The sequence below is a fragment of the Clarias gariepinus genome, chromosome 12, assembly GCF_024256425.1.
Source record: "Clarias gariepinus isolate MV-2021 ecotype Netherlands chromosome 12, CGAR_prim_01v2, whole genome shotgun sequence".
In the NCBI taxonomy this organism is placed as follows: domain Eukaryota; kingdom Metazoa; phylum Chordata; class Actinopteri; order Siluriformes; family Clariidae; genus Clarias; species Clarias gariepinus.
In genome coordinates, this window is record NC_071111.1 from 2,686,098 (window position 1) to 2,812,615 (window position 126,518).

At 41.6% G+C, this 126,518-nt stretch overlaps 2 protein-coding genes across 2 annotated transcripts; both read left to right on the top strand.

Annotated features, from left to right (window-relative positions):
• Positions 1-16,036: 16,036 nt before the first annotated feature.
• Positions 16,037-70,096, top strand: LOC128534670 (scavenger receptor cysteine-rich type 1 protein M130-like). Its single transcript, XM_053509114.1, has 21 exons — positions 16,037-16,219; positions 19,339-19,491; positions 19,624-19,958; positions 20,214-20,370; positions 23,874-24,201; positions 47,290-47,595; positions 48,485-48,802; positions 48,917-49,231; positions 49,316-49,633; positions 49,718-50,047; positions 50,125-50,430; positions 50,608-50,673; positions 51,123-51,260; positions 51,360-51,458; positions 64,196-64,258; positions 64,555-64,620; positions 64,731-64,808; positions 65,011-65,073; positions 65,173-65,235; positions 68,872-68,931; positions 69,618-70,096. The coding sequence occupies exons 1-21, from the start codon at positions 16,037-16,039 to the stop codon at positions 69,731-69,733; spliced, it is 3,861 nt and encodes a 1,286-aa protein (XP_053365089.1). The 3' UTR covers positions 69,734-70,096.
• A 21,244-nt stretch (positions 70,097-91,340) lies between these two features.
• Positions 91,341-113,944, top strand: LOC128533930 (antigen WC1.1-like). The gene is made up of 18 exons (XM_053508166.1): positions 91,341-91,623; positions 96,288-96,605; positions 96,720-97,034; positions 97,119-97,446; positions 97,566-97,873; positions 98,037-98,339; positions 98,437-98,502; positions 98,828-99,142; positions 99,324-99,392; positions 99,511-99,615; positions 99,710-99,808; positions 109,854-109,916; positions 110,218-110,283; positions 110,394-110,471; positions 110,594-110,656; positions 110,756-110,818; positions 112,753-112,812; positions 113,513-113,944. Exons 1-18 carry the CDS (start codon positions 91,413-91,415, stop codon positions 113,626-113,628), a joined length of 2,946 nt encoding a protein of 981 aa, XP_053364141.1. The 5' UTR covers positions 91,341-91,412; the 3' UTR covers positions 113,629-113,944.
• The last annotated feature ends 12,574 nt before the right edge of the window (positions 113,945-126,518 follow it).

Genomic DNA, 126,518 nt, shown 5'->3' on the forward strand with positions numbered 1-126,518 from the left:
TGTGTAATTTAAATAATTATGATGCTAATTTGCTTCTATATTCCTTGTTGATGTAGATGGACCATATGAATTTTGTGGTATTTTAAAGTATTTCTTGCAACTTTTTCTTTCCAACTGTTATTATAACTTCAATTAAAAAAATTATAAAATATATAAGAAAAACATATTCTAGCACAAAAGAAGTGTCAGGTTGGAAGTACTCTACTATCTTGTGGACTATGATAAACAATAATTATAAATATATATATAATTCTTATAAATATAATACACTTATAATTTATTATGGTTAATAACAATTTTAAGGTTCATGTGTATACTATATATATTTAAATCATTTTATAGTCAAATATATATTAAATATGTTTAATAATGTTTATGAAATAATAGTGTGAGAGAGTCTGTGTGTGTGCTTGTGCCCTGTAATGGACTGGCACCGTGTCCAGGGTACTTCACTTTATGTTGTCTTTTCTCTACAGAACTTAGATAGTTTCTGTTAATTTATAATGTTAATCTGTTTTTCTAGTCAGCTTATTAGGTTTCTTAGTTAGTTAGTGTATGTAGCACCTTGGACCTGGAGGAACATTGTTTCATTTTATCGTGTACTGAACTGTATATGGTTGAAATGACAATAATGTCGAGGTGACCCTGTGTGTGTGTGTGTGTGTGTGTGTGTGTGTGTGTGTGTGCTGCAGTGGTGTATCAGTGTGTGTATCTGCTCTGTGCAGGTTTCAGGCATTAATGCTGTATGACAGCCGAGTGCTTCCTCTCTCTAAAATCAGTGTGTTTCAGGAGGCGGAGCTTGTTTTATCAGCCACACCCCTCAGAGACAGGAGGCGGAGCTCTGTTCATCAGCGCTGATGTTATATTGATATATATGGAGAAAGTGAAAGATGCCGCCTCTGATTTGTTATTTAGTCTGTATGATGTTTTTTCTAATAAGGTAATGTTGAGTGTGATTGGTCTCTCTCTCTCTCTCTCTCTCTCTCTCTGTAGGGGGCTGAGTGAGGGGACACACTTCTCTCTGTCTCTCTGGGTGAGTGGAGGTGAACACATCGTGTACAGTGAGGAGGGAGATGGAAATCTGTCTGACTTTTATTCTTCTCTCATCCACACTCACACTCACAGCAGCTGGTAAGTACACACTCATTATTCACGCTAACACATCACACACTTCTTACTACATCAACTGGGATAATAATATGTATATAAAAAAAATATTTTCCCCTTCTTTTTTTCACATTTGCATATTTATGACACTTAAATGATTGAAGTCATCAACACAAAGATAACCAGAGTAAAGACAAAATGCAGTTTTTAAATTATGAATTAATTCAGGACAAAAAACATCCGAACCTATTAGGCCCTGTGTGAATTATCTGGGATTAACCACATTTTTTGGAAAGCTGAGTTAAATTTCACTTGACACAACCAAGCCTGATTACCAAGAGATCTGCAGAATCAGGAAATTAAATTAAGCAAAGGTAAATTACTCTAAAAGATCTTGAAATTTGTTAGATCATGTTGCATTTGAGAACAGATAAGAAACAAAGTGATTGATGTGTATGAGGGTTACAAAGACATTTCTAAGGAGTTTTGACTTCAGTGAACCATCACTCACAAATGGAGAAAACCAGAAACAGTTTCAACAGTTCAATTTTATTTGTATAGTGCTTTTAACGATTTACATCATCACAAAGCAGCTTTACACAATCAAAAGAATTAAGTTTGTATGAAATGTGAATGTGTATGAATCAAAATTATATGATTGTCCCTGATGAGCAAGCCTAGGACGACGGCGACAGTGGCAAGGAAAAACTCCCTGAGATGGTAATAGGAAGAAACCTCGAGAGGAACCAGACTCAACAGGAAACCCATCCTCATCTGGGTGAAAACATATAGCAGGCATTGATGTGCATAATAATATGCGAGACTGGATGTTCAGTATAAGAGGAGATGTGTAAGATTAAAGTCCAGTTTGTTCCTGGAGGCTCAGGTAGACTGTGAGAAATTCGTATCCTGAACTATTAAGCCACTGAAGTCACAGGTCCTCAGAGAACAGCTGTCTGCATCAGTCGAGGACAGGACCACCTTCATGAAAAAGTGGAACCATCCCCAGTCACCACACGCATTCCAGGCAGACCACATGGGGCATCCATGTGATGAGATCTCCAACCAGAAGCAGGACTCCAGGATGAGTTAGACAGGTCCAACGGGCAGAGGAGGTCTGGATCAGGAGCTCAGGAGCGACATGTATAGCTCGACAGAGAGATAGGTAGAGGAAAAAGAAGAGACGGAGAGAGAGAGGATAGAGCAGAAAAGGAGAGAGCAAAAGAGATGGAGAAATAACAGTTAGGTATGGTCATAGTCTAACAATGTATAATGTGAATGTATATTTAGTGCAAGCAGAGACTCAGGCAGGACTAACTATGACAGCATAACTAAAAAGGGAGAGCCAGAAGGAAAAACAGACATGAGGGCTTCCAGAGATGTAAAGCAACCAATCACCTCACCGTCAACAAACCTGAGTGATCAATGAGAGTGGGGAAGACAGCATCTAAACATACCAGTTCACCTAATACTCTACGCCCATGAGTCCCCCAGATCTGCTCCTTTACCTAAGGCTAATCTATTTATAAAAATGCTTGGCTAAATAAATAGGTTTTTAGCCTGGACTTAAACACTGAGACTGTGTCTGAGTCCCGAACACTATTTGGAAGACTATTCCATAACTTTGGGGCTTTGTAAGAAAAAGCTCTGCCCCCTGCTGTAGTTTTAATAATGCGCGGTACTGACAAGCAGCCTGCATCCTTTGATCGAAGTAGGCGTGGGGGATTGTAAGACACTAGCAGTTCACTCAGATACTGCGGCGCGAGACCATTTAATGCTTTATACGCCAAGAGTAGTATTTTAAAATGTATGCAAAATTTCACAAGGAGCCAATGCAGTGAAGATAAGATAGGGGTGATGTGCTCATATCTTCTGGTTCGAGTGAGGACTCTCACTGCTGCATTCTGGACTAATTGAAGCTTGTTTAAGCACCTAGTTGAACAACCAGACAGTAAGGCGTTAGAATAATCCAACCCAGACGTGACAAAAGCATGAACTAGTTCTTTTTCATCAATAAAGTTCTTATCTTGGCAATATTTCTGAGGTGAAAAAATGCTATCCTGGTAATATTATCTACATGTGCTTCAAATAAAAGGCTTGAATCTATAATCACACCGAGGTCTTTTACTGTTGCACTTGATGGAACAGAAAGGCCATTTAAAATCACAGTGTGATCAGAAATCTTACTTCTAGCTGCTTGTGGTCCTATGACCAGAACTTCTGTCTTATCAGGATTAAGCAGAAGGAAATTAATTAACATTGTAAGGATTTCTTGAATTTTGGTAGACCCCCTTTGGTCTACTCAGTGCTCCGCCTGTATTCTGCTTGTCCCGCCTGGTACCAGGGAACCCCTCAATGATACACACAAGTCAGTGCTCAGTGAGACGTTCAAAGTTTATTGTGGGAGACAGGAGTATATATACGCACACACACAAAGAACCAAAGAAAAGGTGGATGTGGGAATGTTTACATCCAGTCTGGAATGCTTTTCAAAGATAAGGTAAGGAAGAACATAAATTTAGGAGTAGCTCTGCATTTACGAGCGTTCAACAGTTTTACGACCTTTAACATAAACTACTATAGAATCTGTTTATTGAAAGTGCAGCTTGTGTCGTGGTAAAGAAAAGACAATCTGTTCTCACGCACACAGAATATCATGAAACACACTAAGAATTAAATATTTCCTACAAACATCCAATCTCTTATGTCCTGCACACATTGCTCAACTTTAGTAAGCTGTTTTTTCTCATCTGGTTTTGCTGAAACTTATACTTGCGTGTCATCAGCATAACAATGAAAACTAATACCATGTTTACGAATTATGTTGCATAGAGGAAGCATGTAAAGGGAAAAAAGCAGTGAGCCTAAAACAGAACCCTGTGGAACACCAAACTCAACTTGAGAACATGAGGAATGGTCACCATCTAAATCTACAAACTGATAACGATCAGTCAAATAGGATCTGAGCCATAAGAGGGCCGTTCCCTTAATTCCTACTACATTTTCTAATCTGTGAAGGAGAATATTATGATCAATAGTGTCAAAAGCTGCACTGAGGTCGAGTAACACAAGTATAGTGACACAACCCTGATCAGAGGCCACTAGGAGGTCATTTACTACTTTAACGAGTGCTGTCTCTGTGCTGTGATGAGGCCTAAATCCTGACTGATGCAGTTCATGTATGCTATTCCTATGTAGATATGAACATAGCTGCTGTAATACTACCTTTTCCAGAATTTTAGAGATAAAGGGGAGGTTTGATATTGGCCTGTAACTGGAAAGCTGACAGGGGTCAAGGTCAGGTTTTTTGATTAGTGGTTTAATAACTGCTAATTAAAGGGATTTAAGAACATACCCACTGCTGAGTGAACAGTTAATTACTTTTAACAGGGGTCCTGTTATTGCTGGAACTATCTGCTTTAGAAAATGTGTCGGTATAGGATCTAATTTACAGGTTGGCGATTTTGAAGAGGAGATGAGTGAAATTAGTTCTCTTGCTTCTAGGGGAGTAAAGTATTCTAGGTTCTGATGTGATGTGATTAATTTATCATCTGTATCACTTAAATTGTCTGGTTTCAAAGCCAGAATTTTTTGCCTAATATTAATGATTTTGTTATTGAAAAAGTTCATGAAATCCTCACTACTGTATGTTGTTGTTGTGGAGATTTCTGCAGTGGTCTTGTTTTTAGTTAATTTAGCTATGGTATTAAATAAAAATCTAGGATTATTTTTGTTATTTTCTATAAGAGTGGAGAGATACATTGACCTAGCAGCACTGAAAGCTCTTCTATAGTCCAGGATGCTCTCTATCCATGCTATTTGGAAAACTAACAATTTAGTTTGATGCCATTTGCGTTCTAATTTCCGAGCAGTTTGTTTTAGAGTGCGTGTGTGATCGTTATACCAAGGAGCAAGTTTCTTGTCTCTAATAATTTTTTTTTTTAACTGGAGCTACATTATCTAAGCAATAACGAAGTGTTGACTCTAGATATTTAGTCGCTTGATCAAGTTCTGTGGAATCAAATGGCGATCCTATCAAAGTTGATAAGATTATCGATAAAGCTCTGAGTGGTATTTGATGTGAATGTACGTTTAAGGTGGTAGCACGGTGCTGTGCGTACATTATTACTATGAGACCCTTTAATCGAGACAAGACAGTGATCTGATATAACTTCAGACTGTGGAATTGTAATTATGTTTCTTATACTTAATCCGAAGGATAATATTAAGTCCAAAGTGTGACCTGCTTTATGAGTGGGTCCTACTACACACTGATTTACTCCTACTGAGTCCAGTATGGACATAAATGCTGGACAACATTACTCCAAGAGCACAACAACACCTTATCCAGGAGCTCATAAAAGAACCCAGAAGAACATCTAAAGACCTGCAGGCCTCACTCCCCTCAGTTAATGTCAGAGTTCATGATTCAACAGTAAGAAAGAGACTGGGGACAAAAATGGTGTCCATGGGAGAGTTCCAAAGTGAAAGATACTGCTGACCAAAAAGAACACAAAGAAAAAACATCTTGATTAATTAAGACTTTTAGGTAAATATTCTGTGGACTGATGAGACAAAAGTATATATATATATACACAGTGGTGTGAAAAACTATTTGCCCCCTACCTGATTTCTTATTTTTTTGGATGTTTGTCACACAAAATGTTTCTGATCATCAAACACATTTAACTATTAGTCAAAGATAACACAAGTAAACACAAAATGCAGTTTTTAAATGATGTTTTTTTTTATTTAGGGAGAAAAAAAATCCAAACATACATGGCCCTGTGTGAAAAAGTAATTGCCCCCTGAACCTAATAACTGGTTGGGCCACCCTTAGCAGCAATAACTGCAATCAAGTGTTTGCGATAACTTGCAACGAGTCTTACAGCGCTCTGGAGGAATTTTGGCCCACTCATCTTTGCAGAATTGTTGTAATTTATTTGAGGGTTTTCTAGCATGAACCGCCTTTTTAAGGTCATGCCACAACATCTCAATAGGATTCAGGTCAGGACTTTGACTAGGAAACTCCAAAGTCTTCATTTTGTTTTTCTTCAGCCATTCAGAGGTGGATTTGCTGGTGTGTTTTGGGTCATTGTCCTGCTGCAGCACCCAAGATCGCTTCAGCTTGAGTTGACGAACAGATGGCCGGACATTCTTCTTCAAGATTTTTTGGTAGACAGTAGAATTCATGGTTCCATCCATCACAGCAAGCCTTCCAGGTCCTGAAGCAGCAAAACAACCCCAGACCATCACACTACCACCACTATATTTTACTGTTGGTATTGTAGCGTTTTTCACTGCTAAGAAGGAACTTGAAGAGCTTCCTTGCTGCCCAATGCAAATGGCTGGGATTACTTTATTCAGCACCAACACAAAACCATAAACAGCACATTTAATAGTCGCTAAAACACACATCCACAGTTATTAACACAGACATCTAACACACACACACACACAACCTGGCCGAAACCACTACCCCAAACACCTTTCCCCAACAGGGTGAACACATAACAACCCCTCCCGCAAAGCATGATGGTTGCCACTCGAAACCCCACCCACGCCACACTGCCCCCACCCGAGCTGTGACCGTTACCGGTCACCCTGGCAAACTCAGTCTAGGAGGCGTGACGGTGGTTGGGCTGGCATTGTGAACGCCGGAGTCTTTTTGTGGGGGAAGGAGGGGCGCAACCCTCTCCCTGAGGTGGATTGGCCTCCACAGAGTCCGATGTTTCGCTGGCGTGGGGCTGATCGAAAGTGAGACGGTCCCGGTGGATCACGACCACTCGCGACCGCCCCGCCAACTGCACCCGGTAGACTACGTCGGAGAGCTGGGCAATGACCGTGCACGGGCCCACCCAGTGAGACATGAGCTTAGGTGAAAGCCCCTTTTTCCTTCCTGGGGAATACACCTAAACCTGCTCCCCAGTAGCAAAGTCTCGCCCTCAGCTGTGAGTATCATACACACGGCGCTGCTTAACACCGGCATCCGCCAAGTGTCTACGTGCCAACTCGTGGACACGGAACAGTTTGTCTTTCAGTGAACAAAAATAATCCAACCCCGGCTTCGTGGGTAAATCCAATTGGGGAGGTGGCCCGAACACAAGGTCCACGGGCGTGCGCAACTCGCGACCGAACATTAACGCAGCTGGCGTCAGCTGTGAAGACATCTGCACTGCTGCGCGATAAGCCCAAAGCACGAGAGGCAAATGTTCGTCCCAATCCTTCTGCCGGTCGCTGCTAAGCACAGCGAGTTGGGTGCTGAGTGTTCGATTGAATCGCTCCACGAGGCCGTCACTTTGCGGATGGAGGGGCATGGTGCGGGTCTTTTTCACCTCCGCCTCGAAGTTACGTCCCTGATTGCTGTGCAACTGCTCCGGGGCGTCGAATCGGCTGAACACCTCATCCACCAGCACAAGCCATGGTGGAAGCGCTCTGGTCAGGAACAGCAAACGCCTCCGGCCACTTGGTGAAGTAGTCCATGGCCACCAGCACATACCGATTCCCGCGATCGGAGATGGGAAACGGCCTGAGAATGTCCACGTCCATACGCTCCATAGGTGCCCCCACCCAAAAGTCTTGCAGGGGTGCTCGCAAGTGCTGGGTAGTGCCCTTTTTTGCCGTGCAGACGTCGCATCTGTGCACAAAGAGTTCACTATCCATATGACAGCCGGGCCAGTAGAAGCGAGCGCGCAACCACAGCAGAGTTTTCGTTACCTCAAAGTGTCCTGTGCCCATGTACCATCCCTAAAACACGTGCCCGCAGAGTCCGCGGCACCAGCAGCTGAACATATTCGCCAGCGCCGCACGGCCGTTCCCAGTGGCGGTAGAGTAAACCCTCCCGCAACGCTATTTGGTTAAACTGCGAGTGCAGAGCTTTTACCTCTATGCCCAGGTGAGCGACTGCGGTATAATCCGGTCTCCGGCCCGCTTTAACCCAACCTAGTATCTGTTGCAGCGCCGGATCCTTCTCCTGCTCGGCGATTAGCTGATCGCAGTCCAGCATGGGCACAGGCAAAATGACTACAGGCATTTGCTTAGACGACGCAGTAACTCGGCTGCACGCCGGCTCGGACGGCTGATTACCCACGGGGGCTCTGGAGGACTGCGCAGGGAGAATGTTCGAATTCACGGAGTGTTCGATGTTGCAACCACCCACGCGCTCTTCAACCCGCTCGCAGTACCGACCACGCTCTTTGCTACGCGGCCGGCGGGATAAAGCATCGGCGTTAGCATGCAGTTTTCCCGCTCGATGCTAAACGGTAAAATTATAATCCTGCAATTGCTCGAGCCAGCGCGCTAACTGCCCCTCAGGCTCTTTAAAACTAAGCAGCCACACCAGCGAAGCGTGATCGGTCCGCAGCAAGAAGGATTGCCCGTATAAATATGGCCTAAAATGTTTAAGGGCCGTGACAACCGCTAGCAGTTTGCGCTGCGTGACGCAGTAATTTTTCTCTGGTCCAGACAACGCGCGGCTGAAGTAGGCGATAGCCCGCTCTTTGCCCTCGGAGACCTGAGACAGGACAGCGCCCAGCCCTACATCACTTGCCTCCGTGTCGAGGATGGAACATACGAGATGCATCAGGATATTCGAGAACGGGCGACGTGACCAGAGCTTCTCGTAATCGAGTGAAAGCACTTCAAATTCAAATTCAAATTTTATTTGTCACATACACAAACATACACAGTACGAAATGTAGTGAAATGCATTATACGACTGCCATTGACCCTAAAAGAGAATTAAAGTTTACAAATAAGAAATAAATATAAATAAAAGAATACGATAGAATTTAAATAAAAAAAATTAATTAAACTAGGAAAAAATAGAACTAAAAATAAAAATAGAAATGTGCTAGGAAAAATAGAACTAAAAATAAAAATAGAAATATGATGTGCATAAAAATAGAAATATACTGTACAAATTGAAATATACTGTACTGGGTGTGCAAATATGCATAGAACCTTATATGCATAGCACTTGCGTGCACCCTGTCCCAGCGAAACGGCTGGTTCTTTCTCGTGAGCCCGTGCAGCGGACTGGCGATCGTGGCAAAATTCTTCATGAACCGGCGATAGTAAGAGGCTAACCCGAGGAAGGTGCATAGCTGTGACACATTTAGCGGTTCAGGCCAATTCTGTACCGCCGCAATTTTGGCTGGATCGGTGGCAATCCCTCAAGCACTAATTACGTGTCCTAGAAACCCAGTCTCACGTCGCAACAGCTGACACTTTTTAGGATTAAGCTGCAAATTCGCCCACCGAATAGCTAGAAATACCTAGAGTTAGAGGTCGTGCTTCCGGGGCGGGCTCTACTTGCCAGTACCCACTACGCAGATCTAACGAGCTAAACCACGCCGAGCCCGCAACGTGTTCCAGCGCATCATCTATTCGCAGCAACGGATAAGAATCTTTGCGCGTCACCTCGTTTAACCGCCGGTAATCCACACAAAACCGCCACGATTCGTCCTTTTTACGCACCAGCACAACCGGTGAAGACCATGGTCCGGACGCTGGCTCTATGACGCCCGAGTCGGCCATCTCCTGCAGCGTTTGTTCGGTGATAGCTTGTTTAGCTAATGGGAGGCGTCTCGGATGTAGCCGAACAGGAGCTGCGTTACCCGTATCGATCGTGTGCTGCACAAAATTGGTATGTGTGGGGGGACTTCACGGTGTTGGTCTGTGTATGACTTAGCCCCACGCTGCTACGCTGCATAAGCTCAGCCATTATTCTCGCTCGGTCGACTACCGGATGTTTACATGGCGCGTCCACCGGAAGTTCCGCCCCCCTGGTGCGTGCTACCAACACGTCCGGCAGCGCTTTGGGCACTAGCAACCTGGGTAACCCAAAGTTACCACGCAAAGTTCCATCCGCGAGATTCAGTACCGCACCTCACCTTTCCAAAATGTCTAACCCCAAGTTACAATCATCCTCGATGTCTGCCACAAAGAATGGATGGGAAAGAATGATTGCACCTACTTGTATTCGCACTGTGCGACAGGCTCGTATGTCCAAATAACTCCCCGACACGGTACAAATGTTCAAAGCTGGGTCCGGCAGCATACAACCGCACTCGCCTTGTTGTAATACTCCCCAGCACAGCAGCGAAACTGTAGAGCCAGTGTCCACGAGCGCCCGTAGCAAAACAATGTCCAGGCCACAGTTCACGTAGACCCCCGCGCGATTTCCTACACGTCCTGACCGGAAGTTGAACCCAGCAGTTGGGGAAACAAAGACGGCTGTGGGAGGCGGCTTCCCCTCGGGGGCGTCGTTGCGGAATTTGGAGGCCGGATTCCCCGCAGAAATGCACGGCGAGCTAGCTCTTACTGCTGGATGGGCCCGAAATCCGGGTAGCCCTGGCGCGCGAGAGATCTCAGGTCCATGGCGAACGCCCCCAGTGGCTCGGAGGCGCTCTGCTCGCGGGTCGCTAGCTATTCGCAGACGGCCTCCTTACGGTCACACGCCGAACCGGAAGTGGAACGACTGCCGCAACTTAGCCCATTCCTTCCACTCATCAGCCCGGAGGTCTTCCAACGCCCGGAGCGCGTCGCTCTCCGGCTGTTTCCGCCGTGGACCAGCCCGCGAAGTCGGCGGCTAGCTTGGAGAGACGAGTGAGCTTCCTTGCTGCCCAATGCAAATAGCTGGGAGTACTTTATTCAGCACCAGCACAAAACCATAAACAGCACATTTAATAGTCGCTAAAACACACATCCACAGTTATTAACACAGACATCTAACACACACACACACAACCTGGCTGAAGCCACTACCCCAAACACCTTTCCCCAACAGGGTGAACACATAAAAACCCCTCCCGCAAAGCATGATGGTTGCCACTCGAAACCCCACCCACACCACAGTACGATGTTCTTTTTCTAAAATACTGTGTTACTTTTACGCCAGATGTAACGGGAAACACACCTTCCAAAAAGTTTAACTTTTGTCTCGTCGGCCCACAAGTATTTTCCCAAAACTCTTGGCAATCATTAAGTTGTTTTTTAGCAAAATTGAGACGAGCCTTAATGTTCTTTTTGCTTAAAAGTGGTTTGCGCCTTGGAAATCTGCCATGCAGGCCGTTTTTGCCCAGTCTCTTTCTTATGGTGGAGTCGTAAACACTGACCTTAATTGAGGCAAGTGAGGCCTGCAGTTCTTTATATGTTGTCCTGGGGTCTTTCATGGCCTCTCGGATCAGTAGTCTCTGCGCTCTTGGGTTAATTTTGGTCGGCCGGCCACTCCTGGGAAGGTTCACCACTGTTCCATGTTTTTGCCATTTGTGGATAATGGCTCTCACTGTGGTTCGCTGGAGTCCCAAAGCTTTAGAAATGGCTTTATAACCTTTACCAGACTGATAGATCTCAATTACTTTTGTTCTCATTTGTTCCTGAATTTCTTTGGATCTTGGCATAATGTCTAGCTTTAGAGGTGCTTTTGGTCTACTTCTCTGTGTCAGGTAGCTCCTATTTAACTGATTTCTTGAACAGGTGTGGCAGTAATCAGGCCTGGGGGTAACTACAGGAATTAAACTCAGGTGTGATAAACCACAGTTAAGTTATTTTTTAACAAGGGGGCAATCACTTTTTCACAAAGGGCCATGTAGGTTTGGAGTTTTTTTCTCCCTAAATAATAAAAACCATCATTTAAAAACTGCATTTTGTGTTCAATTATGTTATCTTTGACTAATAGTTAAATGTCTTTAAGGATCAGAAACATTTTGTGTGACAAACATGCAAAAGAATAAGAAATCAGGAAGGGGGCAAAAAGTTTTTCACACCACTGTATACCAGTGTATATATATACACTCAACAAAAATATAAATGCAACACAATACACACGCAAATACACAATATTACCTCACACTGTCTGAGAGAAAGAGAGAAAGAGTTTATTATCACACACACACACACACACCCTCACACACACACACACACACACAAAACCTATTTTTTGTATCTTTGTAATTTTATATATTCTCATTCTATTACTTTTATTGAAAAATATTTATTTTTAATTGAATTGTCCTATGTAGTGCTAAACGCAACACCTTTGTTTCTGCTCCGATTTTTCATGAGATGGACTTAAAGATCTAAAATTTATTCCAGATACACAATATTACCATTTCTCTCAAACATTGTTCACAAATCAGTCTAAATGTGTGATAGTGAGCACTTCTGCTTTGCTGAAATAATCCATCCCACCTCACAGGTGTGTCACATCAAGATGCTGATCTGACATCATGAGTAGTGCACAGGTGTACCTTATACTGCCCACAATAAAAGGCCACCCTGGAATGTGCAGTTTTTTGCTTTATTGGGGGTTTGGGGACTCAGAACCGGTCAGTATCCGGTGTGACCACCATTTGCCTCATGCAGTGCAACACATCTTCTTCGCATATAGTTTATCAGATTGTCAATTGTGGCCTGTGGAATGTTGGTCCACTCCTCTTCAATGGCTGTGCGAAGTTGTTGGATATTAGTGGGAACTGGAACACGCTGTCGTATACGCCGGTCAAGCACATCCCAAACATGCTCAACGGGTGACATGTCTGGTGAGTATGCTGGCCATGCAAGAACTGGGACATTTTCAGCTTCCAAGAACTGTGTACAGATCCTTGCAACATGGGGCCGTGCATTATCTTGCTGAAACATGAGGTGATGTTCATGGATGTTCATTATGGCACAACAATGGGCCTCAGGATCTCATCACGGTATCTCTGTGCATTCAAAATGCCATCAATAAAATGTACCTGTGTTCTTCGTCCATAACAGATGCCTGCCCATACCATAACCCCACCACCACCATGGGCCACTCGATCCACAACATTGACATCAGCAAAGCGCTCACCCACACGACGCCACACACGCTGTCTGCCATTTGCCCTGAACAATGTAAACCGAGATTCATCCGTGAAGAGAACACCTCTCCAACGTGCCAGACGCCATCGTATGTGAGCATTTGCCCACTCAAGTCTGTTACAGCGACGAGCTGGAGTCAGGTCAAGACCTCGATGAGGACGACGAGCATGCAGTTGAGCTTCCATGAGACGGTTTCTGACAGTTTGTGCAGAAATTGTTTGGTTATGCAAACCAATTGTTTTAGCAGCTGTCTGAGTGGATGGTCTCAGACGATCCTGGAGGTGAACCTGCTGGATGTGGAGGTCCTGGGCTGGTGTGGTTACACGTGGTCTGCAGTTGTGAGGCCGGTTGAATGTACTGCCATATTCTCTGAAACGCCTTTGGAGACGGCTTATGGTGGAGAAATGAACATTCAATGCACGAGCAACAGATCTGGTTGACATTCCTGCTGTCAGCATGCCAATTGAACGCTCCCTCAATGCTTGTGGCATCTGTGGCATTTTGCTGTGAGACAAAACTGCACATTCCAGGGTGGCCTTTTATTGTGGGCAATATAAGGTACACCTGTGCACTACTCATGATGTCAGATCAGCATCTTGATGTGGCACACCTGTGAGGTGGGATGGATTATCTCAGCAAAGCAGAAGTGCTTACTATCACACATTTAGACTGATTTGTGAACAATGTTTGAGAGAAATGGTAATATTGTGTATCTGGAATAAATCTTTAAGTCCATCTCATGAAAAATCGGAGCAGAAACAAAGGTGTTGCGTTTAGCACTACATAGGACAATTCAATTAAAAATAAATATTTTTCAATAAAAGTAATAGAATGAGAATATATAAAATTACAAAGATACAAAAAATAGGTTTTGTGTGTGTGTGTGTGTGTGTGTGAGGGTGTGTGTGTGTGTGTGTGTGTGTGTGTGTGATAATAAACTCTTTCTCTCTCTCTCTCAGACAGTGTGAGGTTGGTGAATGGTGGAAGTCGCTGTGCTGGGAGAGTGGAGGTTCTTCAGGGGAAACAGTGGGGAACAGTGTGCGGTGTTAACTGGGATATGGACGATGCTGCAGTGGTGTGTAGAGAGCTGCACTGTGGGGAGGCTGTAAATGCACCTCAGTATGGTCACTTTGGACCAGGATCAGGACCAATCTGGATGTATAATGTGAGCTGTAGTGGATCAGAGTCGACACTGAAGAGCTGTAGGTCAGATGGTAGAGCGGATTGGTGTGTTCATGGTCTTGACGCTGGAGTCACCTGCGCAGGTAAACTACTGAATTTAGGGAATAAAAACAATGAGTTAGATTATCAGCATGATTTAACTGTAATTCTATCCACACATTATGTTAATTCCATTTTGTCTTTATTTAAATGTAAAGCCTGGTGCGACTCTACCAAAGAGCTGACTGAGCCTGAGTAAGGATCCATTTGCAGGAGGTTCATTATGACAGGCAGTGGCAGAGCCAGACTTTTTTTATAGGGGTGCCCAGGTTGGGCCCAGCACTTACTTTGGAGTGGCACAGAGACTAGGTTCAGGTTTTTATCTGTATGGTAAAGTGTCATGTGGGGCATAAAAACTAAGGCCCCCACATTCATAAGATGTATAATAATAAATGAAACTAAATGTATGTCTTACATATTTAAATTTTACCTGCAATTATACAGCCATGAGATACTTTTATTAAACATTAGAAAAACAGCATGTCCGTCTGTCACATCGTCTGCCATCGGCATTGTCTCCAGACCCACACATGCACACCATCACAACTTTCCTTCCCTTTTTTAAAATCCTTTTCTTTTCCATTTTTTTATTTCCTTTTTCTTTGCCTTCTAAAGAGGCTGAATTCTTAATTAGAGACAGGCAGTACCAGTGGTGAACGGGAGCTAAAAGCTGAGTGAGGGGCAATGTCAGGGTTGGGTGTGCACTTAAATCTTTTATCAGTTTTCTCTCATTCAGTACATCCATGGCCGCTGCCAAGGAGAACTGTGAGGGGCCAGTTAGTCAAGACAGTCAGAGAAGCTGCTTTTAGAGTCACGCAGGATCTGCTGCCAACTTGGACCCACTCTGCCTGCCACCATCGCTGGCCAGCCTGATGCCCACATGCCAGTTGGATCCACGCATGCACACGCTCATTACTTTGCTTAAAGTCTTACACTTTCTCCTTAACCAGAAGTCGTCTGTGAGTGCTGAATGCAGAGTGGTGGGTAAGAACGCTTCACCTGATAGGTACAGTACTCTGCTAAAAGTCTTCCCAGTGGAACAGGGTCAAAGCGAACAACTCCTACGGTAGTTCAAGTGTAAACGTTCATTTTCCTGACAAGAGAAACCGACTTATAATCCATCTTTAATCCTCTACAAATCATACAGGTCTGTAACTATGCACTGATCATACACCATTTGTTAAATCTTCTAGTAATATCAGTTCTGACATTAGCACTGCTTCTGGCTTCTACCTGCTGTCTGCACAAACCTCTACATACTTCTTTTAAACATTTCACCTTCATTTAATAAATAGCTTTATTGTTTTATGGAGGTTGGGTAACTTGCTGTCTTTTTGTCATGCACACTCGGTCCGCGACCAGCACTAGGACCCGGAAGTAATGCGGTTGTGAACCAGTATGCATAAAAGGAGTAAACAAACCACAACACATCGCTCAGTCATTGAGTTCGCCCATGCCACTTCGGATTCGTGAGTACTCAATTTCTTGGGTTTGCTTTCAGATTGAGTGTGTGTTTATAGGAGTTAGATGCGGGTTAGATTGTGTTTTCCCTTGCTTCCCATTTGTGAGAGTTCTTAGACTAAACAGCGTGATTATCCTGCCTACTCGTGTTTTTCTGTGTTTGGGTTTACCATTCACGCTACAAAGGGCTAACCGCTTAAGGTACGTCTTCTGGTCACCTCAGGTTAGTTCCTGACAGAATGACTGAGCCATCCGCGGTGAACCCAGCGTATCATGCACGTCTCTGCGACGTGGTAGATCAGCACACCGAGCTAATCAATAAGCTAAACGGAGAGATCGCTAATCTGCACTGGGGCCTCCAAGACGTCCAGGAGATGCGATGAGATCCGGCGGGAGAATGCGGAGCTCCGTGTGGCTGTGGATAACCGACTGGCTACGCATTGCTCTTCTTGTCTCGTTGCTATCCGGGCAGGCGGCTGAGTGGGCCATGGCAGTTCTTCGAGCGGACACAGACACCGCCTATTCATACAATAAATTCACCCGCCAACTCAAACTCTTCTTCGAACACCCAGCGGGCGAGGTGGAGACCGACACCAAACTCTACCACCTGCGGCAGGGAGTATCATCCGTGAGCCGGTACACCGCAGAATTTCGCACTTTGCAGTACAGACCACCTATGGGGACGCCGCGCTTTGGACATCCTTCTACGAAGGGCTGGCTTCACATCATCAATGATGTGAGTAAAAATTTCCCTGTTCTTTCGCCACCAGGTTTAAGCTGGCGTATCTCCGCAGCCGTTGGGGCTAGAGAGCTGGGGGATGGCTCGGTGGATTTGGCCCCACAGCCTCGGGAAGGGCATCTAGGTGTCGCGGAGGTGGGGCATTCGGGGCGCCCCTTATTGGCAAACAAGCTCTCAGTGCTCTTTTCGGGATATATCCGCAGCTGTCTGGGCTAGAAAGCTGGGGGAAGGCTCCTTGGATACGGCTCAGGCAGCCCTACAAGAGGGGTTATGTCTTTCGGGGATGGGCCGCTCGTCGGGGCCAGTAGGTGGCGCGCAACGCACAGGTGTTTGAGCTCCTGAAACTTTGCGGGCATATCTCCGCGGCCCTTGGGGCTAGAATGCTGGGGCAGGTGTCATTGGATGCGTCTCGGGGCCCTGAAGAAGACAGTCTAGGTTTGCCAGGGGTGGGTTGCTCGCCGCGGCCGCTAGGCGGCGCGCAACGTCCCGGGGTTCAAGCCCACCTAACTCCGCGGCCCTTAAGGCTAGAGAGCTGGCTGAGGTCTCGTTGAATTCGTCTTGGCCCCCTCAGGAAGCGGCTCTAGGATTCCCAGGGGTGGGTGCCTCCGGGCCGGGGTGAGCGGCGCACAACCCCCAGGGGTTAAGTGGGCGTATCTCCGTGGCCGTCGGGTCTACGGGGCTGTGGCTGGTGGCATCGGGTCCGCAACCTTCTCCCGAGGTTAGGTGAAAAATTTGGGGCAGATCGGATATACGGTGACCGAGATTAAAGACAAGCTCGCCGGACGAGAGCTTCCCGCCACACTTGAAGGACTGATCCAGCTCACTCTACGTATTGATCAGCGCCTTCTCTCTCGTCCGAAGCCAGTCCCGAGGACCCTGCCACCCGCACCCACATTCTCCTACCCCACACTACGACCAACTGCAACCTTTACTACCACCATTACTGGACTTGATAGTTCTCCACCTTCTGCCGTGGTTGACACCGGAGCCGGGGAACCCATGCAATTAGGACGCACCTCCCTGACCGTAGCCAAACGCGCACGCCGGTTTAGAGAAGGTCTGTGCGCCTATTGTGGGTCAGCGGGACACCAATGGCCGATCTGTCCACTGCTTCCGGGAAACGCACAGCCCCGATGAACAGGAGGAGAGACTCACTGGGCCCTTTTTAGATCTTCACCACTACCGGCACCACCACCTCTCGTCTTACGGTTCAGGTATCCCTCCAGTTTGGCAACAAACAAGTTCGAAGTACTGCGATTTATCGACTCCGGTGCCGCAGGCAACTTAGTTGACTCCACTTATGCCAAAGAAATGAGAGTAAAGATCAAGGCGTTATCCCAGCCAATTCGTAACAAATCTGTCGACGGTCAGCCCCTTTTATCCAGCCCGATAACTCACCAGACTCAACTACTCACTTTCACCATCGATCAGCATCAAAACCAGCTCTAGTTCCACCTCACCCCCATCGCCTTACCTCCCATCATCTGAGACGCAGGCGATAGAAGAATACGTCACCAACGCCCTTCGTCATGGAATCATCCAGCCCGCCACATCACCTGCAGCCACAGGGTTCTTCTTCGTCAATAAGAAAGGGGGCGAACGTCGCCCATGTGTCGATTATCGGGGGCTAAATACCATTACCATCAAAAACAGACACCCACTACCACTCACCAACTCAGCCCCGGACGCCTTCTCTGGTGCCACCGTGTTCACAAAGTTGGACCTGCAGAGCGCCTACAACTTGGTGCGCATCAGAGAGGCTGATGAGTGGAAGACTGCTTTCATCACCCCCACCGGACATTATGAGAGCCTGGTCATACCATTTGGACTCTGCAATGCACCCTCGGCCTTCCAACAGTTCATAAATGACGTCCTCAAAAACATGCTGGGCCGATGGGTGTTTGTCTACATAGACGACATCCTGATTTAATCTCACAACTTCGAAGAACACATTTAACATGTACATGCTGTGCTAAGGAGATTGCTCGCTCACCAACTGTACTGCAAGCTGGAAAAATGTGCCTTTCACAAGCACTCCACCACGTTACTGGGTTTTGTCATCTCGCCCCAGGGTGTGGCCATGGACCCGCAGAAGCTAGAAGTTGTAAGTCACTGGCCCCTATCCAGGACTCTTAAACAACTTTAACGGTTTCTCAGGTTTGCGAACTTCTACCGTCGCTTTATCCGGGGCTACAGTACAGTTGCAGCACCATTAACCACATTGACCAGGTCATCTCAACTATTTCAACTCACCCCAGCTGCCATCTCTGCTTTCCGAGAACTTTGTCACCGCTTTACCACCGTTCCTATCCTTCTCCACCCAGATGCCAGCAAACTTTTCGTTGTGGAGGTGGACGCGTCGGATGTGGGCGCCAGCGCCGTTCTCTCTCAGCGAGGTCCAGACAAGAAACTGCACCCTTGCAGTTTCTTATCCAAAAAAATTTGACCCCACTCCGCAGCGATACGGGGTAGGGGACCGCGAGGGCGCCAGGGCGCCAGTGAGCCATTTATCGTCTGGACTGACCATCAGTACCTCATCACGATCAGGAATTTAAAACAGCTCAACCCACGACAGGCACGGTGGGCATTATTTTTTTTCGAACAATATAATTTCCACCGTGCCTGTCATTCCATCATCACGAATCATCGCACCCCTACACTGGGACTTGGAAACGAGGGTCCGCCAGGCACAGGCTGCGGAGACCGAACCAGCAGGCGTGCCGCCTGGACGACTCTACGTCCCCCAATGTCTAAGAAGGGAGGTTCTCCAATGGGGCCACTCATCTACCATCGCTGGACATCCTGGGACCATACGAACTCTATTATTCATCAGATGGGCCTTCTGGTGACCCTCCATAAGAAAAGACATAACTGAGTTCGTTCAGGCGGTGTGCGCCAGGGCCAAAGACACAAATCAACCAACACCTGGGGAACTACAACCACTCCCTGTTCCTCGACAGGCCTGGACGCACATCGCCCTGGACTTTATCACTGGCCTGCTGGTTTCAGAAGTAAAAAACCCCATCTTAACCATCGTCGACCGGTTCTCCAAAGCAGTGCACCTGGTGGCTCTCCCCTCAGCAAAAAACACTGCTGAGCTGATATTGGAACACGTAGTCCGACTGCATGGGTTCCCCAAAGACATCGTCTCGGACAGGGGGCCTCAGTTCACCGCTTGGTTCTGGAAGGCCTTTTGCTGTCTGATCGATTCCACCTGTAGTCTGTCATCTGGTTACCATCCCCAGACTAACGGTCAGACGGAATGGACTAACCAACAGCTGAAGCGCTACCTGAGATGTTTTGTTTCTGATCGCCAGTGCTCCTGGGCCCGCTACCTCACATGGGCAGAAGTGTCCCACAACCTCCACATCTCCTCTGCTACCAGTTTAAGCCCATTTGAGGTTTGCTATGGTTTCCAACCTCCAATGTTCACCCACCAAGAACCGGAGGTTGACGTACCATCGGACCTAAAGTTGGTGCGCAGGTGTCGACGGCTGTGGAATCAAGCCAACCTCACCATCCAACATGCCATCACCAGTTACATCTCCCAGCATCGCCGTCGACACCCTCCGGGACGTTTGTACAAAGTAGGTGACAGGGTATGGCTATCAACAAAGAACCTCCATCTGCACACCGAGTCACGAAAAATTTCACCTCGATTCATTGGCCCATACCGCATAACCCTAAGGATAAACCCTGTCACCTATCGCCTCCAGCTGCCTGCGGTGCTCCGGATTCACCCCATATTCCATACATCACAACTAAAACCCTTCATCACCTCACCTATGATTACACCCACTCCCCCTGCTCCTTCTCCCTGAATCATTGACGGCAGTCCCGCCTACACTGTGGGACGGATCCTCAACTCACGCCCTCGGGGCAGAGGTACCCAGTACCTGGTCGATTGGGAGGGCTATGGCCCAGAGGAGCAATCTTGGATCCCAGCGTGTTTCATCCTCGACCCCGAGCTCATTCGGGACTACCGTCATAGGGTATCTTCCACCCCAGGACTGTCTGGAGCCGGTTCTGAAAAAGGGGGTACTGTCATGCACACTCGGTGCGCGGCCGGCACTAGGACCCGGAATTAATGCGGTCGTGAACCAGGAAGCATAAAAGGAGTAAACAAACCACAACACATCACTCAGTCACTGAGTTCACCCATGCCGCTTCGGATTCGTTCGCCGATTCGTGAGTACTCACTTTCTTGGATTTGCTTTCAGATTGAGTGTGTGTTTATAGGACGCGGGTTAGATTGTGTCTTTCCCTTGCTCCCCATTTGTGAGAGTCATTAGACTAAACAGCGTGATTATCCTGCCTACTTGTGTTCTTCCGCGTTGGGTTTACGATTCACGCAACAAAGAGGTAACCGCTAAAGCTACGTCTTCTGGTCACCTAAGGTTAGCTTCTGACACTTTTTTAAATACATTTTGTAATTCCTTAATGCAGCTTAGGCCTATATTAAATGACAGATGTAACAATGTAACAGTTTTATCCATGTGTAAAATAAATAGAAAAACCTGACTGCTTAATCAATAATTTAAAAAAGAAACATACAGTATAACTCTCTCTCTCTCTCTCTCTTTCTCAGACCCTGTGAGGTTGGTGGATGGTGGACGTCGCTGTGCTGGGAGAGTAGAGGTTCTTCATGGTGATCAGTGGGGAACAGTGTGTAATAATAGCTGGGATATGAGAGAAGCTGCAGTGGTGTGTAGAGAGCTGCAATGTGGGGAGCCTGTGGACGTGCAGTATTTTACACACTTTGGACCAGGTTTAGGACCAATCTGGATGGATGATGTGGGCTGTAATGGATCAGAGTCGACACTGAAGAACTGTAGCTCAGCAGACTGGGGGAGAAACGACTGTGATCATAGCGGTGATGCTGGAGTCACCTGTGCAGGTAAAATGGTTTTAATATAAACATTTGTAATATATATATATATATATATATATATATATTCTGATTAATTATTGTAATTACCCTATATGTTTAAGCTTTATGTAATAAATACGTATTGTAATAGACTGCACTGCCAGGTTCCAGTGTAAAGTTCACATTGATTATGATGACAGCGTGTTGGACACAGAGTCATCACAGAAATCAGACACACGTAGGCGGAGTTTATCTGTAACAGATGCATGTCTTTGCTGCACTTTATTCAGATATAGAACTTAAGAATGTGTTTTTTTTTTTTTTTTGTGTGGTGTCTACCGTAACTGAAAAACAGCATTCCTGAAAAAATCCTGAAAAATTTATAAAAACGTGCATGTGCATCAGTGGACAGGGTGGAGCTCCAAGCCCTCTCCATACTACAGGAAACCTTTATAGGATAAATAATTTCATATTTCTGACTTCACACACTCGTCCCATTCCCCTGATCTCACACCTCCTGGTGCCGGCTTGTGAGGAATGTTAAAGGAGAGTGTGTTAAAGTGTAAAGATCAAGAACTGATTTTAGATCAGGTTGAGAATCTGCGTAAATGAACACTGTCTACTGCAAGGTGGTACACACACACTTTCAACACTAATATTATGCACACGGTGGTAAATCAACATGCTAATAGTGTGTATGTTAGTTTCTTTCAGTAGAAATAAACTCACTGGTGACATCAAGGACATATTGTTCATCTTTTCATTTCAGTACTGTATATTTTGGCGCATACAGTGTTTACAAACATTACCATAATAAAACAGAATTAAAAAATGTACAGACTGTAAACTCTGAGGTATAAAAGTGTAAGAAGATAGAAGTGTAAAAGTACGTTGTGTGTGTATGACAGCAGCAGTGTGACTGAAACATGAGTATGGAATCGATGGTACTGATGTGTGTGTTAGCAGCGGTGTCGTTCTCCATGTTCCAAAGTGCAGTTAGTCTACAATTATTCTGTAAACACAGAAGAAATGTGCAGCGTAGTGAGTATGTGTTACAGCCTGAGTCAGGGTGTGTGTTTACTGTGTGGATGTACAATTTTTTTTTTTTTTTTTGGTGTTTTGGTTGAGGGCCAGGATATGATTGTGTGTGTGTGTGTGTGTGTGTGTGTGTGTGTGTGTGTGTGTGTGTGTGTGAAATAATAATGTCTCTCTCTCTCTCTCTCTCTCTCTCTCTCAGACAGTGTGAGGTTGGTGGATGGTGGAAGTCGCTGTGCTGGGAGAGTGGAGGTTCTTCAGGAGGAACAGTGGGGAACAGTGTGTGGTCTTGGCTGGGATATGAACGATGCTGCAGTGGTGTGTAGAGAGCTGAATTGTGGGGTGGCTGTAAATGCACCTCAGTATGGTCACTTTGGACCAGGATCAGGACCAATCTGGATGTATGATGTAGGCTGTAGTGGATCAGAGTCGACACTGAAGAGCTGTAGGTCAGGTGGGAGGTTTGATGCCTTGGGTCATCGTTTTGATGCTGGAGTCACCTGCTCAGGTAAACTACTGAATTTAGGGAATAAAAACAATGAGTTAGATTATCAGCATGATTTAACTGTAATTCTATCCAGACATTATTTGAATTCCATTTTGTCTTTATTTAAATGTAAAGCCTGGTGCGACTCTACCAAAGAGCTGACTGAGCCTGAGTAAGGGTCCATTTGCAGGAGGTTCATTATGACAGGCAGTGGCAGAGCCAGACTTTTCTCATAGGGATGGCCAGGCTGGGCCCAGCACTCACTTTGGGGTGGCACAGAGACTGAGGCCTAGGTTCAGGTTTTTATCTGTATGGTAAAGTGTCATGTAGGGCATAAAAACTGAGGCCCCTGCATTCATAAGATGTATAATAATAAATGAAACCAAATGTATTTCTGAATATTTAAATTTTACCAGCAATTATACAGTCATAAGAGACTTTTATTTAACATTGGTGAAACAGCATGTGCGTCTGTCACATCGTCTGCCATGGGCACTGTCTCCGTCACGTCCTGTCACGTATTTGTGTTGCCACCCATGCGATAGATCTTACACTGGTGGAGAATGGAAGCATGGGGGCATCCAGCATGGCCCTTGGGTTAAATCCCTAAAAAGGCAGAATTACAGACAGGCAATGCGAGTGGTGACCGGGAGCTCAGTCCTACCGTAGTTCAAGTGTAAATGTTCATTTTCCTGACAAGAGAAACAGACTTATAATCCAGCTTTAATCCTCTACAAATCTTACAGGTCTGTAACTATGCACTGATTGGAACCATTTGTTAAATCTTCCAGTTATATCAGTTCTGACATTAGCACTGCTTCTGGCTTCTACCTGCCGTCTGCACAAACATCTACATCCTTCTTTCATATAGTAACGTTCCCCTTCATTTAACAAATAGCCTTATTGTTTTAAAGATGAAGTTTGCTGTCTTTTTTAAATACATTTTGTAATTCCTTAATGAAGCTTAGGCCTATATTAAATGACAGATGTAACGATGTAACAGTTTTATCCATGTGTGAAATGAATAGAAAAACCTGACTGCTTAATCAATAAACTAAAAAACAATTATATAACTCTCTCTCTCTTTCTCTCTGTCTCTCTCTCTGTCTCTCTCTCTCTCAGACACTCTGAGGTTGGTGGATGGTGGAAGTCGCTGTGCTGGGAGAGTGGAGGTTCTTTATGGTGATCAGTGGGGAACAGTGTGTAATAATAGCTGGGATATGAGAGAAGCTGCAGTGGTGTGTAGAGAGCTGCAGTGTGGGGAGCCTGTAGACGTGCAGTATTTCACACACTTTGGACCAGGTTCAGGGCCAATCTGGATGGATGATGTGGGCTGTAATGGATCAGAGTCGACACTGAAGAACTGTAGCTCAGCAGACTGGGGGAGAAATTACTGTGATCATAGTGGTGATGCTGGAGTCACCTGCACAGGTAAAATAGTTTTAATATAAACATTTACAAAAAATGAATAAATTTTATGATTAAATATTGTAATGACCCCATATGTTTAAGCTTTATAAAATAAATATGGATTGTAATAGACTGCACTGCCAGGGTCCAGTGTAAAGTTCACATTGATTATGATGACAGCGTGTTGAACACAGAGTCACCACAGAAATCAGACACACGTGGGGCATCTGTAACTTAAGAATGTGTTTTCTTGTGTGATGTCGGCGTAATTGAAAAGCAGCATTAAGTTCAGTTGAGTTCAGTGTTGTTTGTATAGTGCAGGGATCTTCATCTCCAGTCCTGGAGGACCAGAGTCAAACACACTTTGATCATTCTTCTGGTCAAACACACCTGATTTAACTTTTTTTAAAGGCGGGTCCAGATGCAGGTGTACAGGCAGGGTGAGAACTGTTCTTAGGTTGTATGACTGGGTGTGTGCGCACAGAGCCGGGAAATCCGCTGGTGCTGGAACTGTGCCAAGAGCGTGGAGCTGAATCGTAGTCGAGGAGGAGAAGGGCGGGTCGGTGTCATTAAATCCGTCAGCGAAGCACCAGTGCAGTAGCGTAAAGGCAAGCCGTAGTCGAGAGAGCACGCATTGGGTCGAGAGCCGTGAAATCCGTGAGCGTGGTGTCTGTGCCGAGATGTGAAGACAAGACGTTGACTACGCAAGAGAGCGCACGTGGGGTCGAGAGCCGTGAAATCTGTGAGTGTGGTGTCAAAAAGTTTTCGAACTTTGTAAGCCTTACTGCCATCGATGATGCGGGGAAAAAGATGAGGGTGGGTGGGTGGACTTAGTGGACAATTAATGAAGAGGCGGTTTGGCAAAACCCAGGAACCATTGGAGGTCTCCCCGCGAGACTTTTATAGGCCAGCTAGTGACTGCTTGGACCTTAGCTGGTTCCACCTGAATGGGGACAAACCTGTCAAAGCGGAGGGCAGAAAGTTGTGTGCATATTCAACCCAAGGGAGAAACTTTTTTGAAAAAATTTCTAGCGCTTGGTTCATTCGCTCGGTCTGCCCATTGGGCTGGGGATGGAAACCTGACAGTAGGGTAGGAGTAGCCCCGACGAGCCTGCAGAATGCCCCCCAAAACCGAGAGGTGAACTCTGGGCTCTGGTCTGATACAATGTCCGTGGGGAGGCCATGAAGCCGAAACACATGGAGGACAAGTAGTTCAGCAGTCTCCTTGGCAGATGGCAGCTTAGGGAGAGGCACGAGGTGCACTGATTTGGAAAAACGGTCGACGATGCTCATAATGCAGTTGTTGCCATCGGACAAGGGTAGGCCGTTGACGAAGTCTATCGCGATATGAGACCAGGAGCGTTGAGGAACAGGTAGGGGTCTGAGAAGGCCAGCGGTCGGTCGGTTGTCGCTCTTGCAACGAATGCAGATGTTGCAAGCCGCCACAAACCTGGACACGTCCCTCCCCAATGTGGACCACCAGAATCGTTGCTGGGCGGTGAAGCAGGTTCGGGCGGCACCTGGGTGGCAAGATAGCTTGGATCCATGGGCCCACTCCAGGACTTGTGAGCGTAGGCGAGTGGGGACGAAGAGGCGGTTAGGTGGGACATCACTTTGTAGCGCGGCCACATAAAGGGGCATTTTAAGTAGCAGGGAAAGGGTTACGGAGCTAATGCGGCTCACCTGCGCAATGAAATGTGCCCGATCTGGTTTTATTTGTCCCTATAGACAGTGTTGGTCACAGGGTAAGCTCTCGCGAGCATGCGCGAACCCGAAAGCGGCGTCGGGTCACGTGTGCCGGTATAAAGCCGGAACCGGCAAGCGGCTCGACACGGAGAGATGAGATTCACAGCGCTGTTGTTTAAGAGAGAGAGTTTGTTTGGCGGATCCAAAGGATTACTGTTTCCGGGCGGATTAATCCCATTGGACACTCACAATTCACCTCTTGTTCCGTTTTCTCGTGCTCCCGGACTTTCCATCTTGACCGGTGAGACCGAGCCATCTCTCCCGTACACCATTTCACACACAACAATATCATTGAATCTGGACTATCATACATACACACACACACACACGCTTACACTTCACCCCTTTGTTTATATTTGTATATATTTTGTACATATTGGTTTTTGGTGCACCTTGTTTGTTTGGTTGTTGGTTTGTTTTGTTTAATACACTTTGGTTTGGTTTACATCTAGTTTTGTGTCGCGTCTTATATTGTCCCGCCTCGGTTGCGCAATACCGGAAGTGCAGTTTAAAAGCCCATATTTTGATTCTCGACCCCGTAGCAAAGTAACTAGCGGTTTAATTAAATCCAAGTGTTACAACTTGGTCTGTGCTCTTGGGACAGAGTCTGCCAAACCTTGGCCTCTATGTCCAACTCCAGAATGGTGTTGCATGTCGTAGGCATCTGGAAGGGGGAAAACTGGCGTGAGAGGGCATCTCGCTTAGAATTCCTTGAGCCCGGCCAGTAGGACAGGGTAAAATTAAATCTGAAGAAAAATAATGACAATCGAGCTTGACGAGCATTGAGTCTCTTGGCGGTGCGCAGGTACTCCAAATTCTTATGGTCGTCCACACTAGAAATGGGAGCTTAGTTTCCTCTAGCCAGTGCCTCCACTCCTCCAGGGCTAGCTTGATGCCCAAGAGTTCTTGGTCCCCCACATCATAATTTCTCTCGGCTGGGGTTAGGCGATGGGGGTAGAACGCACATGGTTGCATCTTGTTGTCCTGGGTGGAACTTTGGGAGAAGATGCCCCCAACCCCGGTATTGGAGGCATCAACTTCCACCACAAACTGGCGAGACGGGTCGGGAGCAGAGGTAAACCTTTTCTTAAGGTTAGTGAAGGCTTGGTCAGCTTCCTTATTCCAGCAGAACCGGGTCTTTGCGGAAGTCAGCGACGTCAGGGGGGCAGCGATGGAGCTGTACCCTCGTATAAAGCAGTGGTTGGCAAAACCCAGGAACCATTGGAGGTCTCGCCGCGAGACTTTTATAGGCCAGCTCGTGACTGCCTGGACTTTAGCTGGTTCCATCTCTAGCTTGGACGGGGAGATGACAAATCCCAGGAAGGTTGTGGAGGATGTGTGGAACTCACATTTCTCTGCTTTAATGTAGAGGTTATTTTCCAAGAGTCTCTGAAGAACTTGACGAACATGGTTCCTCCAATCCTTGAGAGAAAATTAAAATGTCATCTAAGTATACAAACACAAAAGAATTGAGGAAGTTGCGGAGAACATCAATAATGAGAGATTGAAAGATGGCGGGAGCGTTGGTCAGGCCAAAAGGAACCACCAAATATTCATTATGTCCCGTAGGAGTGTTAAAGGCTGTCTTCCACTTGTCGCCCTCACGGATTCGGACCAGGTGGTATGCATTTCGTAAGTCAAGTTTCGCAACTGTGTCGGCCCCCTGGAGCAGCTCGAAGAAAGTCACCATAAGTGGGAGTGGGTAGCGGTTCCTGACGGTGATTTCGTTGAGCCCCCTGTAATCAATACATGGATGAAGGGTCTGGCTGTAGCTGGGAGTGTAGGGAGTGCAGAGTGAAGGCCTGATGTGGCACAAAAGGAACTCCAACGAAGATGCAAGTCAATCTTCCCGGCGAGATCCATGAGTTCATGGAGGTCTGAAGGATGTTCGCGTGAGACTAACTCGTCTTTGAGTCCCTCCGACAGCCCTTCCAGGAAGATATCGGCTAGGGCTCTGGCGTTCCTTCCGCTCGAGGCGGCTAAGGTCCAAAATTTAATGGCGTAGTCATAAGCAGAACGTGATTCCTGGCGGAGGTGTAATAAATTTGTTCCGGCCTCCCTGCCGACGTGAGATTGGTCGAAGACTCTCTTTATTCCTCAAAACTGTCACAACATGGGTTGTGCGCATCCGGGAGGACTGTGCTCAACCCCCGGGCCCTACCAGTGAGAAGAGTGATAACGTAGGTTCCCTGGGATCTTTCTGAAGAGAAGGTGGAGGCCTGAAGTTCAAAAATGGCCTGGTGGTGACGAGCTCCTCCTGATGTTTACCAAGGAGAGTGCCTTGATTCTCTAGCGCCTGTCTCATCGAGTCTAATCCTGCTGGATCCATAGTATGGCCAGATTATTCTGTCAGGGTCCTCGTCGGTTTTTAAAAGAGGGTCTAGATGCAAGCGTACAGGCAGGGTAAGAACTGTTGTTAGGTTGTATACCGAAAGGGAGAAGCGCGGGTCGGTGTCGTTAAATCCATCAGCGAAGCGACGGTGCAGTAGCGTGAAGGCAAGCCGTATTCAAGAAAGCACGTGTTGGGTCGAGAGCCGTGAAATCCGTGAGCGTGGTGTCTGTGCCGAGACGTGAAGACAAGCCATAGTCGAGAGAGCAATGTTAGGGCAAAGCAGGGAAATCCGTCAGTGAGGCAAACAAATCAGAATCGTGACGCAAAAAGCAAAAAACGAGAAACAGGAAAACTTGCCAACGTGAAGGCTATCAAAACAAACGTGAGATAATTGGTTAGGAAACTCAATAATCTGGCAAGGACATGGCGCACTTATAAATCAATGAAATTAGCGCTGGATGAGAAACCGGTGTGCAGGCTGGGCGGTCCAGGGGGGTGGGAGGTGACATGACAGCGTGGGATAACAAGGGGGTGTGATAAAGAGCATGACAGCGTGGGAAAGGAAATGTCAAATGACAGACACGGTTTTTGATCAGTGCGAAGCGCTAAGAGCGTGACAGTGTGTGTGTTTGTGTTTGTTTGTGTATGTGTGTTTGTGTGTGTATGCAGTGGTGTCTAAAGTATTCACATTCATTACTTGGGTAGAAGTATAGATACCAGGGTTTAAAAAAACTTCTTTAGAAGTCAAAGTCAACTTTAGCTTTTTACTCAAGTAAAAGTGTAAAAGTACTGGTTTCAAAACTACTTAAAGTATAAAAGTAAAAGTAATGTGAAGGGGGAAAAAGCATGAAGGATAAAAGCTTGTGCCACGGGCCTATATACTGCACTAACTACACCTCATAAAAAAAAGAAAAATGTGGGGTTTTTTTTTTTTTTTTTTTAACAGCCATAGTGATTTGGGATACTGTATATGGCAATTGAAAATGAATGCATTTTAGTACAATGCAAATACATTAAAGAACTATATATGTGTACTACTGAGCATTAACATGTTTTATAAAGAAGAAGATATGATAAATAGTTGTATTTTAGTAAGTATTTTAATGGTGCAAAAAGTCAAACTTCAGGGACATGTCATCGGTAGGCTTTATTGGAATGTAAATATACATCCAAGCTTAGGTGCAGGAATCTGTGAGGGCAACATACAATAAAATTAGTGTACCCAGGGCAGGCTTAGTAACAATTACCCTTGTATGGTTGTCTACAATAAACATTAGTGCTGTCAGGATGAATGATTAATCCAAGTGAGCTGCCCAGATTGCCCGCTGTTCCGCTAATGTTCTGCAAAGTTCTGCAAGCTTCCGCGAGGACCGCCAAAAAAATGAAACGTTTAATTTTTCATGCGGAAAGATGGAAACGTAATCACAGCGCAAAAACTTGCGGTGAATCATGATAAACCCTACTTATGGCCACTGCGCGAAACCGCGTAGGTGATATAAGGATATAACACCGTCTGACAGCGAGTCAAACTGCATAGGTGAGATAGTGATCTTATCAACCGAAAATGCTATTTTATTCAAACGTGCTTGCTGGAGTTTGTGACGTGACGTCATATGCAGGTGCGATGGATCGCGTACCAACCAATAGGATGTTCGGAATGGTATGTTTATACTTCTCATTTAACCATAATCAAATTCGCTCCAGCTAGCAGATGGCGCGATTTATCCGGATGTTGTTGTTTTTTTGTTTGTTTTTTAAATGACAAGGTGAAATAAAATACGAGTAACGAGGCTATTTTTAAAATGAAAGGAGCAGAAAGTACAGATAATTGCGTGAAAATGTAAGGAGTAGAAGTGCGTTCATTAATAACAGTTAAAAATAATCAGATAGACTTACAAAAATGTGTCAGGAAGCCAAAGAGATCTGCAAGTGTTCTATGTGTGTGTTTAAATAAAAATGTTATTAGTCACATACACAACAATAAAAATAAGATATGCAGTAAAAGACTTATATGACTGTTTATGACCTTAACAGAAAGATTCCACTATCATGAAATAAATAAAGATAAAGATCTTACAATTAAATTAAAAATAGATTTTTTTTAAAAACAAAAGTAGTAAAAAGATAATAAAAAAATTATAAAACAGATTTTTAAAAATCCTAAAAAAATTTATAAAACCTGCGCATCTTGCAGGAACGTGCATGTGCATTAGTCCACAGGGCGGAGCTCCAGCTCTCTCCATGCTGCAGGAAACCTTTCCAGGATAAATAATTTAATATCGGTTTTGACTTCCCACACCCAAAATTTAAATTCAAATTGTATTTGCCACATACACAGTCATACACAGTACGATATGCAGTGAAATGCTTATACGACCTTGTGTGACCTTAACATTTTTAAAAACAATTAACAAGAAATAAGAAAGAGAAACAGAACAATATATATATATATAAGAAATATAAAACTTATCTGTACAAGACAAAATAAATGTGAATGCAAATAAAAAGTGAAATGAATGAAAAATGTCCAGAAGTGTGCAAATGAGCATTGTGTGTGCAAATGTGCAATATGTGTGCAACGTGTGTGCAAATGTGCTATGTCCATGATTGTCTAGTTTATAGTGTATTGATGTGTGTGCACAGAATAATGTCTATGAGTGTCCATTTCTGTGCAATTTTGCAAAAACAAGGAGATGATTAGTCCTGTGTGTTAATCTGACTGAGAGACCGTATCGCCTGCTGGAAGAAGCTTCTCCTTCAGGGAGCGAAAGAGCTTTCCTGACTGCAACAGAGAGAACAGTCCATTGCTGGAGTGGCTAAGGTCCTTCACGATCTTCCTGGCCTTGGTCCAGCACCGCTTGCTGTAGATCGAGTGCAGGTCAGGGAGCTTGGTGTGGATGGTGCGCTCAGCTGATTGCACCACCCTCTGTAGAGATCGCCTTTTTTACCACAGTGTTGATGTGACAGGACCATGTCAGGTCCTGCGTGATGTGAACACCGAGGTATCGGAAGCTGTTCCCTCTCTCCACTGTGCTCCTGTTGATGATGGGGGTCTGGTAGTTTCTCTCCTGCTTTGTACTAAAGTCCACTATCAACTCCTTTGTCTTGCTGACGTTCAGGAGGAGATTGTTCCTCTGGCACTAGTTCTCCAGATTTCCAACCTCCTCCAGGTAGGCTGTCTTGTTGTCAGAGATCAGACCCATCACGACAGAGTCGTCAGCAAACTTAATGATGGTGGTGAAGTTCGTAGTGGCTGGGTGTACAATGAGTACAGCAGGGGGCTCAGAACACAACCCTGGGGGACTTCAGTGCTGAGAGCAAGGGAGGCTGAGACATGTCCGCCTATCCTTACTGCCTGTGGTCTGCCAGTTAGGAAGTTGGAGATCCACTGAAACATAGATGACCTGAGTCCCAGGTGCTCCAGCATGGTGGTGAGTGTGGAGGGAATTATGGTGTTAAATGCAGAGCTGTAGTCGATGAAGAGCATTTTAACATAATTCCCTCTTCTGGTGTCCAAGTGAGTAAGTGATGTGTGGAGGACATGTGAGATTGCATTGTCTGTGGAACGGTTCTGGCGGTATGCAAACTGTAGTTGGTCCAGTGTGTCGGGTAGTGATGAAATAATAAAGTCTCTGACCAGGCATTCAAAGCACTTCATCACTACTGAGGTGAGAGCTAGGGACAGGAACAATGATGGACTCTTTGAAGCATGTGGGGATCACCGACTGAGATAAAGAGATGTTGAAAATCTCAGTGAACACAGGTGCTAGCTGGTCTGCACAGGCTCTGAGGATACAACCCGAGATGCCGTCTGGTCTTGCTGCTTTCCTGGTGTTCACTCTCTTGAAGGCTCTCCTCACGTCATGCTCGGTGATGATGAACGCGTTTCCGGTGCTGGCAGTGTCTTCCTGTCTGCAGCCGTTAGCGCCGCTAGCATTAGCATCACTAGCGTCTTTAGCTGCAGCCTCGAAGCGAGCATAGAAAGTGTTCAGCTCGTCTGCCAGAGTCACGTCCGCGTTCGTCATACCGGTTGTTGGTGTTTTATAATCAGTTATTGTCCTTAATCCCTGCCACAGGCTCCTAGAGTCACTCTGTTGGAGCTGTGACTCTAGTTTCCTCCCGTAGCGCTGCTTTGCCTCTTTTATCGCCTTCCAGGCGCTGTATGACACAGCCTTGTATAGTTCCATGTCCCCCGACACGAGTCCCGTGTTGTAGGCAGCGGTGCAAGATCTCAGAGCCTCGCGGATGGTTTTATCCACCCACGGCTTCTGGTTGGGAAACGTTTTAATAGTCTTTTTCTCCACGGTAGCATCTGCTAGTTCCCCGATAAATCCCACAACCGCTTCCGTAAACACGCTGACGTCATCATCGGAGCTGTTTCTGAACATGTCCCAGTCTGTGTCATCGAGTGCGTCCTGTAACGCGGCCACCGATTGGTCCGTCCAGCGCGCGACCTCCCTCTGAACCGGAACTTCCTGTTTCAGCCTTTGTTTGTATTTTGGCATGAGGAAGATGGCGGCGTGGTCGGATTTACCAAATGGAGGGCGAGATTGTGCCTTGTAGCCGTCCTTGACTGTAGTGTAACAGTGGTCCAGTGTCCTTTCGCCCCTGGTGGGGCAGGTGATATGCTGATAAAAGTTCGGCGCTGCGCGTTTGAGGTTGGCACTGTTAAAGTCCCCCCCCACAATAAGCGCAGCGTCCCGGTTTTGTGTCTGGTGCTGTGTGAGTGCCTCATGCAGCTCGCATAAGGCAGTGTCCGTGTCCGCTTGTGGTGGAATATAAACGGCGCTGATTATGACCGATGTGAACTCCCGAGGTAGATAAAAAGGACGACACATGATGGACAGTATTTCCAGATTTGGTGTGCAGGAGCGTGCAAGAGGAACAACGCTCGCGCTGTTGCACCAGCTGCTGTTCACTATTAAACACACGCCGCCTCCCCTTGACCTCCCCGAGTCCCGTGTCCTGTCCATGCGGTGAACCGAGAAGAACTCGGCCGGCTCGATGGCGTGGTCCGGCACCGCTGGGTTCAGCCATGTGTCGGGAAAGCAGAGGAGATTGCAGTCCAGAATGTCTCTCTGGAACTTTATCCTGGCCCTGAGGTCATCGAGCTTGTTTTCCAGTGACTGGACGTTGGCGAGCAGGATGCTAGGCAGAGCTGTGCGGTGTGCACGGGCTCTCAGCCTGTTCCTGACGCCAGCTCGTTTTCCTCGGGGCCGCCGCTTCGCGTCGCGTCCTTTGTTTTCCCTTAGGATCTCACTTGGCCAGCTTGGATCCGGAGTTAAAAACGTCAAATTGTGAGTACATTGTATAACAATAGAAACAAGAGTGTCTCTATCATAACTAATGTACTCCATGGTGGTAATTTTGCCAGTTTTAAAACGCTGTTAACTAACTTAAAAGACAAAAACAAAGAAAAGGTGGTCGGAGCAGTCGTGACGGCAGCCGACCTCACCGGCGCCATCTATGGCCAAGGTAATTATTGGTATAATACAAGACGTATTGTCTCAATTTGCTTGTGCTGCTGTGACATTATTTAGGGGCAGTGCTACCCAGCTCATGGACATGACATGAAATATCCAGCCGTTGTGTATGTCTGTCATATTATCAGCAATGTCTAATGATAAAGCACGTCCCCAGTTCCTTGCAAACCTCCTGAGATTGGCATTATGTTTTTTTTTCTATTTTTATTTTTATCATGCTGTCTCTTCACATTGTTCTAGTTTAAATGTAGGCATTTTGCTAAAAAGACTTTAAAATGGCCATTTCACCCCAAGTCCTCAATAAGTAGGCTATGTCAGGGTAACAATTACTATTATTATTTCTAAAATTATCCAAATTGCTTTGGGGTGGTGGTGGTGATGATTTCTCATTTTTAACCAAGGGTCCAATCCAGCTAATTCAATGCCTGTAGTGTGAATAATCTCAGTCACTAATATTCTCTGTCCTCTAAAACAGTCTTCTATTCTGTCAGTAGTTACAACACTTACTTTTACCTCTGGTTTCTGCTACTTTTACATGTCACCATACAGTATGTTACTCTGTGCTACTGATACTTTGACACCTTACAATTTCCTCACGTGTTGTCCTCAAATTTAGTATATCTATTGTTGTAATGAATTTGAGTGGAGAGTTGTGGTTCTGCTTTGTTCCTGTCACTCTAGTTGGTTCTTCTGACCCATGCACTTTGCGTGCAGGTAAGGGGCTGTCAGGGTTTACAGGAAAGGTTACTAGCACTTCACTGCTCACCCTTGTTGACCTCTGTTTTCTCTTACATGTAGGTTCTGGAACATGTTTGGGGTTGCCGGCGTGTACCTTGACTTCTGTCTGTGGTGTTAGAAGCACTTTCAGCGGGCCTGTACTTAAAATAAAACCTCAGAGTTTTGCACAATAACACATTTCATTCACAATGTCCTTTTACTTAAGATGAATACTCATACTATCACCCATTTCCCCATTCGACACATGGTCCTTACCCCTGTGTCAACTTAGCATAAAAAGGAAATAGCTTTTTAGTTAGACATGGCATGTGATTGGGGTTGTACCAAACCCCTTCTGTAAAAACACATCCTGCTTTTCTCCAGAGTGTTTTCTCTTCTGGAGTGGCTGTGCTCTGCAGTTCATCAAGGTTAGCTGTGGGGTTGAGCATTACATTTATGCTTTTAAAATGTTATGTGCTATCACCACTGCAAACTCCTGTTAGCATCTGTTTTTGCATCACAAAATGTTTATCCATCCAAGTTTATTTTATTTCCGGATTTTGTAGTGGCGCTTACTATGGATCAATCCTAGGGGAACAAAGTTGTTTAACAGAAGGCAAAGTAGCAGTGGTGTTCTCCTTCACCTTCTGTAGACAAAAGAGTTACAGGGTTAGAACTATATATCTTTTTACAGTGATGTTTATAATTTAGCATTGTACTTTAACCACTCTGTTGCAAATAAGTGTGATCTTTTTCTGTATAAAAGATACAGAAACTTCATGGACTTGAAATGTCAAATTACTGTAACCCACTATACAGTGGGAGCCACGTCAAACAACCGCCTGGAGCATGACAGGTCCATGACAGGACCATAACAGGACCATGCTCGATCTGTCCACGGAATGTGATCCCCCGCGATGACACAGTTAACGATGCTCTGCCCCATAAACGCCCCCATGTACTTTCTAAAAAGATGGTTGCAATGCTGTATAATCCGGCCAGATGGGGCATTGACTGCTTCAGTTAACTGCAGTGTCCAAGCAGCCGGTTACTATATTTCATATATATATATATATATATGTATATATATATATATATATATAAAACATAACTTATATAAATAGATGATGTGGTAAAAAAAAGGGGAATAAAACAGATTTAAATCACTCAATACACATCCCATGATGCTTATGCTATTTTTAATTAATTAATTAATTAATAAAACTACATATTGCAATATTTTTCACGACATCCTTAATAATCCTTAAAGACACAGTAACATTTGTTATTTATCTTTACCGGTTGTTGTAGGTACGGAATACAAGTGCAAGCTACAGTATGTACAGTATTTTACATTACGTTGTATTTTATCTATTTCCCTTAAATACACTGGTAGATAAAATTTTGCTGCAAAGTAAAGCTTAAAATTTAACTTCTGCTTGGGTTTGTTTTCGTTATATTTTTGATGTTTTCGCTGATGTTTTTTTTTGGCATAACAAATCGATTAATAACACATAATATCTGGAACAAATATCTGTCTATAGGGATCAGTATGTCTTTAGTCATTTAACCAGCATAACGTTTTCCCATCAAAGATCTGATGGGACATTAATCACTTATCACTACGATGAATAGATGCGGCAGCAGAGACACATTAAATCCCCTTAAACATTCACACCTGAACACAATAGTAACAGAACTAAATTCAAATTTTATTTGTCACATACACAGTCATACACAGTACGAAATGTAGTGAAATGCTTACAACTAAACTTACTTACTTAACTAAACAGTTCCAGAGGGTTGGCGCCTGTTATCAGGACAGAAATCACCTACAGGATACTGCTGTATTTTTTACTGCTTATTTATTTTTGCCATAGTTAAATTTGGTTTTACACGATTTCATGTGTTATTTGTGTGTGTGCGTGTGTATGTGTGTGTGTGAGAGAAAGAGAGCGTGTGCGCGAGAGAGGGCTTATATTGTGATTTATCCAAGGTTACTAAAGCCTGGCTTACTACTACTATTAAAATTACAGTGGAACCTCGGATTACGAGCATAATTTAAAGCATAAACAGTTTCCCTTTGTGCATGCAGGCGCTGTGTATGTGTGTGCGCGTGTGTGTATGTGAGGCTAGAGTAAGTGGAGACTCTTGCTTTCAGCCCCTCCTGTCTCTCTTTCCTCATCTTACACATTAAAACTTTCTTCTCTCGTTTAAACACACTCACACACACATTAACAGAAAGCTTCTCCGCTTTATTTTAATGTTGCTCGCGACAGCGTAACAGCTCGTTAATCCATGCTCGTGTAATGATGAGATGGACAAACTGGTCGATGCCCGTTCTTTTATTTTCTGCATTGTCAGGTTATAGTTTTCGGGTGGATCCTGCACTTAAATCCAACTAAAAAAACTACTGAAGAACAAAACTCAGGCTCAATATCCTAACTTAAATCTCACATTCGCGTTTACACACATCGGACTGCATTACCCACAATGCATCTCCCGCACTGGACTACACTTCTGTAAACAGAGGTCATAAATCAACGTCTCCCTCCCGCTACACTATTTTATCTAAAAAGCAATAAACATCGCTAAAGACACTCGTGTGAGCGCAAACTAACAGAATCACTGCTGTAAAGTAAATCAAACAAACAAATGACCCAGCACCTTACCTCTGAAAAGATTTGCGACAGAGTTTCTCCGGAGAGCAGAGTGTGTGTCTCATGCCTTCATTTCTGTGCGCGCATGTGTGTTTGTGAATGAGGGTTTCACACACACACACACACACACACAGCCGGCACAGTGTCTAATTACGCTCGCGCGCGCACACACACACACACACACCGCGATAAGGAAGAAAATAGCCTTACTCGCGCGCACACGTGTGTTATAAGAAACAGTACACGCGCTGTACACACGCGCTTCCGAACACATAATAAAATATGTTTCTCACACACGTAGTCAGAGTGTTATAGTAAACAGTACACGCGTGCACAGATGTTGATTATACCAGTAAGAGACGAGCACTAAGACCCAGCAGGGGAGATGAATACCCGCAGCGCATGAGAGAGAAAAACCGTTGGCTCAGTTGTGATGACGCGACACTCGGTGTCAAAACAAGAAGCGCATGCGTTATACATAATACTCAGAGCTTGTATACCATGACAACGCTCGTTTTTTAAGTCAAAATTTATTAAAAATCTTTGCTCGTCTTCCGGAACACTCGTAAACCGCGTTATTCGTAATCTGAGGTTCCACTGTATTTTAATGTAACCCATGGGTCTCAATCACAAAATCAGCCAACGCTGTAAACAGGTCAGAGCGAACTAACCTGGAGTGACCAGAAGACGTAGCTTAGCGGTTAGCCTTTTGTAGCGTGGATGGTAAACCCAAACGCGGAAGCAAGCGAGTAGGCAGAATAACCACGCGAATTAGTCTAAGGACTCTCACAAAAGGGGAGCGAGGGAAAAACACTAATTTAACCCGCGTCTTATAAACACACACTCAAATCAAAAAAGCAAAACCCAAGAAAGTGAGTACTCACGAATTGGTAGACGAACAGCCTGAACCGACATGGGCGAAACTCAATGACTGAGTGATGTTCCATGGTTTGTTTACCTCTTTTGTACTTCCTGGTTCGCGACCGCATTACTTCCGGGTCCTAGTGCCGGTCGCGGATTGAGTGTGTATGACAGTACCCCCCTGTCCAGGACCAACTCCCGACGGTCACCGTGGCACACCTCAAATGGGCTTAACTTTGTGGCGGTGGACATGTAAAGATTGTGAGAAAGTTCCTCCCAAGTGAGGTGGCGGGCCAGGGAGCGCTGGCGATCAGCTACGAAACATTTCGGGTAACGCTCCAGTTGTTGGTTGGTCCGCTCCGTCTGACTATTAGTCTGGGGCTGATAATCAGATGAGAGACTGGATGTGGAGTAGATCAGACGGCAGAAGGCCTTCCAGAACCGGGCAGTGAACTGGGGCCCCCTGTCTGAGATGATGTCCTTGGGGAACCCATGCAGACGGACTACGTGCTCTAATATCAGCTTGGCTGTCTGTTTAGCTGACGGGAGTCCGGAAAGGGCTACCAAGTGCACAACTTTGGAAAAACGATCTACAATGGTTAAGATGGTGTTCTTCTCTTCCGAAACCAGCAGGCCTGTGATCAAGTCGATTGCAATGTGCGTCCAGGGCCGACGGGGAACAGGGAGCGGTTGGAGTTTCCCGGATGTCGGTTGGTTAGTGTCCTTGGCCCGGGCGCACACTGGGCAAGCCTGGACGAACTCATCAATGTCCTTGGCCATGGATGGCCACCAGAAGGCGCGTCGGATAAATTGGAGTGTGTGCTGGGTGCCTGGGTGTCTGGAGAGAGGAGTGGAGTGACCCCACTGGATGACCTCATTCCTCACGGCGTTGGGTACATAGAGTCGTCCAGGTGGCACATCTGCCGGTTCGTTCTCCGCCGCTTGTGCTTGGCGAACCCTTGTCTCCAGTTCCTAATGTAGTGGGGCGATGATTTTGGATGAGGGGAGGACAGGCGCAGGATCCGCCCGGGGGGTGTCCTCTTTATGCTGTCATGAGAGAGCGTCGGCCTTGATGTTCTTGGACCTGGAAGAACAGGGCCCACCGCGCCTGTTTGGGGTTCAACTGCTTTAGATTACGGATAGTGATAAGATTTTAATGATCGGTCCAGATGATAAATGGCTTTCTGCACAGAGAATAGGGGCGGTGGTGAATTGGCGGCAAAGCTCGTGGAGGGCGGAGATGGCAGCAGGGTTGAGTTGAAAGTGATGAGCTGATGGTCGTGTCAGAGCGGTTAAAGGGGCCGCAACTGTACTGTAGCCCCGGATAAAGCGACGATAGAAGTTCACAAATCCAAGAACTGTTGAAGCTGCCTGAGGGTCTTAGGTAGAGGCCAATGATGCCCAACTTCCAGATTCTGCGGGTCCATGTCCACACCCTGGGGCGAGATGACAAAACCCAGGAACATGGTGGAGTGCTCTTGAAAAGCACACATTCGTCTAGGTAGACGAATACCCACCGGCCAAGCATGTCTCTGAGAACATCATTGATGAGGCGTTGGAAGGCTGCTGGTGCATTGCAAGTCCAAACGGTATGACTAGGCTCTCGTAGTGTCCTGTGGGGGTGATGAAGGCCATCTTCCACTCATCACCCTCTCTGATACGCACCAAGTTGTAGGCGCTCCAGTGGTCCAACTTCGTGAAAATGGTGGCACCAAAGAGGGCGTTCAGGGCTGAGTTGGTAAGAGGCAAAGGGTGTCGGTCCTTGATAGTTATGATGTTGAGCCCCCGATAATCGACACATGGGTGTAGTTCGCCGCCTTTTTTCTTCACAAAGAAAAACCCCGCGGCGGCAGGTGGTGAGGAGGGAGATCAGTGGGTCATGTTGTAGGAGCCAAGGGTATCTGAGTATGATGGGTGGTGATGAGACAGAGATGAGGTGAAATTGGATCGATTCGTGGTGCTGGTCAATGATGAGGGTGATGGCTTGAGTCTGGGTCGCGATGGGGCTGGAGGAGAGAGGCCGACCGTTGACTGATGTGATTCGAACCGGCTGGGATAACGCTTCCAACTTCTCTCCTAGTTTTTTGGCATCAGAAGTGTCAATAAAATTACCCGCAGCACTGGAGTCGATGAACGCAGTACTTCTGACACGTTTGTGGCCAAACTGGAGGTGTACCTGTACCGTGAGACGAGAGACGCTAGGTGTTGTGGCAGAGAGGCGACAGGGTTAACCACGGCAGGAGGTGGAGAACCGACATGTCCATGGGTGGTGTAGGTGGCGGAGGTCGAGGGTCGTGGGGTGGTGAAGATGAAGGTGGATGCTGGCGGCAGGGTTCTCGGGGCTGGCTTCGGGCGAGAAAAGAGGCGTTGGTCAATCCGGAGGGTGAGTTGGATCAATCCCTCCAGCGTGGGGGGAAGCTCTCGCCCGGCTAGTTCATCTTTGATTCTGGAAGCCAGTCCCTCGTAGTAGGACGCTTGGAGCACGGTGTCTTCCATGGATGGCAAAAGTGCGGAATTCTGCGGTGTAACGGCTCACGGATGATCCTCGCCGCCGCGGGTGGTAGAGCTTGGTGTTGGTCTCCACCTCGCCCGCAGGGTGTTCAAAAGTGAGTTTGAGCTGCCGGGTAAATTCGTTATATGAATGGGCAGTGTCAAAAACAGGTCTAAGAACTGCTGTGGCCCACGGCACTTATTATGGCCATCCCATTTATCTGGTAGGGTAAGGAAAACATCAGAAGGGGGGGTTGCGGGGCCGCGGAGAGCCGGCCTTTTGTCGCGGCGGCCGCGGCCCCGCAACCCCGCAGGAAGATCTGCGTTCTCCTGCCAGAGCTCCGCGACCTTGCGGCGCAAGGCTGCGACGTCTTGGAGGCCCCGGCGCAGATTAGTGATTTCTCCGGTTAGCTGATCGATAAGCACCGCGTGCTGATCTACCACGTCGCAGAGGCGCGCGTGATCTGCTGGGTTTACCGTGGATGGCTTAGTCATTCTGTCAGAGCGAACTAACCTGAAGTGACCAGAAGACGTAGCTTAGTGGTAGCCCTTTGTAGCGTGGATGGTAAACCCAAACATGGAAGCAAGCGAGTAGGCAAGATAACCACGCAAATTAGTCTAAGGACTCTTACAAAAGGGAAGCAAGGGAAAAAGTGAGTACTCACGAATTGGTAGACGAACAGCCTGAACCGACATGGGCGAAACTCTTGACTGAGCGATGTTCCATGGTTTCTTTACCTCTTTTATACTTCCGGGTCCTAGTGCCGGTCGCGGATTGAGTGTGTACGACAAAACAGATGACACGACAAATTATATACTCTGAAACGGTCATTTGAACATTTTAAAATATATATATAAAAAAAACAAAAATATAAAAACAATCGACTATTATTGTCAGGGTCAAGTTTACGGGGCTTCTCAGTCTTTCGTTAATTCTACTTCTGACTCGAAACCAATGTGGCTTATTAAAGATGCACTGTTTTATTGGACATGTCTGTTTTGTAATGTTTTGCAAAATAAACACTGTCTACGGTTCCAATATACTGTGAACGTCTCAAAGTCATGTCTCTTCAGATCCTTCTGCACTAATGTTATCATGGTGTAAATTATTTACGTATTGATGTATTTCACTTGTGAACAAAATAGATCATGTCTAGTAACGAAAGTAATGAATTTGTCACTACTCTTCTCTTATGAAGCTCAGACACCAAATCTGCAGCACTTTGGTGTAATTTTTATTATCTTTTTAGTGAAAAGTAGTGACAAATTCATTACTTTTAATAACATGATGTTTGATTGGATGTTATATCATTTCCAAGTTTGATAGTGTCGATTTTACAGTGCATTATACGTGCGATGCGAAAAAGAAGTAAATAAACACGTAGCAATGCAAAGAAGACAGAGCTGCGAAATATTTAAGCCATATAAATTCAACAAAGTGTGATCATAATGGTTGTTGTTGCTGCTGTTTAGGTAATTGGTTCTATCGTGTTACTGAACGCAACTGTGTTCACAAAACCGAGCGTAGGGAAAGAAAAACACTCGCTAACGCATTTGAATGAAAAGGGGCGGCGGCTTTTTTTTTAAGATAGCGATTGCGTAATGGGGGCAATCTGTGTCAGGGGGGCGTTTTAGGGCATAACACACCTCTGAACGTCTTTTGTCTTGTAAATGATTATCCCCATTTACCTTCCAATTCCCCACTGCGCACACACTCTCTACACTGTTGCTATTTGTTGGGGCACTTACACTTACTTCCTGGTTTGTTTTATTTTAAATATTGCTTATTACCTTTTCCCGCAAAATAAACAATGTTATCATTGTGTAAATTATTAACGTATTGATGTCTTTTAATTAAGCAAAAAAACAGACCCTGCGCTTGTGTTTAGGACTTATGCTGAACAGCTGTGTTTATAGGTTTAATCAACGATTTACAAGACGACAGTTAAAGCGTTTGTGGGTGGAGAGGTGTGTGTGTGTCTGTGTGCGCTCCTGCATTTCTCCTGTGGTTTAACACAAACACATTTGTGCACAGACAAGTAAGTCCAAAGAACCCCTCCCCCCGCCAAACACACACACACACACACACACCGAGCAATTAGCACCATGTCACAGTCAGTATTCTCCACTGAGGTTTCTCACCTTCCACTCCTTCTAAGTTTGTCTTTGCTCTTTTGATGGAGTTCTTAAAACCCCCAAAACATTTTATACTGAGAAAAAATTATTATGGGTCACATAATCACAAACACAAACTAGCACAGATACATATGATCAAGCGTTTAACTGTGTAAACAAATGTTGTTTTCATTTGTTTCTGTGACCAGTAATAATAATAATAATAATTATTATTATTATTATTATTATTATTATTATCCCAACTCTTTGACTATTTAAAACAACGTTGTTTCCCATTTTTTGCCCATTGAAGTTGTTGGTTCAAGTAAATGTATTTTTACATACCCAAACAATCCCCCAACAATTAAAACATGCACACATGACGTTAAAAATAAAATGTATTCTTCAAAAAATAGTCAAAGGTAAAACAGTAACTTGTATAAAAGAGGTGAATACATGTTTTATTTTTGCTTAAAGGTCATTAAAGCCGGATAACACCAGCTGCTTATCAGTCTCTATCTGGTTCTTTTATATTAAAATATCAATTTAAAAAAAAATATTAAAGATGGAACAGTTTAATTCTTTGTTTCCCCCCTAAAGTATCAGACATATTGCAATTCTATGTTCAGAATATACAGTAGACCTGACCAAACATCATTCTAAAGCTGTTAGACTGTGATGTCATCCTTCCCTCACCCCCCAATACTCCACAGCGGAGCTCTGATTAAAGAAAACAGGATAATTTAGTAAAAACAAAGATATCTAAACTTTACATAATATCTAGTTGTAATAAATATAAAAGATATTAGTAAACCTATACCACAGAGTGTGTAAAATACTGTTTTGGGGAATTCTGAAATGTAAATAAACTGCCTGTGTTAACGTTAACCAGTGAACGTTGTTAGCGTTCTGTCTGTATTATCGTCTGCAATAAATTAACAGAGAATTTAGTTAATGCGCTTTTCATATCAATAAGTTAAGCGATATAACACTCGTATATGAGCATTAGTTCATCTCTAAAGCCAAACTTACCGAATACTGAAGCCCCCCCCACCCACACACACACCTCCCCCCTACTCCTTAATTGATAAACACTTCAGAGTTTTTATCCAGCTCGTTAACTAAGGGTTCGCGCTACCGCGCAAACTTACAGCCAAATTGAGAAAAATATAAACCCGGTATGAGCGTTTAGCTCGCGCTGTCGGTTTGCAATCAACATTGTGATCCATGTCACATACTCCTGATTATGTTGATTATTCCAGACAGGGATTCACATTATGTACTTGTCTTCAGGCCAGTTGCCTGAGTTTTCTTGCCCAGTTTAGACATGAGCAGTCCGCTGAGCTCATGTGAAGTTGGTCTAAATTCCTTAGTGTCCCCAATGTATGTCCTCCAGCCTTTCTTGGGTCTGACAGCTATTTGTTGACCTGCTCCAGTTCTCCAGCTCCATGGTCTGTGCACAAGGTTTGTGTCTTCCATCTGACCCCGCCAGTTCGACCATGAGCATTTTTTAGAGTTCAATTAATGACAACTTAAAGAAAACTAATTTTCTTACCACACGATTTTTAGTTTTTTTAACTAATTCCAGTGTTGAGGTGACATGGTGAATCCCCGGTCCTCTCACGCTCTCATTAAGCTTTCGAGATGAAGTAAAAAAAAAAAGCCTTCAGGGCATCAGCGCTTACGCCTCTCCGGGACTTTTTAATGCCGCCCTCAAGTACGGAATCCTGCCGACTACGCCAAAGTGTGGTGGAAATTTTGAAAACATTATAAAGACAAGTAATTCATACACTGGGTAAGAGCAAAGTAACAAAGGTTTTATTTTAAACTTCTGTATTGCAAACAATTGCAGCATGGAGAAATGTGATCTCTTTCTCTCTGCTGTCCCATTTTATACACAAACATTTCGCGCTAACATAATCAACGCCCTGTACATGAAGTTCCTACATTAAAAATCATGACTCTTTATCTGACCCAGACCAGATGTCCTCGCCTTATCATTTATTCAGGGACAACTACAATCAGGTTGTTTCTGTTCTGTTCTGGGCATTGTCTTCCTATGTTTCATCAGAGGTTTTAATCTAAGCGATTAAAATAAAGACTTGTTGAAAGCACTTCCTGCATCTGCGTCTGTCTCCGGGCACTGGAAATCATGACACACGTAGTAGCGAATAAAATCAAGTGAAAATATGTAGTTAAACGAATTCATAATCGCAGTATTAAAATTACAGTACAAATGTAGAATGTAAGTGAAATTAAATCTTATTAGGATCGAATTTAAGCAAAGTAAATGTTAATACAGGAGACAGGTAGGATGGTACTTGGTGTATCATCAGATAAGGGGAAAGTCTACAAGGAGACTTGGTGGTGGAATGAGGAAGTCCAGGAGTGTATACAGGAAAAGAGGCTAGCTAAGAAGAAGTGGGACACTAAGAGGACTGAAGAGAGTAGACAGAAGTACAGGGAGATGCAGAGTAAGGTGAAGGTAGAGGTGGCAAAGGCCAAACAAAGAGCATATGAGATGGGAAGGATGTGCAGCAGGTTAGAGTGATTAAAGATAGAGATGAAAATATACTGACAGATGCCAGGAGGTTGATGGGAAGATGGAAGGAGTACCTTAAGGTGTTGATGAATGAGGAAAACGAAAGAGAACAAAGAGTAGAAGAGGTGACTGTTGTGGAACAGGAAGTAGCAAGTATTAGTAGAAGTGAGGTGAGAAGGGTGTTGAAGAGGATGAAGAGTGGAAAGGCTGTTGGTCCTGATGACATACCTGTGGAGGTATGGAAATGCTTAGTTTAAGAAGATCTTGGAGAGTGAGAGGATTCCAGAGGAATGGAGGAGAAGTGTATTGGTGCCAATTTTTATAAACAAGGGAGATGTAGTGCAAAGCTGTGGCAATTATAGAGTTATAAAGCTAGTGAGCCAGACAATGAAGCTGGGGGAAAGAGTAGTGGAAGCTAGGTTAAGGGCAGAGGTGAGCATTTGTGAGCAGCAATATGGTTTTATGCCTAGAAAGAGTACATCACAATGTTCTTTTGCTGTTTGGGCTCAGCGTTAAATTATTATTTGAAACTGAAGCGCCTTGTGTAGATTCATGCCACAAGTCATTTTATCATACAAAGATTATTACGTTGTGCTCGGACCACTGACTCCAAAAATGTTTTTACAAGCCCTTGAGCTGTTGTTTGTGCTATTTTCTTTAATAATAGCAATAGACAGATAGAAACAGAGTTTGTCTAAACAAAATTAGTTGCAGCCTTTTTGCAAAATGTTCCTTTGCGCCACCTGGAGGTCATTTCACAAATTACTTTGAATTGCGACTGATTTATTTCGGCTGTTGCCGTTTGCCGCGACAGAGTCCGCGGCAGTCATAGACATTCCCTTTGAGTAACCACTGTAGGCATTTGGCAGACGCTCTTATCCAGAGCAACTTACAAAAAGTGCTTTAAAGTTTACATCATTTTATACATACTTACACTGGCTTACTAGGTTAATAACTAAGTGCCATTAGTCCAACACAACTGGAAAGGTTTTTTTTTTTTTTTTTTCTTGGGGGGGGGGAGTCTAAGTACTGGAGAAACAGATGCATCTTGAGTCGTCGTTTAAAGTCAAAGTCTCTGCTGTACGGACATCTAGAGGAAGTTAATTCCACCACCTAGGTGCCAGAACAGAAAAGAGCCTGGATGAATGCTGCCCTTGATCCCTGAGAGATGGTGGGATGAGGTGAGCAGTGCTGGAGGATCGTAGGGAACGTGGTGCAGTGCGTGGTGTGAATAGAGCGGAGAGGTAAGTGGGTGCTGGGCCATTTTTAGCTTTGTAGGCAAGCATCAGCGTTTTAAATTTGATGCAGGCAACTACAGGAAGCCAGTGCAGGGAGCGGAGGAGTGGGGTGGTGTGGAAGAACTTGGGAAGGTTAAAAACGAGACGTGCTGCTGCATTCTGGATCAGTTGCAGAGGACGAGTCATGGACAGAGGCAGGCCTGCCAGGAGTGAGTTGCAATAGTCCAGTCGTGAAATAACAAGGGACTGAACAAGCACCTGAGTAGCCTGTGAAGAAAGAAGAAAGAGATGGGCGAATTCTTCTGATATTGTAAAGAAGAAATCCATAAGAGCGAGTAAGGTTAGCGATGTGGGGGAAAATGAAAGATGATTGTCCACGGTTACCCCAAGATTGCGGGCAATGGCTGAGGGAGTGATTTGGTTGTTGTCCAGGGATGTCTTGACCTGAGGATGAGTCACAAGGGATGAACAACAGTTCAGTTTTACTCAGATTGAGCTCCAGCTGATGAGCAGCCATAAGTGTAAAAGTACTTGTGTGTGTATGACAGCAGCAGTGTGACTGAAACATGAAGTATAGAATGGCACTGATGTGTGTGTTAGCAGCGGTGAGGTTTTCCATGTTCTCAGTCAGGGTGTGTGTTTACTGTGAGGATGTACTAAAAAAAAAAATTATTCAGAACTTTGTGGTGTTTTGGTTGGGGGCCTGGATATGAGTGTGTGTGTGTGTGTGTGTGTGTGTGTGTGTGTGTGTGTGTGGTTATTTGTGTGTGAGAGAAAAAAAAGCATGAGAGAGAGAGAAATATCTGTGTATGTGTGTCTGTGTTAGAAAAAGAGAAGTTGTGTGTGTGTGTGTGTGTGTGTGTGTGTGTGTGTGTGTGTGTGTGTGTGTGTGAGATAATAAAACCTCTCTCTTTCTCTCTCTCAGACAGTGTAAGGTTGGTGGATGGTGGAAGTCGCTGTGCTGGGAGAGTGGAGGTTCTTCAGGAGGGACAGTGGGGAAAAGTGTGTGGTGTTAAATGGAATATGGACGATGCTGCAGTGGTGTGTAGAGAGCTGCGCTGTGGGGAGGCTGTAAATGCATCTCAGTACGGTCACTATAGACCAGGATCAGGACCAACCTGGATGTATATTGTGGGCTGTAGAGGTTCAGAGTCGACACTGAAGCACTGTAGGTCAAATAGTACTTTGGATTGGTGTCTTCATGGTCTTGATGCTGGAGTCATCTGCTCAGGTAAACTACTGAATTTAGGAAATAAAAACAATGAGTTAGATTATCAGCATGATTTAACTGTAATTCTATCCACACATTATTTGAATTCCATTTTGTCTTTATTTAAATGTAAAGCCTGGTGAGACTCTACCAAAGAGCTGGCTGAGCCTGAGTAAGGGTCCATTTGCAGGAGGTTCATTATGACAGGCAGTGGCAGAGCCAGACTTTTTTCATAGGGGTGGCCAGGCTGGGCCCAGCACTCACTTTGGGGTGGCACAGAGACTGAGGCCTAGGTTCAGGTTTTTATCTGTATGGTAAAGTGGAGAGGACAAATACTCACTAATTTGGGTCTAAATTATCATTTGCATACAGTATGCAGGTAACTGTGACTGTTAAATATGTTTACAAATATACAGTGGTGTGAAAAACTATTTGCCCCCTTCCTGATTTCTTATTCTTTTGCATGTTTGTGCTTAAATGTTTCTGCTCATCAAAAACCGTTAACTATTAGTCAAAGATAACATAATTTAACACAAAATGCAGTTTTTAAATGAAGGTTTACGTTATTAAGGGAGAAAAAAAACTTTAAATCTACATGGCCCTGTGTGAAAAAGTGATTGCCCCCCTTGTTAAAAAATTACTTAACTGTGGTTTATCACACCTGAGTTCAATTTCTGTAGTCACCCCCAGGCCTGTTTACTGCCACACCTTTTTCAATCAAGAAATTACTACTGCAAATATATCTGCAAATATATTTGTTACATGATTACAATGTACCTGTAATTATATGACCATGACTGCAATTTAACTCACCTATAAGAGTTGGATGTTACAGCAAATATAATTATTTTTCTTTATATCCTGTTCTGCTGAAACATGCACAATATTTACACAATGAAATGAAACACAGGTCACAGAATGCCGAGACTCAGTTCTGGTCCTCACCAGTGCTCTGGGAGAGTGGAGGTGTATTATGGAGGTTCCTGGTCCACAGTGTGTGATGCTGACTTTGACCAGCAGGACGCAGAGGTTGTGTGTCGAGAGCTGGGCTGTGGGATTCCTGTTAAGGTGCTGGGATCAGCTGCTTTTGGCCGAGGGGAGGGTCAGGTGTGGACAGAGGAGCTTCAGTGTAGAGGAAATGAATCTGACATTACCTTCTGTCCAACATCATCTTCACTCAAACATTCAAACTGCTCCCATGACAACGATGTGGGATTAATATGTTCTGGTTAAGTATCATGATTTAACATCTGTTTAAATAGAGACCACATACCTGTCAATCAAACTGTAAGGTGTCTTTGTTAATGTTCCTCTTTCACTGAGCTCTCGGCTGTTTGTTCAGGTCACACAGAGGCGAGGCTGGTGAACGGACCAGACTCCTGTTCTGGTCGAGTGGAGCTCCAGTACCTCAGTGACTGGGGCACAGTTTGTGCTGTAAACTGGGATATGAGAGCTGCAGATGTTCTCTGTGCACAGCTGGATTGTGGGAGTGCTGTGGCTGTGGTGGGGGTGGACTGGTTTGGGGAGGGGAGTGGCCACATCTGGGCTGATGTGTTTGATTGTCAGGGGAATGAGACACACCTATCACAATGTGGTGTCTCATCATGGAGTCGAGCTGCATGCTCTCATAAACACGATGCTGGAGTCATCTGTAATGGTGAGATATTAACCTCACCTACATCATGTTAGTGAATAAAGTCAGTGTTCATTAGAATATTTAAATGATGTTCTTCTGCTTTAGGATCATCCATGGCGTTTCATGAGGGGCGAGTGCGGTTGTCTGGGGGGAGCGAGTGTCAGGGGGAGGTGGAGATTTATTTTAGGCAGGACTGGAGAAGAGTTCTCCTGGACTCGTGGAGTCTGTCTGAGGCGTCTGTGCTCTGCAGACAGCTGGGCTGTGGCTTTGTGCTGAACTACCGCTCCTCTCCATCCACCACTAAACACAAACACATGTGTGTAACGGGTTTCAGCTGCTCTGGGAGTGCTTATCTGGGAAACTGCAGCGGTGCACAACCTGTCAGCTGCAGCTCTGGGGAACAGCTGTACATCAACTGCACAGGTACACAGATATTTTTTTCATTTCCTATTAAATATGGAGCAATTATATAAGATTGCTAAAAGCTAAATTTGTGTCATACCACAGGTATCTTGAACCGTGCCATCAGCTCCATCAGACTGGTTGGTTCTGGGGGAGACTGTGCAGGAAGGCTGGAGGTTTTCCACAGTGGCTCGTGGGGAACAGTGTGTGATGACTTGTGGGATATTGAGAATGCACAGGTGGTGTGCAGACAGCTGCAGTGTGGAGTGGCCCTCAGTACCCACATACCAGCCTGGTTTGGTCCTGGAACTGGGTCAATATGGCTGAATGAGGTGGAGTGTGAGGGGAATGAGACGTCCCTGTGGAACTGCAGATCTCAGCTGTGTGAAGACAAGGAATGTGGACACCAGGAGGATGTAGGAGTTGTGTGCTCAGGTACAGTCTGATGACTGAGATTCAAACTGTTACATGTTAAATATAGACAAGTTAATAATTTGTTTTTCTCTCTCCAGAGTTTAAAGAGATCCGACTCACAGAGGGCTGTAAGGGGAATCTGGAAGTGTTCTACAATGGAACCTGGGGTAATGTGTGTCACAATCAGTTGGATGATGAGACAGTAAACATGGTGTGTCGAGAGCTGAACTGTGGAAGACATGGCAATGTGTCAAACACTGAAGCAAGAGTCAAATCTGCTCCTAACTGGCTGGATTATCTGAAATGTAGGAAACACGACTCTAATCTGTGGCAGTGTCCATCTTTACCCTGGGGACAGAACAAATGTGATAATAGTGATGAAGTGGCTCATATTACCTGCACAGGTGGGTGGAGTCAGACTTCTCTGGTTCTGTACATTGATATAAACTGCAGTGTTTCATTGTGAATAGTGTTTAACTAATGTTACTGAGATAAGAAGTTAAAAGTCTGATAAAAGTCTGCTCTGTGAGATAAACCTGCATATGTAACATTTGATTAATGTGTGTATTTTATTACTGCAGATGATAAAACTTCTCTACATGCACAAGAAAAGTGCTCTTCACTTCCCTCTCAGAAACACTGTGCAAGTAAGGAAACATAAGGAAAAGCTTTTAGTGCTGTTCTTCATCTGCATTCAATTTCATTACTTATTGTAAGAATGGATTTCCTCCTCTATCCATAAAATCATTTGCTGAGAACTTTATTTAATCATCCTGAGGTCATTACTCTTCCTCACATTTCATAAAAATCAAAGCAGCAGAGATCAAAGCAGTAAACAGAACCCAAAGCTCATCTACCAGCTTTAAATCATTTTATTCAGTGACCAATTAATTAATTTAAACAGTTTTTATTTTCAGGATGTTTGTAATTTGGTGGTATAAAAATCTTCATACAAACAGTTTTTGTTAAACTTGACTCATGTGTGATGTGTGTAATGTAGAGCACTATATTTCTTACAAATCAATATTTGCTCAATATTAATACCTGTTCACCAATTTTCTCGTATTAAGATCCTTTCCTGTGTTTTTGACTTCAGAAAGAGCTGCTCCAAATCCTCCACCAGCTGTAGCTCCACTGACTCCTCCACTGGTTCTCTTTGTGTTGGGAACGCTGCTCTTCCTGGCCTTAGTGTTTCTGGTGGTACTGTTTTACCAAAACAGAGTGCTCAGAAGAGGTACCACACATTCACACAGTTTATTTCCTCTACAACACCAGTTATTATTATTATTATTATTTATTTATTTTTTTTATTATTATTATTATGCACTCCCAGTTGTCTCCAAGACGAGGCGTAAGACTCAGCCTGAGGCAGTCTATGAGGAGATCAACCACAGATACATCACTAGAAGAATCACGAGCTCCACTCAAAGAGGTGAGTGATATGTGGACTGTTCCACATCACACTTATTGTATTCCATTCAAACTTGGAGCTGAAATTCACTGCACATACTAAATACACCCCTCAATGCAAACTCAGTGATTAAAGCAAGATTTTACCCCAAATCAAATTCAAATTAAAATTTTATTTGTCACATACTGTCAGTCATACTGTGAACAAGAATTTCCACAGTGAGTGCAAAAACCATGTGTGTGTATGTGCAAAATGGATCAGTACTGTGTGGTCTCCTGAATAAGAGACCATATCGCCTGCGGGAAGAAGCTCCTCCTTAGTCTCTCTGTGTTGGTCTTCAGAGAGCAGAATTGCTTTCCTGGCCTTAACAGAGAGAACAGTCCATTGCTGGGGTGGCTGAGGTCCTTCACAATCTTCCTGGCCTTGGTCCAGCACCGCTTGCTGTAGATTGAGTGCAGGTCAGGGAGCTCGGTGTGGATGATTCGTTCAGCTGAACGCACCCCCCTCTGTAGAGCTCGTCTGTCCTGCATGGTGCTGTTCCTGAACCAGGGATGTTTCCCATCAGGATGCTCTCTATGGTGCAAAAAGTTCCTGAGCACCTTGGAGGGCAGTTGAAAGTCTCTCAAGCGTCTAAGCTGGTAAAAACACTGTCAGGCCTTTTTTACAACGGTCTTGATGTGACAGGACCATGACAGGTCCTGCGTGATGTGAACACCGAGGTATTTGAAGCTCTCCACTCTCTCCACTGGGCTCTCGTTGATGATGGGGGTCTTGTAGTTCCTCTCCTGCTTAGTGCTGAAGTCCACTATCAGCTCCTTTGTCTCGCTGATGTTCAGAAGGAGATTGTTCCTCTGGCACCAGTTCTCCAGATTCCCAATCTTCTTCAGGTAGGCTGACTCGTCGTTGTCAGAGATCAGGCCCACCACGACTGTGTCATCAGCAATCTTAATGATTGTGGTGGATCTGGAAGTGGCCACACAGTCATATGTGTACAAAGAGTACAGCAGGGGGCTCAGAACACAACCCTGGGGGGCTCCAGTGCTGAGAGTGATGGAGGCTGAGACATGTCTGGCCATTTTTACTGCCTGTGGTCTGCCAGTTAGAAAATTAGAGATCCACTGGCACAGAGATGAGCTGAGTCCCAGGTGCTCCAGCTTGGTGGTGAGTGTGGAGGAAATTATGGTATTATATGCTGAGCTGTAGTCGATGAAGTAAGTGATGTGTGGAGGAGATGAGAGATGGCATCATCAGTAGAACGGTTTGGATGGTAAGCGAACTGTGGAGGGTCCAGTGTGTCTGGTAGAGATAAAATTAGGAAGTCCTTGACCAGGCGTTCAAAGCACTTCATCACTATTGAGGTGAGGGCTACAGGGCGATAGTCATTGAGAGAAGTGGGATGTGGTTTCTACAGGAAAGGAACAATGATGGACTCTTTGAAGCATGTAGGGATCACCGACTGAGATAAAGAGATGTTGAATATCTCAGTGAACATATGTGCTAGCTGGTCTGCGCAGGCTCTGAGAATACGACCTGAGATGCCGTCTCGTCCTGCTGCTTTCCTGGTGTTCACTCTATTGAAGGCTCTCCTCACGTTGTGCTCGGTGATGATGAACACGTTTCTGGTGCTGGCAGTGTCTTCCTGTCTGCAACCGTTAGCGCTGCTAGCATTAGCATCACTAGCGTCTTTAGCTGCAGCTTCAAAGCGAGCATAGAAAGTGTTTAGCTCGTCTGCCAGAACAATTGTAAATTAAAAATATATGTAATGTTATTGCACATATGTGTGTGTGTACATATGGGGGAAAAGAGACATTTCATTCATCATTCATTCATTTCATTATTATCTAGACACATTTTTCTCACACATACACACTTCCAAATATTTTCTTTTCTTTTCTTTTCTAAAAAAAAAAAAAATTCTTTAATTTTTTTTTTGTGAAGCTGCTTTGAGACAATGACCATTGTTAAACGCGCTATATAAATAAAATTGAATTGAATTGAAAACAGTCAGTGGCCGTGTGTGTTCAGTATGGTGATGGCTTGTGGAAAGAAGCTATTTCTGAATCTGTTTGTTCTAGTCCTGATAGACCTGTAGCGCCTGCCTGAGGACAACAGGTCAAACATGGGGAAGGCTGGATGAGAACAGTCTTTAGTGATGGCCTTTGCTCTGGTGAGGCAACGGGATAAGTAGATGTCCTTTAGGGAGGGAAGGGTGCAGCCAATGATCCTCTCTGCAGTATTTACCACTCTCTGGAGCTTCTTCCGTTCTGCCTCTGTGCAGTGGGAAAACCACACCGTAATGCAGTAAGTTAAGATGCTCTCAACGGTGGAGCGGTAGAAGGTCACTAGCAGCTTCTTCCCGACGTTGTTCCTCCTGAGCACTCTCAGGAAGTGCAGACGTTGCTGTGCTTTTTTAAAGACAGCAGTAGCGTTTCCTGACCATGAGAGGTCGGCAGATATTATTGTGCCCAAAAAGGTGTAAGCGTAGACTCTCTCTACGCAATCCCCGTTAATGTATAGAGGGCTCAGGTCTGCTCGTTGTCTCCTAAAGTCCAGAATGATTTCCTTAGTTTTTGAGATGTTATGAGTCAAGTTGTTTGCCAGACACCACTTGAACAATTTCAAAACCTCATCCCTGTAGGCTGACTTATCACCCTCAGAGATCAACCCCACCATCGTTGTATCATTCGCAAACTTCAGTATGGTATTACTGGACTGGATGGGTCTACAGTCGGCGGTGTAGAGGGTATAGAGTAGTGGGCTCAACACACACCCTTGTGGGGAGCCCGTGCTCAGAGATCTGGTAGCGGAGAGGTTGTGTCCAAGTTTTACTGACTGTGGTCTGTTTGTGAGAAAGTCTTTAATCCAGGAGCAGGTGAGTGGGTGAAGTCCTAGATCAGTCAGTTTGCTGACCAGGATGGCAGGAATGATAGTTTGAAGGCCGAGCTATAATCAATAAAGAGCAACCTAACATAGTTTCCTCTGTGCTCCAGATGGCTCAGCGCTGTATGTAAGGTGAAGGCTATGGCATCTTAAGTTTGATGGGGGTCAAACGAGGGAGGGACGCAACGAATTGATGGGGGTCAAACGAGGGAGGGACGCAACCTTTGATGTGACCCAAGACCAACCGTTCTAGTGTCAATAGGTGTAAGTGCCACTGGACGGTAGTCATTTAGGCTGGTTATATTCGATTTTTTGGGTACCGGGATGATAGTAGTCGACTTAAGGCAGGCTGGATTAATAGCCTGTGTCAGGGAAAGGTTGAAGATGCTTGTGATCACCTGTGAGAGCTGGTCAGCACAAGCCTTGAGTACCTTCCCAAGTACACCGTCTGGTCCTGCTGCTTACCTGGGGTTCACCCTGCTGAGCATCTTTTTCACTTCCTGTACCTGCACAGTCAGCGGTTGGAATCTGGGGGCTGGTTGAAGCTGATGTAATGTAACTGCAGACCGTTGGGGTGAGGGCTTAAAGCGTGCAAAAAAGGTATTTAGCTCTTCCACCAATGCAATGCTAGAGTCCATAGCTATGCTGGTCTGTCCCCTGAAGTGTGTGATCTGCTGAATACCCTGCCATACCTGCCGCAGGTTGTTATTTGAGAGATGGCTTTCTATTTTCCTCCTGTAGTCGGCTTTAGCTTTCCTTATCCCTCTCTTCAGGTCAGCTCTGGTCGTGCTGTATAGTGCTTTATTTCCTGATTTGAATGCTTTATTACGATTTTTGAGATTTTTGGGGAATACCCGGATGCGTTTTTCCACCGTGACATTCCCCGTGCAGTACTTGATTTACGATAGTACAGCCTCTGTATAAACTTGCAAGTCTTGTAGTTGGTGATGGTTTTCAGGCCTTTCCACACTGAAGCAGGGTCGTTTACAGAAAACTGATTTTCCAGTTTTTCAGAGTAGCTTCTCTTAGCCGCTCTGATTGCCCTTGTTAGTGTGTTCCTGGCCTGGTTGTACAAGATCCTGTCCCCACTCCTGTAGGCATCCTCTTTGGCCTGACGAAGCTGTCTGAGTTTTGCTGTAATATGCGATATGCATCCTTTATTGTGGTGTAGCAGTGATCCAAAGTATTTTTGTCTCTGGTGGGGCATGTAATGTGCTGTTTGTATTTAGTCAGTTCACGTTTAAGGTTTGCTTTGTTAAAATCCCCAAGTATAATTAAAACCGAGTCCGGGTGTTGTTGCTCCGTGTCTGTGATGTGAGCAGCCAGCTGTTGCAATGCTGCGTTTACACACGCTTATGGAAGGATGTACACACTCACAAGAATGAACGAGGTAAACTCCCGCGGCGAATAGAAAAGCTTGCAGTTGATGAAATATGCCTCTAGATCAGGACAGCACATCTTCTTCAATAGTGTCACATTTGTACACCAACATTCATTGATGTAAAAGCATGTCCCGCCGCCCCGTTGATTCCGTGTCGCGATCCGCTCTGAACAGCTGGAAGCCCGGCAGGTGTAGCGCGTTGTCTGGAATGGCTTCATTCAGCCAGGTTTCCGTGAAACACAGCATAGCAGAGTTTAAAAAAGTCCTTATTTTTCCTGGAGAGCAGGAAAAGTTTGTCCATTTTATTGGGTAGAGAGCGGAGATTCGCCAGATGTATACTCGGCAGCCCAGTTCTAAAGCCGCGCTGTCGGAGGTTGACGAGAGCGCCAGCTCTCTTCCCCCGCCTGCGCTTCTTAAAGCATTTCAACAGTGCCGCTGCTCCGCCAGTTACAATGTTCAGAAAAACGTTTGAAAAATCGAAAACTGGTTGAAAGTTGTGTGATGTGTCCTGCTGAATGTTCAGCAGTTCATCCCTGGTATAAGTAATAACATTTGAAAAACAAAAAACAGGACAAACTAACAAAAACAGTAAGACAGATAGAGAGCTCCACACCGAGGCAGCCATCCGCGGCGCTATCTCAGGTGTCATATGCAGTATATATGCGCCTATATGTCCAGGGGTAGCTCAGTGGTTAAGGCATTGGACTACGGTTCGGAAGATCCCAGGTTCAAACCCCACAACCACCAAGTTGCCACTGTTGGGCCCTTGAGCAAGGCCCTTAACCCTCAACTGCTCAGATGTATAATAAGATAAAAATGTAAGTCGCTCTGGATAAGAGCATCTGCCAAATGCCCAAATGTAAATGTAAATATGCAGTATATATGCGCATTTATCCTCACCTATATGAGGATATATGCGCATACAGTAGTTGATTAATTGGAATGGTTATTACCGTCGCGCTCACCGCCATGTAAAAACTTCAGCGGCCAAAATAAATCAGTTGCATTTTAAAGTCATTCGTAAAATGGCCGCCAGGTGGCGCAAAGTGACATTTTCGCTCGTTTCAGTAAATACAATAGTGACTGTTATACAGCGTATCTCTGTATCTGTTTATTGTTATTTAAGTTCTGGATTATTTTAGGTACTTTAAACACATTGTTGTGTTGCTCATGTTGGTAAAACCAGGTGTTCAAGTTTATAAATGAACACCTGGTTGGGTTATTTTGACCCAACAACTGGTTTATTCATTATTCTTTCGTTTCTCCAAATATCAGCCTGCAGAATGTTCGAAATATTACTGTTTATTGTGTCACAGGTGTAGTTTTAAGAGTTGTTTAGGCAGGAATGCGTGTGTATACAGCTCAAAACCTCCATCAGTTATTAAAGATAGCAACTATTTAGAAAAAATGCCCCACGATTTCAAAACAGGAAATCTCCCGCCGCTCTGCGCATAACACCGGGCCAACTCCTGTCGAAAAGAATTTATAAACGGTTTCTAAACGTGGGCTATTGTTTTTTTTACTTATAATATTTGTTCATTTAATTTAAATGAGGTTTGGGCTCAGGACTTCGATTCGGCATCGTGATTCTCCTCTTTAATTTACTCCATAGTCTAAATCAGCACTCATGAAGTTTTCCATGAAGTTTGATTATGGATGCGTCGGGAAAACAGCAAGCAGACTGACTCTGACCATTTAAAAAAAACGTTTGCGTTTATTTTCTGACGCGCTTAAGTTCACCAAAAACAATACAGAACAGCGCAGCTTACAACACTTACAAAATCACAACACTTACAAAATCACAACGTTTTTTCGTTATGGTGAGTGCGCTTAAATAAAAGTTAAGTCTTATAAAGGCATGTAGTCTTATATAGTTTTATTATATAGTTTTTGCACATTAATCTGACAACAGTTTTTTCAGCCTGTCACAGCGTGCGCCCAAATCAATATCGCTCCTCGCTCACTAGTTAGGCGTCCTTCCCTTCAGACATGCGAAGCAGCGGGACCCCAGAACTACACATGACTGGTGAGTTATCATTGCTAATGGCCCGGGCTTGCACCCCGTGCTATAAAATACTCGGGGTTTGTTGGGTTAAAGTGGATTTTACTACGCTCTGTGTATGCAACACGCGTGCAACAACGCGGAAGTGCGGCGTGCAAGCAGGGCAAATGGAACGCGCCCCGGGGACTTCAAAGGAGCGCGAGGTGGGAGGGGCCGGGCCGGCCATCCGCGGAGAGCAGAGTCAGCGCGAGCGGACGAATGGCCATTGCACTCACACCGCGTAGTAAAATCCACTGTAACCCAACAAACCCCAATCATCACCAGCCGTGCCTTATTCCGTCATGTCATGTGGGCATTATAAGATTTGTATTGAAAACTTCTAACTAAAAAGTGGCAGCTGGCACGCCTAAAAATAGACGCAGGTTATTTTTTTTATAGTCTAAATAAAAACCCTCCGCTTTAATTTCATAAAGTCTAATCGGCGCTCAACCGCACGCATAGTTTTCCCGAGCGCGAGGATTTTTTTTTGTGCTAAATAATAATTATGCAGTATAATAATTCCTATTAATCCTGGGTTGTTGTCCTTTTAGTGTCACTATAGTGCTTTACAATGCCAGACAACATTCAAATACAAATTATTCACCCTCCCCAGGTGTGAATCGGCTGTTCTCACCTATACATTCAGAGGAACTGAAATGCACTTCTCCCCACTTAAAAAACCTCTTAAATCTGAGGCTGACTTTCAGTGATTTAAATTTGTGTAATTTTAATCTTCTGGATTCTAGATTCTAAAGTTAACATTGTTGCCTTTTTAATCCTTGGAATGGAAGAACTTGAGATTTTCCTTATAATAGCGTAAATTGCATTGTTTTTAATCAGTCTATACACAATAATCTTCTTTGGTATTTTTATTTAAAAAAACGGGTATGGGGGCTATCTTGTTTTATTAATCCTTGTGCCTGGTTTAGGTTTGGTATTTAGTGCGCATCTGTTATATTACAACTAAATACCTTTTATTGGGGGTTAAGTGACTGATGTGCCTAACATTTTTCAGCTGAGCCTTTGTTTCACTGAATAATCAACCACTGCGACACCCCTCTCTCTCTCTTACACACACACACATACACAGAGCCGACCAAATCATTAGCACCTCCCTCCCCCAGCACAGCCATTTACTTTCTATCTATTTACTTACATCTGAACTGAGTCGTTTGGGTAACATGGGTCGAACCCCTTGCAAATCATAACAGCATACTGCATTTCATTCTTATAATAACGCAAAAACACAAGCGTGGCTGAAAGACCGACATCTGCTGACGCAGTAGAACGTCCTAACACTGTTTTAATTTTATGGTCATTTATTTCAGTTAATAAATCTACTATAAATTTAAAGAACACAAGAAATAAGATGACACAAAACCCTACACGCTTCTTTTCTAATTACAAGTGATAAAATCTAAGGGCTCACTGTGTTAACATTTATTGTGCTAAAATTTGATCCTAATAAGATTTGATTTAATTTGAATTCTAGAACAGTGGCAGCTGGAACACCTAAAATAGATGCAGGATTATTTTTTATAATCTAAATTAAAATGCTTTTTTAAACGTGGGCTATTTTTATTTACTTGCAATATTTGTTTATTTAATTTAAATGGGGTTTGGTCTCTTTTTGGGAATGTTGAGCATCATGATCCTTTTCTTTACTTTCCTACGTAGAATCAGCGCTTAATCACACGCATAAAGTTTTGTAAATTCGTTTAATGTTTAATAGTAAATAATGACCCCCGTTGCGCTGTACCACCGCTCGGAAAACCTTATGAAATACAAGTTAAAGACAATTATGATGATCTGCCACGGCTTGCGTCTGTGATAGGCGTGCGCCCAAATCTACTATAACTACTCCCTCACTCCGTAGGCTCCCTGAATAGGCAGCAAAGGGACGGAGCCGCCTATTCGTGCCGGCTGGCGATAATTAACGTTAATAGGATCTCGGGCTTGCTCTGCATTATAAAAGCAAGGCGCGGAGGTTTTGTCCGAGGTCTGGGGAGTACGTGATGTGATGGAGAATATGAAAGAAGCATGTGAGTGGGGCGATGTGACGCGCCCTAGGGACTTTAAACAAGGACACTAGAAATTCGCCCTTTGATCTCTGCGCTGAGGACAGCGCGAGAAAGAGCTGCGCGAGCTCCCGCGGCACCTTCACTCCCGCACCGTGCCCGCCCTCGAAGAGGAAAAGGCTGCAGGGACGTTTGTGTTAAGTTTTTACGTCAGCGAGGACTCGCGCCGGCCATCGACAGCGGGAGAAGCGCTGCCTCAGCGTGCTCAGTACTGCCACTCCGCGCACCAAAACTTATCGTCAGCTGTGTGCCCGCATGCCAGTGTGGCACAGCCCCCGGAACTGCACATGCACAACCTTTATCCCTTTCTTTCCATTCTTCCTCCTTCAACACTTTCCTTCCCCATTTTACCTAAATAAATTACCCTTTTCCCGTAAGACCTCGCCTCGTGTCCGTTCTTTATGGTGCCGCCCGTGCAACATGGGTCGAACCCATTACAGATCATAACAGTCTACTGCATTTCATTCTTATAATAACGCAAAAACACAAGCGGGGCTGAATGACCAACATCAGCTGACTTAGTAGAACGTCCTGACAATGTTATAATTTTATGGTCATTTATTTTAGTTAATAAATCTACTACAAATTTAAAGAACACAAGATATAAGACGACACAAAACCCTACACGCGTCTTTTCTAATTACACGTGATAAAATCCAAAGGCTCACTGTATTAACATTTATTTTGTTTGAATTTGATCCTAATAAGATTTAATTTAATTTAAATTTTAAATTTGTACATTTTAGTTCTGTGATTATAAATTTGTTTAACTACAATGTTTTACTTGATTTTATCCGCTACTACGTGCAGTTCTAAAACTCTGTGTCTCATTAATCCAGCAGAGAATGAACTAAGGCATGAGGCGTCAGTCAGGCCAGCAAACGCACAAAGCCAAACGGTACCGCCGAGCGCCGCGACGGTAGAACCTACATTCTGATTGAGTAACCACTGTATATGAAGCCTATATGCAGTATATATGCATATATATGATAATATATATGCTGCATATAGGCAAAATTGAGGTGCATATATGTGCATATACAGGCCATATATTGCTTCTTTATATCCACATATAAGCCCTATATACAAGATATGTCTCCTATATAGCTCATGGCAGGATCTGGTCATTTTAGCTCATATCTCACTTTGGCAATTAACTCATAAATGATGTGCTCATATTTTCTATTATCAAGGCAATAACTAAGAACTAAAAAAAATGCAAAAAACTTATGTGCGAACGTGAAATTGGTATCACATGTAATTGGCATTTTATGGAATTTAACTATAGTTATACACATTTTAGAATTTCTGTCGCACTTCATTATCTGCTAATGACCAGAGGCAGGACATGCTCACAGGCCAATCACACAGAAATCAGTCTGGCTAATTTACATACTAGGCCACGCCCCCGGGCACCGGCATGAAAAACACACACACAAAGACAGGCTTGAGTTTACACACAGATTCAGTTTTCTGCACGTTTGGAAGATGACACGCGCCACTACACATCCAAGGAAACTCTTCAGAATGTTCTGGAAAGTGGGAGGAGTTTACATTTACCTCAGAAGAAGACTGTGTGGCTCTGACGATGAACGGGAGCATTTTGAAGAGAAAATCCAGTGGGACACACTGGGTAAGTTATTAAGTCTTATATAACTCTTATTCTGATTATATTAAACTAATATTAGTAAATATTTTCCTCACTTCAGCTAGCTCTTGTCAGCTTATGGGACACATTGGCTTTCAATTCAATTTACATAGTTTAGGTAAATCATGCTAACATGCTGCCTTATGTAGCTTAGCACAAACATGATATTTCCCGGTGGCTAAGCTAATGCTTTATGGAGTTTACAGATGTTTATAAATGTTCTAATGTATTAACGCTTGTTTTGGATAGCTTTAGATTATGGTTGCTAATATGTATTTGGCTCCATTTTGGTTAGCTAACACTGTTTCATATCTTTATCATTAATCTGCATTTATACATAAAATCCTATTAACTATTGGGAAGCTAAGCAAGAATCAGTATGAAACATGAAAAAGTTGTTAAAAGTTGCCAATAAATTATTATTGTGATGTGAAATTATTTTTCAGATTGAAAGGGCTCTGGGGTGTTTTGCCAGGCAGAAGCGTGGAGAGCAGCCCGCCTTGCCACCTCTGCTACTGCCATGGTGCGGAATCTGCTGCTGGGCACCTTCGACTTGGAGACTCGGAGCTGCAACCTGAATGGTACAAAACATGTTCCTAATCTCTTCTGTCCTTGAAAAAAAAAAAAAAAGTCAAAAGTCATGTTCTGTGGAATAAATTATGTTTGTGTGCGGGCCATCGCTTTTTTACTTGCCATTTTTGTATTTTCTTAACCTCAAGAAAATGTGATGTGTATATAAAAAAACTCTTGCTTTCTCCACCCTTATTTTACCCCCTTTAATAATAATTTTGAAATATTACTTTAAGGTGAAAAGCCAACCAGAGGGGATGGGGAGCAGCTGGTCGCGTTTATTAGGCATTGGAGACTGCATAAGGTAGGGCACCCATTATTGTTACTGTATCTGCTTGGGACCTATATACTAATTCATCGCTTGCTCACTTCTTAATCCTACCTTTCCTCTTCTAAAGCCTCATTTCTGGGGTATTGCGCTTTAAGGTGTGTAGTCCTCTATTTTGTAGAACATAGTGTAGCAAATAACCTCGTGGCACTAATTGTTGTTGTCTGAAGTTTTAATAAATAATCTTTTTTTGTTATTATTATACTGTCTTATTATTTTTGTCTTCTCTATATGCTACATTGAAGAAGTGGCCGGCAGCCACCCGAGGGCAGACAGGCACATCTATCAATTCAAAGCTCACGGAGCTGAGAAGGTCCTCAAATATATATATATTTTTCTTCCTGTTGAGTTTTTTTGTCTTATTTTTGTTCTTGTACTATATTTTTGTTCTTTTACTATTTGATTGTTCTTAAAAAAATAAAAAAAATAAAATTTCTACATTTTGGGCTTTTATTTATGTTGTCTAGCAGCTATGGATTTTAATAATTTTACTATTATCTAGGTAAACATATAGGTGCATATATGCACATAGGTACATGTATGCATGTATATATAGGTACATATATGCACGTATATATATATATATATATATATATATATACACATATATGTACATATAATATAGGAAAACGGCCAATTTTATATATGTCACATATATTAAAAACCTATATCAAACCTATATTAAAACATATATGTTTATATAGGTTTTTTTATGTGTGGGTAACGCCAGCCTGAAGCCCAAATTGTAGTTTGTGTGTTAAGAGGCAGTGTTGGAAACTGAATATGAAAGCCCGCCGCTACTGGGTTCACCCTCTGACTGCACAACGTTGGATTAAAGAAAGTTTTTTTTTTGTGGTTTATAAAGAAATGCGAAAATTTCCGCGTAAGTTTTTTAACAATTATTATTTTTTATTTTGCATTTCCCTATGTATAGCATGTAGGATCATCGGATATATCTGGTCCTCCGAAGCGTAAAATTAACGCGAAGAAAACGCACTAGAAGCACACACTTTCTTTCACACACACATCCTGTCTCACAAACACACACACATCCACACACACACACTCTCTCTCTCTCTCTCTCTCACTCACACACACACACATACACACACACTTTCTCCCTCTCACTCTCTCTCGCTCTCTCTCTCTCTCAGACACACAAGCACGCACACAGACACACACACACACACACACTCTCTCTCTCCAGTTCCAGTATAAATGTAAAATCCCAGAGAAACAGACTCTAGTTCCCCCATAGTGCCGTTTTGATTGTTGGATTTTTGCTTCAGAATATTTTCGACCCCGGCTGGTTGTATGGGTAGTTTTTGATGAATTTTGTTAGACCTCACTTGTACAATAGAATCTCACGAGAATGGCAAAGATCACGCTGGTACTGTGTGTTTTACCGCGCGGTCTCGAGGCATGTCTGAATGAAACCGTGAGGAACATTTACATAAAGGTGAGGTGTGTCTGAATTACAGAAACAGTGGAGGTTCTAGTGTGTATGGTGTCCTGGGGGAACTCACCTTCAGCACCGCCAGAAAGAAAGAAAGAAAGAAAGAGATAAATAGAGAGATAAATAGAGAGATAAATATCTGCCAATGTGGCCACTGGACAGAAAGACTGTCTGTTATGAACTGATAAAACTCCAAATGTTAAATATCATACGTCTGAAAAAGCCTCTGTGTGTGTGTGTGTGTGTGTGTGTGTGTTTGAGCGTGCATGCATTCGTGCAGGCTTTCCTGTGCAGGTGCACCCCCCATCTCCCTGCCTTACACCCGGTGTGTGTGTGTGTGTGTGTGTCTGATGCCTGTTCTGCTCTCCTCTAACAGGAAGTCTCCTCTCTGAAGAACAGCATTCTGGGTATGAGCATGTGGATGATGAGCTTCTCTCAGGTAAAAAAGGCCAGAGTGTGAGTTTGTCTGACTCCATTAACTGAAAGATATTCGAATTGCAATTAAAGATGAGAAATGACTAAATGTGTCCTTTCTGAGACGTGATTATGATGTATAGAAGAATTACAGTAACTCCAGTGTTTTAATGCTGACACATGAGATCTCACAATCAACCTTATCTTACTTTAAGCTTCTGAAATCCCTCTTATCACATTTATCAAAGCTTCTTTGGATGAGGATTTTATTGAGTATAAATGTGTTTAAAAGCCCAAACACACAAACTCTTCTTTTTCCAGTAAAGTCTGGGATTGGAGAAAAGGCTGAGTATTATGATGATGTCATCGACACCAGTGACTTCATAAGTGGGTGCAGTTGTTAACTGATCAGATGAATTGAGTGACTTGACATTAAACCATGAGGTCAGAATGTGATGGAGCTGTTTGTACAGAGCCTCTGCTTTTATTTCATTTAGGTGATACAGGAAGAGTTGAGCCACCAGAGGACTACGATGATGCCGTCACTGCTGGACCCATCGCTGATAACGTGGAGGGTGTGCTTCTGTTTTGGGATTTGTTTTAGAGAGCACACACACACACACACACACTGCAGATCAGTTTGTTTATTGATTTGTGTGTAGTGACATTTTTGACATGTATACGATGTCATTTCGCATTGTGTCATCAAATCCACAGTGTACAAACTGCCACTTCAGTAAACTTTAAATCTCTTTAAATCTCTGTGTTTTGGTGTAGAGGATGAAGCTGAGAATTATGATGAGGCCATTACAGCTGATCAGAAGTCAGTTATACTGACAGGTATGATAATAATGTGACAGTGTTGCATCCACAAGCATCCAAATGATCATTAATGACATTCATGTGGATTTAATAGCTTTTATCTCTACATTCTGACAGAGGACGTGTCCGAGAACTATGATGATGCAGTTACGGCTGAAACAAACACAAACATCACCACAGGTCAGGGAGTTTCTCTGTTATTAAAAAAATCCCCTTAAACATTTCTATAATAAACTTTAAACAATGTGCTGCTGAATTCTGCATTCTGATTGATGTTGATTAATTTTCTATAACAGCAGCTCTGACATACTGCAGCTGTAAATCACAGGTTTATATTAATGCACTCGTTCCACTACATTATGGTTTCTATAGTAACGGCTCATCCACAGGGACGTGTACAGCAGACGCTCCACATTAACTGATGAAAAACAAACACACAACAAAAAAGTCTTGCTATAAGTGTAGTAAAGTGTAGCTCCAAGAGCTCACAGTGCTGAGACGCTAAATGCTGATTAACATCAACAACATCTCGTCTGCTGCATTTGACAGAAGTCACACTCACATCTAAAAGAACTCAACAATTCATAATGTGGGGAATTAATTCATGCATTTAATTTTAAATAATCACACACGACTTTCTTTTTAACATAAAGTTTAATTAAATTTATATATATATTTATTTTCATAATGCTGCTGCGATACAAGTCACACCCACATCTAAAACAATTTAGAAGTAAATAATGTAATTATTGTCATTAATAAAATTACTTCTGTCTATCATTTTATCTTAAAGTCCTTAAATGTATTTGTTTAAATACTAATAGTTTAATACCATTTTTTAAAATTAATTATTAGAATTAGTGCCCCATCTGCTGCATTTAATATAAGCCACACCCACATGTAAAACAATTCAGTAAAATGTATTTGTATATAATGAATTAAGCAATTTAACAATATTTTTAATCTACATTAATATCACTGAACAAAAATTAATTGAATAATGTTTAATGGCTTTTTTATTTAATCTGTTTCCTGTAACATATAATTATAAACTTTTACAAAAATTTCCACTTGAGCAAATCCAAACTAAATTTAAAAATGGTGATGAAAAGAAGCAACAAGTTATAAAGTGTTAAGATTTTAAGCCCTTAAATGAGATTCATATGTAAGGTGCCCCTACTGGCCCAGAGTGGTACTGCCACAGAGGAAGGGAAATACACATGAGCTCCATATATGTACATATAGCACTTACACTCATGTAATATTACAGTTTAATTATTATTTACAAATATTTAAATGTAGAAATAAAATTCATACAAGCAAAAATATATATGATATATTTAATATAATATATTTTAATTATATATGTTATTATTAATTAATCTATTTATTTATTTATTTATTAAAATATTTAATGTGAATTGCACCTAGTGGTCACACAGGAGACCAAGTATATATAATTTATTTTTTAACAATGTTAAATTTTATTTAATTAATAAATAAAATAATTATAATTTTATTCTTTCAACAGGTAAACTGGTAAAATGAATTACAAAACATTATACTTAATCTTTTTTCCTTACTACTACTACTATTATTATTATTATTATTATTATTATTATTATTATAGTTAAACTATTTTTTCTTAGAGCATAAACATTCCAAATAAATTGAAAACACTAACAGTTAAATCAGTCTGTATGTGATGAGGTTCAGTGCCGGCCTGTGGGGTTGTGAGTTTGCCGTGACATTTCGAATTAAAATAACATCAGTGTGGATCACATAGATAAAAAATTGCACCGTGTAAAATCAGCACCGAGACAGACGACTTTGTGAGAGGCCACACACACACACACTCCGCCCACTTAACTTGTTTATTCACCATAATTCACCAAAACTGAACTTAAAACTCGCGAAGTGGCAAGGTGCATGCGCACTTCGTGTGTGCGGAGGCATTTTTTCTCTGCACACGCATCCAATGCATCCGCACACGTGAAGTGTGCATGCGCCGTGCCACTTCGCGAGTTTTAAGTGCCCATTCCCTGACCTGCCTTTAAAGGAACAGCCGGGAAAGAGCGGGGGCGGGGGGAGTAGTAGTAATGGAACAGAAAGGAGGGGTTTAGACGGACTGAATCTTCGAACTGCCTTACACGAGTTGTTTACGAATCAATTAGAAATAAAAAAAATTAAATCTATTTTTAAAGAAAACTAAAGTCTTTTTTTTTGTCCATAATTGGACCTCTTTAATAGATGTTTATCAGCAGAATTCCGTTTCTAAACCCAATATACTTTAACTGCACATTTCACTTATTTTAATAATATGTTTGTAAATAAATGAATCAGACTGTATTTGGGGTAAAATCCTGCTTTAATCACTGAGTTTGCATTGAGGGGTGTATTTAGTATTGAGTGATTTGATCATTTGCATGCAGTGAATTTCAGCTCCAAGTTTAAATGGAATACAATAAGTGTGATGTAGAACAGTCCACATATCACTCACCTCTTTGAGTGGAGCTCGTGATTCTTCTAGTGATGTATCTGTGGTTGATCTCCTCATAGACTGCCTCAGGCTGAGTCTCAGTTAACATCAGTTAAATCCATATTACCTTAAATATTAAAATTTATTTTTGACAGCACATTTTCTGTCATGCCACTGACTAATAAACAATAAAACATTAATAAATGTTAAGGGAAGATCTAAAATAGGAGATTTTTAGGACGTCTTTGACTTTCTATCATACGTGAGGAATTTGAAGAGATATAGTGGAATCTATGTGCACGAATACTACGATCATTACGGCTCTCCAGTTCTCCCAGTATATCACAGGCGGTGGTTATGCAAATTAGTATGTGTGGCTTCTGTGTATATTTCAAATACTTTATGCTTTTATTTATACTATCGTTTTGTTTTAGTATCGTTTTCAGCAATTTGTCATGTATTAATTATACAGAGCTTCCTTTAATAAATCCTTTTTATTTAATATGGTGGGTAATTTTTACTAACAGTGGTTGTAAATTATATCATGTTTAATAGGTCGATGAGTTGTGAATACAACGACATGTTAATGTATTGACGTTCTATTGTGGTGAGAAGGAAACACTTTTAATATGTGGGCGGGGCCCTTGTCGTAAGGCGGGGCCCTGGGTGACCGTCTGTATTACCTGTTGGACGGGCGGCACTGATGAGGACATAAAAATAAAAATGGCTGTTAAATGAGATTTTAACATCACAATCTACAACTAAACAAATAAAAAAATTTAATCATGGTGCTTTGAAATACATTTATAATATTTTTACTAAAAAATAAATAATTAAATGAATAAATAAATAAATAAATGTCTGAAGGGCTAAAATTCCACCTTATAAAGAGTGATATAATTTCTTCTCCTCTTACTGCAGTAAAGCTCCAGCAGGCGACTTCATCAGCTCTCACCTCCATATCTCAGTGGTTATAGTGGAGTCTCTGGCTAGTAGCTTTCACACACTAATGGGAAAATGCACCGTTCCTATTGGTTAATCCTTTTTCTCACTACAGCAGCTGGTAGACAATAAAACATCATTAAACTCTTATAATTTAATAGTGTATATATTTAAATAGTTACTTTTCGCTCCTCACTTGCATGGAATCCTATTTTAATTTAGTGTTAATATAAAATCAGTATAATCAAGTTAATATGTAATAGTTTATATATTTAAATTATTTCTGTTATTTTTATTTTTCATATAAACGTCGTGTTCTACTCAGTAACTCAGTATTTTACTATAAGATCAACACACACACTGGTTTATTACTTCTTCATCTATTTGTTGATTAGACAATCCAGAAGATTATGATGATGTCATCACTGAGGAACAGGATGGAGGAGAGACAGAAGGTGAGTGACTTCTTGTTTATTCTGTAATGTACATAAGTGCACAGGCAGCAAAGTCAAAGATTAGATTATATATGATTAGATTATATATGGTATATAATAAATATCAACTTTCAGAAGAGTTTTTAGAACAAATGTTCTCTCTGTTCTGTCATTTAACAAGTGCATTTATTAAAGAGTTTAGATAAGACCTACTGTAAATATTACCTGTGATATATAATATAAACATCAGCTGACTGTTTTTAGAACAAATCTCTGTTCTGTCATTTAACAAGTGCAGCCAGATTTATTACACACTTTAGATAAGACCTGTATATTTATGGCTCTTTTACTTTTATAAACACAATCTTGTAAGGACTGGAATCTAATTATTCCAAACATTTAACAGGAAAATAGAAATGTAATACTATGTAAAATGTATTATTGTTTTGTAGCATTTCTACAGTTGAATCAGTTTGTAAAATGAAGTGAAATTTGATGGACATCTCTATAACATCTTATACACATGGCCTGTGTTAATATTAAGAAAACTCATCTGATAAATGTCCTCTATTCTCTTCATTTATTGTTTAAAGATCAAAGAAATCCTACATAGTGCATCATTTCCTGTATTTGAAGGTTTTACAAAACAATGACTATTAATCCAATACAAAGGAGATATTAAAGAGGTAAATGTGTTTATTTTACAGAATATGATGAGGTGGAGGAGAAATCTCAGAAAGACAGGGACCATGTGACTGAGACACGCCCCCAAAGGCCTTTTCTCAGGAAATTACATTTCAACTTTTATAAACACAAACAATGATTTGATTCTACTTCCAATAATTTCATGCATTCTGAACCATGTTCATTTTCTCACCTTGTTATTAGCAAATAGATTAGGGAGAGTTAAATCAGCTCCATTATTACTGAACCAAATGTTTCCAGCTTTCCTTTTACAACACATTTCTGACAATTCATCTGAATATCTTGTCTTTGTAAACAATATGCAAGCAATATATACGTCTAGGTTTCATGCTGTGTGTTTAACTATAAAACATATCATTGAAATGAATGTTTTGTTGCAGTCTCTATTAGGGAGCTGTGTATGTTGGAAGTTTCATTACGGATTCTCAGATTTTCATGTGAAATTCTCAGGTTTCCTTCAAACTCTCCAATTTCTTTCTTTATTCTCAGGATTTTGTTTAATAATCTAATATTTCTTTAATATTCTCAAATGTTTGTTTTGTGATCTCAGGTTTTATTCAATATTCTCACTTTTTAATGATTGACGGCTCGTTAATTTTAACGTTACATCTTAATAAACAATATACAAGTAAAGGTGACTTTTTAGCCTCGCAGAATGAGAACAATTTAATATTTTGCATTATGCAGAGTTTTATTCGCTTTTTCTCCTATTGTGTAACAATCATCTATTTTATACAATTAATGAAATGAAAGTGTTTTAATGTTTATTATTTTTGTATATTGTGATGATCTGTGTTTGAGTTGAGTAAATCACATGCAGGGAAAAAATTAATATCACACAAGTGTATACTGCTCTACTGCACCATGTTTATGTTTTTATTGTGTTTATTTTAGGACTTTTTTTTAAAATTGCAAATCAAATGTCTCTGTTCTTGTACAATAACAATAAAGATTCTATTTTATTCTCAGAAACAAAGATAAATACACAAACTCACATAATAAAAAAACATTTATATTATTTTTTAAAAAATAATGTCTCTTATTCAGACTTAAACACATGATGACTTACACCAACTTTACACACATCATAACTCCAGACATAAACACTATTCAGGAGTTGTGTCTCTATTATTATTTATGGATTTATATATTATGGCATTTTTTCTTTCACAAATAGTCATATTTAAAACATTCTTCTTCTTCTTCTTCCTCTTCTTATTATTATTATTAAGCAGCTGCCTAATTACAGCGCCCTCAGTAGGTCAATTAAAAAAAAGTTTTCCTAAACTGAAGTGCTTTACTGTAATCTAATGGATGAAATATGCTATTAACCCTTAGGAGTCTGGAGGTGTTTTGATGCCCTGAAGAGATTCTGACATGTCCAGACATTTGTGTATTTTTCAGTTACTTATAAACATATAAATGTCTGAAGTTTGATAACATTGTATTCAACAAACTGGGCTACATTAATATATTAGCAACATGTACTGTAACTATCTGACAGTCAGCACTTGATCATTCTGGGGTTTATGACCTAAACATTCAAGTACCGCTAACTTGGGCTTTATTGCTGCAATAAATCCTACTTACTTCATTCAGATCTGAGTCCTGAGTCATTCTTTGGTTCTTTAACTTGAGATACAGCTTTTGTTTAATATTTTAAATTAGGTAGCATAAACAAGTGGAAGAATAAAAATCTCCCACAATTCTGAAGTATCCTAACAGCGCCCTCAGCAGGTCACTTTATTAAAAAAGACATTTCATTAAAGAGAAATCACAGTTTTGAAGAGCTTTTCTGCCATCCTTCTAAAAACTGTACACTCAATGTGTTTTTTTATTATTAATAATAGTGATAATAATAATATTTACTATAGTATGTTTGGTTTTGTGTGTCCACTGTAAAAATAATATTTAGATAAAAATTAAAGAATACTTTCTGAAACAGTCAAATTTATCGAAAATGGGGTAAAAATGCTTAGGAAGTAAATGTTAAACTTTTAAAAAGTCTATAAATTGTTCAAATTATTTATTTAAATATAACATTATATTATTACTGATTATTATTGTGTGTAGAACAGACCCGGGCATTCTAAGGCTTGTGGGCCAAATGCGGCCCGCAGCCCGATTCTGACTGGCCCATGATCACATCTCCACCTAAAACATTTAACCTGACTTTGATGCACTTGTTAAAGCTCAACAGAGGCTAGATTTCTCTCAATGAACAAGAAAAAAACACTGAAACATGTTTACTTCAGCACTGTTTGGCAGTTGGACAAAAATGTTGTGAGTTATGTTACATTATTATTGGCATACAAAGACATTGTGGTATCTTAATAGAAAGTTAAGAAAGTTAATAAGTATTGTGGTGTTAATGTGACTGAAAAGGGTTACAAATGTTGCACACTTTCCATTGTTTTGCATAATTTCACTGAATAAATTCATTTTTTTTGTAAAACAACCTCACTTTCTCATTATCTACACCGTGTTCCAAATTATTACGCAAATTATATATTTCTCTGATTTTCATAATTAGTCAATGCAAATGTCAGTCAGTATAATTTTCTAGTTATCAACCATTAGTGTATAATTTGAATTTTATTCGTCCTATTGATAACAATATTTATTTCAAAAATAAAAAACTGAAAACGCACTGTTCCAAATTATTATGCACAACAGAGTTAAAACATTTTATAGGTTGTATAGAACTAAAAATGTGCTTTGGTTGAATTTGCAGCTTTAGGAGGTCATATTTACTGAAATCAAAAACTATTTTAAGTAAAAACATTATAACAGGGCATGTTACATCTTAACATAGGACCCCTTCTTTAATATCACCTTCACAATCCTTGCATCCATTGAACTTGTGAGTTTTTGGAAAGTTTCTGGTTGAATTTCTTTGCAGGATGTTAGAATAGCCTCCCAGAGCTGCTGTTTTGATGCAAACCGCCTCCCACCCTCATAGATCTTTGGCTTGAGGATGCTCCAAAGGTATTGGGTTTGAGGTCAGGGGAGGATGGAGGCCACACCATGATCTTTTATGCCCATAGCAGCCAATGACACAGAGGTATTCTTTGCAGCATGAGATGCATGAAGATGATTTTGTTGCGGAAGGCACGGTTCTTCTTTTATTACCATGAAAGAAAGTGGTCAGTCAATATACTTTGCCGAGGTCATTTTCACACCTTCAGGGACCCTACAGGGGTCTACCAGCTCTCTCCCCATGATTCCAGCCCAAAACATGACTCTGGCACCTTCTTGCTAATGTCGCAGCCTTGTTGGGACATGGTGGCCAGCCACCAACCATCTACTTCATCCATCTGGACCATCCAGGGTTGCATGACACTCATCAGTAAACAAGACTGTTTAAAAATTAGTCTTCATGTATGCCTGGGCCCACTGCAACCGTTTCTGCTTGTGAGCATTGGTTAGGGGTGGCTGAATAGTAGGTAACCTATGGAGTTAATTATGTGCCAAAATTTAACAAACAAACACAATCTGCTTTGCAAAGAAAAAAACGACTTTCTCATAAATGCAGCGTTTTGCAAACAAACACAATCTGCTTTGCAAAGAAAAAAAATCGACTTTCTCACAAATGCACCCTCCGTATTTTCTCACAAATGCAATGGAACAACTTCCTCTTCCAAAACAGAAGATGGCGCTATCGGTCAATTTACTCTATTCTCCCGAGACCTCAAACAACGTGTTTATATGGTTTACCCTTATGTCCCAGAGGAATATGAGTGGGGAACAGTTTTGAGGTGTCTATTATATATCCAGACAGTCAGACATATTAACAATCCACTATGTTTAGGATGGAGCCCTGTAGGGGAATACAGTTATATCAAACCACAGTTGCATTTTAATGAACTATTGAATTATTAACTATAATTAGTGATCATATCTACATTTAAATAATCTGTGTCTGTAGTACAATCATACATTGTAGACAGCTGTTGCAGCGTGAGGTGTAGATACAGTAAGATGCAAGAATCATTGTATTAGATTGCATGAAATTTATGAAACTTTTTACAATCTGGTTTGTAATAGCATTCTGTCTGTAATTTAGTGTGAATTATAATTTTTATATTATATTATATTAATTATAATATTTCCCCCCCTTATAACTTTGTTAAAGATTATTTAAGTGTAGATATGATCACTAATTATAAAAGATTTTGATGCATTATGTTGCATACATCCGTTATGCATGTTGCATACATCCGTTATGGATATAAAAAGCCAATGGCAGTTCTTTTAGCCTTCAATAGTTAATTAAAATGTAACTGTGGTTTGATATAACTGTATTCCCCCACAGGGCTCTATCCTAAAGATAGTGGAGTGTTAATATGTCTGGCTGTCTGGATATATAATAGACACCTCAAAACTGTTCCCCACTCATATTCCTCTGGGACATAAGGGTAAACCATATAAACACGTTGTTTGAGGTCTCGGGAGAATAGAGTAAATTGACCGATAGCGCCATCTGCTGTTTTGGAAGAGAAAGTTGTTCCATTGCATTTGTGAGAAAATACGTTCGCCGCATTTGTGAGAAAGTCGTTTTTTTCTTTGCAAAGCAGATTGTGTTTGTTTGTTAAATTTTGGCACATAATTAACTCCATAGTAACCTTCCTCATTCTGCCTTTATCTGCACGAACCGGTCTGTACACTGAATCTTCTTGAAATATCTAATGTTTTCATACCTTGTCCAAGGCATTGCACCATTTGACGCTTTTTGGCAGCAGAGAGATCCTTTTTCTTTCTCATATTGCTTGAAACCTGTGGCCTGCTTAATAATGTGGAACAACCTTCTTCAGTACTTTTCCTTTGATTGGGTTTATCTGGCAAACTAATTATCACAGGTGTGTGAGATTTATTCCAGTGATCCAAAGAGCCCCGAGACACAACACCATCCATGGGTTTAATTTAAAAATTAAACATGTAATGTTTATGACACTTACATCCAATTTGCATAATAATTTGGAACACAGTGTATATTATCTATATCTATAACTATAACATACTCTTACCAGCTTCTGTAAACAATGCCATTTACTTATTTTAACGAAGAAATAAAATTATTAACCAAAGTAGATTTCAAACTTTTGGTCCGGCCCTCTACAATATTTTCTGCTTCTAATTTGGCCCCTGGGGGAAAATAATTGCCCACCCCTGGTGTAGAAGGTATATTTCCCAATTGTAGTTGTATTGGGCCAATACTGGGCCAGGGGTAGCTCAGTGGTTAAGGCATTGGACTACAGTTCGGAAGATCTCAGGTTCAAACCCCACAACCACCATGTTGCCCCTGAGCGTGGCCCTTAACCCTCAACTGCTCAGATGTGTAATGAGATAAAAATGTAACTCGCTCTGGATAAGAGCGTCTGCCAAATGCCTAAATGTATTGTGTGTGTGTGTGTGTGTGTGTGCTGCACTGGTTTATCAGTGTGTGTATTTGCTCTGTGCAGGTGTCAGGCATTAATGCTGTATGACAGCTGAGTGCTTCCTCTCTCTGTGGTCGACTCTCATCACTCACACACCTCAGAGACAGGAGGCGGAGCTCTGTTCATCAGTCACACCCCTCAGAGACAGGAGGCCGAGCTCTGTTCATCACTCACACCCCTCAGAGACAGGAGGCGGAGCTCTGTTCATCAGTCACACCCCTCAGAGACAGGAGGCGGAGCTCTGTTCATCAGTCACACCCCTCAGAGACAGGAGGCGGAGCTCTGTTCATCAGCGCTGATGTTATATTGATATATATGGAGAAAGTGAAAGATGCCGCCTCTGATTTGTTATTTAGTCTGTATGATGTTTTTTCTAATAAGGTAATGTTGAGTGTGATTGGTCTCTCTCTCTCTCTCTCTCTCTCTCTCTCTCTCTGTAGGGGGCTGAGTGAGGGGACACACTTCTCTCTGTCTCTCTGGGTGAGTGGAGGTGAACACATCGTGTACAGTGAGGAGGGAGATGGAAATCTGTCTGACTTTTATTCTTCTCTCATCCACACTCACACTCACAGCAGCTGGTAAGTACACACTCATTATTCACACTAACACATCACACACTTCTCACTACATCAACTGGGATGAGGAAAATTTCCTGGAGTGGTCTTACATTTATAAATGTGTGTATATGAACCCTCTTCCTATTTCTTAGTGTTTTACATATTTGATTACTCAGATGATTTTAACTGGAGAAAATACAAAATGCAGTTTTTAAAATAATGAATTAATGTATTAAGACAAAAACTGTCTAAACTTCCTGGTACTTTGTGAAAAATCATTAATGATCTAACGATTTTATTTGTACAAAGAATAAACTGTTATATAGCTTCTGTTTGTATCGGTTTATTGTTATTATGAAAAAAATTACATTTAAAGACATCAAAATTTTTATATAGAAATAACTGGGAAAATAGACCTACAGAACAGAACATTAAAATAACTTAAATATACACTTCTATTTTTGGTATAATATGGTTATAGTATAATATATTGTGGTTATGTGACGCATCCTGTACTCTGTGTTTCAGACTCTTTAGTGGAAGTTGTTAATGTTTATTTTATTTATTTATTTTTGTCTTAGATGTTAAATACACAAAGCAGTGTCTTCCCACCTGGGAGTTTCTCCAGCATACTGTATATCAGATTGATGGACATGAGTCCTCATCTGTTAAATTTTTGGTGACAAGTTTTTTTTTAACACACACTAAATCAATAATATTTTTAAAAAGTTTGATCCGGCATCATAATTTTCTTATTTACTTTAGGTTGTTGTTCTTGCAGTGTGCGGTTTGCAATGTCAGACACATTCAAATGCAAATAATACACCCTCCCCAGGTGTAAATCAGCTGTTCTCACCTTTACACTCGGAGAAATTAAAATGCACCCCTCCTCACTGTGCATGGTTTCAGCAAACTGGAGGATCTTGGATCTTGCTTCAGACCTCTTCTTAAATTTGTGTAAATTTAAAATATTCTGGATTCTACATTCTAAAATTGACATTGTTACCGTTTTTAATCCCTGGAAAGAGATTTTTCTTATCATAACATGCATGTTATTAATCACTCTACACTGTTTTTAATGGTTTACATTTTAAATTTAATTTAAAAAAAAATTAAAAAAATAAAATAAAATGATTCCATTTGTATTTTTCCCTTAGTAAAATAGCATTAAAAATGATGCGTTGTGTATCGAGCGATTAAAAACAATACAAGGCGTGTTATGATAAGGAAACTTTTTATCTCTTCCATTCCAGTGATTAAAAAACGGTAAAAAAGTTTTGGAATCCACAGACGCTTAGTGGTCTGAGCACAACGTAATAATCTTTGTATGATAAAATGACTCGTGGCATGAATCTACACGAAGGGCTTCAGGTTCCAACAATCATTCAATAACATGATAATAATTAAAAGTAAAATAATATTGTTATTTTTGCTGTTTATGTCCACAATTTAATAATTATTTAATTATCAATAATTAAAGCTGCTCATATCGCGTGCACTTTCACTTTAAAAAGATGGCAGTGTTTAATCAGCAAGTATATGTCGCCTCTCTTTATGAAACAATATGAGCTCGTGTCGGCTCATATCGGGAGCATTTTTATCAAAGTGGAGATTAGAAGGGCAAAAGTAAAAGTGTATACGAACAACATAGCACAATGCATGATATGCGCTGATATGAGAGATTTATAAGAGATTTATAAGATTTTATTTATACAAATTTATAAATTTGTATAAATAAATTTATATTCTCTTTCCCAGAAATATAACAAACACAAATTTATATGTGTCATGATTCCTTAATCGGTGTCTCGTTTTGGTGGCATAAGTGCAGGAGGCGAGCTGGGGGTTTAGTAATGGCTTTTATTTTAAAGAACACAAAATCACACCGACATAAATCATACTGTATAACTGTAACAACAAAAGCTAGACGCCTGACTGAAGTTCAGTCAGGCTATTTATACTAAACTTAATTGCTTGCCTCGGTTCAGGTGAATGCCTACGTCACCTGACCGAGGTGCAACCTGGGACATGCAGTTCCCACTCAAGCAAACAAAACTACAAACATAAAGAACAGTCTTTGGGAGCTTTGGCGCCCTCTAGGGGTTAATCCTTACAGTACCCCCCCTTTAAAAAACCGGAGGACCCGGACTCCCACCCCAGCAGTCCCAGTCTGGACCCCCAACACTGAGGCGGTCGATCTCCTCTCGCGAGCAGGGCCGCAAAGCCTGCGTAATCCAAGCCCGCATGAGCGGCTGAGGAGCTGGAGCGACGCTCGGCGGCGGCTGAGGAGCTGGAGCGACGTCCGCTGAGCTGGGCGGCGGCGGCGGAGCTGGAGCGACGTCCTCAAAGCCGGGAGGCGGAGGAAGAAGCGTGACGTCCCCGAGGCCAGGCAGAGGAGCTGGAGTGACGCTCGCTGCGTCCGGCGGCTGAGGATCTGGCGCGATGTCCTCAAAGCCGGGAGGCGGAGGAAGAAGCGTAACGTCCCCGAGGCCAGGCCAGGCCTTGTGTTACTGGAGACTTTTGGAGACTCTGATGTGTCTGTACTGACTCTTCTCAACTTGCCACAGCAGCTGCCGCCGCCGGCCCCTCCCCCGTCCCAAAGCACTCACAGACAGGGCTGTCCTCTCGCAGGAGCCCCCCCCCCCTAGTGTTAACTAGTGTTAGTGTTGAGGGGGGTCTGGAAAAAACAAAAAAATTTGGACTACTCTGTTAAATTGTTAATGTAGATGGTATTTAAAAAATGTTACAATGTTATGGTTAAACTGTTCATGTTTTAAGATTCTAAGTGGATTATAAGATTATAAAGATAAAAAAAACAAGCAAAAAAAAAACAACAACAGAAAAACAAACAAACAACAACAAAAAAAATACTCCGCCAAAGTGTCTCATTTGGGTTACTTTTGCCGGTCCCAAGCCCGGGTAAAGGAGGAGGGTAGGAATTGTGACATTAAAAAAACTAAACTAATAACACTAGCTTTCCTGTTTTTTTATTAAGGCTATTATATATATTAAAAAATAAAAACAGAGGCCTACCATAAGCATGTATTATTCTTTTTCTATTCTATCATCAGCATTTGCTAAATGCACTGTGTATAAGCTAACTGAGACATGGCATAGCATTTGCATGTCTTTGCTCTTTTGTTGATTTTAATTCCTTTAAATGTCCTCATTTATAAGTCCCTTTGGATAAAAACATCTGCTAAATATGAAAAAAATGGTAATATATATAGTAATATATATTTATATATCGATGTATAAAAACTACGACGGTACGATGGAGCTTTAGTGCCACGTTAAAAATAAAAAAAAAATGTAAATCTACAAGAATAAACTCAATGTTATGAGATAAAAGTCGAAATGTTACAAATGGGTTTGTCAGATACAAATACACATTCTTACCATATTTCAAGCTTCAAATAAGTGTCACGTAACTTTATGAAAGCCATATGACAGAATTGCATTATGCAAATTACGTGATGACGTCATCTAGCGACTTCTAGCGACTTCTACAACAGCCAATAGCTACTTTCCTTACTGACGAGTTGGCAACACTGCGTGCACTTAAATAAAAGTAAAGTCTTATAAAGGCTATGTAGCTTATATAGGTTTATTATATAGTTTTTCAAAAACACATCGACATCTGCTGACGCAGTAGCACGTCCTGACAATGTTAGAATTTTTATGGTCATTTATTTTCATTTATTTCAGTTAATAAATCTACTACAAATTTAAAGAACACAAAATATAAGATGACAAAAACATACATGCGTAGCTTTTATAATTACACATGATAAAATATAAAGGCCCACTGTTAAGTTTTAATTTGCTTAAATTCAAACCTAATAAGATTTAATAAAATTTAAATTCTACATTTGTACTGTAATTTTAATACTGTGATTATGAATTCGTTTAACTACAATGTTTGACTTGATTTTATCCGCTACTATGTGCAGCTTTAACGGAGCGCGGCTCATTAATCCTTGAGAGAATGAACTGATGGCTGAGGCGTCAGTCTGTAGTTATATAACGCCACTCAGCGTCTCTAAATGTTGACAAGACAAAGGAGATGATTGTTGACTTTAGGAGGACACGAGGCGACCATTCTCCGCTGAGCATCAACGGCTCCTCTGTGGGAATCGTCGAAAGCACCAAATTCCTGGGTGTCCACCTGGAGAAGGACCTCAGCTGGTCCCTCAACACCAGTTCCCTACACAAGAAAGCCCAACAGCGTCTCTTCTTTATCGAGACTATCAAGAGCATCCTGAGCGGCTGCATCACTGTCTGGTTTGGGAATTGTGCCATATCGGACCGCAAAACCCTACAGCGGATAGTGAGGACAGCGGAGAAGATCATTGGGGTCTCTCTCCCCTCTATTGAAGACATCTACATCACACGCTGCATCCGCAAAGCCACCAGCATTGTGGCTGACCGGACACACCCCTCTCACACACACTTCACACTTCTGCCATCTGGAAAAAGGTACCGAAGCATTCGGGCACACACATCCAGACTGTGCAACAGCTTTTTTCCACAAGCCATCCGTCTCCTCAACAGAAAGAGACTGGACTGATAAACACACACACACACACACACACACACACACACACACTAACACAAACATTATCACACAGCTTAACTCAACTACCTCAAAATATTGGGACTGGACTGACTAATCAACACAAGTGCAGACACACTGACCTACACCACCAAATTATCGTACACACCAACCTGTAAATGCTTCACTGTTTATCTCTTTTGCACAATGATCATTACTGGACTACTTTTTGCACTAATTCCTCAACTCTTGCTGCTGTGTTAAGGAATGTTTTTGTTTACCCACTACCTCAACACCATATTTTATGCTCTGTTATGTCGTGGTTGCGCACTGTCACTTTGTTGTTGCTCGTTTGCACATTTGTATGTGCACTTTATGTTATCTATAAAAATGTTATACTTAGCTAGTTAGTTTTTGTTAATTTATGTTGTAATTTATGTTAGGTCTCTCTGTCCTGTCTCTGCTAGCCAGCTAACTAGGCCTCTTGGTTAGCTAGTTTAGTGTTTCTGTTAATTTATGTTGTAAATTTATGTTGCATGTAGCACTGTGGTCCTGGAGGAACGTTGTTTCGTTTCACTGTGTACTAACTGTATATGGTTAACATGACAATAAAGCCTACTTGAACTTGAACTTGAGAAGCCAGCAATCGCACAAACTCAAATGCTGTGTGTGTGTGTGTAAGATAATAACCCCCCTCTCTCTCTCTCTCTCTCTCTCTCAGACAGTCTGAGGTTGGTGGATGGTGAAAGTCGCTGTGCTGGGAGAGTGGAGATACTTCAGGGGAAGCAGTGGGGAACAGTATGTGGTTATAACTGGGATATGAATGATGTTGCAGTGGTGTGTAGAGAGCTGCGCTGTGGGGAGGCTGTAAATGTGCAGCAGTTTGGACCAGGATCAGGACCAATCTGGATGATTAGTGTGGGCTGTAGTGGATCAGAGTCAACACTGAAGAGCTGTATGTCTGGTGGTAGAGGGGATGGCTGTGGTCATGTTTTTGATGCTGGAGTCATCTGCTCAGGTAAACTACTAAATTTAGGGAATAAAAACAATGAGTTAGATTATCAGCATGATTTAAATGTAATTCTATCCACACATTATTTTAATTCCATTTTGTCTTTATTTAAATGTAAAGCCTGGTGTGACTCTACCAAAGAGCTGACTGAGCCTGAGTAAGGGTCCATTTGCAGGAGGTTCATTATGACAGGCAGTTGCAGAGCCAGACTTTTTTCATAGGGGTGGCCAGGCTGGGCCCAGCACTCACTTTGGGGTGGCACAGAGACTGAGGCCTAGGTTAAGGTTTTTATCTGTATGGTAAAGTGTCATGTAGGACATAAAAACTGATTTATAAGATGTATATTATTACATTAAACTAAATGTATTTCTAACATATTTAAATTTTACCTGGAATTATACAACCATGAGAGACTTTTATTAAACATAAGAAAACAGGAAGTCCATCTGTCACATTGTCTGCCATGAGCACTGGCTCCAGACCCGCACATGCACACCTTCACAACTTTCCTTCCCTTTTTTACTTGCTCTCTCTTTATAATCCTTTTCTTTCCAATTTTCCTTAAGACCATGCCTTTTTCTTTCCCTTTATCCTGTAACACCTCGTCACGTGTCTGTGTGTCTGTGGTGCCACCCATGCGATAGATTTTACACTGGAGGAGAATGCAATGCATGGGGGCACCCAGCATGGTCCTTGGGTTGAATCCCTAAAGAGGCTGAAGTCTTAATTACAGACAAGCAGAGCCAGTGGTGACCATGAGCTCAGTCCTATAATAGTTCAAGTGTAAACGTCCATTTTTCTGACAAGAGAAACAGATTTATAATCCAGCTTTAATCCTCTATAAATCATACAGGTCTGTAACTATGCACTGATCGGACACCATTTGTTAAATTTTCCAGTAATATCAGTTCTGACATTAGCACTGCTTCTGGCTTCTACCTGTCGTCTGCACAAACCTCTACATACTTCTTTCATATAGTAACATTTCACCTTCATTTAACAAATAGCTTTATTGTTTTAAGAATGGAGTTTGGGTAACTTGCTGTTTTTTTTTAAATACATTTTGTAATTCCTTAATGCAGCTTAGGTCTATATTAAATGATAGATGTAACAATGCAACAGTTTTATTCATGTGTAAAAATAAATAAAAAAACTTGACTGCTTAATCAATAAATTAAAAGACAAATGTTATATAGCCCTCTCTCTCTCTCTCTCTCAGGCACTGTGAGGTTGGTGAATGGAGAAAGTCGCTGTGCTGGGAGAGTGGAGGTTCTTCATGGTGGACAGTGGGGAACAGTGTGTAATAATAGCTGGGATATGAGAGACGCTGCAGTGGTGTGTAGAGAGCTGCAGTGTGGGGAGCCGGTAGACATGCAGTATCTCACACACTTTGGACCAGGTTCAGGATCAATCTGGATGGATGATGTGGGCTGTAATGGATCAGAGTCGACACTGAAGAACTGTAACTCAGCAGACTGGGGGAGAAATGACTGTGATCATAGTGGTGATGCTGGAGTCACCTGCGCAGGTAAAATAGTTTTAATCGAAACATTTATAAAAAATAAATACATTTTCTGATTAAATATTGTAATTATTCTATATGTTTAAGCTTTATGTAATAAATATGTATTGTAATGGACTGCACTGCCAGGGTCCAGTGTAAAGTTCACATTGATTATAATGACAGCATGTTGGACACAGAAATCAAACACATGTGGGCGGAGATTATCTGTAACAGAGGCGTGTCTTTGCTGCACTTTATTTAGATATAGAACTTAAGAATGTGTTTTTTTGTGTGGTGTCTAACGTAACTGAAGAGCAGCATTAAGTTTAGTTGAGTTCAGTGTTTATATGGTGCAGGGATCTTTAGCTCCAGTCCTGGAGGACCAGAGTCCATCACACTTCACACATCATTCTTCTGCTCAAACACACCTGATTTACCTAATAATTTAAAACTGATCATTTTCAGTTTCAATGAGTGTGTTTAAGTGTTAGTGAACCATCCAGGTTGTTGAAAAAGCATCTTGAACGTGCATGTGCATCAGTCGACAGGGCGGAGCTCCAGCTCTCTCCATACTGCAGGAAACCTTTGCAGGTTAAATAATTTCATATGGGTTCTGACTTCCCACATTCGTCTCATTCCCCCGATCTTACACCTCCTGGTGCCGGCTTGTGAGGAATGTTAAAGGAGAGTGTGTTAAAGTGTTAATATCAAGAACTGTTTGAAATCAGGTTGAAAATCGTCTCGGGTTACTTTGCTGTAACCCTGTTTCCTGAAAAAGCAGGAACGAGAGCTGCGCGAAAGTGCTATGGGAAACGATTCCTCCAAATATTTTGGCATGTATAACCTCAGGCAGGTGATGTTAACCAATGAGGTGCACCTGAAGGTTATAAATAGGCATGAACCGGAAACACCCTCAGGTCAATTTTGTCTAAAGGACGTCCAGTCACGCATGCAGTGCGGCATTGGAGCGCAGCATCTCGTTCCCGCTTTTTCAGGGAACAGGGTTACAGCAAAGTAACCCCAGACGTTCCCTTTCAAAAGCTACACTCGATGCTGCACGAAAGCGCTATGGAAACGAGAATACCCACACTGCCGCACTGCAAGTATCTGGACCCCCAGGGTTGTGTAGTGTGCGCACAGTACCCCCAAGGAGTCTTAGACATAATTCTGGGATGCTGACTCGAGGACCCGCGAGCCTGGCATCCAACTATGAAGCCTGACAGATGTCTTGCGGAAAGGAAACCTGTCGCATGACGTACTGGAAGCCCCTCTTGCCAGAGCAATTGATGAGGCAAGCTTCCTGGTCGAATGGGCCCTAATTACTAGAGGGGAAGTGTGCCACGCGCCTCATAGGCTAGGGCACTAGCATCTCTCACCCGACTTGTCTAATGGCGGTTGCCCTTAGGCCGCGGCCCCACAGCGTTTGAAACCCTGCTTTAATTTACGGCCCTGGCTAATGCAGAGGTGCATTAAAAGCATGAGCTGGACACGGCGGATGAAGTCTTACTGCTCCAGAGCTAACGGCAGAGGACAGAAGGCTTCGACTGTGGAAGATAATTGGGTAAGGATGCAGAACGGCTTTTTTTTTTGAAGAGAAACTTCCAGCACTGAAACAGTTTGGCAGTGGACTGGGTCTACATGTTTTATGTCCTGGAATGTAAATAACCCTGAGGGACAGAATTGTCCTGTCCTTAAAGCAGAACCTAGTGCGCTAGTTTCCCTAACGGCGCAAATCTAGTCTGCCCGGGTGATATTTACAAGACTACCATGATGTTGTCCATCCGTGCTAGGACGTGCTAGCCTCCTGATTGCTGGGGGGAGTATTTCAGGGCCAGAAATAAAGTCAAGAAGATGACCTCTCCAGATCCCTTGGGCTGGACGGCCATCTAAGGCCACACTCCCGCCCAAAAGGGAAAAAAATCTGCCGTTAGCAGCTTGCGACGACAGCACGGACTTAGAGTGGGACCCAGAGTCAAGGACGAGCGTCTGAACCACATAGAAAGGGTACGAAGCTTCCGGCATGTAACCCTTGTTGCCTCTGGGGATTGGCCCTTGGATGAAATCCCCTGGCACTTAGCCACCACTGAAACCACTTTGGGAGTGGTGACGTTACCACCTGGCCTAGCTTATACTTCTTTAGTGTGCTATAATGAATTCGGCGCAACACCCGAAACACCAGTGGCGGCGGGAATTAAGCACCGGTCTCCTGAGGGTGCTGGTTTTCCACAGTGCTTCGTGCTTAAGGAGACATAGCTGGCAGTAGGTTTTCCGCTGCCAGCCTCTCTAAAGGTGTACGAACTTTGACACCTTGGCTAGATGGGTGTGTTAGATGTTCGGCATCCTGAACATAGGAGGAAGGGACCGAACACCTAACATTTCGCTGGAGACCACTGCTCCCCGAAACACCAGTGGTGGCGGAGATTGAACCATGGCCTCCTGCTGCTCAGCTCTCAGTAGGTCAGTCTGGTATACCTGCAAAGCCACTGTGTGCAGGCAGCACCAGGCTGACCCGCTGCCTGAAAAATCTCCTCCCACCAACGAAGATGGAGAGGGATAGCCCCTTGAGCGTCAATCTGATCTGGGACATCATCATAAAGGACTGCGCTTTCATCAATGACATTGGAACAAATCAGATGTCAATAGCACAAAAACACGGGATAAATACGGCTTATTCCATGAAAGAGTTAACTCATGGAGGTCGCCAGGAGGGGGAGGGGCCATAATTGGAGCCCCTCCTTCGGCCACCTGACATGCACCTGTCGGCTGACCTTGCGCGTTTGGGGGATTTATTTTATATATTTATTTTTACAGCAAATTGAGGTGTACGTATTAGACCGCGCGTTACCACCTCTAACACCAACTAACACACTGGCTCATCACTAGACGGGCACTCTGGAGTGATAGTTTCTTCCTCTTCACAAGAAGCGCCGAAGCGCGCTGGAGAAGTGGAAGGTAAAAGACTCATGATCCGGCGAAAGACCAAGAGAAAAGGAAAATTCTGTCTCGTGCGCTTTCGCCAGATTTGCACACAAGAAATGCGCTGCGGGTCGCGGTTTCGCTTTAAGATGGCGAACCCGAGCGCGAGGGACTTTAATAGGAAAAAAATCGCAATACATATCTGCTCCCTGAAGCCTGAAGATAGCGTGCTCTACCCCCAAACACTCAAAACTGAAAGCGTGGAGATCGCCCTCAGCGAGATATTCTTCTACACGGAGGGACGGACTAGTGTCAAACTCTGCCATCTTTCTGGTGAGTGGTAAGACACTTTCTATTTTCGCTTTCTGTTAAAAAATGCTTACACACACGCACACACACAACATGGATCCTGAAGATAAAAAGATCTGAGGCTGTTTGACGTCATTGGTTGACGTCACCTGCCTGAGGTTATACATGGCATATTATTTGGCGTGTTTGACAACCACGTGCTTCACAACCGGTCACAAGGAATCGTTTCCCATAGCGCTTTCGCGCAGCATCAAGTGTACAGATGTTAATCATGTGGTATTCTGGTTTTACCGCCACGCTTCACGGTGGCGACATTTGGGTTTGTGCGTTTGCTGGCTTCTACTGCTGAGTGGCGCTATATAACTATAGACTGATGCCTCGGGCATCAGTTCATTCTCTCAAGGATTAATGAGCCGCGCTCCGTTAGAGCTGCACATAGTAGCGGATAAAATCAAGTGAAACGTTGTAGTTAAACGAATTCATAATCACAGTATTAAAATTACAGTACATAAAATATTATGTTCTTTCATAAATAATAAAAACATTTTAACAAATTATATTTTCACATCCCAGCCCCCCCGTTGCGCTGTATCACCGCCGGCAAAAACCTTATAAAATACAAGTAAAACATTAAACGAATTTATCATCACAGTACTAAAATTACAGTACAAATTTAGAACTTTGGATAAGTAGTTGTGTTCTTATTACCCATTTTATAAATGTGAACCCGCGACAGAAAAAACCAATATCTCCAACAAACAACACACAATACTTTAACAAAGACAACAACAAAGAGCTCAACAAAGACAATAACAAAGAGCGGGCAACAGAATACAGCTTCCACACTATGCTTCAGTTCAAGGAACCTTTCAGAAGCGAGCGCGCGCTAAACAGGCGTAAAAGCCCCAAGACAATCCTCCCCCGTACTGTATATGGTCCAGATACCAAAAACCAGGAAGCGTGCTTGCTCTATGCTTATAGAGAAAAAAATTTAAAAGCAGCACTCACCTGATTAGAGGTATCCCGGACAGAGCCCCCAAATTGTAAGGATTTCTTGAATTTTGGTAGACCTCCTTTTGTCTACTCAGTGCTCAGCCTGTATTCTGAGACACACTAAAAATCAAATATTCCCTACAAACTTAAATATAGGTGTTTCTTAGTTCCATCGAATTTAAGCAAAGTAAATGTTAACACAGTGAGACTTTATATTTTATCATGTGTAACACTGGTGTAGCCAGAAAACTCTGGCTGTGTGTATCAGAAAACGTGGGTGAGTCACAGGTGTTGTCAGATTAATAGGCAAAAACTATACAATAAACCTATAATAGCTACATAGCCTTTATAAGACTTTACTTTTATTTAAGTGCACGCACAATGATGACAAAACGTTATGGTGTTGTAAAATAATGAAAGCAAACAGGGATACAGCGCTATTCTGTATTGGTTTCTGTGAACTTGAGCGCGTCAGAAAAAAAAATTAAACTCCGTGTATACCTGCCTCACAGATGTGAAAAATATATACTTACAGAAAGCAAAATGTCTGCTTTTATATAAACTAATGGAAAAAAATCAGCTTATGTAATTCGTATAAACATGGATTAGTACAGCGCATCCACTCACAGCCGAAACGAAAAGACATCAACTTATCAATGAATTATTAAAATAGCCAGTCAGTTTCCTTGCTGTTTTCCCCGACGCATTCATAATCATTAGTCTAGTTCTGCCGGTGCGGTGTTTCTTATCCCCACCCCCGTTAAAACGGTGTATTTAGAGACTCGCCCGCGAGAGGTTGTGCGCGCGCGGTCCACTCTTCTTTTTTTTTGTCTTTTGGCTGTTCCCTTTCAGGGGTCATCTGCCTCCATCTAACCCTATCCTCTGCATCCTCTTCTCTCACACCAACTAACTTCATGTCCTCTCTCACTGCATCCATAAATCTCCTCTTTGGTCTTCCTCTAGACCTCCTGCCTGGCAGTTCCAACCTCAGCATCCTTCTACCGATATATTCACAATCTCTCCTCTGAACATGTCCAAACCACCTCAATCTGGCCTCTCTGACTTTATCTGCAAAACATCTAACGTGGGTTGTCCCTCTGATAAACTCATTCTTAATCCTATCCATCCTTGTCACTTTCAAAGAGAACCTCAACATCTTCAGCTCTGCTACCTCCAACTCTGCCTCCTGTCTTTTCTTCAGCGCTACTGTCTCTAAGCCGTAGAGCATCGCTGGTCTCACCACTGTCCTGTACACCTTTCCTTTCATTCTCGCTGATACTCTTTTATCGCACAACACACCTGACACTTTTCTCCACCCATTCCAACCTGCCTGTACCCGCCTCTTCACCTCCTTTCCACACTCTCCGTTGCTCTGGACTGTTGACCCCAAGTACTTAAAATCCTGCACCTTCTTTACCTCTGCTCCCTGTAGCCTCACCGATCCTCCTGGGTCCCTCTCATTTACACACATGTATTCCGTCTTGCTGCGGCTAACCTTCATTTCTCTGCTTTCCAGAGCATACCTCCACCTCTCCAAATTTTCCTCCACCTGTTCCCTGCTCTCGCTACAGAGCACAATGTCATCTGCAAACATCATACTCCATGGGGACTCCTGTCTTACCTCATCTGTCATCCTGTCCATCACCAGAGCAAACAAAAAGGGGCTTAGAGCCGATCCTTGATGCAGACCCACCTCCACCTTGAACTCTTCTGTCACACCTACAGCACATCTTACCACTGTCTTACAGCTCTCATACATGTCCTGCACCACTCTAACATACTTCTCTGCCACTCCAGACTTCCTCATACAATACCACAGCTCCTCTCTTGGCACCCTGTCATACGCTTTCTCTAAATCTAAAAAGACACAATGCAACTCCCTGTTACCTTCTCTGTACTTCTCCGCCAGCATCCTCAAAGCAAATACTGCATCTGATGTACTCTTTCTAGGCATAAAACCATATTGCTGCTCACAAATGCTCACCTCTGCCCTTAACCTAGCTTCCACTAATCTTTCCCACAGCTTCATTGTCTGGCTCATTAGCTTTATACCTCTATAATTGCCACAGTTTTGCACATATTCCTTGTTCTTAAAAATTGGCACCAATACACTTCTCCTCCATTCCTCTGGAATCCTCTCACTCTCCAAGATCTTGTTAAACAAACTTGTCAAAAACTCTACTGCCACCTCTCCTAAGCACTTCCATACCTCCACAGGTATGTCATCAGGACCAACAGCCTTTCCACTCTTCATCCTCTTCAAAGCCCTTCTCACCTCACTTCTACCAATATTTGCTACTTCCTGTTCCACAACAGTCACCTCTTCTACTCTTTGTTCTCTTTCGTTTTCCTCATTCATCAACTCCTTAAAGTACTCCTTCCATCTTCCCATCACCCTCCTGGCATCTGTCAGTACATTTCCATCTCTATCTTTAATCACTCTAACCTGCTGCACATCCTTCCCATCTCTATCTCTTTGCCTTGCCAACCTGTACAGATCCCCCTCTCCCTCCTTACTGTCCAATCTAACATACAAGTCCTTATATGCTCTTTGTTTGGCCTTTGCCACCTCTACCTTCACCTTACTCTGCATCTCCCTGTACTCCTGTCTACTCTCTTCAGTCCTCTCAGTGTCCCACTTCTTCTTAGCTAGCCTCTTTCCCTGTATACACTCCTGGACTTCCTCATTCCACCACCAAGTCTCCTTGTCCACTTTCCCCTTACCTAATGATACACCAAGTACCCTCCTACCTGTCTCCCTGATCACATTGGCTGTAGTTGTCCAGTCAACTGAAAGCACCTCCTGACCACCCATAGCCTGTCTCAACTCCGCCCTAAAGACTTCACAACATTCTTCCTTTTTCAGCTTCCACCACTTTGTCCTCTGCTCTGCCTTTGTCCTCTTCGCCTTCCTCACCACCAGGGTTATTTTACACACCACCATTCTGTGTTGTCTGGCTACACTCTCCCCTACCAACACTTTGCAGTCACGGATCTCTTTCAGGTTACAACGTCGACACAAGATGTAGTCGACCTGAGTGCTTCTGCCTCCACTCTTATATGTCACCGTATGTTCCTGCCTCTTCTGGAAGAAAGTATTTACTACTGCCATTTCCATCCTCTTTGCAAAGTCCACCATCTGTCCTTCTACATTCCTGTCCTGAAGACCAAACCTGCCCATCACATTTTCATCACCTCTGTTCCCTTCCCCAACATGTCCATTTAAGTCTGCACCAATCACCACTCTTTCACCTTTGGGGATGCTCTGCATCACTTCATCTAACTCACTCCAGAATTTCTCCTTCTCTTTTAACTCGCATCCTACCTGTGGGGCATAACCACTAACAACATTGAACATTATCCCTTCAATTTCCAGCTTCAGACTCATCACCCTATCTGATACTCTCTTCACCTCTAGAACATTCCTTACAAACTCCTCTTTTAGGATAACTCCTACTCCATTTCTTTTCCTATCCACCCCATGGTAAAACAATTTAAACCCTGATCCTAAGCTTCTAGCCTTGCTACCTTTCCACCTGGTCTCCTGGACACACAGTATATCCACCTTTCTTCTCTGCTTCATATCAACTAACTCTCTTCCCTTCCCTGTCATGGTCCCAACATTAAAAGTCCCTACTATCACTCCTAAACTCTTGCCTTTCCTCTTCTCTCTCTGCTTACGAACACGCCTTTCTCCTCTCCTTCTTCGACCAACAGTAGCCCAATTTCCACCAGCACCCTGTAGGTCAACAGCACCAGTGGCGGTCGTTGTTAACCCGGGCCACGACCGATCCGGCATGGGAATTATATTCTTGATTCGCATCATTGATTTGGCAAATGTTTTATGTCGGATGCCCTTCCTGACACAACCCTCTGCATTTATCCAGACTTGGGACTGGCACAAGAAGACACTGGATTGCGCCCCCCCCGTGGTTGCATTGGTTCACTACACAGCTAAAACATATTTGTATATTATGACTGAGATACGGCGGCTCACATCGGCGTGCATTTCACACAGCGCCGCAAAGACAGCGCTTATTTAACACGTATAAATGTGTGTTTGTTTTATTTCTGGGAAAGAGAAATCTCTTATAAATCTCTCATATCGCGCCGCGGGTTCACACGAACATTTTACTTTCACCAAAAGATTAATTCACAACCACATTTCGGCCATTCACACACATGCATTGTGCTATGTTGTTTGTGGACACTTTTACTTTTCCCCTTATAATCTTTCCTTTAATCAAAATGCTCCCGATATGAGCCGACACGAGCAGCTTCGTTTCATAAAGAGAGGCGACACATACTTGATTAAACACTGCAATGTGTGAAATAAATAAAAACCTGACTGCTTAATCAATAAATTAAAAGACAAACATTATATAACTCTCTCTCTCCCTCTCTCTTTCCCTCAGACCCTGTGAGGTTGGTGGATGGTGGAAGTCGCTGTGCTGGGAGAGTGGAGGTTCTTCATGATGGACAGTGGGGAACAGTGTGTAATAATAGCTGGGATATGAGAGACGCTGCAGTGGTGTGTAGAGAGCTGCAGTGTGGGGAGCCTGTAGACATGCAGTATCTCACACACTTTGGACCAGGATCAGGACCAATCTGGATGGATGATGTGGGCTGTAATGGATCAGAGTCGACACTGAAGAACTGTAACTCAGCAGACTGGGGAAGAAATGACTGTGATCATAGTGGTGATGCTGGAGTCACCTGCGCAGGTAAAATAGTTTTAATCGAAACATTTATAAAAAATGTAAAAAAATTCTGATTAAATATTGTAATTACTTTATGTTTAAGCTTTATGTAATAAATACGGATTGTAATAGACTGCACTGCCAGGCTCCAGTGTAAAGTTCACATTGATTATAATGACAGCGTGTTGGACACAGAAATCAGATAATTAAAACTGATCATTTCCAGGTTCAGTGAGTGTGTTTAAGTGTTAGTGAACCATCCTGGTTGTTGCTTCTGGGCTGAACATGTATAAAATTAGTTTAGAGTTTAACGTTTACACATGTTTTATTGGAATTAAAAAACATGTAGCTAGCATGAGACAATGTGTGTGTGTGTGTGTGTGTGTGTGTTTGTGTGTTTATGTGTTTATATGTGTGTGTGTATATGTGTGTATGTATGTGTGTGTATGTGTGTGTAATTAAAAATAGATTTTGTTGATAAAGGTAATAAAATAATTGTAAAAAACATTATAAAACATATGTAAAAAAAATCACCTGAAAATTGTATAAGAACCCGCGCATCTTGAATGTCAACAGGGTGGAGCTCCAGCTCTCTCCATACTGCAGGAAACCTTTCCAGGATAAATAATTCCATATGGGTAAATCAACACGCTAATAGTGTGTATATTAGTTTCTCTCAGTGGAAATAAACTCACTGGTGACATCAAGGAAATATTGTTCATCTTTTCATTTCAGTACTGTATATTTTGGCGCAGACAGTGTTTACAAATTTTATCAAAATAAAACAGAATTAAAACAAGTGTATAATGATGAAGGATGTACAGACTGTAAACTCTGAGGTATAAAAGTGTAGGAATATAGAAGTTTAAAAGTATGTTGTGTATGACAGCAGCAGTGTGAAACATGAAGTATGAAATGGATGGTACTAATGTGTGTGTTAGCAGCGGTGTGGTTCTTCATGTTCCAAAGTGCAGTTTGTCCACATTTATGTGTAAACAAGGAATGTGCAGCATAGTGAGTAATGTGTTACATCCTGGGGTAGGGTGTGTGTTTAATTTCAATTTCAATTTATTTTTGTATAGCGCTTTTAACAATTGACATTGTCGCAACGCAGCTTTAAAAAAATTATAATAATTATTTAAGTTTGTGTGAAATCTGAATGTGTATGAATCAAAATAATAAGATTGTCCCTGATGAGCAAGCGTGTGTGTGTGTGTGTTTGTGTGATAATAAAACCTCTCTCTTTCTCTCTCTCTCTCTCAGACCCTGTGAGGTTGGTGAATGGTGGAAGTCGCTGTGCTGGGAGAGTGGAGGTTCTTCTTGAGGGACAGTGGGGAACAGTGTGTAGTATGGGCTCTAATGAGAAAGGTGCTGCAGTGCTGTGTAGAGAGCTGCACTGTGGTAAGCCTGTAAATGTGTACAATGAGGCTGAATTTGGACCAGGATCAGGACCAATCTGGATGGTTCGTGGCTGTAATGGATTGACACTGAAGAACTGTAGGCCATATGATAGAGGGGAACCTCATGGCTGTCATCATGGTCTTGACTTTGGAGTCACCTGCTCAGGTAAACTACTGAATTTAGGGAATAAAACAATGAGTTAGATTATCAGCATGATTTAAGTGTAATTCTATTCACACATTATTTGAATTCCATTTTGTCTTTATTTAAATGTAAAGCCTGGTGCGACTCTACCAAAGAGCTGACTGAGCCTGAGTAAGGGTCCATTTGCAGGAGGTTCATTATGACAGGCAGTGGCAGAGCCAGACTTTTTTCATAGGGGTGGCCAGGCTGGGCCCAGCACTCACTTTGGGGTGGCACAGAGACTGAGGCCTAGGTTCAGGTTTTTATCTGTATGGTAAAGTGGAGGAGGACAAATCCTCACTAATTTGGGTCTCAGTTATCATTTACATATGCAGGTAACTGTGACTGTTAAATATGTTTACAAATATACAGTGAGGAACCGATTATAATAAACATTTTATATTTATTAGAACGTTCAATAAAACCTATTTATACGAAAAAGAACTTTTTTTACTTAATATTTTTTATGTAATAAGGATTTTTTTTTAAAGATCAATTTAAAGTGACTACCAGTAAAACCAAAAACTGCACTTGAATTGCACCGAATTTCACTAATAACAGTTATAAAATTAACTGATTGGCACAAAGTCATTAATCTGAAGTCATTTTTAAATTATTGTTTAGGCCACATTTGAAATACAAATCTGACAAAATGTAACAAAAACTAGCTTGTCTTTCTTTATATTTTATTTTTTGTAGACATTTGACTAATTTATAATATAAATACAGTGGAACCTCGGATTACGAGCATAATTCATTCCGGAAGTGGGCTCGTATTCCAAAACGCTCGTAAACCAAATTAAATTTCCCCATAAGAAATAATGGAAACTTAAATTATTCGTTTAACAGCCCCAAAAAATAAATACATAAAGATAATTAATACAAAATATTAAGTAAGAATAAAACAAATTAACCTGCACGTTACCTTTTAAAAAAGTTAAAAATAAATCCCGGCAGATAAGCGTTTCCCTTTGTGCATGCAGGCGCTGTGTATGAGTGTGCGTGTGTGTGTGTGAGGCTAGAGTAAGTGAAGACTCTTGCTTTCAGCTCCTCCTGTCTCACTTTCCTCATCTTACACATTAAAACTTTCCTCTCTCGTTTAAACACACTCACACACACATTAACGGAAAGACTGTTGTTCTGTTCTAAATTATTAATGCTTCTCCGCTTTATTTTAATGTTGCTCGCGACAGCGTAACAGCTCGGTAATCCATGCTCGTGTAATGATGAGATGGACAAACTGGTCGATGCCCATTCTTTTATTTTCTGCATTGTCAGGTTATAGTTTCCTTTTCACTTTCGGGTGAATCCTGCACTTAAATCCAACAAAAAAAAACTACTGAAGAACAAAACTCAGACTTAATATCATAACTTAAATCTCACATTCGCGTTCACATACACCGGACTGCATTACCCACAATGCATCTCCCACACTGGACTACACCTCCGTAAACAAAGGGTCATAAATCAACGTCTCTCTCCCGCTACACTGTTTTATCTAAAAAGCAATAAACATCGCTAATGACACTCGTGTGAGCGCAAACTAACAGAATCACTGCTGTAAAGTAAAACAAACAAACAAATGACCCAGCACTTTACCTCTGAAAAGATTTGCGACAGAGTTTCTCCGGAGAGCATAGTGTGTGTCTCTTGCCTTCATTTCTGTGCGCGCGTGTGTGTTTGTAAATGAGGGTTTCACACACACACACACACACGCAGCCGGCACAGTGTCTAATTACGCTCACGCGCGCACACACACACACACTGCGATGAGGAAGATTTTTGTTGTTTGTGTTATAAGAAACAGTACAACACACGCTGTACACACGCGCTTCCGAACACATAATAAAATATGTTTCACACACACGTAGTCACAGTGTTATAGTAAACAGTACACGCGTGCACAGATGTTGATTATACCAGTAAGAGACGAGCACTAAGTCCCAGCAGGGGAGATAAATACCCACAGCGCAAGAGAGAGAAAAAACGTTGGCTCAGTTGTGATGACGTGACGCTCGGTGTCAAAACAAGAAGTGCATGCGTTATACATGATACTCGGAGCTCGTAAACCACGACAACGCTCGTTTTTTAAGTCAAAATTTATTAAAAATCTTTGCTCGTCTTCCGGAACACTCGTAAACCGTGTTACTCGTAATCCGAGGTTCCACTGTAATTGATTTGCCTCCTGAACTTCACTAATAACTAGTGAGAAAAACAGACAAAAACACATGGGGCCTCATGCAGGAACATTTTCTTGTTCTTATATTAAATTTCTCTGACTTTTCTCTGTGAATGGTGTTTATATGAGTGTTTCACATCAGATTCATTAAACTACACACACTTGTGGTAAATCCCTGGTTTCAGACTGATTAGTGCCACCTGTTTATGAAGAGCAGCGCGTACATGAGATTTGATCTTTCACATAATCAACAGCCCTAAAATCCTCATCTAAGGCTCCTGGTCCACTCTGTTTGTGGGAAAGTTTTATTTACAAAAACGCCACAGGAGGGTAAAAAGAGTCATTTCACACTGCGGAGCTTCAAGTCTGTGGCCAGGAATCACCAAAACCCTAAACACTGCAGATTTAGCCGAGTCAGCTGCAGTGGGACGAGGGGGAAAAAGTTCCCATTTTACTAAACTACAGAAATGTAGAAGCTGCTGTGATAAAATCTGACCATAAAATCTTTGAAATAGAAAATACATCTCAGTCATTTTATGATGGTAAAAAGCTTTAAATTTATATTATCAGGTTACAGAAAATCTTTTTTTTACCCGACAGTTAGAAGAGTCTTTTTTTTTTTTTTACAATATTATAAGAACAGCTGTTCTTTCCCCCCTTTTGACTAAAACTTTAAAACCTTGCAGTTTAATTAACTTTTACAGATGAGGGGCATAAAATCTAAAACCACCAATTTATAATATATATAAATTACATTAAACTAAATATATTTGTTTCATAATTAAAATTTACCTGTAATTATACGACCATGACTGCCATTAATTTCAGCTATCAGAGTTGGATGTCACTGCAAATATTATGTTTTTTTTTTGATATTCCGTTCTGCTGAAACATGCACAATATTTACACAATGAAATAATCACAGGTCACAGAATGTCGAGACTCTCTGCTGGTCCTCATCAGTGCTCTGGGAGAGTGGAGGTGGTTCTGGGAGGTTCCTGGTCCACAGTGTGTGATGCTGACTTTGACCAGCAGGATGCAGAGGTTGTGTGTCGAGAGCTGGGCTGTGGGATTCCTGTGAAGGTGCTGGGATCAGCTGCTTTTGGCCGAGGGGAGGGTCAGGTGTGGACAGAGGAGCTTCAGTGTAGAGGAAATGAATCTCAGATTTACTTCTGTCCAACATCATCTTCACTCAAACACTCACACTGCTCCCATGACAACGATGTGGGATTAATATGTTCTGGTTAAGTATCATGATTTAACTTCTGTTTAAATAGAGACCACATACCTGTCAATCAAACTTTAAGGTGTCTTTGTTAATGTTCCTCTTTCACTGAGCTCTCGGCTGTTTGTTCAGGTCACACAGAGGCGCGGCTGGTGAACGGACCGGACTCCTGTTCTGGTCGAGTGGAGCTCCAGTACCTCAGTGACTGGGGCACAGTTTGTGCTGTAAGCTGGGATATGAAAGCTGCAGATGTTCTCTGCGCACAGCTGGATTGTGGGAGTGCTGTGGCTGTGGTGGGGGTGGACTGGTTTGGGGAGGGGAGTGGCCACATCTGGGCTGATGTGTTTGATTGTCAGGGGAATAAGACACACCTCTCACAATGTGACGTCTCATCATGGAGTCGAGCTGCATGCTCTCATAAACATGATGCTGGAGTCATCTGTAATGGTGAGATATTAACCTCACCTACACCACGTTAGTGAATAAACTCAGTGTTCATTAGAATATTTAAATGATGTTCTACTGCTTCAGGATCATCCATGGCGTTTCATGAGGGTCGAGTGCGGTTGTCTGGAGGGAGCGAGTGTCAGGGGGAGGTGGAGATTTATTTCAGGCAGGACTGGAGGAGAGTTCTCCTGGACTCGTGGAGTCTGTCTGAGGCGTCTGTGCTCTGCAGACAGCTGGGCTGTGGCTCTGTGCTGAACTACCGCTCCTCTCCATCCACCACTGAACACAAACACATGTGTGTAACGGGTTTCAGCTGCTCTGGGAGTGAAGCTCATCTGGGGAACTGCAGCAGTGCACAACCTGTCAACTGCAGCTCTGGGGAACAGCTGTATGTTACCTGCTCAGGTACACAGTACAACACTGATACATGAGCAACTATTAACAATAGTAATATGGTCTTTTAAAACATACTTAATAAATATACAGACTCGTCAAATGTATGGAAGCTTCATTTAAAATTTTAGATCCCAGGTCGATCAGGCTGGCTGGTTCTGGGGGAGACTGTGCAGGAAGACTGGAGGTTTTCCACAGCGGCTCGTGGGGGACAGTGTGTGATGACTCGTGGGATATTGAGGATGCACAGGTGGTGTGCAGACAGCTGCAGTGTGGAGTGGCCCTCAGTACCCACATACCAGCCTGGTTTGGTCCTGGAACTGGGTCCATATGGCTGAATGAGGTGGAGTGTGAGGGGAACGAGATGTCCCTGTGGAACTGCAGGTCTCAGCTGTGTAAAGAGGGGGAATGTGGACACCAGGAGGACGTAGGAGTCGTGTGCTCAGGTACAGTGTGATGACTGAGATTCAACCTGTTGAATATGTATATGTCTGTATTACAAAACTGAGGTTTAAATTCTACATAATCGTAATTGCAATGGTAATATTTATCTGATTTAATGAAACTGATTTTTTCCTAATTAAGTCTAAGTTGTTCTTCTCTCCCCAGAGTTTAAAGAGATACGACTCACTGAGGGCTGTAAGGGGAATCTGGAAGTGTTCTACAATGGAACCTGGGGTAATGTGTGTCAGAATGAAATGGAGCTGGAAACAGCAAACATGGTGTGTCGAGAGCTGAACTGTGGAAGACTCGATCGTTTGGACTCAGGCAGAGCGAGAGTGGAATCTGCTCCTAACTGGCTGGATCATGTGAAATGTAGGAAACATGACTCTAATCTGCTGAAGTGTCCATCTTCACCCTGGGGACAGAACAGATGTAATAATGATGAGGTGGTTCATATTACCTGCACAGGTAGGAGGATTCTCTCTCTCTGTAGAAATTGCATAAATATTGCAGCTATAAAATAAGAGTGTGTGAAAATTTCGGTTCCATGTATGTTATACAGCAGAAGATGGAACGTCTCCACAGACTCATGGGACATGCTTTTCATTTCCTCTTCAGAAATATTGCTCAAGTAAGGACACTTACATCTGTTACATCAGTCAGGTGTTAAGGAAAGAGTTACTGATTCCACCCAGGAGTTAATGAAGAAGTGCTGGAGTGTTTTACTTCTCTAACAGCACAGAGATATAACGACATTTTATTTTAAATTAATGGATGATATAACAATCATTTTACCTATTTGGATTTTTACAATTTCTATCCAGAATTCAGCAATAAGATAGTTTTAATAGATGATGTTGAGTTTTTATTGATGTATCATAGTGTTGTAGTTCAGTGTGTGAGTGGAGCTGTTCTTCAGCGTTGATGTTTCCTCATGTGTGATGTGTGTGATGTAGAGCACTGGTCTCTCAGGCTGAGTGGAGGAAAGGGAAGCTGCTCTGGGAGGTTGGAGGTGTATCATAACGCTACATGGGGCTCCGTTTGTGATGATCAGTGGAACATCAGGAACGCTCAGGTGGTGTGCAGACAGCTGGGCTGTGGCTCGGCGCTGAGTGCTGATAGGAATGTTAGCTTTGGTCCTGGTGAAGGGACTATCTGGCTGAACAGAGTGAATTGTCGAGGGGATGAGATTCACCTGTGGGACTGTCATCATTCTCTGAAGAAACACACTGACTGCTCTCATGCTGGAGTCACCTGTGCAGGTCAGAGGGGTGTGCTAACTTTTTAGCTTTCTCTTTTCACTCACTATTATCTTTTCTCACAGGATTAAGACTTGATAACTTTTATTCATAATCTTAGATGTTAGCTTGATGTTAGCTTGAAAGCTCAGCATGTCAGAAACCTGATCTAGTGAGTTTATTTTTAATGCATTAGTTTTTTCTGCAAATACAGACATATCCACAGTGTCCACTACTACACCCACCACCACCACCACCACTACAACCACCACCACCACATCAGGTATGTATATTTGTTACAAATCAATATTTGTTACTGTTCACCATTTTTCTCGTATTAAGATCCTCTTCTTGGTTGTTGACTTCAGGAAGAGCCTCTCCAAACCCTCCATTAACTGTAGCTCCACCCACCCCTCCACTGGTTCTCCTTGTGTTGGGAATGCTGCTCTTCCTGGCCTTAGTGCTTCTGGTGGTACTGTTTTACCAGAACAGAGTGCTCAGGAGAGGTACCACACATTCACACAGTTTATTTTCTCTACAACACCAGTTATTATTATTATTATTATTATTATTATTATTATTATTATTCTGCACTCCCAGTTGTCTCTAAGACGAGGCGTAAGACTCAGCCTGAGGCAGTCTATGAGGAGATCAACCACAGATCCATCACTAGAAGAATCACGAGCTCCACTCAAAGAGGTGAGTGATATGTGGACTGTTCTACATCACACTTATTGTATTCCATTTAAACTTGGAGCTGAAATTCACTGCATGCAAATGATCAAATCACTCAATACTAAATACACCCCTCAATGCAAACTCAGTGATTAAAGCAAGATTTTACCCCAAATCCAGTAAAATATTAATAAAAATGAGTGAAATGAGTGCGAGATGAATTGTGCAGTTAAAGTACATGTGAGACAGAATTCTGCTGATAAACATCTATTAATGCTTCTGATTTACTGCAAGTGTGTGTGTGTGTGTGTGTGTGTGTGTGTGTGTGTTTGCACATTTATGTATGCATGCAGGTTTTCCTGTGCAGGTGCATTTCCCCCTTTCTATGCCTCATTCCCTGTGTGTGTGTGTGTGTGTGTGTGTGTCTGCTCACATGCTCTGTAATGTTTATTCAGTTATTCAGTTTTATCCTTTTGATGGACAACTACTGTTGTGTTTGTTACATTTTCTCTTCACTGTTTCTCTCTTGTGAAAGTTACACTAACAGGTAAACTTAAAGTAATTAAACCTAACGGTCCTCATATGAGGATCACACGACGATCTATATCTATATATAGCAGGAAAAGTCACATCTTTATATGAGCTCATTTACATCCCAAGAAAAAAAAACTCACCCTATTGAGATAAGAGCTGAGTTACACATCAGATATACTGTATTAGTCTCTCTTACACACACACACATGCACGCACGCACTCTCTCTCTCTCTCCCTCACACACACACACACACACACACACGGACACACACGCACACACTCTCTCTCTCCAGTTACAGTATAAATGTAAAATCCCAGAAAAACACAATCTAGTTCCCCCATAAGAAAGAAAGAAAGAAAGAAAGAAAGAGAGAGATAAATAGAGAGATAAATATCTGCCAATGTGGCCACTGGACAGAAAGACTGTCTGTTATGAACTGATAAAACTCCAAATGTTAAATATCATACGACTAAAAAAGGCCTCTGTGTGTGTGTGTGTGTGTGTGTGTGTGTGTGTGTGTGTGTGTGTGTGTGTGTGTGAGAGAGTGAGTGAGTGAGTGAGAGAGTGTGCATGCAAGAGTGCAGGCTTTCCTGTGCAGGTGCATCCCCCGTCTCCCTGCCTTACACAGTGTGTGTGTGTGTGTGTGTGTGTGTGTGTGTGTGTGTGTGTGTTTATGTGATGTGTATCTTATTTGACGGATGTTCAAACACTTGATAATAAATGTGTTTTCCTGAATCAGAGTTCATAAGACTGTGTGTGTGTGTGTGTGTGTGTGTGTGTGTGTGTGTGTGTGTGTGTGTGAGAGATAGAGAGAGAGGTTTTGAGGTTTTAAACTCACTTTATTATAACAAATTAAGGAATTAACTGTTTTACAATTGTATGTAGTTTTTTATACAAATATATACATATACACACACATACATACAGCACATATATAAACACATACACTTATACATGCATACACACATACTTACATATACATACATACACACACTTTATTAACATATGTAAAAAAAAATTTGTATGGAAAACCCTGTGCCCTTCCACCCCACCAACAACTCCAACGTCTTTTAAAGTCTTGTGTCACCCTGTTATGGTTTATAGTCTGGTTTATTTATGTGTAGTTCTTCTTATGTGTCGATGTGAGATTTTTTAACAGGTTATTGTTTCCCAGGAATAGTTTATTGACCACTTGTCTTTTTTCTTTTTCTGTTAACTGTAAGAATTGGTTTATTTGTTCCTCTATGTCTCCTTGCAGTTGTGTGTGTGTGTGTGTGTGTGTGTGTGGTGCTGCATCCTGATTCTTCTGTGTCCTGTGTTGTGTTCAGTGTTTGGCTGCGGGTTTTCCGTTTGTTGATGTGTTCTGTAGTGGACGTCTCGGCTCTTTTTCTCGTGGGTTTTATTGTAGTTTTGTCTTTGGGTGTCGGTGTGCAGGTCTGGGATTCCTGTGTCTCTCCGGTGCTGGCGTTGGGGGCGTGGTCAGCGTTGGGGGCGTGGTCAGTGCTGACTACTGTACACGCATCGGGATGTTTACTCGCGCTGTGTACAGTAGTGGCAGTGTTCGGGTCAGCGCCAGGTGTGGTGTGTGTCTCTGTGGTGGCAGTGTGTGTGTGACTGACCTCCGTGACTGCTGGCTCGGGTGTGTCGCTGAGGCCTGTGGCGGACTCGGACTCCTCAGTGTTTTCCAGCTGTCTTTTCCTGCGCTGCTGCTGCTGTTTCCCGGCCGAGTCGGCCCCTGAGCTCCGCGGCTGCGTGGCTCCGTGTGGACAGCTTAACCTCTTGTGTCCGATGTCCCCGCACTCAAAACACCTTAGCTGCTCCGTGGTGGCGAAGACGGTGTAGCTGCTGTCCCCCGCTTTACACTTAAAGTTGACATTTAGTGTTTCTTCTTGGTTAGTTAAAACCCCCAGGACAGGACGTGTTTCACGCTGAAGCTCTTACACCCGAGCGGGATGGCTCTCATTGGGCTGACGAACCTCCCGAATCAGGCCAGCTTCCTCATGATCGCCTCGTCCTGTATAAACGGAAGCACGTTAGAGATCACCAATCTTGTCGTGGGGGCAAACAGAGGCAAGTAGGGATAACTGCAGGCTGGAGCAATAGGCATGCCGAAAGGTCGGGGCGTGCCGAAGGGTGGAGGGCATGTCGAAAGAAACTGGTGGGTGAATGGAGCTTTTGCGTTGGCCAATCAGCGTGCTGAAAGGTAGGGGGCGTTTCGAAAGGTAAGGGGCGCATCGAAAGGTAGGGGCGTGCTGAAAGGTTTCTCATTGGTGAATGGACCTTCTGCGTTGGCCAATCAGTGTGCCGAAAGGTAAGGGGCCCATCGAAAGGTAGGGGGCGGGTCGAAAGCTTTCTCATTGGTGAAAGGAGCTTCTGCGTTGGCCAATCAGCAGTAATCCTATTTATATGTAAGTACAGTGGAACCTCGAATTACGTGCATTATTCGTTCTGGAAGTGGGCTCGTATTCCAAAACACTCGTTACCCAAATGTAATTTTTCCATAAGAAATAAAGGAACCTAAATTATTCGTTCTACAGCCCAAAAAAATAAATACATAAAAATAATTTATACAAATATTAAGTAAAAATAAAACAAATACCCCTCCTCATCTTACACATTAAAACTTTTTCCTCTGGTTTAAACACACTCACACACATTAACGGAAAGACTATTGTTCTCCTCTAAATTATTAAAGCTTCTCTGCTTTTTTATGTTGCTCGCGACAGTGTAACAGCTCGTTAATTCATGCCCACACACACACACACACACACTCACACAGCCAGCACAGTGTCTAATTATGCTCGCGCATGCGCACACACACACACACAAACACACTGCGATGAGGAATAAAATAGATTTTTAACCTCTGTATTGAGAATTTCTTTTGCCTTACTCGCGCGCACACACATGTGATATAAGAAACAGTACACGCGCTGTACACGCGCGCTTCCGAACACATAATAAAATATGTTTCACACACGTAGTCACAGTGTTATAGTAAACAGTACACGCGTGCACAGATGTTGATTATACCAGTAAGAGACGAGCACTAAGACCCAGCAGGGGAAATGATTCTGCAGCGCAAGAGAGACAAAAACCATTGGCTCAGTTGTAATCACGTGACGCTCGGTGTCAAAACAAGAAGCGCATGCGTGATACTTGGTGCTCGTAAACCATGAAAATGCTCGTTTTTCAAATTAAATTTTATTTAAAAACTTTGCTTGTCTTGCGGAACACTCGTAAACCGCGTTACTCGTAATCCGATGTTCCACTGTACCTTTTTTTTTAGCGTGGAAGAACATGGCGGCGGTAAGGCTTGGTGTGGTTAGTCAATATAAATAATTTTTTTCTTTATTTTTGTCATTTAATTGTTCGTTTAATTGTTGTCGATAGACACATATTAATGTAAGACGAAACACGAACATGTTTTCCCTCGAAGTAAGGGTTGGCAGTTTGTATCGGTGTCTGTTTTGCGCTACAGATGTTTTTAGGCCTGGTGAAATGTTTTAGGCCTCATCATTTTATTCTGACCAAGAGTTTGAAGGATTCTCTTCCATGAACTGCTACTAGGGGTGTGCCAAAAAATCGATTCACAGAAAAATCTAGATTCTCATTTGCAACGATTCAGAATCAATCTAAAATGTCCAAGAATCGATTTAATAAATAAATAAAATCAGCTGGTTGTTCGCCTCCATTTTTGTAACTAGCCTACTGGTCTGTACTAATGCCACCACGCAGCCGGTTTTTGCACGTAAGTGTGCGCGGCAAATCACTAAAACAAAGAGAAAGCAAATATGGATGAGAGGGAGATCCAATCAGCCCCGTCTTCACTTAAAGCTAAAGTTTGGCGTCATTTCGGTTTTTACCGAATGCCTTGAAGCACTGCGCTGGACATGACACACACAGTGTGCAAGCTTTGCAAAACGAAGACCAAGTACTTCGGCAGCACAACAAATGCGCGTGCTCATATTACTAGGCATCACCCGGAGCTCAGCGACACGGAGCAGAGTTAGCCGCCAGACCAACGCACACTGCAGTGCTTCACGAAACTCCCTGCCAACTCCGAGAGAGCAAAAAAAATAACTTGGTCTATCGCTTGCTTCATTGCCAAAGACCTAAGGCCTTACAGTGTGGTGAAGAAACGAGGAGTTCGTCTGCATGTTACAGACAGCGGAGCCGAGGTACGCCATACCGTCCCGCAAGTTTTTCACTGAAACAGCTGTGCCACAGCTTTACAATCAGACTAAAAGAAAGGAAAGGTCGCCAGTGCCCTAACCGAAATGACCAGAGTGGCACTAGCATGTGATGCACTTTATTTTCATAACTTGTTATTCTTTAAGTTACTGAATCTGACTGAGAAATATAGATTTTCTTATGAAGAAGCACTTTATTTTTGTTTCAACTTATTTTATAGCTAGCTACTAATGAGTAGCAATTGAGAACCAGACAATGTTTTTGATAAAAGGCACTTCCCTGAGAATTTAACTTAATAAATGTGAAAAAGACACTTTAATGTCTCCGTTTGTCATTCTGTATAGCAAAGCAGATGAGAGTAGATCATGATCAGAAACCCGATTAGAAATCATTATGAATAAAATCAAATCATTTTGAATCGAAAATCGATTTTGAATCAAATCGTAGCCTCAAGAATCGGAATCGAATTGAATCATGAGATGGTAAAAGATTCCCACCCCTAACTGCTACTACAGCATAAATAAATGAATGAATGAGCAGATTGAGTGTACATGTTGGGCGGAGTACACTCTTAAACGGACCAGCTCTAAATAAAATGTTTTATTGGCTAAAATTGTGTCTGTTTACTGAATAAGTGCCACTTCAATGGTTACTAAACTGTACCCATCCTCCTCTTTATTGTCATGTTTTATGAACTATATTTGTCCTTATCAGGCAATGTCAAAGTCAACGTTATTGTCAATTCTGCTACATGTACAGTGCAAACATATAGAAAATTGAAATTATGTTTCTCTCAACCCTTGTTACAAATAACACTGAAAAAAACTTAAATTAACCTAAAAAAAAACCTTAAATAACACAAACTTGGAGAACAACAGAGGTAAGATAATTGTGTTACTGTTTTGCAAAAAGGGACAGTTTACAACACAGAAGGCTGATATGGAGAAAAATGGAACAGTGCAAATTATGAATAGTGCAAGTGTGCTTATTTTAGTTGTTTAAAGTGACATTATAAAGAGCAATATGAAACAGTATAAACAAGAATGTTTTTAGTTTTTATGCAGTTTTAGTAAAACTACAGAAAACAACTGTCAGTTCAAAACATTCTGAATGACTAATTCTGTAACTTTTTTTGGTCTTGTTTAACCAATACAAAGTTAATCGTATTCCAAAAATATTAAAATTACATTACAATTTTTATGAACAGCTTGTGGTACTATATTCTTTTAAATAATTGTAATTTGATTTTTAATATGGGTTTAATACAGTTAAGGCTAGATGGAATACAGCTTGAGCTCTATTGGGCATGCGCACATCAATCTAACGTTTTTTTTCTCTCACTATACAACAATCAAACTTTTTGTATTACAGAAAGGATTAGTTTTAGACGTGGAAAATTTATTTATGTATTAATTTTTTGTTCATGTTATTAGTTAAAAAACAAAAAAAAAGTTAAAAGATTATAGTGAGAGAGAGTGACTGAGGCACCATGGCTTCTGAGGCCGGAGGCGAGACTTTGTCTCTCCAGAATGGCATCAGGTGTGTTGTGGAAGACGGTGTACTGCTGGAGGAAGTTCTGCTAGTGATGAGGGAGCAGATCGGGTGCCAGAATATCTAGTCTGCCTCCCGAATAAATAAAGCAGTGGTGGTCTTCCTGACCAAAAAAACACTCGTAACCACGGCAACAAAAAACGGGATACGAGTTAGAGATGTCATGGAGTGGTGATCTCCAACGTCCCTTTGTTCATCAAGAACGAGCAGATCCTGAGGGAGCGGGCGCGCTTTGGGAAGTTGACCGGCCCCATGAAGCCCATCCCGCTCGGGTGTTAAAGCTCGAGTGTGAACCCTGTCTTTGCGTAGGCAAGTCCTAATGGTTTTAAACGATCACGAGGGTCCGCTGAACGTTAATTTTAAAGTTAAAGACAGGAACAACAGTTACACCGTCTTCGCCACCATGGAGCAGCTGAGGTGTTTAGAGTGCGGGGACGTCGGTCACGAAAGGCTGAGCTGCCCGCACGGAGCCGTGCAGCTGGGGAGCTCACGGGGCGACACCGCCGGGAAACAGCGGCAGCAGCGTGAGGACAGCCGGCGGGGGAGCACCGAGGAGTCCGTGCCTGAGGTGGGCCTCGCCGACACACCTGAACAGGTCAGTCCCGAACACACCGGCAGCACTGAGACACACCCCGTGCTCGGCGCTGAACTTAACACCGGTACCACTGAACACAGCGCAAGCACAGAACCTGGTGCCAGTACAGTGTTCAGTGCTGACAGTGACCACGCCCCCAACATCCACACCGAAACACAGCAGCCGCAGACCAACACACCACCACAGACACCCAAAGACACAAAACCGAGGAGAAAATGGGAGGAGACGTCCGGCACAGAACCGACGAATGAGCGAAAAACCCACAGTCAGACTCAGAGCAGGAGAGTGAAGAGGCCGGGTGCAGCACCGCACACACACCTGTAGACAAAGAAGAGCAGGTGAACCTGTTCTTACAGCTGTCCAAAACTGAGAGGAAACGGGTAGTAAAAATGTTAAAAGAACTGAAAAAAATTAACACAACAGGTAACAACAAACAAACCGTCACTTAAAAAGAAGAAAAAATAGACAACAGCTGAAACCAAACCACAAACTGTAAATAAAACGGTAAATTAATGGACAAAAAAAAAAAACTGAAAAAAAAAAAAAACTTGTTAATAGTAGGGAAGTGGGAAGGGGGGTTTAGTGGGTGTTTCTATATAAAAAAATTAAAAATTGTATATATGTAAATAGTGTATGTGTGAGTCAGTGTGTACGTAATGTATGCATGTTGACTTTGTGTGTGTATAGTATATACACACACGTACACGTGAGAAGTGGAACGAAAATCATACATGATTCCAAACATTTTTTACAAATAAATAACTGCAAAGTGGGGTGTGCGTAATTATTCAGCCTCCTTTGGTTTGAGTGCAGTCATTTGCCCATAGACATTGCACCTGTGTGTAATCTAATGTCAGTACAAATACAGCTGCTCTGTGACGGCCTCAGAGGTTGTCTTAGAGAATATTGGGAGCAACAACACCATGAAGTCCAAAGGAAACACCAGACAGGTCAGGGATAAAGTTATTGAGAAATTTAAAGCAGGCTTAGACTACAAAAAGATTTCCAAAGCCTTTAACATCCTACGGAGCACTGTTCAAGCGATCATTCAGAAATGGAAGGAGTATGGCACAACTGTAAACCTACCAAGACAAGGCCGTCCACCTAAACTCACAGGTCAAACAAGGAGAGCGCTGATCAGAAATGCAGCCAAGAGGCCCATGGTGACTCTGGACGAGCTGCAGAGGTCTACAGCTCAGGTGGGGGACTCTGTCTATAGGACAACTATTAGTCGTGCACTGCACAATGGCAGAGTGGCAAGAAGAAAGCCATTGTTAACAGAAAACCATAAGAAGTCCCGTTTGCAGTTTGCCACAAGCCATGTGGGGGACACAGCAAACATGTGGAAGAAGGTGCTCTGGTCAGATGAGACCAAAATGGAACTTTTTGGCCAAAAAAACTAACACTGGCGTAAAACTAACACTGCACATCACTCTGAACTGTCAAATATGGTGGTGGCAGCATCATGCTCTGGGGTGCTTCTCTTCAGCAGGCACAGCTGGTCAGAGTTGATGGGAAGATGGATGGAGCCAAATACAGGGCAATCTTGAAAGAAAACCTCTCGGAGTCTGCAAAAGACTTGAGACTGGGGCGGAGGTTCACCTTCCAGCAGGACAACGACCCTAAACATAAAGCCAGGGCAACAATGGAATGGTTTAAAACACAACATATCCATGTGTTAGAATGGCCTAGTCAAAGTCCTGATCTAAATCCAATCGAGAATCTTTGGCAAGATCTGAAAACTGCTGTTCACAAACATTGTCAATCTAATCTGACTGAGCTGGAGCTGTTTTGCAAAGAAGAATGGGCGAGGATTTCAGTCTCTAGATGTGCAAAGCTGGTAGAGACATACCCTAAAAGACTGGCAGCTGTAATTGCAGCAAAAGGTGGTTCTACAAAGTATTGACTCAGGGGGCTGAATAATAAGGCACACTCCACTTTTAAGTTATTTATTTGTAAAAAATGTTTGGAATCATGTATGATTTTCGTTCCACTTCTCACGTGTACACCACTTTGTACTGGTCTTTCACGTGGAATTCCAATAAAATTGATTCATGTCTGTGGCTGTAATGTGACAAAATGTGGAAAAGTTCAAGGGGGCCGAATACTTTTGCAAGCCACTGTATATATATGTGTGTGTGTGTGTGTGTGTGTATATATGTATATATAAGAAAAAACGTAAAGTAAGTTTATCTTTATTGTTTCACACTAAAGTGTGTTTAAGACCTCAAACCTCTCTCTCTTTCTTACACACACACACACACACACACACAATCAATCTCTCTCTCTCTCTCTCTCTCTCTCAGACACACACACACACACTCTCTCTCTCTCACACAGACTCTCTCTCTCTCTCTCTCTCTCCAGTTACAGTATAAATGTAAAATCCCAGAGAAACACACTCTAGTTCCCCCATAGTGCCGTTTTGATTGTTGGATTTTTGCTTTAGAATATTTCCGACCCCGGCTGGTTGTATGGATAGTTTTTGATGAATTTTGTTAGACCTCACTTGTACAATAGAATCTCACGAGAATGGCAAAGATCACGCTGGTACTGTGTGTTTTACCGCGCGGTCTCGAGGCATGTCTGAATGAAACCGTGAGGAACATTTACATAAAGGTGAGGTGTGTCTGAATTACAGAAACAGTGGAGGTTCTAGTGTGTATGGTGTCCTGGGGGAACTCACCTTCAGCACCGCCAGAAAGAAAGAAAGAGAGAGATAAATAGAGAGATAAATATCTGCCAATGTGGCCACTGGACAGAAAGACTGTCTGTTATGAACTGATAAAACTCCAAATGTTAAATATCATACGTCTGAAAAAGGCCTCTGTGTGTGTGTGTGTTTGAGCGTGCATGCAGTGGTGCAGGCTTTCCTGTGCAGGTGCATCCCCCCCTCTCCCTGACTTACACCCGGTGTGTGTGTGTGTGTGTGACGTATACCTTATTCGAGAGATCATACTTTCTTTCATACTCTTTCTTTCTGGCGGTGCTGAAGGTGACAGGACACTGTGTGTTTCCTGAAATAGAGTTCATAAGTCTGTGTGTGTGTGTGTGTGTGTGTTTATGGCACATTTATTTTATTTGAGGATTTTTAGATACTTCATACAGCATGTGTGTTTTTCTGAATCAGAGTTCATGAGTCTCTTTGTGTGTGTGTGTGTGTGTCTGATGCCTGTCCTGCTCTCCTCTAACAGGAAGTCTCCTCTCTGAAGAACAGCATTCTGGGTATGAGCATGTGGATGATGAGCTTCTCTCAGGTAAAAAAGGCCAGAGTGTGAGTTTGTCTGACTCCATTAACTGAAAGATATTCGAATTGCAATTAAAGATGAGAAATGACTAAATGTGTCCTTTCTGAGACGTGATTATGATGTATTGTATAGAAGAATTACAGTAACTCCAGTGTTTTAATGCTGACACATGAGATCTCACAATCAACCTTATCTTACTTTAAGCTTCTGAAATCCCTCTTATCACATTTATCAAAGCTTCTTTGGATGAGGATTTTATTGAGTATAAATGTGTTTAAAAGCCCAAACACACAAACTCTTCTTTTTCCAGTAAAGTCTGGGATTGGAGAAAAGGCTGAGTATTATGATGATGTCATCGACACCAGTGACTTCATAAGTGGGTGCAGTTGTTAACTGATCAGATCAATTGAGTGACTTGACATTAAACCATGAGGTCAGAATGTGATGGAGCTGTTTGTACAGAGCCTCTGCTTTTATTTCATTTAGGTGATACAGGAAGAGTTGAGCCACCAGAGGACTACGATGATGCCGTCACTGCTGGACCCATCGCTGATAACGTGGAGGGTGTGCTTCTGTTTTGGGATTTGTTTTAGAGAGCACACACACACACACACACACACACACAGTGTACAAACTGTCACTTCAGTAAACTTTAAATCTCTTTAAATCTCTGTGTTTTGGTGTAGAGGATGAAGCTGAGAATTATGATGAGGCCATTACAGCTGATCAGAAGTCAGTTATACTGACAGGTACGATAATAATGTGACAGTGTTGCATCCACAAGCATCCAAATGATCATTAATGACATTCATGTGGATTTAATAGCTTTTATCTCTACATTCTGACAGAGGACGTGTCCGAGAACTATGATGATGCAGTTACGGCTGAAACAAACACAAACATCACCACAGGTCAGGGAGTTTCTCTGTTATTAAAAAAATCCCCTTAAACATTTCTATAATAAACTTTAAACAATGTGCTGCTGAATTCTGCATTCTGATTGATGTTGATTAATTTTCTATAACAGCAGCTCTGACATACTGCAGCTGTAAATCACAGGTTTATATTAATGCACTCGTTCCACTACATTATGGTTTCTATAGTAACAGCTCATCCACAGGGACGTGTAAAGCAGACGCTCCACATTAACTGATGAAAAACAAACACACAACAAAAAAGTCTTGCTATAAGTGTAGTAAAGTGTAGCTCCAAGAGCTCACAGTGCTGAGACGCTAAATGCTGATTAACATCAACATCTCGTTTGCTGCATTTGACAGAAGTCACACCCACATCTAAAAGAACTCAACAATTCTGAATGTGGGGAATTAATTCATGCATTTCATTTTAAATAATCACACACGGCTTTCTTTTTAACGTAAAGTTTAATTAAGCTTTATTTTTTACCTTCTTATGATATATATTTATTTATTTTCATAATGCTGCTGCGATATAAGTCACACTCACATCTAAAACAATCAGAAGTAATGGAATTTTATATAATTAATCAAAAATTACATCTCTCTATCATTTTATCTTATAATTCTTAACATAGGATTTTCTATCATTTAATTATTGAATTAGTGTCCCTCATCTAAAATTTCAGCTAACAATGCAGCAAAAATATTAAAATGTATATATAAATATCGGTAAACAATAATGAATTCAATTAAATGTTTAATGTTTTTCTTTTTTTAATCTGTTTTCTGTAACATATAATTATTAATTTCTACAAAAGTATCCTTTGAGCAAATCCAAACTAAATGTAAAAATTCAGATGAAAAGAAGCAACAAGTTATAATTTTAAGTCCTTAAATGAGATTGACATGAAAAGCGTGGCAGTACCACCTACTGGCCCAGAGTGGTACTGCAACAGAGGAAGGGAAATACACATGAGCTCCATATATGTACATATAGCACTTACACTCATGTAATATTAATATTAAGTATTAAGCATTAATAAAACATATTAATAGTAAATATTTTAATTTTTAATTGAAAAGTATTTAAATATGAAAAAAATAATTTAATGTTATTTAAAAATGTGTAATATAACAAAAATAATTATATAAAATGTACTTCATTAAATAATTAATAAATTTATGCATTTATAAATTTAATGTAAATAGCACCTAGTGGTCACACGGAAGAGAAAGTTTTAATTTATATATAAATTTTAAATTAATTGAAAGCATTAATGCATTAGTTTTCCAATTAATCTGAATGTGATGAGGACATAAAAATTTAATCTTGGCTGTTTGATTTTAACATCACAATCTACAACTAAACAAATTAAGAATGTTGCCTTAAAATACATTAATAATATTTATAATATTTTTACAAAAAAAAAATACAAACATGAATGAATCAGTTAATAAATAATCATGTAGATAAGGGCTAAAATTCCATCTTATAAAGAGTGATATAATTTCTTCTCCTCTTACTGCAGTAAAGCACCAGCAGGCGACTTCATCAGCTCTCACCTCCATATCTCAGTGGTTATAGTGGAGTCTCTGGCTAGTAGCTTTCACACACTAATGGGAAAATGCACCGTTCCTATTGGTTAATCCTTTTTCTCACTATAGCAGCTGGTAGACAATAAAACATCATTAAACTCTTATAATTTAATAGTTACTTTTCGGTCCTCACTTGCATGGAATCTTATTTTAATTTAGTGTTAATATAAAATCAGTATAATCAAGTTATTATGTAATAGTTTATATATTCAAGTTATTTCTGTTATTTTTATTTTTCATATAAACGTTGTGTTCTACTCAGTAACTCAGTATTTTACTATAAGATCAACACACACACTGGTTTATTACTTCTTCATTTATTTGTTGATTAGACAATCCAGAAGATTATGATGATGTCATCACTGAGGAACAGGATGGAGGAGAGACAGAAGGTGAGTGACTTCTTGTTTATTCTGTAATGTACATAAGTGCACAGGCAGCAAAGTCAAAGATTAGATTATATATGATTAGATTATATATGGTATATAATAAATATCAACTTTCAGAAGAGTTTTTAGAACAAATGTTCTCTCTGTTCTGTCATTTAACAAGTGCATTTATTAAAGAGTTTAGATAAGACCTACTGTAAATATTACCTGTGATATATAATATAAACATCAGCTGACTGTTTTTAGAACAAATCTCTGTTCTGTCATTTAACAAGTGCAGCCAGATTTATTACACACTTTAGATAAGACCTGTATATTTATGGCTCTTTTACTTCCACATTTTTATAAACACAATCTTGTAAGGACTGGAATCTATTTATTCCAAACATTTAACAGGGAAATAGAAATGTAATACTATATAAAATGTATTATTGTTTTTCTACAGTAGCATTTCTACAGTTGAATCAGTTTGTAAAATGATGTGAAATTTGATGGACATCTCTATCACATCTTATACACATGGCCTGTGTTAATATTAAGAAAACTCATCTGATAAATGTCCTCTATTCTCTTCATTTATTGTTTAAAGATCAAAGAAATTCTACATAGTGCATCATTTACTGTATTTGAAGGTTTTACAAAACAATGACTATTAATCCAATACAAAGGAGATATTAAAGAGGTAAATGTGTTTATTTTACAGAATATGATGAGGTGGAGGAGAAATCTCAGAAAGACAGGGACCATGTGACTGAGACACGCCCCCAAAGGCCTTTTCTCAGGAAATTACATTTCAACTTTTATAAACACAAACAATGATTTGATTCTACTTCCAATAATTTCATGCATTCTGAACCATGTTCATTTTCTCACCTTGTTATTAGCAAATAGATTAGGGAGAGTTAAATCAGCTCCATTATTACTGAACCAAATGTTTCCAGCTTTCCTTTTACAACACATTTCTGACAATTCATCTGAATATCTTGTCTTTGTAAACAATATGCAAGCAATATATACGTCTAGGTTTCATGCTGTGTGTTTAACTATAAAACATATCATTGAAATGAATGTTTTGTTGCAGTCTCTATTAGGGAGCTGTGTATGTTGGAAGTTTCATTACGGATTCTCAGATTTTCATGTGAAATTCTCAGGTTTCCTTCAAACACAACCATTTTCTTTCCTTATTCTCAGGATTTTGTTTAATAATCTAATATTTCTTTAATATTCTCAGATGTTTGTTTTGTGATCTCAGGTTTTATTCAATATTCTCACTTTTTAATGAGTGACGGCTCGTTAATTTTAATGTTACATTTTAATAAACAATATACAAGTAAAGGTGACTTTTTAGCCTCGCAGAATGAGAACAATTCAATATTTTGCATTATGCAGAGTTTTATTCGCTTTTTCTCCTATTGTGTAACAATCATCTATTTTTATACAATTAATGAAATGAAAGTGTTTTAATGTTTATTATTTTTGTATATTGTGATGATCTGTGTTTGAGTTGAGTAAATCACATGCAGGGAAAAATTAATATCACACAAGTGTATACTGCTCTACTGCACCATGTTTATGTTTTTATTGTGTTTATTTTAGGACTTTTTTGGAATTACAAATCAAATGTCACTGTTCTTGTACAATAACAATAAAGATTTGATTCTATTCTCAGAAACACACAGATAAATACACAAACTCACATAATAAAAACATTTACATTATTATAAATCAGAATTAAACACATGATGAGGACTTACATTAACACCAACATTACACACATCATAACTCCAGATATAAACACTATTATTCATGGGTTCATATATCATGGCATTTTTTCTTTCATAATTAGTGATAACTCTAACATTATGGTATTTGCTATTTTGATTATTATGATTATTATTATTAATAATAACAATAATAATAACAACAATAATTCTGCTTCTTATTATTAATCAGCTGCCTAATTACAGCGCCCTCAGCAGGTCAACTGCAACAAAATGTTTCCCTAAACTGAAGTGATTTACTGCCATCTAGTGGATGAAATATGCTATTAAAATCCACATCATTATTTTAAGAAATTATTATTAATTTGTAAACTAAATATTGATGATTATTATGATAAAATCCAGACTAAATGTATTTGCAAAGTTAAAAAAAATAGTCAGTCCATGTGCTGGTTGTCCCCAGTCACAGGTGCAGACAGAGACTTATCGTGTGTCAGAACAGTGGACCTTGAGGAGGTGGATGTGTGTAAGGGAGAGTGCACACCCAAGACTGTAAAAAACATCCGTATATTTAACAGTGATAAACAGTATAATTGTGAGAGGAAAAATCCGTAAACTATAAAATATTATTTAACTGTAGATTTAATGTGAATTGCCCGTAAATAAATGAATCTGTGAAAAACAGTAATTTCTATATTGTTTCTCAGAAAAAAATACTTAACAATACCGTAATGAACTATTGCAGTGTTTTTTAAAATGGAAAATTTTCATAAAGTTTATAATGGTCAAACACTATGATTTTTACATTTATTTGTTGAAAAAAAAATGCGGGTTTTAATTGTTGAATGAAAGTATGATTGTGTTGGTAATGAATGCTATAATATGACATTGTGATTTTTAAAAATATTTTCATATAATAATGAATTAAATAGCACTATTAAGAAATCAAAATCACTCTAGACTGAATTAATTCTTGATTCACTCCACCTTTACACATTCGTCGTGTTAATAAGCAGTGTACAATGTATTAGAATATTTTTCCTCAAGTGTCATAGTTGAGTAAAATTAAACCTTTACATGTCTTTATCAGTTCCCTTTTGTTTTGTGTTTTTTAAACAGCATATTATTCTTCTTTATACTTGAAACAATCTTTTTTATTATCCCAAAAACATTAAAATAATAATCTCTTGCTTGTTCTATTTATTTATTTATACTTTAATACTATATCTCTATTTTTTATGGAAACAGAACTGTATGATTTGAAAAGTATCTCATCCAAAATCGTTTCCCTCCTGAAGTCTGGAGGAGCCAAACACATCATTTTCACATCAAGGCGCCTGAATTCAAACGGGCCAATCAGCGCCCTGCATCAGGCTTCAGAGCCTTTAACGTCTTTACACCTGCGCTCACTCTGGACTACGGCATCAGCGGCTTCACCAAGTTTCTCTTTTTATTTCTATTTTCTTGGATTTAATCTCAACCACAGGTCGTCTTCAGTTACTTCGGTAAGAAAATGATCTAAATTGGTTTATTTATCAACAGTATTGTGTTGCAGACTGCGAAGGCGTAAAGTTATGTTAGCTTTAGCTTTAGCTCCAGCACGAACGTTATCCACCTCAGACTAAAAACAGCCTTCTGACGCCAGTAGGCTTTAGGTAAAGGCAGCCTGGATTTGTTTGTTAGCTGTGAGTTAGTTAACCTTCACTCCTGTGTTCTGTGGAACATCTATTCCTGCTGCATATGTGGAGAATCGCTTCAGTCCGTCAAAGCTTCTGTTTTTCATTGTGTTCTCTGTAAAATCTTCATTTACCTCCCATATGACTAGAAAACACAAACGTTTAGGAAATGATTTTGGGGTTGAAAGAAAGATACTCGGTCAGAGAGTCCACCTACAAGTGCCACAATTCAGGAAGCTGCCAGTGTGTCAGATACAGAAAATCCTTGCATGTATGGGCCTAATTTCAGTGACCAGTATCTCAGAAATGTGTGAATGTTTTACATTAAACTACAGGGACAGCATATACTGCCAGCATCTACCATTCAAACAATTGTTGAAGAAATACAAAATATACATGAATTGGGACAGATGTATACACTGAATAGACTGTGTTCACTTCTAAAAGATATGTCAGTCTCAGATGAGGATGTTATAAAAATCTGTGACACAGTAAAACAATCTGACTTGTTCTCTGCTTGTCACACAGGACCTATGAGAACTGCTTACTCAAGAGTTCAGTGCTTTAAAGACGTGTTTAAGTATGTTGAACCAAAAAAAGTATTCCTGGGCAGAGACGAGAACAGAACTGAGAGATTTGCTTATTATGTTCCTGTGCTAAATACTTTGAAGAATATACTGGAATCTAGTTTTTGGCAAGGTCTCGTATCAGTGGATCCTGATGTTTTAAGATCAGATGTTCTCAAGGACTGTTGTGATGGAGATGTGTTTGTGTCAAGCACATTTTTTAAAGAAAATCCAAATTGTCTCAAGCTGGTTCTATACCAGGATGCATTTGAAGTAGTGAACCCACTTGGTTCTGCAAAAAAAAAGCACAAGGTTTTGGCTGTGTACTTCTCTCTACTCAACATTCCTCCCCATGCCCGGTCGAATGCTGATCATATGCAGCTAGTTTTACTGTGTAGGGAGAAGGATTTTAAGGAATTTGGCCATGACAACGTTTTTTCAGAACTCCTGAACGATTTGAAAGTACTAGAGGAGAATGGCATAATGATGGCAAACAAAACTTTGTGAAGGGAGCTCTCTACTGCGTTGCTGGAGACAACCTGGGCTCTCATTGTATTGGGGGTTTTACAGAGAATTTCAGATGATGTCTGGCAGTTAACGTTGCAGCTCAAGGACATCATTGACTTAATTTGTGCGCAGCCAATTACCAAAGCCCAGGTTACTTATCTGGATGCTCTAATCCAAGAATATTTGGAAACTAGAAAGGCATTGTTTCCTAATACCAACTTAAAACCTAAACACCATTACTTACGACATTATCCAGGGCTAGTCCTAAAATTTGGACCTCTCATCAGGCTTTGGACTATGTGCTTTGAGAGCACACACAGTTACTTCAAAAGATGCACAAGGCATCTGAAAATTTCAAAAACCTGTGCTTGACTTTTTCAGAGAGACATCAAATGTTTCAGGCCTTCCTTTCTGCTGGGTCAGTCAGTCCTCCAGCATTGCAAATAAAAGATGGCTCACCATTTTACTTGGAGCTTTACAGTGAGCAAGTTAAAGACGCAGTCCTACATTTTGGTTTTACTGAAAGGAATACAAAGTTTCCAGTTGATGTTTAGTACAATGGCCCTGCTTACAGGAAGGGCCAGTTTTTTGCCATGAAGTATGATGAGTCAGTGGAGTTCTTCGGAGGTGAACTTCTGCTGATTTTTGTTAAGGATGATTCAGCTCTTCATTTTCTCATGAGAGTTTATGATGCTGAATTTATTTCTTATTACCACATGTACTCAGTAAAAGAAGACACCGGCAGATTAGAGTGCAGACTCATTAGTAAACTGATTGACTTGTGGCCATTGTCATCTTATGAGAAAAACGGTTACCAGATTATTCCACTGAAGCACAGCATCTTGTCAGACTGAATGTCTTAATTCCATTGGACCAGAGACCAAACTCTTTGTTTGTGTCTTAACAGATATGGCTGAATCACAGCTGCTAAAGAACATAGGAGATGCGATAGCAGGAGTGCTTCTATACCTTTCTGATCAACTTAAGTCCGTTGAAGATACTTTGAAAACACTTGGTGCGGCAACCACAGAAGATTTAAAGTACATCACGGAAAACAATTTGCTGCCAGTGTTAAAGCCCATACAAGCCCGAAGACTGGTTGCTGCCTGGACCCAAAATAGTGAGTACAGAACAATGTCACCACACCACCCAATAGAACACTTGTTAACATGGTGTTGAGGTTAGAATATGAATTTTTATGAGTCTAATGATAATGTGATCATCATTATTTCCTGAATAAATAAATGTTACTGTGCAAGCATTACTCAATGTTTAATACTTTCATATCTTCTTTTTTAGTCTCTGGGACTTTAACACCAAAAGCTGTGCATTCATCTCCAGTGGTTGTCTTTCCCTCTGCACCCTCAATTCCTTCTTTACCAGCATCATCCACCTCTACATCATCTTCAGGAATCTGTACATCATTAATACCAAACTGCTTAGAGCAATTTAAAATACCATGGCAGAGGCTCCCTGAGGAGTTAATGCAGAACTTGGAAAGCCAGAAAAGACCTAGTGCAAGACAACAAAGAGAAATGGTAAGGATTGTGGTCTCTGGAATGATGAAGATTTGCAAGAATCCAACCAAACACAACATAACAGGGATAGCAAAAAGGATGGTGGCCAGGTATCCAAAGTCTCTGCAAGATGTGATTGATGGTGAAGTTATTGGACCAGGATATCATTCTTTGGTGAAGCAACTTCAGGCAAGAGTTGAAAATGTCAAGAGACCCGACACACCAAAGGTTATAAAGCGCAAAGCAGCATCAGATGATGACACAGACGAAATACCTGTCGAACAAAAAGTGTTCGACACCTATGGATGTATTAGCTGGGAGCCAAAGCATTTGCCACTCTGAGACTGTCAGCTTAAAAAAAAGAAGAAATGAAGATGCTTAAAAAGAACTACAGGTCAGATGTTGTGAAGGAACTGGTCAAGTGCACCTATTACACCCAGCGTAAAGACATCAACAATGGGGCAAGCATCCAGAAACTATGCCAGGAATGGCCCTTTTTCTTCAATGAAGTTGGTATGACAGCACATTTCCAAGAGCTGACTGGTGTGAATCTGATGAAAACCTTTCTTGCCAATGTAGACAAAAAAAGGGGCACGTCTGTTAATGTTCCTGAAATATGTTGATGCACAAAAAAGCAAACGAGTCCTGAATGCTCTTCTCAAGATTCAGACTGAAAGAGGTCAGTCCAGTGGTTGCTCCCAAAAAGTCATTGAGATGCTGCTTCTTTTACTGGCTCATTTTGATGAGAAGGAAGCGCTTCTGTTTCACTATGTTGAGACAACAAGCCTTGCAGAGGATGTTCAGATGGAGAAAGTGCCACCAACACCCTTCATTATTGTTTGTGGTAAGTAAATTGAGCAAAATTCAACCGTTTTTTTCAGATGTAACTACAATGTTATTGTACTCTTGGCTTGTTTAGTATCATTTCCCACAATTTGTATAACATTTTGTGTAGTCCAGAGGACTTTACTACATTCAGTCATTTATTCATTCTCATGATAGCTTACATACTGAAACACTGGCTAACACAACCTCAGAAGCTCAGCCAGTAAGGTGATTCATCCTATATTGTATGTAACTATTGAAGATGGATCCTGCCTTAATTGGCAATTAAAAAAAGAACTAAATACATGGCTTGATTAATTATTGTGCCAAATATAGCATAAAAAAAAACTTTACCAACTTATTTTATTATACATTGACAGATCAATATTTTATCATTTTCAGTTTAATTTAAAAATAGCACTATTATTTAATTTTCCCTTTTATTTCCAATCTTATTATAATTACTTTCCTTTTTATGTAATATTTTTATTGGCACATTAATTACTTTATCAAGCCATTTATTTGTTTACTACCAATTGGCAAGGTCCATCCTCCAATTTGTTTCAAGTTCCTGATGTGTGTGTATGTATATATGTGTGTATATGTATGTGTATATATATATATATTTGACATTGAAGCCTGTTATGAAACGTTTTAATATATATTTTTTTAATTATTCCTCCTGCTTCGCTGCTGAGACATTCATGTTGAGCATCGACAAGAAGATTGTCAACGACCACATCACAACCTTCACCTCCGCCATCTGCCTGATGTTTGGCAGTTATTACTGCTTTAACATACACTACCCAGTGGAATTCTGATCAACACTGGAGTTCCTCCAACGGTAAAATTTCTGTTCTGTCAATCCCAGAGTTCTCACTTTCATCTCAGACAGTGCTGACCATGAATGGATCTCGTACTACCCCTTTTGTTGTGGACAATGTGATAAAGGTGTGTTACAGACTCTACAGATGTTTTTGTTGTTGAAACAGTTGTTACACTTCTAAATGTCAGTGAAAAGTTTTTAACAATTTGGAGTTTTACTAAACAAGATTTGTTAAAGTACCTGTTAATTTTTTTGCTTGTTAGTTCCAGGAGTTTCTTAGATTTTAATTTTCCTATGGTAATTGTGCATTCTAATGATGTGAAAAGGTGGCTGCATGTACATCACTAGCTACTGTAGCATTTTGTAAATCAAAAACTTCTGTAAGGTTCTAAGTTTTTTGTTTTCCTTTTTTTTTCAGTTACATGATGCAATTTAAAGATGTACAGTTTCAGCTTTACTGCACAGTTCTGTGTGTAAAATAGGTCAAAGTTATTGATTTTCCAAAAATTTCAGTTTTCTTTCTCCTGATACATTTATAAATAATAAAGTAGACCTAACAATGGTTAAACAATTATTGCAAAATTCTGATTATATAGCAGAGACATTATTCAAATCTCATGTAGTGTAGTCTAATTCCACCTCAAAAACTGTTATTAAAACACGTCCTTATGTATTAGTGAGGTACTGCCCAGCCTTGTCACAAAATTTAATCTAGCCTTCACTCTTAGTCAGATCAGGTATAACTATGAGTTTATGTATATTGTTGTTTTAAGTGACCTGCATTATACAAAATAATTTTCATTTAACAAAACATATTTTCCTGCAGCTTCTTTCCAATAAACATTTATTGATTGTAATTGTGCCTTTTTTATGCTAATAAAAGCATATATACAGCAGTCTGGGTAAGTGAGAATTGTTCAGGCTGAATTGCACATGTACTGTAAACAATACATAAACCTATTTACATGAATACCTAACAGTTCTGCAAGAGAAAACAGTGCAGTACATAAGTACATTAAGAAACTACAAAAACTAAATATTTTAAGAAGTAAAACTTAGAAATAAGTCGGTCAATTATTTTTACAGTATAACAAAACTTTTTTTGTGGCAGTTTTAACTTTTAGTTTGTTTGAAAGAAAAATATGTGCTGTATATAAACACCACCAAAATAATAACACAGATAAAAAGGTCAAACTAAATGTAATTGCCTGTAAAATTATCTCTAAAACAAACGAGGGCAAATGAGAGCGCACAAGAGCTGAACGTGAGCTACACAATGTCCATAATCCACGTGTTGCTTTCCAACACTGAATTGAATTCAGACCGGAAGGCTGGGAAGCTGTCATAGCAGTCAGCATCTCTAGAACCCCTCCACATGTGTGTCCAACAGGCCTTCTTGTGAATTCGGACATGTTTGTAAACATGAGCTCAATTCTGTCAGAAGTGACCACATCACTTCCTGTGGTGAACCTTAGAAACTTGCCAAGTTTCTCCTCATCTAACTCCCTGATGTACCTTTTAAGGTGGTTCTGAACCTCTCTTTGCTTTGGCGCCATCACAGGGAACTGAAGGAGTCCCTGTACTTTCTTAGGAGATGGTTTAAGGTTGTCATACATCTTCTAAAGCTCATCGTGGTTAAAGGTGATATTTGGCTGCATCACCTCCTTCCAGCAGTCTATCGCATACATTTACCTTTTGCACAAGCTCTTTGTGTGCAATCTCCATCAGGATGTCTTTGAGTGTCTCAGCTGCAACTCTTTTTCGGCATTCATAGTTGTCCAAGCCCTCTAGTAGCTCATCAGTATCAACAGTGGAAAAATCTTTGAGAGTCCTCTAAAGGATGTCATGATCTTGACAACTTACAAAATGCATGAAGGTTTCACGTAAGTTACTGCACACTCATCCATACAAGATTGCTTTCATAAGGGGGAGAGCTAGCTTGATTGGTAGGTATTGACATGTTTGGTAACCTTTCACCAGAATTCTGCCAATGGCCTTCCAGGTTTCATAACTGAAGTCATGCCTAATGAAAGGGACTTTCACTGTTGTTCCTACTGTATAGCGATCATAAAATTACTGCCAAAAAGAACAATATACATCTCTAACAGCACCTGAACCAGCACCATTTTCCTCTGTATTATCAGGAAGTAATCTTTTTATAATCAAGGGTTGTTTAAGCACTGCTGGATCAAAGAATTCCTTTATCATTTCATTTAGGCAGTTGCCATGATGTACAGTATGGTTACTATCTTCAGCAGTCTAGATGTGGAGAGTGGCTGTTGTGGAAGTGCTTTACTGGAAAAATGTGACATGGGGGGAGGAGGTGGCTGTTGTGGAAGTCCTTCACCAGACACATGTGACATGGAGGGTGGCTGTTGTCATACCTATAATAAGGGGCTGTGACTAATAATAAGGGGCTGTCCAGTTTCCCAACTTCCATGACAATATTCATCATTCTGCATTCAAGATTCATCATTCTGCTCATATAGCAGGAGGTTATGCTGTTCCTGAAAATCTTCACCACTCTGTTGACCAACATCATCCTCTTTCTTCATATCATCAGCATCCAGCTGCAGATTATCTTGATCGTCATCATCGTTTAACTTTTCTACCTTATCATTGTCTTCTGTTTCATCTGTGTCACTATCACTTTGTAACAGCTCCTTGGGAAAAGTAGCAATATAGAAACGTAGCCTGGCTATGCAGAGAGTATCATAAATTAATCCAATGGTTACATCCTCATTGACTCGATTTTGTTTATAATTCCACACTTCAAAGTTGAAATCTGTTTCATGCCCTTTGGTTGACATTCCATTTGGGAAGAAGAGATTCTTTTCTTTTTGTAGGACAGTATCCATGCCACATTTTACTCCAATCACTATTGTTCTTGTGCCTCCTCCTTGTTTTACTTTCACTTGCTTTAATTGTCCATTCTCACTGTGCAGCCACCCTATTTCAATTTTGCGATGAGTAGCTTTCCCTTTCTTTATTGCAGGACAATTGGGCAATTTTGTAATTGCAAACAGCTGCAATTCATTACAGGTAACATCCACATGGTCAGGAATTTATGTTGAGTTTGTCAATAACTTTTGTTTATTTTTTATACTTTTGAGGTGATAAATAAATATTAGCAAACATCCTCTTAATGAGATAGTTTGTCAAATGATTTTCTGTTAGCCTAGATAAATAGGTTTGATTATAAAATTGGATTTAATAGTTATATATTGCAGTTTAAATTGCAATTTTAATGTGTGTCAAATAATGTGTGTCAAAATAAGTCCTAAAACTGACAGTACGTTCCTGACATGCACTAACGTCTCTAAGCTACACTAAGCTCAGAGTTAATCTTTGTAATGTTATTTGTACTGCAAAGTGCTATATGATGAGTCCATCCTGATAAACCAAACATTTATTTCACATATTAGTACCTTTTCCTCCTCCAGACAGCTGATGACATCTTCAGTGACATTGTGTTAACGTAAATAATCACAGACCGTGATGACTCTATACATTGGCAGTGCTGTAAAGAACAAATACAGTAATCAATATCCAACATCTGAAAGAGTTGCTTTTGTAAATTTAGCACAATAAAATATATGCTAATGATTAAAAATGGCTTGGTTTGTTCTTATAAAATTATTCACTATTACTGGTCCTATGTAAACATTATCTGGCAGGATATGGAGAGCTACTAGAGGCCATGGCTTTTATTATTGAGAAGCTTTGCACTGCGTTACAGTAATGATGAATGTCCTTTTAGAAAAGAAAAAAAAGCTTGGAGTAAATTGTATAAAACAGATCTGCTTTCATCCTCTCCTATGAAGGAATCTTTACAAAGCCTTCATCATATCATAGGTTTAAATTAGAAACAAAGAAACAAAGATAATCAGACCAATCAAAATAATCGATTCATCACTCCAAATCAATAGAGAACACAAACAGGCCACATAAAACTTAAACAAGGGTTACAAACACACAGGCATGGCCACTACCAGGCAGAATACATGCACAACACATGCACAAATACACACTTTAGCTATGAAAGAAGTGAACCCAAAAGTCACCTGTTCTTTAGCCTGGGTTACGGAACCAATATACCACTGTATCAGTCATACTGACTGAGACTGAAAGCTACTGACAACCGAACAAGTTTACAGGGTTGTTAACATTCAGGCGTTTCACTAACTTTACCTTGCAGGTGATCAATATACTTTACCATGAGGTTATATATCTAACTAGTGCTGCACTTCCGAGGTTACCTACCAATTTCATTTATTTTACTGCGTAAACTTACTTGATGCAGCCATGGTTCCCCTGCACTCTGGTGTGTGTGTGTGTGTGTGTGTGTGTGAGGGGTATCCTTCAGATAGAAAAGGCTTGAGTTTAGTGGGGGGGTTTTTTTCTCACGAAATTCTTTTGTTATTTTTCTCGTAATTTCGAAGTTTTAAACTCGAAAATTCCCTGCTCCTCCCCTTCCCAGTCTATTATTATTATTATTATTATTATTATTTTTATCCCATCTTGGCTCTAACACTCCGTCGTACCTCCCACTGTCTAGAACATTCTGTACAGCTCCAGAACCCCGTACAGCGCGTGACATCTTACACACGCGCAGAAAACTCACTGAATCTGTGTGTGTGTGTGTGTGTGTGATGGTCGTTCATAAACGAATCGTTTTTTTTTTTTTTTTTTTTTAATGAATCTTTAACGTGACTCAGATGAATGAATAGACTCGGAGAGTGATTCGTTCACTTTCTACTGGGCGCACATGCGCAAATTAATTAATTATATTATAATTAAATGTAGACGTATTGGGAGTCTGTTTATTGAAAAAATTTGTTACACATCTTTTGTACAAGCTGAAGTTAGAACTCGTTTCAGTTAGCATTTCTTAGCATTGTGTCACACAGTGATCACGTGGTGTCATGACTAGACCTGTTCCAGTGATTAGAATAAATGTCCTGTGTCTTTATCTCTCAGCTGACCGAGTTGTAGATGTGATTTAAAAGCGCTCGGACAGTCATGTTACAGTAGGTAGTCAATAAGAATGTCTATTACCGCCGGGCTCACCGCCGCGGCCAAATCACAGCGGACTAAAGAAATCAGTCGCAATTTAAAGTCCTTCGTTAAACGACCGCCAGGTGGCGCAAAATGACATTTAAAAATAGAATCAAGTCATAAAAAAGTCATAATATGTTGTATTGAAGAAATACTAAAGTGATGGTAATTTCCACATCTGAGTACTTTATACAACAAACAGGAAAAATCTGAACCAGAGCTGTTGATATTTACTGAACAATAATGAGTCAATAATAACAATAATAATAATAATAATAAACATTGGTTAAATGTTGTTTAGACAGACGATCAAGTTCACTAGCTGATAATTTTATTTGTACAAAGAATGAACTGCATTTAAAAAAATGAACCTGGCTACCTGTTACATGTACTAAAATGTAATATGTGTTTTGTACATAATAATTTCATGTTTCCAAGATGAACATGAATAAATTATGTTGTATTTACATGAAATTCAACAACTTAACATGTATTAGATTTAATCATGTTGAGATAAACCAAAGAGATCTTGTCACTATGAAAACCGGAAATAGCAAAACCGGAAATATCGCGAGAAGAGAACACAGCGTGTTGAGAAGACAAACGTTTGGCGGGCGTGTGGAAAAGGTAAGCAGGAATTAATTCCCGTCTTTCTAAATAGAAACGAAATACTGAACATAAATGTCACCTGCTGTTTAGCGATGTTTAGTCACGTTATTTTAGTTTAAGCTATTTCTTGTATTTTTAATCACACTTAAAATACCGAGGGTTATATGCGCGTGCTTAATCTGCGGTTCGGTTCTGGTTTCGGTCTGTTCTCATGAGTTGTGAAGCGAGAGGAACAAAGTATAAATATTGTTCATTTGATAAATTAAGTATCATGAATTTTAATTGAATCTATCTCTGTATTTTTTCACAGGAATTTGTGAGTGAAAGTGTCCTGTCTGCATCTGACTTCAGGAGTTTCCTGACCAACCGTCTCTAACGGTCATATTTAAAAGTCATAACGGACA

Bases quoted from the DNA above. Each gene is read 5' to 3' on its own strand.
- LOC128533930 (XM_053508166.1), top strand. From the start codon at position 91,413: ATGAGAGACGCTGCAGTGGTGTGTAGAGAGCTGCAGTGTGGGGAGCCT. The intron at 98,340-98,436 runs GTAGGAGGATTC...GTTATACAGCAG, and splicing joins GGTTCATATTACCTGCACAG to AAGATGGAACGTCTCCACAG. The intron at 99,616-99,709 runs GTACCACACATT...CTGCACTCCCAG, and splicing joins GAACAGAGTGCTCAGGAGAG to TTGTCTCTAAGACGAGGCGT.
- LOC128534670 (XM_053509114.1), top strand. From the start codon at position 16,037: ATGCGGAGCTCCGTGTGGCTGTGGATAACCGACTGGCTACGCATTGCT. The intron at 20,371-23,873 runs GTATCTTCCACC...CTGTCTCTCTCT, and splicing joins TTCGGGACTACCGTCATAGG to CTGTCTCTCTCTCTCTCAGA. The intron at 47,596-48,484 runs GTAAACTACTGA...AATGAAACACAG, and splicing joins TGCTGGAGTCATCTGCTCAG to GTCACAGAATGCCGAGACTC.